General features: G+C 44.2%; 6 protein-coding genes across 8 annotated transcripts in view; 4 read left to right on the plus strand and 2 right to left on the minus strand.

Annotated features, from left to right (window-relative positions):
- The first annotated feature begins 43,714 nt into the window (after positions 1-43,714).
- On the plus strand, positions 43,715-64,811 carry LOC120029201 (remodeling and spacing factor 1-like). Its single transcript, XM_038974494.1, has 17 exons — positions 43,715-43,927; positions 45,078-45,169; positions 45,243-45,335; positions 52,238-52,443; positions 53,531-53,712; positions 53,832-55,359; positions 55,680-55,806; positions 57,991-58,185; positions 58,394-58,498; positions 58,571-58,650; positions 58,773-58,821; positions 58,921-59,027; positions 61,300-61,367; positions 61,907-62,081; positions 62,247-62,470; positions 62,606-62,779; positions 63,163-64,811. The coding sequence occupies exons 1-17, from the start codon at positions 43,774-43,776 to the stop codon at positions 63,696-63,698; spliced, it is 4,095 nt and encodes a 1,364-aa protein (XP_038830422.1). The 5' UTR covers positions 43,715-43,773; the 3' UTR covers positions 63,699-64,811.
- A 5,032-nt stretch (positions 64,812-69,843) lies between these two features.
- LOC120028762 (methylosome subunit pICln-like) lies at positions 69,844-77,814 on the plus strand. Of its 3 annotated transcripts, XM_038973996.1 has the most exons (8): positions 69,844-70,528; positions 71,774-71,910; positions 72,016-72,126; positions 72,394-72,504; positions 72,649-72,654; positions 72,757-72,930; positions 77,363-77,429; positions 77,593-77,814. In XM_038973996.1, coding segments are annotated over exons 1-8 (726 nt in total). In that variant the 5' UTR covers positions 69,844-70,409; the 3' UTR covers positions 77,594-77,814. The 3 variants fall into 3 exon arrangements, with proteins under 3 accessions (XP_038829924.1, XP_038829923.1, XP_038829925.1); XM_038973995.1 differs by having other exon boundaries at positions 77,363-77,814; XM_038973997.1 differs by lacking the exon at positions 72,649-72,654 and having other exon boundaries at positions 70,410-70,528; positions 77,363-77,814.
- A 4,355-nt stretch (positions 77,815-82,169) lies between these two features.
- On the minus strand, positions 82,170-86,350 carry LOC120029202 (aquaporin-11-like). The gene is made up of 4 exons (XM_038974495.1): positions 86,028-86,350; positions 82,807-83,117; positions 82,600-82,716; positions 82,170-82,258 (listed from the first exon to the last, which is right to left on the minus strand). The coding sequence occupies exons 1-4, from the start codon at positions 86,348-86,350 to the stop codon at positions 82,170-82,172; spliced, it is 840 nt and encodes a 279-aa protein (XP_038830423.1).
- Positions 86,351-87,359: 1,009 nt separating this feature from the next.
- On the plus strand, positions 87,360-105,771 carry LOC120028675 (serine/threonine-protein kinase PAK 1-like). The gene is made up of 14 exons (XM_038973888.1): positions 87,360-87,475; positions 96,702-96,914; positions 97,081-97,175; positions 99,995-100,142; positions 100,251-100,288; positions 101,028-101,138; positions 101,850-102,066; positions 103,059-103,122; positions 103,230-103,391; positions 103,693-103,810; positions 103,975-104,074; positions 104,263-104,459; positions 104,561-104,698; positions 104,817-105,771. Exons 2-14 carry the CDS (start codon positions 96,728-96,730, stop codon positions 104,901-104,903), a joined length of 1,662 nt encoding a protein of 553 aa, XP_038829816.1. The 5' UTR covers positions 87,360-87,475; positions 96,702-96,727; the 3' UTR covers positions 104,904-105,771.
- Positions 105,772-114,961: 9,190 nt separating this feature from the next.
- LOC120029209 (glycerophosphodiester phosphodiesterase domain-containing protein 5-like) lies at positions 114,962-123,090 on the plus strand. Its single transcript, XM_038974503.1, has 16 exons — positions 114,962-115,026; positions 115,361-115,442; positions 115,754-115,857; positions 116,830-116,923; positions 117,780-117,839; positions 117,949-118,047; positions 118,187-118,280; positions 119,118-119,263; positions 119,908-119,990; positions 120,671-120,821; positions 120,931-121,155; positions 121,309-121,466; positions 121,553-121,697; positions 122,101-122,183; positions 122,322-122,401; positions 123,002-123,090. The coding sequence occupies exons 1-16, from the start codon at positions 114,962-114,964 to the stop codon at positions 123,088-123,090; spliced, it is 1,758 nt and encodes a 585-aa protein (XP_038830431.1).
- A 2,545-nt stretch (positions 123,091-125,635) lies between these two features.
- The window catches only part of LOC120028751 (unconventional myosin-VIIa-like), a 39,362-nt gene continuing 20,818 nt past the window's right edge, over positions 125,636-144,179 (minus strand). Inside the window, exons 25-48 of the mRNA XM_038973983.1 lie at positions 143,196-143,285; positions 142,809-142,936; positions 142,590-142,716; positions 142,283-142,402; positions 141,938-142,111; positions 141,617-141,844; positions 141,008-141,175; positions 140,543-140,660; positions 139,557-139,683; positions 138,130-138,299; positions 137,867-138,057; positions 137,666-137,793; positions 137,098-137,255; positions 136,719-136,872; positions 136,338-136,493; positions 136,047-136,152; positions 135,619-135,732; positions 135,254-135,341; positions 135,045-135,151; positions 130,623-130,808; positions 130,294-130,410; positions 130,059-130,142; positions 128,012-128,131; positions 125,636-127,901 (exon numbers count right to left, since the gene is read on the minus strand). Coding sequence (XP_038829911.1) covers positions 127,809-127,901; positions 128,012-128,131; positions 130,059-130,142; positions 130,294-130,410; positions 130,623-130,808; positions 135,045-135,151; positions 135,254-135,341; positions 135,619-135,732; positions 136,047-136,152; positions 136,338-136,493; positions 136,719-136,872; positions 137,098-137,255; positions 137,666-137,793; positions 137,867-138,057; positions 138,130-138,299; positions 139,557-139,683; positions 140,543-140,660; positions 141,008-141,175; positions 141,617-141,844; positions 141,938-142,111; positions 142,283-142,402; positions 142,590-142,716; positions 142,809-142,936; positions 143,196-143,285 — 3,252 coding nt within the window. The 3' untranslated portion in view covers positions 125,636-127,808. The remainder of the gene's footprint in view (positions 127,902-128,011; positions 128,132-130,058; positions 130,143-130,293; positions 130,411-130,622; positions 130,809-135,044; positions 135,152-135,253; positions 135,342-135,618; positions 135,733-136,046; positions 136,153-136,337; positions 136,494-136,718; positions 136,873-137,097; positions 137,256-137,665; positions 137,794-137,866; positions 138,058-138,129; positions 138,300-139,556; positions 139,684-140,542; positions 140,661-141,007; positions 141,176-141,616; positions 141,845-141,937; positions 142,112-142,282; positions 142,403-142,589; positions 142,717-142,808; positions 142,937-143,195; positions 143,286-144,179) is intronic.

A 144,179-nucleotide genomic window follows, 5' to 3' on the forward strand; every position in this document is an offset into this window, starting at 1 on the left:
TATTTATTTAGTTATTCAAGGAGATGGATAGGGGTTCAGTCCCTGGTTTTGCGACTGACTAGTGTCCTTTCCAGGGGGTGTTCTTCAATCTGCCTCATGCTAAAGAAACAGGAGATAAGCTCCTACCTATGAACCATTCTTTCTCGGACAAGGCTTACTTTACTTATTTAGTGAACACGTAGACACACCTTAGCATAAGTAATAGGATAAGAGAGATGTAGGCCCTAAGGTGATTGTAGATAAGTTGCCAATCACTTATTTAAGGGATAAAGATTTCTTCAAAGAATAAAAGATTATATGAACCTTAGGGAGGAATGCAGTTTCCACCTGGTTTAGGTTTGCACATTTTAAACTGGGTGGTTCGAACCCTGAATGCTGATTGGCTGACTGCCGTGGTATATGTTTTATTTATTTTATTTCACCTTTTATTTAACCAGGTAGGCTAGATGAGAACAAGTTCTCATTTACAACTGCAACCTGGCCAAGATAAAGCAAAGCAGTGTGACATAAACAACAACACAGAGTTACACATGGAATAAACAAACATACAGTCAATAATACAATAGAAAAAGTCTATATACAGTGTGTGCAAATGAGGTAGGATAAGGGAGGTAAGGCAATAAATAGGCCATAGTGGCGAAATTATTACAATATAGAAATTTAACACTGGAGTGATAGATGTGCAGAAGATGAGTGTGCAAGTAGACATACTGGGGTGCAAAGGAGCAAAATAAATAAAATAAATAACAGTACAGGGATGAGGTAGTTGGATGGGCAATTTATAGATGGGCTATGTACAGGTGCAGTGATCTGTGAGCTGCTCTGACAGCTGGTGCTTAAAGTTAGTGAGGGAGATATGAGTCTCCAGCTTCAGTGATTTTTTGCAGTTCGTTCCAGTTATTGGCAGCAGAGAACTGGAAGGAAAGGCGGCCAAAGGAGGAATTGGCTTTGCGGGTGACCAGTGAAATATACCTGCTGGAGCGCGTGCTACGGGTGGGTGCTGCTATGGTGACCAGTGAGCTGAGATAAGGCGGGGCTTTACCTAGCAAAGACTTATAGATGACCTGGAGCCAGTGGGTTTGGCGATGAATATGAAGCGAGGGCCAGCCAACGAGGGCATACAGGTCGCAGTGGTGGGTAGTATATGGGGCTTTGGTGACAAAACGGATGGCACTGTGATAGACTGCATCCAATTTACTGAGTAGAGTGTTGCAGGCTATTTTGTAAATGACATCGCCGAAGTCAAGGATCGGTAGGATAGTCAGTTTTACTAGGGTATGTTTGGCAGCATGAGTGAAGGATGCTTTGTTGCGAAATAGGAAGCCGATTCTAGATTTAATTTTGGATTGAATATGCTTAATGTGAGTCTGGAAGGAGAGTTTACAGTCTAACCAGACATCTAGGTATTTATAGTTGTCCACATATTCTAAGTCAGAACCGTTCAGAGTAGTGATGCTAGACGGGCGGGCACGTGCTTTCAGAGTTCCCAGTTGTCTTGAAAGCACAATAAATCCAGAGAATGCCAGACTTTGATGACAAAGTTTGATGACAAAATTTGCCCAAGAAGGACCGCCACGCCACCTTCCTGTTCAAGGGAGCACAGCACAACGAGGTGAGTCCAAAAATGTATTGTATGCTGCTGCATAAATTATGGAATATGCCAGGGAAATATGTATACTGTAGCTAAGAAAGTAATTCTAAGTGTATGTTGTGTAGTAAACTGTTAGTAGCCCATGTGCCTCACCTTAATTATTTGGTCTCTTTTCCCCTCATAACTTAGACTACTGTTCTGACTTGGTGGTGCACATGTAGCATATAGCCTGTTTTAGAGAAATGTAATCATTGAATATTGTAAGAGCTTTCATTGTCTGCTTATATGCCCTCTTTATTTATCCTACATTTCTGACTTGGTGTACAGGGAGAATAATGTAAGAACGGCCCATGTTCTGAATTCTGTCGCTGTACATTTCAAAAGTGCTGAACAAATAGTTACATTGACTACGTCTTTCCTAGCTCGCTCATTAATGTCTTAATCGAAATTACGGATTGCCGCTTATCCGCTCGTCGTCCCCTTATGCCATAGTTTGTACATCTCAATTGTCAGTAGAAATCACAGTCAGCCATATCAGCTATGTTTTTTTAAAGGCAGTAAATGAGGCTGAATGAACTGTTTTGCTGCCAGACAAGGCTCCGCTGATAGCGTTGCACAGGGATGCTGGATTATGTTGACTTTAATGCTTCCCACAGTTCGGTCAAATTGGCTGGATGATCTTTGGGTGTGGACCATTCTTGATACACATGGGAAACTGTTGAGCGTGAAAAACCCAGCAGCGTTGCAGTTCTTGACACAAACCGGTGCACCTGGCACCTATTATCATACCCTGTTCAAAGGCACTTAAATATTTTGTCTTACCCATTCACCCTCTGAATGGCACACATACACAATCCATGTCTGAATTGTCTCAAGGCTTAAAAATCCTTCTGTAACCAGTCTCCTCCCCTTCATCTACACTGAATGAAGTGGATTTAACAAGTGACATCAATAAGGGATCATAGCTTTCAGCTGGATTTACCTGGTCAGTGATATGCTGGTGATATGCTTCCTGGTTATAAAGTGTTTTAGGAGGGTTAGATTTGTCAGGTCTGGAGAGAGTCTGGGTTAGATTTGTCAGGTCTGAAGAGAGTCTGGGTTAGACTTGTCAGGTCTGAAGAGAGCCTGGGTTAGATTTGTCAGGTCTGAAGAGAGCCTGGGTTAGATTTGTCAGGTCTGAAGAGAGTCTGGGTTAGATTTGTCAGGTCTGGAGAGAGCCTGTGTTTGACTTGTCAGGTCTGAAGAGAGCCTGGGTTAGATTTGTCAGGTCTGAAGAGAGCCTGGGTTAGATTTGTCAGGTCTGAAGATAGCCTGGGTTAGATTTGAAAGGACTGTTATGATTTCCAAACCATCTGTTTGCATGATGATGTCTAAGATGTTGTGGACTGTCTCTGGAGCTTAAAAAGAACACACTACATTGGTTGTGTGCTTAGGGTCGTTGTCCGGTTGGAAAGTGAACAGTCTGAGATCCTGGGCACTCTGGAGCAGATTTTCATCAAGGATCTCCCTGTACTTTGCTCCGTTCATTTTTCCCTCGATCCTGCCTAGTCTCACAGTCCCTGACGCTGAAAAACATCCCCACAGCATGATGCTGCCACCACCATGTTTCACCGTAAGGATGATTCCAGGTTTCCTTCAGACATAACGCTTGGCATACAGACCAAAGAGTTCAATCTTGGTTTCATCAGACCAGAGAATCTTGAGAGTCCTTTAGGTGCCTTTTGGCAAACTCCAAGTAGGCTGTCATGTGCCTTTTACTGAGGAGTGGCTTCTGTCTGGCCACTCTACCATAAAGGCCTAATTGGTGGTGCTGCACAGAGGGTTGTCCTTCTGGAAGGTTCTCCCATCTCCACAGAGGAACTCTGGAGCTCTGTCAGAGCGACCATCGGGTTCTTGGTCAGTTTGTCCGGGCGGCCAGCTCTAGAAAGAGTCTTGCTGGTTACAAACTTCTTCCATTTAAGAATGTGTTCTTGGGGACCTTCAATGCTGCAGAAATGTTTTGGTACCCTTCCCCAGATCTGTGCGTCGACACAATCCTGTCTTTGAGCTCTACAGACAATTCCTTTGACCTCATGGTTTTGTTTTTGCTCTGACATGTGTTGTCAACTGTGGGACCTTATATAGACAGGTATGTGCCTTTCCAACTCAAAGCGTCTGAATACTTATGTAAATAAGGTATTTCTGTTTTTTTGCAAAAAAAGAATAAGGCTGTAACGTAACACAATGTGGAAAAAGAAAAGGGGTCTGAATACTTTCCTTATGCACTGTATAACTACCACTAAACTATGAGAATGAGATACCCAACCCTGTGTTCATGTTTCTAGCCTCCAGTCCAAACAATGTACCCTGATATTAGGATACCTTGGGGCCCTTGATAATGACACCTGCATGTTGGTGTCAAACAGTCTTTGTCTGCATCCTAAATGGCACCCTATTCCATATATAGTGAACTACTTTGAAACCGGAGCCCTGTGGGTCAAAGGGGACTGAATGTAGCGGACATGAGTCGGTCATGGTCATGTGATGAGGTTGCCCCGCCTGCAAACTTCAAAACTAGAGTCTGCCCTCGGCCCATCTGCTCTTGGCCCAAAAGGGGATTTTCCTCATGGTCAAAGATGTTTGTTGCTCCTGTGGGAGACCCGGGTACATATCCTGCAGGTTACACAACCACATGTGGCCCGTCTTCTCTGTTCTATTCTAGTTCTGTGATGAATAGTCCAGCTACGACCATCACCCCGGACAGGAACTAGAGCCGCACTGTTTGATGAATAAGAACACTCACACAACATTGAAAAGCTCAGACGTTGTCAATCCATGCTGCGACAGTGTTCTGAATCAACTTCCGTCCTAAATGGCAACCTATTCCCTAAAGAATGCACCACTTTTTACCAGGGCCCATATAGCTCTGGGCAAAAGTAGTGCACTATGTAGGTAATAGGATGCCATTTGGGGCACAGTCTCAGTCACTAGCCTGCTTTATTGGGTGGAAATAGCTACTACACAACATCACAGGAGGGATGTGATTAATAATGTAACAAAACAATCACCACTATTATCACAACAGTGTTTAGATTTCCCAAGAGGAAACAGGGTTTATGATGTGGTTTTAGCCTCTGGTTAGGGTGGAGGAGGAGGAGGAGGAGGAGCAGGAGGAGGAGGAAGAGGAGGAGGAGGAAGAGGAGGAGGAGGGCCAGATATCTGGCCACTGTGGCTTCTTACCATTTGTTTTGTGCATTTCCCACTCTGTCTGGCAGGAGCCCCATACACATGTGCTGCTCTCAGGCAGGTTCTCTCACACACACACACACACACACACACACACACACACACACACACACACACACACACACACACACACACACACACACACACACACACACACACACACACACACACACACACACACACACACACACACACGCACACACGCACAGACACACAGACACACACAGACACACACACGCAGGCCAAATCTACACTGGAGTTGCTTACCAAGAAGACATTGAATGTTCCTGAGTGGCCAAGTTACAGTTTGACCTAAATCTGATTGAACATCTATGGCAAGACATGGAAATTGCTGTCTAGCAATCACCCCAACACCTTGGCAGAGCTTGTAGAATTTTGAAAATAAAAATTGGCAAATATTGCACCATCCAGGTGTGAAAAGCTCTTAGAAACTCACCCAAGAAGCCTCACAGACGTAATCGCAGCCAAAGGTGTTTCTAACATGTATTGAATCAGGGGGTGAATACTTATCAAAGTAAATTGATGTTTAATTTTTCATAATTTTTTAAAGAAATTTTATATTTATTTTTTTAAATTTCAATTAAATCCCTTTCAATCCCACTTTGTAACACAATAAAATGTGAAGAAATCCAAAGGTGTGAATACTTATGATACCCACTGTAGATGTAGGTTGTTATTGAAGGATCCCCTAATTTGAGCTTGTAGGATGTATGATACAGTGTTGAAAAACTTACTTAAGAGCTCTCTTCTCCATCACTCTCTGTTCTGGGTAGTCTTCTCCAGCTAGTTCCACCCCATGCCGGATGGTGTTGACAAATGGCAGTCATCTGTGACTAATACTGTCATACCCTGATCTGTTTCACCTGTCTTGTGCTTGTCTCCACCCCCCACCAGGAGTCTCCCATTTGTCCCCATTATCTCCTGTGTATTTTTAAATGTTTTATTTAACCTTTATTTAACTAGGCAAGTCAGTTAAGAACAAATTCTTATTTACAATGATAGACTACCCCGGCCAAACCCTAACCCGGACGAAGCTTGGCCAATTGTGCGCCACTGGGCCTATGGGACTCCCAATAACGGCCAGTTGTGATATAGCCTGGAATGAGATGCAGTGCCTTAGAGCGCTGTGCCACTCGGGAGCCCCATTCGGGAGTATTTAGACCGGCGTTTTCCGTTTGTCTGTTGCCAGTTCGTCTTGTCCCATCAAGTCCTACCAGCGTGTTCCCCGTGTTTCCTGTGCTCTAGTTTTGGTTATTCCTAGTCTTCCCAGTTCTGACCTTTCTGCCTGTCCTGACCCTGATCCTGCCTGCCATCCTGTACCTGCTTGACTTTGATTTGGATTACGACTCTTTGCCTGCCTTGACCTACCGATTGCCTGTGTCAGAGCAACGGTGTCAGAGCAACAGTCCACTGTTTGCCTCAGTCTGGAGGAGTTTGTAGTAGAGGTACGAAAAGTGTTCGATCCTCCGGGGGAGAGGCTGCTCGTAAACTGCTCCAACTACATCAAGACTCCCATAGTGTGGCAGACTACCCAGTGGATTTTCGCACATTGGCAGCTGAGAGTGCCTGGAACCTTTCGACACATTCCTTCACGGATTATCGGAGGTGATTAAAGACGAGCTTGCAGCCTGGGAGCTGCCCATAGACCTCGACTCCAATATAGCCTTGACCATCCGGATCGATGGGCGGCTACGGGAACGTAGGAGGGAGAGGGAGTCTGTTCCCTGTTGCCCTCGCTCGTCCTCGAGTTCCATCCCGCCTCAGAGGAAATCCCCGAAGTCTACATTTCCGAGTGAATCCGATGTCACCTGAGTTCTCTTGGAAATCACAGAGGGCTGTTGACTCGCCTCCTCCGGAGCCCATGCAACTGGGCAGGGCTAGATTGTCTCCTGCTGAGCGCTTATGCAGACTAAACACCAAGAGCTGCCTGTATTGTGGAGCTACGGGACATTTCTTATCTAGCTTCCCATTAAAAGACCAGGCTCATCAGTAGGTACGAGTACACTGTTGAGCCGTACGGGGAGTTTCCAATCTCTCACTACTCGTAACCCCCTCTATGCTACCCTGTTGTGGGGAGGCCAGTCCAAATCCATCCGGGTGCTCATTGAACCTGGGGCCGACGAGAGCTTTATGGACACTACCCTGGTGTCCGAGCTGGGTATCTCCACTCAACCCCTTTCCATTCCCGTGTAGTACCAGGACTTACGGGAGGTTTTCAACTCTGCCCGCGCCACATCTCTTCCTCCACATCGGCCCTATGACTGTGCTATCAACCATCTCCTGGTCACCGCACCGCCTCGGGGCCGGCGTCATTCCCTGTCGGGTCCGGAGACCAAAGCAATGGAAGGGTATATTGAGGACGCTCTCGCCTCAGGGATTATGTGTTCATCTTCCTCCCACGCCGGCGCAGGGTTCTTCTTTGAGGAGAAGAAGTGCGTCTGTGTATCGACTACCGGGGTCTTAATGACATTATGGTTAAAAAACGTTACCCTCTACCACTCATTTCCTCAGCTTTCAAGCCTCTCCAGGGGGCAGTCATCTTCTCCAAGTTTGACCTTCGGGAACACCTACCATCTGGTTTGGATATGGGAAGGAGACCGGTGGAAGACAGCATTTAACACGGCTAGCGGGCACTACGAGTACCTGGTGATGTCGTTCGGACTGACCAACGCTCCCACAGTGTTCCAGGCCCTGGTCAATGATGTGCTCAGTGACATGTTGAACTGATTTGTGTTTGTCTACTTCGACAACATCCTCATTTATTCCCGGTCAGCTCAAGAGCACGTCCTTCATGTCCGACAGGTCCTCCAGCGTCTCCTGGAGAACCAGCATTTCGTGAAGGCGGAGAAATGTGAGTTCCATCACTCCACCATCTCCTTCCTAGGATACGTCATCGCTGTAGAGAGTTTTCAGATGGACCCTGACAAGGTGAGAACCCACATCCAGAGTGCAGCTGCAACGTTTCCTAGGGTTTGCTAATTTCTACCATTGTTTCATCCGGGGTTACAGCACCATTGCTTTCCCCCTCTCTGCACTCACATCTCCCATGGTTCTGTTCATATGGTCTCCAGCAGCTGACCGGGCATTCTGAGACCTCGAGCAGCGATTCACTACAGCCCCCATCTTAATCCATCTGGACCCGTACCGTCAGTTCGTGGTGGAGGTCAACGCCTCAGATGCCAGAGTGGGGGCTGTCCTGTCCCAGCATTCTGCCCAGGACCAGAAGCTGCATCCCCGCGCCTTCCTTTCCCATCATCTTAAAACCGCTGAGAGGAACTATGACGTGGGAAATCAAGAATTACTCGCTGTTAAGATGTTGTTGGAGGAGTGGAGGCACTGGTTAGAAGGGGCGGAACATCCATTCTTGGTGTGGACGGACCATAAGAACATGTAATATCTCCACTGCCAAGCATCTCAACTCCAGGCAGGCAAGATGGGCCCTGTTATTCACTTGTTTCCATTTCACTATCTCCTACCTCCTGGGGTCCAAGAATGTGAAGCCTGATGCACTCTCATGTCTGTACAGCCCCGCTACTACACCATCGGACCCCAAGACCATCCTCCCTACTTCCTGTCTAGCGGCTGCTATCATCTGGGGAATCGAGAGTCTGATCTGCAAGGCGCAGTGTTCCTACCCCGGGGAGGGGGGCCCAGCTAAGCGGATGTTTGTTCCGGACTCTGCCCATGCTCCGATTCTGGAATGGGCACATTCCTCGAGACTCACCTGTCACCCTGGCTCCCGTCGAACCTTGGATTTAGTCCGACAATGTTTTTGGTGGCCCACCATGGTTCCTGACGTCTGCGTATTTGTTGCCGCCTGCACTGTTTGTGCTCAGAACAAGACCTCCTTCAACCACTCTCTATTCCTCACCGCCCTGGTCCCATATATCCTTAGACTTCGTCACGGGTCTCCCTCCGTCAGATGGCACCACCATCCTTACGGTGGTGGATAGGTTTTCCAAAGCCGCCCATTTTATCCCCCTTCCTAAGTTGCCCTCAGCTAAGGAGACGGCCCAACTGGTGCACATCTTCCAGATCCATGGACTTCCAGTCGACATGGTCTCTGATCGCGGTCCTAAGTTCTCATCCCGGTTCTGGAAGGCTTCTGCATCCTCATTGGGTCGTCAACCAGCCTGTCCTCTGGTTTTCATCCCCAGTCTGACTGCCAGTCGGAGCGAGCCAATCAGGACCTGGAGACGACACTTCGTTGCCTCGTCTCCACCAATCCCACCACCTGGCGCCAGCAACTCATGTGAGTGGAATATGCCCGCAACACCCTTCCCTGGTCTGCTACGGGTTTCTCGCCTTTCAAGTGTTTCCTGGGATATCAGCCCCCACTCTTCCCGGAGCAAGAGGAAGAGGTCAGCATACCTTCATCTGTCGCTGTCGCCGTACCTGGAAGAGAGCCCGGGCCGCTCTTCTGAAGACCACCTCCAGGTATCGACGACAGGCAGACAGCCCCCGGACCCTGCTCCCCGCTACAGTCTTGGGCAAAGGGTAGGGCTTTCAACTTAGGATCCGCCCCTCCAGGTGGAGTCCCACAAACTTTCCCCCATTTTATCAGCCCTTTTCCCATCTCTATGGTCCTGAGCCCCTCTGCTGTTGGCCTTCTGTTGCACCGCACTCTCCTGTATACATCCCACTTTCCATGTATCTAGAGTTAAACCCCTGTCTCACAGCCCTTTGTCTCCTGTTTTTGTTTTTACTAGTCTTCCTAGTTCTGACCTTTCTGCCTGTCCTGACCCTGATCCTGCCTGCCGTTCTGTACCTGCCTGACTCTGATTTGGATTACGACTTTTTGCCTGCCTTGACTTACCTTTTGCCTGCCCCTTGTACTGTAATAAACTCTGAGTCTCGTACTATCCGCCTCCAAACTCAGAGTTTGTTACTGCAGCGCTGGACCAATAACAGAGCATAACCTCTGATTTGACCCCTGAGGTTTTTCCTATATAGGGCATTCTTTTGACCAGGACCCTTGGACTCTGGTCAAACGTAGTGTAGTTTACAGGGAAGAGGGGGCCATGCCCCTACGGGCTCTTGTCAAAAGTAGTGCACTTTAATAGGGAATAGGGTGCCATTTGGGACGCAGGTATTTTCTTCTCACTGATGATGATGTTGTACCTTATGCATTACGTTCAAATCCATCAAGTGTTGTTTCTCCAGACAGTGAAGTTGTCTGACTCTGGCCATGACCTTTCTCCATTTCTCCATACATGCATGTGTTTGATTTATGGGAAAAGTGTTGGAAAATTGCAAAATTTCCAATAGTGTTGCAAAATTATTGATTGGCTTTTTATGGCCCACTGGTGTCCTCTGAAGGAGAAATACGTGTTTTTGAAGACTGGGGAGAAGAAGAGGAAGAATGGAGGACAGTGCCATATTCTTCACTCCAGATGTTCTTAACACAGAAACGTCAGAGAGAGAGAGAGAGATAGAGAGATAGAGAGAGAGAGAGAGAGAGAGAGAGAGAGAGAGAGAGAGAGAGAGAGAGAGAGAGAGAGAGAGAGAGAGAGAGAGAGAGAGAGAGAGAGAGAGAAATGTCAGTTCACACAGAAACATCAGTTCAACATGTTGACATCCATCCCAAATGAAAAGGGTCAGGGCAGTGACAATAAAAAGGGAGGAACTTCATATGCACTGTTGGGTGTAACTGTGGTCAGTGGACTAACTTAAACTAGAAATCAATGATAGGGCTTATGCAGGAAAAAGTCCCATTAGGACCAACTGATGGTTAACAGGTGTTGGAACACAAAAAACCCCAGCAGATAAATATCTTCTCACGCTCAATCCCTTGCTCATCATGGTATAAATCCTGAGCTTTATTATAGACATCTCTCTCTGTTTTGAGTGTTCCAACAACACAAATTAGACTATTTTGAAGTGTGTCCTGGGTACACTCTATCATTGGATTCCAGTCCCTATCGCTGAGCGCCCTGTTCCCCATTAGCTGTTCCCTAGTACATATTTACCACATATTTCTACCCAGCCTCAGTTGTTAATAAGAGAGCAGCAGATCATGGGCTACGTCCCAAATGGCACCCTATTCCTTTACGTAGTGCAATACTTTCGACAGGGGCCTGGTTTCACCTCCACTCTGCTGCTCTGTTCTGAGCCTTTACACTGTGTCAGTTTCCTGGAGGCAGAAGAGAAAACAACAGAACAGACTATTAATCATCTCTCACAGAGAGATAGCTTTACAAGACTGCTGCTGCTCAGTTCTCTCTCTCACACACACGCGCACACACACACCACACACACACACACACACACACACACACACACACACACACACACACACACACACACACACACACACACACACACACACACACACACACACACACACACACACACACACACACATACTGTACTCACACACATACAGATAACTGCCAAAATAAAGGAAACACCAACATAGTGTCTTAATAGTGCATTGGGCCACCACAAGCCAGAACAGCTTCAATTTCACCTTGGCATAGATCTACTTGTTCTAAGAGTCTGGAACTCTATTGGAGGGATGCAACACCATTCTTCCATGAGAAATTCCATTGTTGATGGTGGTGGAAAACACTATTTATGGCGCCGATCCAGAATCTCCCATAAGTGTTCAATTTGGTTGAAATCTGGTGACTGAGACACACACACAAACTCACTCACACATACATACATACACACACCCTATGCTCCTTTGAGACCCCTCTTTCCAAATCCCTGAGATCTCTTCTTCTAGCCATGGTAGCCGTTGTTCTGTCAGGAATTCATGGATCAATATGTGTAATGAACATATGGAAAAGTAGTACGGTATAGATGAACTAGTCTTCAAATGGCTTTGATCATGTCTTCCTCTCGAGACCTAAAGACAGCAAAAGTAGTTAGAAATACAGGACTGAACACATAAATAGCCAAGCCTCTTGTTCCCTGGCTGATAGAATGCATAATATAATTATGACCACACATTTTTTACCTTTATTTAATGAAGCAAATCAGTTAAGAACAAATTCTTGTTTTCAATGACGGCCTACCCCGCCCAAACCCTCCACTAACCCGGATGATGCTGGGCGAATCGTGCGCAGCCCTATGGGACTCGCGATCACGGGCGGTTGTGATACAGCCCGGGTTCGAACTAAGGATCTGTAGTGACACCTCTAGCACTGCGAAGCAGCCACTCAAGAGCCCTTGATACATACAGTAGTGTTTTGACAGTCTTTGCTTATATGCCTACTTCTTGAACTTGCAACTGTCACGCTTGAGCAAGTGGCCTCCGCAGCCTGTTTTGGTTGTATATACAGTTCAATGGGAAAGTATTCAGACACATTGACTTTTTCCACAAAATAGATTCAATAGTTTTTTCCCCTTATCAATCTACTCAAGCAATACCCCATAATGACAAGGCAAAAACAGGTTTTTAGAAATTGTTGCTAATTTATATTTTTTTAAACCCGGAAATATCACCTTTACATAAGTATTCAGACCCTATACTCAGTGCTTTGTTGAAGCACCTTTGGCAGCGACTACAGCCTGGAGACTTCTTGGGTATGACGCTACAAGCTTGCCACACCTGTATACGTTGTTGGAAGGTGAAACTTCGCCCCAGTCTGAGGTCCTGAGCGCTCTGGAGCAGGTTTTCATCAAGGATCTAACTGTCCTTTGCTACATTCATCTTTGCTCCGATCCTGACTAGTCTCCTAGTCCCTGCCGCTGAAAAACATCCCCACAGCATGATGCTGCCACCAACATGCTTCACCGTAGCGATGCTGCCAGGTTTCCTCCAGAAGTGACGCTTGGCATAGAGGCCAAAGAGTTCAATCTTGGTTTCATCAGGCCAGAGAATCTTGTTTCTCATGGTCTGAGAGTCTTTAGGTGCCTTTTGGCAAACTCCAAGCAGGCTGTCATGTGCCTTTTAATGAGGAGTGGATTCCGTCTGGCCACTCTACCATAAAGGCCTGATTGGTGGAGTGCTGCAGAGATGGTTGTAATTATGGGGTAATGTGTGTGAAAACTGTTTTCTGCCCCTCCCAAAAGATAGAATTTGTAGATAATTGGCCCTCTTTCTGGGACTCACCCACAAACAGGACCAAGCCTGGCCTGCTGAGGAGTGACGGACTCCATCCTAGCTGGAGGGGTGCTCTCATCTTATCTACCAACATAGACAGGGCTCTAACACCTCTAGCTCCACAATGAAATAGGGTGCAGGCCAGGCAGCAGGCTGTTAGCCAGCCTGCCAGCTTAGTGGAGTCTGCCACTAGCATAGTCAGTGTAGTCAGCTCAGCCATCCCCATTGAGACCGTGTCTGTGCCTCGACCTAGGTTGGGCAAAACTAAACATGGCGGTGTTCGCCTTAGCAATCTCACTAGGATAAAGACCTCCTCCATTCCTGCCATTATTGAAAGAGATCGTGATACCTCACATCTCAAAATAGGGCTACTTAATGTTAGATCCCTCACAAAGGCAGTTATAGTCAATGAACTAATCACTGATCATAATCTTGATGTGATTGGCCTGACTGAAACATGGCTTAAACCTGATGAATTTACTGTGTTAAATGAGGCCTCACCTCCTGGTTACACTAGTGACCATATCCCCCGTGCATCCCGCAAAGGCGGAGGTGTTGCTAACATTTACGATAGCAAATTTCAATCTACAAAAAAAAAATGACGTTTTCGTCTTTTGAGCTTCTAGTCATGAAATCTATGCAGCCTACTCAATCACTTTTCATAGCTACTGTTTACAGGCCTCCTGGGCCATATACAGCGTTCCTCACTGAGTTCCCTGAATTCCTATCGGACCTTGTAGTCATAGCAGATAATATTCTAATTTTTGGTGATTTTAATATGCACATGGAAAAGTCCACAGACCCACTCCAAAAGGCTTTCGGAGCCATCAACGACTCAGTGGGTTTTGTCCAACATGTCTCTGGACCTACTCACTGTCACAGTCATACTCTGGACCTAGTTTTGTCCCATGGAATAAATGTTGTAGATCTTAATGTTTTTCCTCATAATCCTGGACTATCGGACCACCATTTTATTACGTTTGCAATCGCAACAAATAATCTGCTCAGACCCCAAGCAAGGAGCATTAAAAGTCGTGCTATAAATTCTCAGACAACACAAAGATTCCTTGATGCCCTTCCAGACTCCCTCTGCCTACCCAAGGACGTCAGATGACAAAAATCAGTTAACTGAGGAACTCAATTTAACCTTGCGCAATACCCTAGATGCAGTTGCATCCCTAAAAACTAAAAACATTTGTCATAAGAAACTAGCTCCCTGGTAGACATAAAATACCCGAGCTCTGAAGCAAGCTTCCAGAAAATTGGAACGGAAATGGCGCCACACCAAACTGGAAGTCTTCCGACTAGCTTGGAAAGACAGTACCGTGCAGTATCGAAGAGCCCTCACTGCTGCTCGATCATCCTATTTTTCCAACTGAATTGAGGAAAATAAGAACAATCCAAAATTTATTTTTGATACTGTCGCAAAGCTAACTAAAAAGCAGCATTCCCCAAGTGAGGATGGCTTTCACTTCAGCAGTAATAAATTCATGAATTTCTTTGAGGAAAAGATCATGATCATGAGAAAGCAAATTGCGGACTCCTCTTTAGATCTGCGTGTTCCTCCAAGGCTCAGCTGTCCTGAGTCTGCACAACTCTGCCAGGACCTAGGATCAAGAGAGACACTCAAGTGTTTTAGTACTATATCTCTTGACACAATGATGAAAATAATCATGGCCTCTAAACCTTCAAGCTGCATACTGGACCCTATTCCAACTAAACTACTGAAAGAGCTGCTTCTTGTGCTTGGCCCTCCTATGTTGAACATAATAAACGGCTCTCTATCCACCGGATGTGTACCAAACTCACTAAAAGTGGCAGTAATAAAGCCTCTCTTGAAAAAGCCAAACCTTGACCCAGAAAATATAAAAAACTATCGGCCTATATCGAATCTTCCATTCCTCTCAAAAATGTTTGAAAAAGCTGTTGCGCATCAACTCACTGCCATCCTGAAGACAAACAATGTATACGAAATGCTTCAGTCTGGTTTTAGACCCCATCATAGCACTGAGACTGCACTTGTGAAGGTGGTAAATGACCTTTTAATGGCGTCAGACGGAGGCTCTGCATCTGTTCTCGTGCTTCTAGACCTTAGTGCTGCCTTTGATACCATCAATCACCACATTCTTTTGGAGAGATTGGAAACCCAAATTGGGTCTACACGGACAATTTCTGGCCTGGTTTAAATCTTATCTGTCGGAAAGATATCAGTTTTATCTCTGTGAATGGTTTGTCCTCTGACAAATCAACTGTATATTTCGGTGTTCCTCAAGGTTCCGTTTTAGGACCACTATTGTTTTCACTATATATTTTACCTCTTGGGGATGTAATTCGAAAACATAATGTTAACTTTCACTGCTATGCGGATGACACACAGCTGTACATTTCAATGAAACATGGTGAAGCCCCAAAATTGCCCTCGCTCGAAGCCTGTGTTTCAGACATAAGGAAGTGGATGGCTGCAAATGTTCTACTTTTAAACTCGGACAAAACAGAGATGCTTGTTCTAGGTCCCAAGAAACAAAGAGATCTTCTATTGAATCTGACAATTAATCTTGATGGTTGTAAAGTTGTCTCAAATAAAACTGTGAAGGACCTCTGCGTTACTCTGGACATTGATCTCTCTTTTGACGAACATATCAAGACTGTTTCAAGGACAGCTTTTTTCCAACTACGTAACATTGCAAAAATCTGAAACTTTCTGTCCAAAAATGATGCAGAAAAATGAATCCATGCTTTTGTTACTTCTAGGTTAGACTACTGCAATGCTCTACTTTCCGGCTACCCGGATAAAGCACTAAATTAACTTCAGTTAGTGCTAAATACGGCTGCTAGAATCCTGACTATAACCAAAATATTTGATCATATTACTCCAGTGCTAGCCTCCCTACACTGGCTCCTGTTAAGGCAAGGGCTGATTTCAAGGTTTTACTGCTAACCTACAAAGCATTACATGGGCTTGCTCCTACCTATCTTTCCGATTTGGTCCTGCCGTACATACCTACACGTACGCTACGGTCACAAGACGCAGGCCTCCTAATTGTCCCTAGAATTTCTAAGCAAACAGCTGGAGGCAGGGCTTTCTCCTATAGAGCTCCATTTTTATGGAATGGTCTGCCTACCCATGTGAGAGACGCAGACTCGGTCTCAACTTTTAAGTCTTTACTGAAGACTCATCTCTTATGATTGATTGAGTGTAGTCTGGCCCAGGAGTGTGAAGGTGAACGGAAAGGCTCTGGAGCAACGAACCGCCCTTGCTGTCTCTGCCTGGCCGGTTCCCCTCTCTCCACTGGGATTCTCTGCCTCTAACCCTATTACAGGGGCTGAGTCACTGGCTTACTGGTGCTCTTTCATGCCGTCCCTAGGAGGGGTGCGTCACTTGAGTGGGTTGAGTCACTGACATGGTCTTCCTGTCTGGGTTGGCGCCCTCCCTTGGGTTGTGCCGTGGCGGAGATCTTTGTGGGCTATACTCGGCCTTGACTCAGGATGGTAAGTTGGTGGTTGAAGATATCCCTCTAGTGGTGTGGGGGCTGTGCTTTGGCAAAGTGGGTGGGGTTATATCGTGCCTGTTTGGCCCTGTCCGGGGATATCATCGGATGGGGCCACAGTGTCTCCTGACCCCTCCTGTCTCAGCCTCCAGTATTTATTCTGCAGTAGTTTGTGTCTCGGGGGGCTGGGGTCAGTTTGTTATATCTGGAGTACTTCGCCTGTCTTATCCGGTGTCCTGTGTGAATTTAAGTATGCTCTCTCTAATTCTCTCTTTCTTTCTCTCTCTCGGAGGACCTGAGCCCTAGGACCATGCCTCAGGACTACCTGGCATGATGAACTCCTTGCTGTCCCCAGTCCACCTGGCCGTGCTGCTGCTCCAGTTTCAACTGTTCTGCCTGTTGCTATGGAATCCTGACCTGTTCACCGGACGTGCTACCTGTCCCAGACCTGCTGTTTTCAACTCTCTAGAGACAGCAGGAGCAGTAGAGATACTCTTAATGATCGGCTTTGAAAAGCCAACTGACATTTACTCCTGAGGTGCTGACTTGCTGCACCCTTGACAACTACTGTGATTATTATTATTTGACCACGCTGGTCATTTATGAACATTTGAACATCTTGGCCATGTTCTGTTATAATCTCCACCCGGCACAGCCAGAAGAGGACTGGCCACCCCTCATAGCCTCGTTCCTCTCTAGGTTTCTTCCTAGGTTTTGGCCTTTCTGGGGAGTTTTTCCTAGCCACCGTGCTTCTACACCTGCATTGCTTGCTATTTGCGGTTTTAGGCTGGGTTTCTGTACAGCACTTTGAGATATCAGCTGATGTAAGAAGGGCTATATAAATACATTTGATTTGATTTGATTAGACTGCTGAGGATTTAAAAAATATATATATTTTAGAATAAGGCTGTAACGTAACACAATTTTGAAAAAGTCAAGGGGTCTGAATACTTTCCGAAGGCACTGTAAGTGTTAGAAGTGTGTTATTATAAACTGATTAACAACACATAGCGTCAAGTATCTGCTTAGGTCTACTTTGTGAACTCGCAACATGCTGTAAGTGTTAGAAGTAGATTATTATCTGTTGGTGAGAGCTATGTCATGGTTGAATGTGCCATGTCATGTCAGGACCACCTACTGCCCTTTGTTCAATAAACCAGGTGATAATTGAGGTGAAAAGGAGAATGGAATGCTACTTTAATGCTTTGAAAACATCACGTGATAAAGGGGTCAAGTAAGGTAAAGTAGAATGTCAGAGGTCTATATACTACTAATACTACTACTACTACTAAGATAAGAGCTGAACCATCTCTGACATCTTTTGAACAGAGCAATTTATCATAAAGTTTGATTGATGCTCAAGCCCATTACAGCCCAATGATATTGGTTTACAGTATCTTGCAGCCAGCATATTGAAATTGGGCTGCACATAGCTTCAATACTGCCATAACATCTGGGGGATGTTACAGGCAGCCAACCCGGCCACAGTTTAAAAGGTCAACCCCAATAAAGTTTATTTCGATGACTGTCATACTTAGACGTAAGTTGAAAAGCCATACGATCTGGACAATATTTGTATCACTTTGTACTGTAGCCTAAATGTGTGCATTTCAGATATATACTGAACAATATAAATGGAACATATAAAGTGTTGGTCGCATGTTTCAAGAGCTGAAATAAAATATTACAGAAATCTTCCATATGCACGAATAGCTTATTTCACTAACATTTTGTGCACAAATGTGTTTACATCCCTGTTAGTGAGCATTTCTCCTTTGCCAATATAATCCATCCTCCTGACAGGTGTGGCATATCAAGCAGCTGATTTAACAGCATGATCATTACACAGGTGCACCTTGTGCTTGGGACAATGAAAGGCCACTCTAAAATGTGCAGTTTTGTCATGCAACACAATGCCACAGATGTCTCAAGTTTTGATGGCACGTGCAATTGGCATGCTGACTGCCGGAATGTCCACCAGAGCTGTTGCCAGAGAATTTAATATTCATTTCTCTACCATAAGCCTCCTCTAATGTTGTTTTAGAGAATTTGGCAGTACGTCCAACCGGCCTCACAACCGCAGACCACTTGTAACTCAGCCAGCCCAGAACCTCCACATCTGGCTTCTTCACCTATGGGATCGTCTGAGACGAGCCACCCAGACAGCTGATGAAACAGTGGGATTGCACAACCGAAGGACTTCTGCACAAACTGTCAGAAACCGTCTCAGCGAAGCTGACTGCAGTTTGGTGTTGTAACTGACTTCAGTGGGAAAATGCTCACCTTCGATGGCCACTGGCAAGCTGGAGAGTGTACTTTTCACTGATGAATCCCGGTTTCAACTGTACCGGGCAGATGGCAAATGGCAGACAGCATGTATGACGTCGCGTGGGTGAGCGGTCTGCTGATGTCAACGTTGTGAACAGAGTGCCCCATGGTGATGGTGGGGTTATGGTATGGGCAGACATGCTATGGACACAATTGCATTTTATCGATGGCAATTTCAATGCATAGAGATACCGTGACGAGATCCTGAGGCCCATTGTTGTACCATTCATCCGTCGCCATCACCTCATGTTTCAGCATGATAATGCATGGCCCCATTTCACAAGGATCTGTACACAATTACTGGAAGCTGAAAATGTCCCAGTTCTTCCTCGGCCTGCATACTCACCAGAAATGTCATCCATTGAGCATGTTTGGAGTGCTCACCATCGACGTGTACGACCGCATTTTCCAGTTCCCACCAATATCCAGAAACTTCGCACAACAATTGAAGAGGAGTGGGACAACATCCCACAGGCCACAATCAACAGCTTGATCAACTCTCAACTCTAACACCCTGCATGAGGCAAATGGTGGTCACACCAGATACTGACTGGTTTTCTGCTCCACGCCCCTACCTTTAAAAAAAAAGGTATCTGTGACCAACAGATGTATATCTGTATTCCCACTTATGTGAAATCCATAGATTAGGGCCTAATGAATTTATTTACATTTACTAATTTCCTTATATGAACTGTAACTCAGTAAAATCTTTGATACTGTTGCATGTTGCATTTATATTTTTGTTTAGTGTAAGTGTTGGAGAGTGTCTTCTTCAATAAAACAAACCCTTCAGTCATACACTACATGCAAGATCAAGTTGAAAAGGTATAATCTTTTCACCAAGAGGCAACAGCGATTCCACAGCGGTGTGAGCCCTAGGTACCTGAGGACACTGGCAGCTTCTGAAACGTTTTTTTTCTCTACATAGGGAAAAGGCAGGGGAGAACGATTGCCCCCTCTCATAGAAGCCATGGAACAACTGCCTCCTCTTATTGAAGCCACAGAACGACTGCCCCATCTCATTGAAGACACGGAAGTTCAAGCCCAACTGCCGTACTGTAGGCATTGTTAAAACATAACAGGATCCCAATTATAGTGAATGGAAAAATTGCAATCTTTGTGGTCTATCTTTGTGTAAATACAAAAAATATAATCCAAGACAATCATGGTACCAAAAATTGCTTCTAGTACACCAATTGTACAGTATCAAATCTAATTTATTTAATAAAATCAAATGTATTTATATAGCCCTTCTTACATCAGCTGATATATCAAAGTGCTGTACAGAAACCCAGCCTAAAACCCCAAACAATGCAGGTGTAGAAGCACGGTGGCTAGGAAAAACTCCCTAGAAAGACAAAAACCTAGGAAGAAACCTAGAGAGGAACCAGGCTATGAGGGGTGGCCAGTCCTCTTCTGGCTGTGCCGGGTGGAGACCAGTCAAAAGTTTGGACACACCTACTCATTCAAAGGTTTGTCTTTATTTTTACTATTTTCTACATTGTAGAATAATAATGAAGACATCAAAACTATGAAATAACACATATAGAATCATGTAATAACCAAAAAAGTGTTAAACAACTTGATGACAGCTTGGTATTCTCTCAACCAGCTTCATGAGGTAGTCACCTGGAATGCTTTTCCAACAGTCTTCAAATCAAATCAAAGTTTATTTGTCACGTGCGCTGAATACAACAGGTGTAGTAGACCTTACAGTGAAATGCTTACTTACAGGCTCTAACCAATTGTGCAAAAAAGGTATTAGGTGAACAATAGGTAGGTAAAGAAATAAAAACAATAGTAAAAACACAGGCTATATACAGTAGCGAGGCTATAAAAGTAGCGAGGCTACATACAGACACCGGTTAGTCAGGCTGATTGAGGTAGTATGTACATGTAGATATGGTTAAAGTGACTATGCATATATGATGAACAGAGTAGCGTAAAAGAGGGGTTGGTGGGTGGTGGGTGGGGCACAATGCAGATAGCCCGGTTAGCCAATGTGCGGGAGCACTGGTTGGTCGGCCAATTGAGGTAGTATGTACATGAATATATAGTTAAAGTGACTATGCATATATGATAAACAGAGAGTAGCAGCAGCGTAAAAAGAGGGGTTGGGGGGGGCACACAATGCAAATAGTCCGGGTAGCCATTTGATTACCTGTTCAGGAGTCTTATGGCTTGGGGGTAAAAACTGTTGAGAAGCCTTTTTGTCCTAGACTTAGCACTCCGGTACCGCTTGCCATGCGGTAGTAGAGAGAACAGTCTATGACTTGGGTGGCTGGGATGGCTGGGGTCTTAGACAATTTTTAGGGCCTTCCTCTGACACCGCCTGGTGTAGAGGTCCTGGATGGCAAGCAGCTTAGCCCCAGTGATGTACTGGGCCGTACGCACTACCCTCTGTAGTGCCTTGCGGTCAGAGGCCGAGTAATTGCCGTACCAGGCAGTGATGCAACCAGTCAGGATGCTCTCGATGTTGCCGCTGTAGAACCTTTTGAGGATCTCAGGACCCATGCCAAATCTTTTTAGTTTCCTGAGGGGGAATAGGCTTTGTCGTGCCCTCTTCACGACTGTCTTGGTGTGTTTGGACCATTCTAGTTTGTTGTTGATGTGGACACCAAGGAACTTGAATCTCTCAACATGCTCCATTACAGCCCCGTCGATGAGAATGGGGGCGTGCTTGGTCCTCCTTTTCCTGTAGCCCACAATCATCTCCTTAGTCTTGGTTACGTTGAAGGATAGGTTGTTATTCTGGCACCACCCGGCCAGGTCTCTGACTTCCTCCCTATAGGCTGTCTCGTCGTTGTCGGGGATCAGGCCTACCACTGTTGTGTCGTCTGCAAACTTAATGATGGTGTTGGATTCATGTCTGGCCATGCAGTCGTGGGTGAACAGGGAGTACAGGAGGGGACTGAGCACCCACCCCTGGGGAGCTCCATGTTGAGGATCAGCGTGGCAGATGTGTTGCTACTTACCCTCACCACCTGGGGGCGGCCCGTCAGGAAGTCCAGGATCCAGTTGCAGAGGGAAGTGTTTAGTCCCAGGATCCTTAGCTTAGTGATGAGCTTTGAGGGTACTATGGTGTTGAACGCTGAGCTGTAGTCAATGAATAGCATTCTCACATAGCATTCTCACATTTTAATCTATCTCTTTTCGATTTTTAATTCGATTATACCTTCCGGTAACCTGCCTCACCCAATGTGATACGGAATCGCTATTATTTTTAACTTCAAGAACACATTCAAGAACCTCCAGTAGCTAACCAGCTAATCAGCTACAAGCTATTTAGTCATTTTTAGCCACTGCTAGCGGCTTTTACCTTCTGCACAGACACCAGCCCTGTTCTTAGCCTGGATATTACTCGCCAATCTACCAGCATCGGACTGTCTCTCCACAACAACGCCGGATTCCTGCCGTAATCCCTGAGCCACTACTTCTGATCCTCACAGCTAGCTTGCAGCTAGCTAGCTCACAGCTTGCAGCTAGTTAGCTCACAGCTAGCTTGCACCCTCCGTGGCACCCAGTACCGAAGCTATCCCTGAGGCCCACCCCCGGCCTACTCAGCTGTTTACCCGAACCCCACTCATACACGACTAGAGCCCAATACTCCACCGGATCCTTGCTGTTAACTCTGGACCTTGGCACCGGATCACCACTGCTACCGATTGGCTATAGTGGCTAACGCCACTGCCACGAAGCTAGCACCAGTTAGCAAACAAAATTCTACAATACCTCTTTCGCCATCTGGCTTGGATTCTCTGTCGACACGGCGCCCCGCCGCACCACCACGTCTGGTCTGCCGACGAATACTCCATCCGCTGTGCCCTCAACCGGCCTCCGTCTGAGCAGACCACCCCCGGGCTACTAACTTTAAACGCCGCGTGCTAGCGTGGTGACGGCTTTCCTGTTCCATCCACTGCTCCCCCCTGGACACTATGATCACTTGGCTACATAGCTGATGCCTGCTGGACTGTCCATTAATCACGGTACTCCATTCTGTTTATTTGTGTTTATCTGTCGGCCCCAGCCGCGAACTCAGGCTCTGTGTGTAGTTAATCCGACCCTCTCTGCCAAGTCATCGCCATTTACCTGCTGTTGTTGTGTTAGCTGACTAGCTGCTGTTGTCTCACCTGTTGTTTTAGCTAGCTCTCCCAATCAAGACCTGCGATTACTTTATGCCTTACTATATGTCTCTCTCAAATATCAATATGCCTTGTATACTGTTGTTCAGGTTAGTTATCATTGTTTCAGTTTACAATGGAGCCCGTAGTTCCACTCCTAATACCTCTGATACCTCCTTTGTCCCACCTCCCACACATGCGGTGACCTCACCCATTATAAACAGCATGTCCAGAGATACAACCTCTCTTATCATCACCCAGTGCCTGGGCTTACCTCCGCTGTACCCCACCATACCCCTGTCTGCACATTATGCCCTGAATATATTCTACCACGCCCATAAATCTGCTCCTTTTATTCCTTGTCCCCAACGCTCTAGGCGACCAGTTTTGATAGCCTTTAGCCGCACCCTCATCCTACTACTCCTCTGTTCCTCGGGTGATGTGGAGGTAAACCCAGGCCCTGCATGTCCCCAGGCACCCTCATTTGTTGACTTCTGTGATCGAAAAAGCCTTGGTTTCATGCATGTCAACATCAGAAGCCTCCTCCCTAAGATTGTTTTACTCACTGCTTTAGCACACTCTGCCAACCCTGATGTCCTTGCCGTGTCTGAATCCTGGCTTAGGAAGGCCACCAAAAATTCTGAGATTTCCATACCCAACTATAACACTTTCCGTCAAGATAGAACTGCCAAAGGGGGAGGAGTTGCAATCTACTGCAGAGATAGCCTGCAAAGTTCTGTCATACTTTCCAGGTCTATGCCCAAACAGTTCGAACTTCTAATTTTAAAAATGAATCTCTCCAGAAATAAGTCTCTCACTGTTGCCGCCTGCTACCGACCCCCCTCAGCTCCCAGCTGTGCCCTGGACACCATCTGTGAATTGATCGCCCCCCATCTAGCTTCAGAGTTTGTTCTGTTAGGTGACCTAAACTGGGATATGCTTAACACCCCGGCAGTCCTACAATCTAAGCTAGATGCCCTCAATCTCACACAAATCATCAAGGAACCCACCAGGTACAACCCTAAATCTGTAAACATGGGCACCCTAATAGACATTATCCTGACCAACTTGCCCTCCAAATACACCTCTGCTGTCTTCAATCAGGATCTCAGCGATCACTGCCTCATGGCCTGTATCCTCTACGGGTCCGCGGTCAAACGACCACCCCTCATCACTGTCAAACGCTCCCTAAAACACTTCTGCGAGCAGGCCTTTCTAATCGACCTGGCCCGGGTATCCTGGAAGGATATTGACCTCATCCCGTCAGTTGAGGATGCCTGGTCATTCTTTAAAAGTAACTTCCTCACCATCTTAGACAAGCATGCTCCATTCAAAAAATGCAGAACTAAGAACAGATATAGCCCTTGGTTCACTCCAGACCTGACTGCCCTCGACCAGCACAAAAACATCCTGTGGCGAACTGCAATAGCATCGAAGAGTCCCCGCGATATGCAACTGTTCAGGGAAGTCAGGAACCAATACACGCAGTCAGTCAGGAAAGCAAAGGCCAGCTTTTTCAAGCAGAAATGTGCATCCTGTAGCTCTAACTCCAAAAAGTTCTGGGACACTGTAAAGTCCATGGAGAACAAGAGCACCTCCTCCCAGCTGCCCACTGCACTGAGGCTAGGTAACACGGTCACCACCGATAAATCCGTGATAATCGAAGACTTCAACAAGCATTTCTCAACGGCTGGCCATGCCTTCCTCCTGGCTACTCCAACCTTGGCCAACAGCTCCGCCCCCCCCCCCCGCTGCTACTCGCCCAAGCCTCCCCAGCTTCTCCTTTACCCAAATCCAGATAGCAGATGTTCTGAAAGAGCTGCAAAACCTGGACCCATACAAATCAGCTGGGCTTGACAATCTGGACCCTCTATTTCTGAAACTGTTCGCCGCCATTGTCGCACCCCCTATTACCAGCCTGTTCAACCTCTCCTTTGTATCATCTGAGATCCCCAAGGATTGGAAAGCTGCCGCGGTCATCCCCCTCTTCAAAGGGGGAGACACCCTGGACCCAAACTGTTACAGACCTATATCCATCCTGCCCTGCCTATCTAAGGTCTTCGAAAGCCAAGTCAACAAACAGATCACTGACCATCTCGAATCCCACCGTACCTTCTCCGCTGTGCAATCCGGTTTCCGAGCCGGTCACGGGTGCACCTCAGCCACGCTCAAGGTACTAAACGATATCATAACCGCCATCGATAAAAGACAGTACTGTGCAGCCGTCTTCATCGACCTGGCCAAGGCTTTCGACTCTGTCAATCACCATATTCTTATCGGCAGACTCAGTAGCCTCGGTTTTTCTAATGACTGCCTTGCCTGGTTCACCAACTACTTCGCAGACAGAGTTCAGTGTGTCAAATCGGAGGGCATGTTGTCCGGTCCTCTGGCAGTCTCTATGGGGGTACCACAGGGTTCAATTCTCGAGCCGACTCTTTTCTCTGAATATATCAATGATGTTGCTCTTGCTGCGGGCGATTCCCTGATCCACCTCTACGCAGACGACACCATTCTGTATACTTCTGGCCCTTCCTTGGACACTGTGCTATTTAACCTCCAAACGAGCTTCAATGCCATACAACACTCCTTTCGTGGCCTCCAACTGCTCTTAAACGCTAGTAAAACCAAATGCATGCTTTTCAACCGGTCGCTGCCTGCACCCGCACGCTCGACTAGCATCACCACCCTGGATGGTTCCGACCTAGAATATGTGGACATCTATAAGTACCTAGGTGTCTGGCTAGACTGCAAACTCTCCTTCCAGACTCATATCAAACATCTCCAATCCAAAATCAAATCTAGAGTCGGCTTTCTATTTCGCAACAAAGCCTCCTTCACTCACGCCGCCAAACTTACCCTAGTAAAACTGACTATCCTACCGATCCTCGACTTCGGCGATGTCATCTACAAAATAGCTTCCAATACTCTACTCAGCAAACTGGATGCAGTTTATCACAGTGCCATCCGTTTTGTTACTAAAGCACCTTATACCACTCACCACTGCGACCTGTATGCTCTAGTCGGCTGGCCCTCGCTACATGTTCATCGTCAGACCCACTGGCTCCAGGTCATCTACAAGGCTATGCTAGGTAAAGCGTCGCCTTATCTCAGTTCACTGGTCACGATGGCAACACCCACCCGTAGCACGCGCTCCAGCAGGTGTATCTCACTGATCATCCCTAAAGCCAAAACCTCATTTGGCCGGCTTTCCTTCCAGTTCTCTGCTGCCTGCGACTGGAACGAATTGCAAAAATCTCTGAAGTTGAACTTTAACCTCTAACGCCTCACAAACCCGGATCCGGGATCCCCCCCATCAAAAAAGCTGACTAGCATAGCCTAGCCTAAAGCCACAGGGATATCATATAATAAAATGTTCATGAAATCACAAGTCCAAGACACCAAATGAAAGATACACATCTTGTGAATCCAGCCATCATTTCTGATTTTTAAAATGTTTTACAGGGAAGACACAATATGTAAATCTATTAGCTAACCACGTTAGCAAAAGACACCACTTTTTTACTCCATCAGTAGCTATCACAAATTCGACCAAATAAAGATATAAATAGCCACTAACCAAGAAACAACTTCATCAGATGACAGTCTGATAACATATTTATTGTATAGCATATGTTTTGTTAGAAAAATGTGCATATTTCAGGTATAAATCATAGTTTACCATTGCAGCCACCATCACAACTCTCACCAAAGCGACTAGAATAACTACAGAGACCATCGTGTATTACCTAATTACTCATCATAAAACATTTCTTAAAAATACACAGCGTACAGCAAATGAAAGACACAGATCTTGTGAATCCAGCCAATATTTCAGATTTTCTAAGTGTTTTACAGCGAAAAAACAAAATATAGCGTTATATTAGCTTACCACAATAGCAAACATCACAACAGCATTGATTCAAGCCAAATATAGCGATAACGTATAAACCACCAAAATATATTAATTTTTTCACTAACCTTCTCAGAATTCTTCAGATGACAGTCCTATAACATCATATTACACAATGCATATAGAGTTTGTTCGAAAATGTGCATATTTAGCGGCACAAATCGTGGTTATACAATGTGATTAGTGGCCAAAACTTCAAGCAATCTGTCCGGCGCCATCTTGGAGAGGCACTTATTCTAATCGAAAACTATTCATAAACTTGACTAAAAAATACAAGTTGGACAGCAAATGAAAGACAAATTAGTTCTTAATGCAATCGCTGTGTTACATTTTTAAAATTAACGTTACTTCAGCATACAGCGAGACCGCACCGAAATTCATGGCGGAATTATTATTTGACATTTGTCAACATAAATACGAATTAACAACATAAAGATTGCTTACTATTTGCCGAGCTTCCATCAGAATCTTGGGCAAGGTGTCCTTTCTCCAGAACAATCGTCTTTTGGTTGAAAGATGTCCTCTTCTCATGTGGAAAAAGCAGCTAACGATAGCCACCCACTGGAGAGGTGTCCAACTCGTGAAAGCGCATCACAAAGAAATCCAGGAAAATCGCAATAAACTGATATAAACTGCTATAAGTCGGTTTAAATGAACTACCTTATGATGTCTTTAACAACTATAACGAATAAAAACATGACCGGAGATACAGAACTGCTAAAACGAAAGCTTTGCAGGAGGCCATTGTGATGTCCCTGATGCGCCAGGCGCCCCGTTGAAAAGAACGGTACTTCCGTTCCACGGTCTTATATAGGGCCCCAGATTGCGCAATCCACTCCATTCAAATTCTCCCCGCTTACTGACATCTAGAGGAAGGCGTATGCAGTGCATGTAGCCCGATGGCTTACATGGGGACTTATAAACTGACCTCAGAACAGGGACCTCGATTTCTGAAATCTCACTCCCTGACAGGAAATGTGCTGCAGAATGAGTTCTGTTTCACTCAGAGAAATAATTCAAACGGTTTTAGAAACTAGAGAGTGTTTTCTATCCAATAGTAATAATAATATGCATATTGTACGAGCAAGAATTGAGTACGAGGCAGTTTAATTTGGGAACGAATTTTTACAAAGTCGAAATGGCGCCCCCCTAGTGTCAAGAAGTTAAACATCTGCTATCTGAGCAGCTAACCGATCGCTGCAGCTGTACATAGTGCATCGGTATATAGCCCACCCAATTTACCTACCTCATCCCCATACTGTTTTCATTTATTTATTTTTCTGCTCTTTTGCACACCAGTATCTCTACTTGCACATGATCATCTGATGATTTATCACCCCAGTGTTAATCTGCTAAATTGTAATTATTCGCTCCTATGGCCTATTTATTGCCTACCTCCTCATGCCTTTTGCACACATTGTATATAGATTCTCTTTTTTTCCTTTTTTTCCTACTATGTTATTGACTTGTTTATTGTTTACTCCATGTGTAACTCTGTGTTGTTGTCTGTTCACACTGCTATGCTTTATCTTGGCCAGGTCGCAGTTGCAAATGAGAACTTGTTCTCAACTAGCCTACCTGGTTAAATAAAGGTGAAATAAAAAAATAAAAAAAATAAAAATGTTGACCTGTTAAAGGTCTTACTCACGTCGGCTACGGAGAGCGTTATCACAGTCGTCCAGAACAGCTGATGCTCTCATGCATGCCTCAGTGTTGCATACCTCAAAGAGAGCATAGAAGTGATTTAGCTCGTCTGGTAGACTCGTGTCACTGGGCAGCTCGCGGCTGTGCTTCCCTTTGTAGTCTGTAATAGTTTGCAAGCCCTGCCACATAAGACGAGCGTCGGAGCCGGTGTAGTATGATTCAATCTTAGGCCTGTATTGACGCTTTGCCTGTTTGATGGTTCGTTGCAGGGCGTAGCACGATTTCTTGTAAGCTTCCGGGTTAGAGTTCCGCACCTTGAAAGCGGCAGCTCTACCCTTTAGCTCAGTGCGAATGTTGCCTGTAATCCATGGCTTCTGGTTGGGGTATGTACGTACAGTCACTGTGGGGACGACGTCCTCATGCCACTTATTGATAAAGCCAGTGACTGATGTGGTACTCCTCAATGCCATAGCAAGAATCCCGGGAACATATTCCAGTCTGTGCTAGCAGTAGTTTAGCATCTGCTTCATCTGACCACTTTTTTATAGACCGAGTCACTGGTGCTTCCTGCTTTACTTTTTGCTTGTAACCAGGAATCAGGAGGATATAGTTGTGGTGGAATTTACCAAATGGAGGGCGAGGGAGAGCTTGTACGCACGCGTCTCTGTGTGTCGAGTAGAGGTGATCTAGAATTTTTTCCCCCTCTGGTTGCACATTTAACATGTTGATGTAAATTTGGTAGAACTGATTTAAGTTTCCCTGCATTAAAGTCTCCGGCCACTAGGAGCGTCGCCTCTGGGTGAGTGGTTTCCTGTTTGCTTATACAGCTGACTGAGTGCGATCTTAGTGCCAGCATCTGTCTGTGGTGGTAAATAAACAGACACAAAAAGTATAGCTGAAAAGTCTCTAGGCAAGTAGTGTGGCCTGCAATTTATCACAATATACTCTACTTCAGGCGAGAAAAATCTAGAGACTTCCTTAGATATTGTGCACCAGCTGTTGTTTACAAATATGCACAGACCTCCCCCCTTGTCTTACCGGAGTGTGCTGTTATCTCTTGCCGGTGCAGCGTGTATCCCGCTAGCTGAATATCCATGTCGTCATTCAGTCCTCCTGGATTTTTTCTCGCCCTCCTGGTTTTGACTGTTGCCTGTCCTGACTCCTGACCACTCTGCCTGCCTGCTGACCTGTACCTTTGCCCCACTCTGGATTACTGGCCTGAGCCTGCCTGCTGTCCAGTACAGTTGCCCCACCTATGGTTTACTGACCACTGCCTGCCTTGAGCTGTCTATCGCCTGCCCCTGTTGACTTTAAAAAAAATTGTTTATTCGATGTGGTCTCCATCTGGGTCTTACCTTCATACCTGATAGTCCACTTGCTTCCCATCTGAAAACAGTTAGTTTTGGCCTTCTGCAAGGTTTTCTGGTCTATTCGTGGACACCCCAAAAAACTGAGGTAAGTCAAGCTACGCCCCTTCATCTGTGATTGGTCAACAGTAGGGCTTCTTCAAATAAAGTGTTTGTAGTCATTCAACAATTGCAAATCGTTTTCATTCTTCACTGGAGAAAATGTAATACTGCAAACATCTTAGAATCAATGTAAAATTGACGACTAAGATTTCTTCTGTAAAAATGTATGACAGATTTCCTGATTTCTTAGATAATCTTAAAGTTTTATTCCCTATATAATGCACAACTTTTGACCAGGACCCATAGTGCACTGGGTTGGCTGCCATTTGGGACACGGACACCTTTTAGACGGCTGACTGAAGACCATAACGCTAAACTAGCTCTCAAACGGACCGTCTTTCTTAAACTCACTTGCATCCCCCTCACTACTTCAACCTTAGGACACCACAGAGACTTATGACAGCAGGCATCACCTGGAAATGTACTGTATATCAGAGGGAGGGGGGGAGAGAAGGGGAGTGTTTTTCTGGACTACAGTTTTTACCCTTTTGCTACAAGTCTACAGCACAGATTCAAGCACAATATCATAAAGAAATTAGCATTCAAGGAAATATCCATGTCCCCTGATTGCACATATGGGTCAACTGTATTGTTATTATGGTATTGGTGAAGAGAATTTATGACATAAGAGTAAATGGACTGTGGTGCTAGGTGGATCATTGTTCCAGTATTTAGTTGAGCAAAGAGTTTATAGAAAGTTATTTCCTGCTCTTCAATCCTCTCAATTTGTCACACTGATCTGTTTCACCTGTCCTTGTGATTGTCTCCACCCCCTCCAGGTGTTACCCATCTTCCCTATTACCCTCAGTGTATTTATACCTGTGTTCTCTGTCTGTTGCCAGTTCGTCTTGTCAAGCTTACCAGCGTGTTTTCTGAGTTCATGGTTTTCCTAGTCTGTTTTTTCTACTCCTCCTGGTTTTGACCTCAAGCCTGTCCTGACCATTCTGCCTGCCGCCCTGTACCGTTTGGACTCTTGCCTGTTCTTGACCTGCCTCTTGCCTGTCCCTTGTTGCTCAATAAATATCAGACTGCCTCCTGTGTCTGCATCTGGGTCTCGCCCTGTGTCATTATACCATTTATCATTGGAAAAATAAGTATTGTTATTTTTCATAAAGGATTTCAACTAGCAAACATGTAGTTTGAGATCTTGTAGAGTGGTTTTCAAAAAACTGCAAACTGAGCTGTATCAATGTGATGATAATAATGGGTATGATGCTCTGTTCCCATTTCTGAAGAAGAAAATAGTCACACTTGAATGGTTTAATAAACATTACTTTTGATAATCACATCTACAATGGGTATCATAGTATTCACCCCCTTGGCTCTTTTCACATGGTGTTGAGGCAAAATCCGAGAGAAACCTAAAATCAACTCAAATGTTCTGTCACATGAGTCGAATACAACAGGTGTAGGCCTTACAGTGAAATGCTTACTTACAAACCTGCTTGTCTGCTAGACACTGGGAGAATAATTAACTTTTCAGCAGGACAATAACCTACAACACAAGGCCAAATCTACACTGAAATTGCTTACCATGAAGACAGAATATTCCTGAGTGGCCAAGTTAAAGTTAATTGAAATCTGCTTAATCTATGAAAAGACTTAAATTGCCGTCTACACAGCTAACAATTCTAGGGAGGGAGAACGTTTTTCTAATGTTCCCCTAATATTTGTGTCCAGTTTTTCATTAGTTAGGGGAACATTCTACGTACAGTATATTAGCAAAAACCATCTGAGAACCTTTTTGGCATTAGAATCGAACAGAATATAACCAGAATGTGGTTACCATGTTCTCAGAATATACACTATTAATGTTCAAAACACTTCATGGAATGTTGCAAGAATATTAATGTATCCAGTTTTCTGATGTTCAGGAGAATATTCCATCACCATCCCACCAAACATATACAAAACATGGCTGCCATGTTCTCAGAACATACAATTTTAATGTTCTAGACACATTTCATGGGAACGTTGCAAAAATATTGTGACTAGTTTTCTGAGGATCAGGAGTATATTCTATCAAACACACACAGAACATGTTGCTAAGGCAACCAAGGCCCTGATTGGTGAACCACTGATCCATTCACAGTGCATCGTCTGTTGGAAAGGGATACACACAGAGCACTTTTAACATAGTGTTGTCAATTTACATATTTAACACACTATGACATAGATTGTGCATGTTCATCTATACACTTATTATTCCTTACCTGGGATTTGAACTCAAAACCTCTTGATTCACGGTACACCAATCTTCATCCTACACCATGTCTGTGTCAAGTATTGGTTATTTGACTATTCTCATTGATTTGATTTACTTATTTATGCAATTTAAGGGCTTTCAGTATAGTTGTCTAATGTTGGTGGGGTATGTTAACCTGTTTTAAATGATACTCCTGAATGACTATGATCACCCTATTTCTTAGTCGTACACCTATAAAGTTGTTTCAGATCTACACAAGTGCCTAGGGAGGAGGGGGGTAGGTTTTTTTTATGGAAAGGACAGGGCCTAACTATACTGGCCCAATAAGCACATGTCCTAGAGATATCCATTACTGGGGCAGTGTTTAGGGTGTTCGTTATTGGTGCTGATTTAACCGATGTTAAATGGCTAGCTAGTTAGCGGTGGTGCGCGCTAATAGCCTTTCAAACGGTGACGTCACGGCACCAATGTAACAGTTTAACTTTACGTCCGTCCCTTCGCCCCGACCCGGGCGCGAACCAGGGACCCTCTGCACACATCAACAACAGTCACCCACGAAGCATCGTTACCCATCGCTCCACAAAAGCCGCGGCCCTTGCCGAGCAAGGGGAACACTACTTCAGGGTCTCAAGGCGAGTGACGTCACCGTTTGAAAGGCTATTAGCGCGCACCACCGCTAACTAGCTAGCCATTTCACATCGGTTACACTGATGACCTGGGTTCAAGACCCGCTGGGGGAATCACCCTACTCTCAATGCCATTATTTGGCAACAGTTACAACACACCTATCAGATCTAATTAAAACAAATTTTTCATTGAACCTGAACTACGAACACATTTCCACTACCTCATAAATGATCAGAATTCATTAATTCTACATAGCTGAGCATCTCAAAGAGAACTCTATCATATTTTTGAAATATACACCACATATACCATTTTAATCATATCAGATAGGTGTGTTGTAACTGTTGCCAAATAATGACATTAGCATACACTCACTGGTCAGTTTTATTAGGTACACCACCCCGTTCACGAAAATGGATCGCTCCTACAGACAGTGAGTCACTTCTATCAGCTAAAAACAAGAAAAGAGTGGCTCCAGTGGGCAAGTGATCACTAACACTGAGGAGTGGAAAAACTTTGCCTGGTCCGACGAATCCCAGTTTCTGTTGCATCATGCTGATGGCAGAGTCAGAATTTGGCGTAAGTAGCATGTATCCATGACCACATCTTGTCTGGTGTCAGTGGTGTACTGACGTCCAATCTGCAGAAACTGTGTGATGCCATCACATCAACATGGACCAACATCCCCGTGGAATGTTTCCGACATGTAGAATCCATGCCCCTGAGAATTCAGGATGTTCTGGAGGCAAAAGGGTGGTTCGACCAGGTACTAGATGTGTGTACCTAATAAACTGGCAGGTGAGTGTATATTGCTAAGAATGTGAGAGTAGGGTGACTGTAGGGTGACTCCCCTAGCTGGTCTCGAACCCTGGCCACCAGCGACAAACGCCCTAACCACTTTCCCAATAAGGGATATATATCTCTAGTGTGTGTGCTTATTGGGCCAGTATACTGTAGAAAGGCCCTGTCCAGAAGAAACCCTAAACCCTCTTACCTTGGCACTTATGTAGATGAAAACACTTGATAGGTGTAAGCAATAGGGTGAATAAACTTTGAAGTAAAGATGAAAACACTGTATATTAAAGGGTATGAGTATCCCTAACCTTGCCAACAAACAAAGAGCTATGAATAGATCAATGTTCACCCACAGAAAACCGGCACATGAATGTTCTTGCAATGTTCCCATGAAATGTGTCTACAACATTAATATCTTTATGTTCTGAGAACATGACAACCATGTTCTGTTTATGTTTGGGGGGACATTGATGGAATATTCTCCTAACCCTCAGAAAACTGGACACAAATGTTCTTGCACATTCCCATGAAATGTGTCTAGAACATATCTAAAATTCTGAGAACATGGTAACCACATTCTGAGTAAGTACTATTGGACATTAAGGAAATGGTCTCCATTCCTCCATTCTCCACATTCCTATGAAAACGTTAGTAAATTACCTAAGGGAATGTTCTCTAAGTTGTGGGAACATTTGGTGCTAGCTGGGTAGCCATAACCCCCAACACCTTGAATAATTTTTATAAGTACACTACATGGCCAAACGTATGTGGACACCTGCTTGTCGAAAATCTCATTCCAAAATCATGGGCATTAATATGGAGTTGCTCCCCCTCTGCTGCAATAACAACCTCTACTTTTCTGGGAAGGCTTTCCACTAGATGTTGGAATATTGCTACGGGGACTTGCTTCCATTCAGCCACAAGAGCATTAGTGAGGTTGGGCACTGATGTTGGGTGATTAGGCCTGGCTCGCAGTCGGTGTTTCAATTCATCCCAGGTGTACGATGGGGTTGAGATCAGGGCTCTGTACAGGCCAGTCAAGTTCTTTTACACCTATCTCGACAAACCATTTCTGTATGCACCTCGCTTTGTGCACGGGGGCATTGTCATGCTGAAACAGGAAAAGGCCTCCCCCAAACTGTTGCCACAAAGATGGAAGCACAGAATTGTCTAGAATGTCATTGTATGCTGTAGCGTTAAGATTTCACTTCTCTGGAACTAAGGGGCCTAGCCCGTACCATGAAGAACAGCCCCAGACCATTATTCCTCTTCCACCAAACTTTACAGTTGGCACAATGCATTAGGGCAGGAAGCGTTCTCCTGATATCCGCCAAACCCAGAATCGACCGTCGGACTGCCAGATAGTGAAGCGTGATTCATCACTCCAGAGAACGCGTTTCCACTGCTCCAGAGTCCAATGGTGGTGAGCTTTACACTACTCCAGCCGATGCTTGGCATTGCGCATGGTGATCTTATGCTGCTTGGCCATGGAAACCCATTTCATGAAGCTTCCGACGAACAGTTCTTGCACTGACGTTGCTTCTAGAGGTAGTTTGGAACTCGGTAGTGAGTGTTGCAACTGAGGACAGATGATTTTTACGCACTACGCGCTTCAGCACTCGGCGGTCACATTCTGTGAGCTTGTGTGCCCTACCACTTCCCGGCTGAGCCATTGTTGCTCCTAGGCGTTTCCACTTCACAATAACAGCACTTCCAGATGACCGGGGCAGCTCTAGCAGGGTAGAAATGTTAGGAACTGACTTGTTGGAAAGGTAGCATCCTATGACAGTGCCACATCGAAAGTCACTGAGCTCTTCAGTAAGGCCATTCTACTGCCAATGTTTGTCTATGGAGCATGGCTGTGTGCTCGATTTTATACACCTGCCAGTAATCTGTGTGGCTGAAATAGCTGAATCCACTAATATGAAGGGGTGTCGACATACTTTTGTGTATATATAGTGTATATAAATATTGTACAATCCAGGTGTGCAAAGCTCTTAGAGACTATTGCTGCCAAAGGTGTTTCTAACATGTATTGACTCGGGGGTGCATACTTATCTAATCAAGGCATATTAGTGTTTAATTTTTCTTTAGGAAATGTTTAATTTTTTACCCCACTTTGACATTACAGAGTAATTTTGTAACAAAATAAAATGTGAATTAAAATCCAAGGGGGGTGAATACTTATGATACCCACTGTATAACCAATGATGTGTGCTATACTGGGTCTATAGCCAATGGTGTGTCTGATTACTGATTATATAACCAATGGTGTGTAAGATGACTGGTTTTCTCATTAGTCTGTGCCATGAAGATGTGTCTGTGAATGATGTTTGCAGACAGTTGGTCTGATGGTGGTGAAACTAATGTCAAACATATGTCCCTCCTAGGTTCACACGATAGATTTAAAATGATAGACACTAAAGACGAGAACTCTCTCTCTCGCTTTTCTTCCTCTCTCAAGACAGAATGTAAGGGGAAAAAGGTGCTATGTTGATTTTGTACATTAAAATCATGTTGACTGACTGTCCTTTCCTGTGGAAAGCTCCCTACGTACTTTCATTCACATCTCCCTATGCTAGACTCAGTAGTAACAGAACACAACTTTTGAACATAACCTTTTCTTATCCCTTTAGAAAGTTCAGAGGAACCGATAGGCCTGTAGACATATAACGTAATGCTACATAACAGACCCTTTTACCCAAGACAATTTACATTACAATGAGAGCATACATTTTTAGTATGTGTGTGATCCCTGTGTGTTTTCCCTGTGTTGCTGCTAAGCCCTCTGTGTCGATGCATTTTAACAACAGCTTTCCCCTCCTCTCCTCCGTGGACACATCAGCTGAACCTCCAGGTTTGTGTTCAAAATGGCACCCTATTCCCTCCCTATATAATGTACTACTTTCAACCAGGGACCTGGTCAAAAGTAATGCACTAAATAGGAAAAAGGGTGTCATTTGGGACAAATTCAGTATGACCTGCAGAACAGAGGGACACAGCGCCCTCTACTGGACATGACTGGAGGAAGCGTTCTGACAATTTTATCCCAACCTTAAATTTCAAAGTCATTTCCAGCCTGTTCCTGTTGCTAATATCATCATCAGCTGCTGCTGCTAATATAATCGTCAGCTAAATAGAGCTCATGAGATTTGCTTTTGTTTTGTGAACATATGGAAGGAGAGATCTGTTACGCAAATTCTGTCTGTGTGTCTGTCTGTCCTTCAACATTCTTCAGAACTGGGCTGGGTTTCCCAAAAGCATCGTAGCACTAAGAAGATCTTTCGTCCATTTTGTTTCAATGGAAATACGATGATCTTAGTACTACGATTCTTTTGGGAAACCCAGCCCTGGACTATTGGTTGTGGTCTGCAGTGCAAATATATGAATCTACATTTGGCTGAGGTACAGTTGAAGTCGGAAGTTTACATACACTTAGGTTGGGGTCATTAAAACTCATTTTTCAACCACTCCGCAAATTTCTTGTTAACAAACTATAGTTTTGGCAAGTCGGTTAGGACATCTACTTTGTGCATGAAACAAATAATTTTACCAACAATTGTTTACAGACAGATTATTTCACTTATAATTCACTGTATCACAATTCCAGTGGGTCAGAAGTTTACATACACTAAGTTGACTATGCCTTTAAACAGCTTGGAAAATTCCAGAAAATGATGTCATGGCTTTAGAAGCTTCTGATAGGCTAATTGACATCATTTGAGTCAATCGGAGGTGTACCTGTGGATGTATTTCAAGGCCTACCTTCAAACTCAGTGCCTCTTTGCTTGACATCATGGGAAAATCTAAAGAAATCAGCCAAGACCTCAGAACATTTTTTGTAGACCTCCACAAGTCTGGTTCATCCTTGGGAGCAATTTCCAAATGCCTGAAGGTACCACGTTCCTCTGTCCAAATAATAGTACGCAAGTATAAACACCATGGGACCACGCAGCCGTCATACCGCTCAGGAAGGAGACGCTTTCTGTCTCCTAGAAATGAACGTACTTTGGTGCGAAAAGTGCAAATCAATCCCAGAACAACAGCAAAGGACCTTGTGAAGATGCTGTAGGAAACAGGTACAAAAGTATCTATGTCCACAGTAAAACGAGTCCTATATCGACATAACCTGAAAGGCAGCTCAGCAAGGAAGAAGCCACTGCTCCAAAACCGCCATAAAAAAGACTACGGTTTGCAACTGCACATGGGGACAAAGATCATACTTTTTGGAGAAATGTCCTCTGGTTTGATGAAACAAAAATAGAACTGTTTGGCCATAATGACCATTGTTATGTTTAGAGGAAAAAGGGGGAGGCTTGCAAGCTGAAGAACACCATCCCAACCATGAAGCACGGGGGTGGCAGCATCATGTTGTGGGGGTGCTTTGCTTCAGGAGGGACTGGTGCACTTCACAAAATAACACAAGACCGCATCATGAGGAATTAAAATTATGTGGATATATTGAAGCAACATCTCATAGACATCAGTCAGGAAGTTAAAGCTTGGTCGCAAATGGGTCTTCCAAATGGACAATGACCCCAAGCATACTTCCAAAGTTGTGACAAAATGGCTTCAGGACAACAAAGTCAAGGTATTGGAGTGGCCATCACAAAGCCCTGACCTCAATCCCATTGAACATTTGTGGGCAGAACTGAAAAAGCATGTGCGAGCAAGGAGGCCTACAAACCTGACTCAGTTACACCAGCTCTGTCAGGAGGAATGGGCCAATATTCACCCAACTTATTGTGGGAAGCTTGTGGAAGGCTACATGAAACGTTTGACCCATGTTTAAAAATTTTTTAAGACAATGTTACCAAATACTAATTGAGTGTATGTAAACTTCTGACTCACTGGGAATGTGATGAAAGAAATAAAAGCTGAAATAAATCGTTCTCTCTACTATTATTCTGACATTTCACATTCATAAAATAAAGTGGTGATCCTAACTGAACTAAGACAGGGAATTTTTACTAGGATTAAATGTCAGGATTTGTGAAAAACTGAGTTTAAATGTATATGGCTAAGGTGTATGTAAACTTCTGACTTCAACTGTATGTACAACCCATAACACTGACTATCAAAATGTCATAACGTGATTTAAGGTTTGAGATGAGATGTGAGGTTTGAGGAAAGAGCTTGGCTTAAAAGTCTGATTGTAATCTGATTGTCAGGTTTACAGGGTATGTCTGCTCTCTGAGTAGGATTATAATAGAGATGAATGACCATAGGTCAGTCTGATCTGTAAACATACAGTCTGCTGGTTTACTGCAAACAAATGTGTCATACACATATAGCAAGTAGCCTCCTGCTGCCAGCTAACAATGTAGGCTAATCAGGTTAGCTGTGCCCATAGAGTAGACTGTGGTTGAGATGGTTCTATAATGTATGTGTTCCAAATGGGTCCCCTATGTACTGTAGTGCATTACTTTTGATATGGGCCCATAGGGCTCTAGTCAAAAGTAGCGCGGAGAGGTAGAGGATGCTTGTGGTTGACATGGTCTATAACATTGTAACAGGCATTTGGCTGTGGTTGATGAATTGATCAGGCTGGAAGAGGCTGACGACAGTCTGGTCAGAAATGGACGCCCTTCAACAAGACTTGGAAAGATTACGCAGTCAGACTAGAGTAGAAAAAGCCCACTGACAACAGCATTGATTTATGGACAACAGCCATGTGAATCCCATCTCAAACACAGTGCTAACCAGGTGAGATCTCTGGGGATGATGTTGGGTAGGTGTAGTGGAGATTTGTTTTCAATCTAGCCTGATCTAATAGTCTACACATCAGTAAAATGGTTCCACCTGCTGGACTTTTAGGCGTCACTACAACCCCAACTAGCCACTGCCAAGTTTAGGACCACTGCTCCTCTCCATTAGCCTGGTCAATCAGACTGATCGCTGCACTCACATTTCATTTAGAGTGAAACAGAATGTGAGCTATTGCGAGATCAAGCTGGTTTCCTTAAGGCTACCTTTCCTGGCTCAATTTAAGGAAAGAAGGAGAGCAGGACCTGCGAACTGAGCATATGTGAGTAGGGTAGACTAGGCCTACACAGAAAGCTGATCTCAATTTGCTCCCTAACCTTCCCCTTGGCCCCCCTAACCCTTTGATGTTTGTAGTTTTGAAGGGTCTGAAATCCGGATAGCTATAAGCAGAGGGTTAGTGTTTAGTTGCCCATGTATGTTCTAGCCTACATGTTGACATCAGTATCACCATATATACTGAACAAAAATAGAAATGCAACATGCAACAATTTCAAAGATTTTGCTGAGTTGCAGTTCATATAAGGAAATCATTCAATTAAAATAAATAAATTAGGCCCTAATCTATGGATTTCATATGACTGGGCAGGGGCACAGCCATGTGTGGGCCTGGGAGGGCATAGGCCCACCCACTTGGGAGCCAGGCCAACCCACTGGGGAGCCAGGCCCAGCCAATCAGAATGAGTTTTTCCCCACAAAATAACTTTATTACAGACAGAAATACCCCCCCATGCTGTTTGATTAGATTCTTGATATGCCACACCTGTCAGGAGGATGGATTATTTTGACAAAGGATAAAATCTTCACTAACAGGGATGTAAAAAAAATGCACAACATTTTAGAGAAATACGTTTTTTGTGCGTATGGAACATGTAAGTCGCTCTGGATAAGAGCGTCTGCTAAATGACTTAAATGTAAATGTAAATTTCTGGGATATTTTATTTATTTATTTATTTCATGGGACCAGCACTTTACATGCACTTATATTTTCTGTGTAAATTTATCCACAACACAAATAATGTATTTTAAAAAATTATCTATAAAAAAAGTGCAAATTATTTGTTTTAGAAGCTGCTACTACTAGGCTGCTCTAAACTATTTGAAATACACTGAAGGCTTCTTAATTTTTTTTTTTTTAACTAGGCTAATAGTTAAGAACAAATTCTTATTTACAATGACAGCCTAGGAACAGTGGGTTAACTGCCTTGTTCAGGGCAGAATGACAGATTTTGTCAGCTCGGGATTCGATCTAGCAACCTTTCAGTTACTGGCCCAACACTCAAACCACTACGCTACCTGCCACCCCAAGTAAAACCTAGCCTTCCAGTCTCCTCAAAAAAGATTTTCAATGTGTGTTATAAATGTTTATACTGTAGATGTTTTCTGTCTAGCCTATGATATATTCATTGATTTTAGTTAGAATCTCTTTGTTTTTAAATGTTTTATTAAATGTTTTAATGTAGAAGTGTCTGGTAGGAAACATTGTAAATTACATTGCCTTCAGAAATTATTCACACCCTTTGACTTTTTCCACATTTTGTTGTGTTACAGCCTGAATTAAAAATGTATTAAATTTAGATTTTTTTGTAACTGGCCTAAACACAATATCCCATCATCTCAAAATGGAATTATGTTTTTCGAAATGTTTACAAATTAATTCTAAATGAAAAGCTGAAATGTCTTGAGTCAATAAGTATTCAACCCCTTTGCTATGCCTTGCCTAAATAAGTTCAGGAGTAACAATTTGCTTAACAAGTCACATACTTAGTTGCATGGACTAATAGTGTTTAACATGACTTTGTAATGACTACCTCATCTCTGTACCCCACACATGCAATTATGTGTAAGGTCCCTCAATCGAGGAGTGAATTTCACACACATATTCAACCACAAAGATCAGGGAGGTTTTCCAATGCCTCGCAAAGAAGGGCACCTATTGGTAGATGGGTAAAAAATAAATAAAAGCAGACATTGAATATCACTTTGAGCATGGTGAAATTATGAATTACACTTTGGATGGTATAAATACACCCAGTCACTACAAAGATACAGGCGTCCTTCCTAACTCGGTTGCCGGAGAGGAAGGAAACCACTCAGGGATTTCACCATGAGGCCAATGGTGACTTCAAAACAGTTACAGAGTTTAATGGCTGTGAAATTGACAGAGTGAAATGAAGGAAGCCTGTACAGAATAAAAAATATTCCAAAACATGCATCCTGTTTGCAACAAGGCACTAAAGTAATACTGCAAAAATGTGGCAAAGCAATTAACTTTTTTTGTCCTGAATACAAAGTGTTATGTTTGGGGCAAATCCAATACAACACTGAGTACCACACTCCATATTTTCAAGCATAGTGGTGGTTGCATCATGTTATGGGTATGTTTGTCATCGTTAAGGATTGGGGTGTTTTTCGTGATTAAAAATAAACGGAATGGACCTAAGCACAGGCAAAATCCTCGAGGAAAACCTGGTTCTATCTGCTTTCCACCAGACTCTGGGAGATTAATTCACCTTTCAGCAGGACAATAACTTAAAACAAGGTACACTGGAGTTGCTAACCAAGAAGACAGTGAATATTCCTGAGTGGCCTAGTTACAGTTTAACCTTAAATATACTTGAAAATCTATGGCAAGACCTGAAAATGGTTGTCTAGCAATGATTAACAATCAATTTGACATAGCTTGAATAATTTTGAAAAGAATAATGGGCAAATGTTTCACAATCTAGGTGTGGAAAGCTCTTAGAGGTGTAATCGCTGCCAAAGGTGCTTCAACAAAGTATTGATTCAGTGTTGTGAATACTTATATCAATTTGATATTTCTATATTTCATTTTCAATATATTTACAAGAATATCTAAAAACATGTTTTCATTCTGTCATTATTGTGTATTGTGTGTAGATGGTCGAGATTTTGTATTTATTTAATACATTTTTAATTCAGGCTAATGTAACAGTATAGCTTCTGTCCCTCTCCTCGGCCATACGTAGGCTCGAACCAGGGACCCTCTGCACAAATAGACAACAGACACCCTCGAAGCATCGTTACCCATCGCTCCACAAAAGCTGCGGCCCTTGCAGAGGGGAACAACTTTTCTTTTTTCCCCATTTATTATTCAAAATACAAATCAACAATTGACATTGTTACATCATACAAAACAGAACACAGGTATTAACGAGAAAATATTAAAACATACAAAAAATATCAAGTAATAAAAAAATAAACAATTCTAGTGCAATTGTAATAACTCTGAAAAAATCGTATTATAATGACTAAGGAAAATGTTATTCTTGTTGTTATTCACTAGGGTTAATGCTTTAATAAAATAGTTAAATTCAATCAAAAAAAATGTAATTTTGGTATAGAATTTTTGTTTGTGTATAAAGTATTGGCCATTAGAATAAAAATAATTCACAATCATTTCAATGGTCTTATTATCATTGCAATAGTAACATATTAAATCCTTCATTTCAAAAACATGGCCAGTGTTCATAATGGTAAATAAGTATTTTGCAAGGTTTTCCCAAAATTCTGACACAAATTTACATTCAAACAACAAGTGAGACAGATTCTCACATTCTCGCAGATTCTCACTCTAATTTGTGGAACGTTCCAACAGGAATCTGTTCCAAAAACTGCGCAAAGTACAAGGTTGCCAACAAACAACGCATACAAAGTAGCATGATCAATTCAACTAGTTGACTAATAGGCATCAACTCACCACGTAGCTTATTCTTAATGTTAGTCCATAGGCTACCAGAGTGAGGACAGACATTTTCCGGAATAAACGTGGTGAGTGAAACACGTAATTAAATAGCCCACTCCCTACCTGGTATCTCATTCTGTCGCTATACAACTTTGTATGCGTTGTTTGTTGACATCCTTGTTATTTACGAAGTTTTGGAACAGATTCCTGTTGGAACGTTCCACAAATTATACCCACCCCTATTGACTTTATGAAGGCACTGTATGTAGAGTTGCCTACCCTCCCTCTAGCGTCTGTACACGCCCCCCTCCGTCAAATATTCTATCCAATCACACGCCGCATTTACACCGGTGGGGTGCGCAAGATCCGCATCCAACCAGTGCTGGTCCTCCTGTCTTTTTCCACAAATCACATTTGTATTTTACATAAACGGGTGACGTTACAGTGTGGACATTGCTGTGAATATTGTATCCACTGACGTAATTCGCCAACTACCGTAGCTATGTGAAATAAAAAGACTAGCTATATTATGCACGATGGCCGCAACGTTATAACATATAGACTGTAGAGCACCTAAAATATGCCTGCTAGCTATATGACTCATTTTCCTACTAGGTCATGAAATGTTTAGTAATCATATGGGCCTAGATAATAAACCACAACAATAACATTCTTGATGTTTGAAACTTGCGTCCCTGGGGGGTAGAGGTGGGGGGGACTACCTGGTCACAGAGCCACCCACGATGCGATGTTGGCGCGCTGAATTCTGGGCTCTTTTCTGTCCTCCCAACTCCGTTCATTCTCATCCTACTCCCCGGCTGGAAAAATGGCTGCTTTAGCGGCAGCGCAGGGCTCAAACCCCGGTCTCTGCCCCAGTTTCGCAGTGGTCTGCTCGTTCCTGGAGCGCTACGGACAAGCCCTGGACCTCCCCGAACTCACGTTTCCGCAGATGGAGAGGTATCTCCGGGACACATCGACAGGTGGGAAGGGAGAGGGTCTCAGCATCCTCATCACTGACTTGCTAGCTAGCTGGGTGGTCAGGGGGGAGCCAGTACAGCTAGCTGGCTGGGGGGTTCCACACACACACTGTGACATGTGCCTGGGTATAACTGGCTAACGTTACTGATTGATGTAGCTAGCTAGATGTACCGTTACTTAACTATTTGATAAGTAGCTAACTTGCCATTCCTGCTTGAATTACCAAACCAGCTAGTTAGCTAGCTTCATTTTGTTAGCTAGCTAGCTAGTGATCAGGTGTACTTTTCCATGCTTGCCTGCCCATACTAGTGCAAGAAAAGTATCAAACTCAGCCCCAGTGTGTATGAGTAAATACTGTTTGAATAGAATCGATCTCGTATTGTGGCAAATCGTGTCGTAAACAGTTGTCAAAATAGTCCGATAAAAACACGAACGTTACTTGGCAAGTACAGGGTGGCTGACTGTCAATTTCGCGCAGGCGCAATGCGTGATATAGCCGTGCTAGCCAACTTCATGCTAAACCAAGCTAACATTAGTTTTGCTGGTGGCTATCAATTCATTCCAATAAAATACCGCTGATTTCAAATTCCTCAGACTGTACATTTGCCACAGTTTTTAACTATTTAAATCCTCTTTAGAGACAATGGTAGCTACTGAGGCTTTCTTGTCACGATTTACCCAGCTAGCTATCTGGCTAGCAGTGTGTGGCGTACCTAGCTAGCTACTAACGTTACAGTATCTGTAGGAAATATGTTGTTATTAGCTAGCTAGTTAGTTAACTGTATGTAGACTTCCGCGATAACGTTGTTAGCTTTTTCCACATTCCCTCCCTTGTTCACCAAAAACGTCGTCGTGTTTTTTATATTAATGCAAAAAATGACAATGAATCACAGTTGTTGTTGATCTTACCTCCACCCGTGCCACTGTTAGCTAGATCTTTGAGAATAATTTTAAGAAAGTGTGAATCAATGTGAATTACACAGACGGTCAGAATAAATGAAGGAGAATGTTGATTTTTTTTTGTATTCCCACAGCACATTGGGTGTTGTAATAGGTGTTTAGTGTTATACAAGCTGGTGTTATGACCGTGTGTTTAGTTTTATAACAAAATAATGTATTAACTAATGTATTATCTCTGTGTATCTCTCTCAGTTCCCAAGCCGCTGGTGGAGCTGCATGTCAAGCTCCTGAGGAAGCTTGGCAAGTCTGTGTCTGCAGACAAGTGGGAGAGGTACCTGGCTAAGGTGAGCTGTGTGTGCGTGTGTGTGTGTGTGTGTGTGTGTAATGACCTGTAATGACTGTATATTTATCACACAGGTATGCCAGGACATCAACAGTAGCTGGGCATGGGAGCTGGAACACAAGGGCTACCAGGATTTGAGCATGGAGTGCAAAACCAGCATCCTCAAAGTAAGACACACACATATTGTGCAGACTATCACACTAGTCTACCTCTTTACGTCTGCTGTGACATCTACTCTATGTATGAACAGCATATTGATAATATACAGTGCCTTCAGAAAGTATTCACACCCCTTGACTTTTTCCACAGTTTGTTGTTACAGCCTGAATTTAAAATGTATTAAATGTAGACTTTGTGTCACTGTTCTACACACAATACCCCATAATGTCAAAGTGGAATAATGTTTTTAGAAATATTTACATATTTAATACAAAATTAAAAGCTGAAATATCTTGAGTCAATAAGTATTCAACCCCTCTGTATGGCAAGCCTAAATAACTTCAGTAGTACAAATGTGCTTAACAAGTCAGATAATAAGTTGCATGGACTAACTCTGTGTGAAATAATAGTGTTTAACATGATTTTTGAATGACTCATCTCTGTACCCCACACATACAATTACCCGTAAGATCCCTCAGCCGAGGAGTGAATTTCAAGCACAGATACAACAACGAAACTGCAAAGAAGGGCACCTATTGGAAGATTGGTAAAAAAAAAAAAAAGACATTAAAAGCCCTTTGAGCATGGTGAAGTGATTAATTACACTTTGGATGGTGTATAAATACACCCAGTCACTACAAAGCTACATGCGTCCTTCCTAACTCAGTTGACGGAGAGTACGGATACTGCTCAGGGATTTCACCATGAGGCCAATGGTGATTTTAAACCAGTTACAGAGTTAAATGGCTGTGATAGGAGAGAACTGAGGATGGATGAACAACATTGTAAACTCAGCAAAAAAAGACACTGCCCTTTTTCAGGACCTTGTCTTTCAAAGATAATTTGTAAAAATCCAAATAACTTCATAGATCTTCACTGTAAAGGGTTTAAACACTGTTTCCCATGCTTGTTCAATGAACCATAAGCAATTAATGAACATGCACCTGTGGAACGGTCGTTAAGACACTAATAGCTTACAGGCAGTAGGCAATTAAGGTCACAGTTATGAAAATTTAGGACACTAAAGAGGCCTTTCTACTGACTGAAAAACACCAAAAGAAAGATGCCCAGGGTCCCTGCTCATCTGCGTGAATGTGTCTTAGGCATACTGCAAGTAGGCATGAGGACTGCAGATGTGGCCAGGGCAATAAATTGCAATGTCTGTACTGTGAGACGCCTAAGACAGCACTACAGGGAGAAAGGATGGACAGCTGATGGTCCTCGCAGTGGCAGACCACGTGTAACAACACCTGCACAGGATCGGTACATTCGAAAATCACACCTGCGGGACAGGTACAGGATGGCAACAACAATAGGCTGAGAGAGGCTGGACTGAGGGCTTGTAGGCCTGTTGTAAGGCAGGTCCTCACCAGACATCACCGGCAACAACGTCGCCTATGGGCACAAACCCACCGTCGCTGGACCAGACAGGACTGGCAAAAAGTGCTCTTCACTGACGAGTTGCGGTTTTGTCTCATCAGGGGTGATGGTCGGATTCGCGTTTATCGTCAAAGGAATGAGCGATACACCGAGGCCTGTACTCTGGAGCGGGATCGATTTGGAAGTGGAGGGTCCGTCATGGTCTGGGGCGGTGTGTCACAGCATCATCAGACTGAGCTTGTTGTTATTGCAGGCAATCTCAACGCTGTGCATTACAGGGAAGACATCCTCCTCCCTCATGTGGTACCCTTCCTGCAGGCTCATCCTGACATGACTCTCCAGCATGACAATGCCACTGCTCGTTCTGTGCGTGATTTCCTGCAAGACAGGAATATCAGTGTTCTGCCATGGCCAGCGAGGAGCCCGGATCTCAATCCCATTGAGCACGTCTGGGACCTGTTGGATCGGAAGGTGAGGGCTAGGGCCATTCCCCCCAGAAATGTCCGGGAACTTGCAGGTGCCTTGGTGGAAGAGTGGGGTAACATCTCACAGCAAGAACTGGCAAATCTGGTGCAGTCCATGAGGAGGAGATGCACAGCAGTACTTAATAGAGGTCGACCGATTATAATTTTTCAACGCCGATACCGATTATTGGAGGACCAAAAAAAGCAGATACCGATTTTTATTTATATATATAATGACAATTACAACAATACTGAATGAACACTTATTTTAACTTAGTATAATACATCAATAAAATCTATTTAGTCTCATATAAATAATGAAACATGTTCAAGTTGGTTTAAATAATGCAAAAACAAAGTGTTGGAGAAGAAAGTAAAAGTGCAATATGTGCCATGTAAAAAAGCTAACGTTTAAGTTCCTTGCTCAGAACATATGAAAGCTGGTGGTTCCTTTTAACATGGGTCTTCAATATTCCCAGGTAAGAAGGTTTAGGTTGTAGTTATTATCGGACTATTTCTCTCTATACCATTTGTATTTCATATACCTTTGACTATTGGATGTTCTAATAGGTACTTTAGTATTGCCAGCCTAATCTTGGGAGTTGATAGGCATGAAGTCATAAACAGCGCAATGCTTGAAGCAGAGCGAAGAGCTTCTGGCAAATGCAGGAAAGTGCTGTTTGAATGAACGCTTACGAGCCTGCTGCTGCCTACCACCGCTCAGTCAGACTGCTCTATCAAATCCTAGACTTAATTATAGTATAATAACACACAGAAATACGAGCCATAGGTCATTAATATGGTCATATCTGGAAACTATAATTTTGAAAACAAAACGTTTATTCTTTCAGTGAAATATGGAACCGTTCCGTATTTTATCTAACGGGTGGCATCCCTAAGTCTAAATATTGCTGTTACATTGCACAACCATCAATGTTATGTCATAATCATGTACAATTCTGGACAATTAATTACGGTCTTTGTTAGGAAGAAATGGTCTTCACACAGTTCGCAACGAGCCAGGCGGCCCAAACTGCTGCATATACCCTGACTCTGCTTGCACAGAACGCAAGAGAAGTGACACAATTTCCCTAATTAACTTCTTATGGCTGCAGCCCGGCGTCGGTACACTTATGACAACAGCCACTTCAAGTGCAGGGCGCGAAATTCAAAATATATTTTTTTTAAATATTTAACTTTCACACATTAACAAGTCCAATACAGCAAATGAAAGGTACACATCTTGTGAATCCAGCCAACATGTCCGATTTTTAAAATGTTTTACAGCGAAAACAGCACGTATATTTATGTTAGCTCACCACCAAATACAAAAAAGGACAGACATTTTTCACAGCACAGGTAGCATGCACAAAGCCAACCTAACTAACCAAGAACTAACCAACAAACAACTTCATCAGATGACAGTCTTATAACATGTTATACAATAAATCTGTTTTTTTCGAAAAATGTGCATATTTCAGGTATAAATCATAGTTTACATTGCAGCTACAATCAGAAATTGCACCGAAAGCAGCCATAATAATTACAGACACCAACGTCAAATACCTAATTACTCATCATAAAACATTTCTGAAAAATACATAGTGTACAGCAAATGAAAGACAGGCATCTTGTGATTCCAACCAATATTTCCGATTTATTAAGTGTTTTACAGCGAAAACACAATATAGCGTTATATTAGCTTACCACAATAGCCAAAAATACAAGCCATTTCCCAGCAGTAAAAGTTAGCGATCGTGACAAACCAGTAAAAGATATATAATTTTTGACTAACCTTGATATTCTTCATCAGATGACAGTCCTATAACATCAGGTTATACATACACTTATGTTTTGTTCGAAAATGTGCATATTTAGAGCTGAAATCAGTGGTTATACAATGTGCTAACGTAGCTACTATTTCCCACAACGTCCGGATATTTTTCTGACACTTTTTATGACACACATATTCTGACCAAATAGCTATTCATAAACATAACTAAAAAATACATGTCGTATAAGAAATGATAGATCCATTAGTTCTTAATGAAATCGCTGTGTTAGAATTCTAAAAAATAACTTAATTACGACATCCAGCTTCGGTATAGCTAGAGTACCCAAAACTTGGGCGCCGACGACTAGTTCACATCTACGACAGATATATGAAATAGCATCATAAAATGTTTCTTACTTTTGCTGATCTTCCATCAGAATGTTGGACAAGGGGTCCTTTGTCCAGAACAATCGTTGTTTGGATTTAGAACGTCCATTTTCCCTCTTGAATTAGCAAGCACACTAGCCAAGTGGCACGGATCTCTCCATCGTCAACAAAGTCAGAGAACGGAACACGGCAAAACTCCCGAAAAAATTTCAATAATCTGATTAAACTATATTGAAAAAACATACTTTACGATGATATGGTCACATGTATCAAATAAAATCAAAGCCGGAGATAGTAGTCGCCTATAACGGCAGCTAAACAGAAGGCAAATCCAGGTACCACCTCGCGCTCTCCAGAAAACCGGAAATGGGGGACACGTCATACAAAGAGCTTGTATTCCACTTCAGACCAAGATAAACACTAAATTTCTTCTCTCACCGCCTCTTGACATCCAGGGGAAGGTCTATGAAGTGCATGTATACTCATACGTATCATGCCCATTTATAGGCAGGAAGTAGAACAGAGCATCGATTTCAGACTTTCCACTTCCTGGTCAGGAAGTTTGTGCCAAATGAGTTCTGTTTGACTCACAGATATAATTCAAACGGTTTTAGAAACTAGAGAGTGTTTTCTATCCAATAGTAATAATAATATGCATATTGTACGAGCAAGAATTGAGTACGAGGCCGTTTGAAATGGGCACCTTTTATCTGGTTACTCAATACTGCCCCTGCAGCCCAAACAGGTTAAAAGAAATTCATGTTAGCAGGCAATATTAACTACCGTAATTTCCGGACTATAAGCCGCTACTTTTTCCCACGCTTTGAACCTCGCGGCTTATACAATGACGCGGCTAATTTATTGATTTTTCCCGCTTTCACAAGATTCATGCCGCCAAAAAACTGAGCAACGTCACATAATGTGACGTAAATCGAGCACACTCAAACTTCCCATCATGCCAGTGGGTCCTGACAGCGTGGAGCATTGTCAAAAAATCCACTATCATCAACGGGTTTCGAAAGGCTGGACTGCTGCGTGTTGAAGAGGGCAGCATGAGCTCAGCGGGGAATTTGCCTCCGGATGAAAGTGACAAGAGCGACAATGAAAACGATCCAACATCGGATGAAGCAATTCTGAGGCTATTCAACTCCGACACCGAAGGAGATGACTTCAGTGGTTTCAGTGCACAGGAGGAGGAAGATAGTGACCAATGACTTTCTTGGTAGGCTACTGTTTACTGCTATTTTTTTTTTTTGTTACAAGCCGTGTTTCGTTAAAGCCTATTTATTTTTGTTACAAGCCGTGTTTCGTTTAAAAGCCTATTTATTTTTGTTACAAGCCGTGTTTCGTTTAAAGGCTGTGTAAAGTTAATTTGTTTCAATGTACCGGTAGGCACCTGCGGCTTATAGATGTTTATGGTTAGGTACACATTGGTGCAACGACAGTGCTTTTTTCGCGAATGCGCTTGTTTACTCACCCGTTTGGCGAAGTAAGCTGTGATTCAATGATAAATTAACAGGCACCGCATCGATTATATGCAACGCAGGACAAGCTAGATAAACTAGTATATCATCAACCATGTGTAGTTAACTAATGATTATGTTAAGATTGATTTGTTTTTTATAAGATAAGTTTAATGCTAGCTAGCACCTTACCTTGGCTCCTTGCTGCACTCACATAACAGGTAGTCAGCCTGCCACGCAGTCTCCTCGTGGAGTGCAATGTAATCGGCCAAAATCGGTGTCCAAAAATGCTGATTACCGATTGTTATGAAAACTTGAAATCGCCCCGATTAATCGGTCGACCTCTAGTACTTAATGCAGCTGGTGGCCACACCAGATACTGACTGTTACTTTCGATTTTGACTCCCCCCATTGTTCAGGGTCACATTATTCAATTTCTGTTAGTCACGTGTCTGTGGAACTTGTTCAGTTTATGTCTCAGTTGTTGAATCTTGATAGGTTCATACAAATATTTACACATGGTAAGTTTGCTGAAAATAAATGCAGATGAAAGTGAGAGGACGTTTCTTTTTTTGCTGAGTTTAGTTACTCCACAATACTAACCTAAATGACAGATTGAAAAGAAGGAAGCCTGTACAGAATAAAAAATATTACAAAACATGCATCCTGTTTGCAATAAGGCACTAAAGTAATTCTGAAATAAATGAGGCAAAGAAATTATATTTTTGTCCAGAATACAAAGCATTATGTTTGGGGCAAATCTAACACATACACCTCTTCATATTTTCAAGCATGGTGGTGGCTGCATCATGTTATGGGTATTCTTGTCATCGGCAAGGACGAGGGAGTTAAAAAAAATAAAAAAATTAACGGAATAGGGCTAAGCACAGGCAAAATCTTAGAGGGAAATCTGGTTCAGTCTGCTTTCCAACAGACACTGGGAGAGAAATCCACCTTTCAGCAGGACAATAACCTAAAACACAAGGCCAATTATACACTGGAGTTGCTTAACAAGATGGCATTGAATATTCCTGAGTGGCCTAGTTACAGTTTTTACTTATCCGGCTTAAAATCTATGGCAAGACTTGAAAATGGCTGTCTAGCAATGATCAACAACCAACTTGACAGAGCTTGAAGAATTTAAAAAAGAAAAAAATGGGCAAATATTATACAATCCAGGTTTACAAAGGTCTTAGAGACTAACCCAGAAAGACCCACAACTGTAATTGCTGCTGAAGGTGATTCTTAACATATATTTGTTTTCCATTAATCATTTTTTATTTATTTTTTTCACTTTGAAATTAGAGTATTTTGTGTAGATCGTTGACAAAAAAATGGCAATGAAATGTGGAAAAAGTAAAGGGGTGTGAGTACTTTCTGAAGGCACTGTACTGTTTTCTTCTCTCTGCCTGACCCTAACCCCCTCGTCTCTCTGACCCCAGTACCTATGTGAGATCCAGTTTGATGACAACCTGAAGTTCAAGACGTTGGTGAACGAGGAGGAGGCGGAGGCAATGAGGCTGCAGCCCTTGGGCAGAGACAGACAGGGCCTGATGTACTGGCTGCAGACTGACGCCCAACACAACATTCGCCTGTATACAGAGGAACAGGACGACTGGGACGGATCCACCTGGAGATGTATCGTCAGGTAATGATGGATGGATGCATATATTTTTTGCAACCCTAGTTGGAGCATTTGAGAAGAGAGAAAGGGTATATGTACAGTGCTGTGAAAAAGTATTTGCTCCCTTGCTAATTTTCTCTACTTTTGCATATTTTTGATACTGAATGTTATCAGATCTTCAACCTAATATTAGATAAAGGGAGCCTGAGTGAACAAATAACACAACAATTACATATTTCATAAAAAAAGTTATGCAGCACCCAATGCCCCTTTGTGAAAAAGTAATTGTGACCTCAATAACTGGTTGTTGCACCTTTAACTGCAAAGACTCCAACCAAACGCTTCCTGTAGTTGTTGATCAGTCTCTCACGTCACTGTGGAGGAATTTTGGATCATTCTTCCATGCTTTAACTCTGCGACATTTGTGGGTTTTCAAGCATGAACTGCTCGTTTCAAGTCCTTCCACAACATCTCAATTGGGATTAGGTCTGGACTTTGACTAGGCCATTCCAAAACGTCTGTGAACTAAAGAGCAGCTGTGTCATGCAGCAAGACAATGGTCCAAAACACACAATCAGTCTACATGAAAATGGTTAAAAAGCAATCCATTTTAAGTTTTGGAATGGCCTAGTCAAAGTCCAGACCTAATCCCAATTGACATGTTGTGGAAGGACTTGAAACGAGCAGTTCATGCTTGAAAACCCACAAATGTCGCTGAGTTAAAGCAGTTCTGCATGCAAGAGTGGACCAAAATTCCTCCACAGCGATGTGAGAGACTGATCGACAACTACAGGAAGCATTTGGTTGCAGTCATTGCAGCTAAAGGAGGCACAACCAGTTATTGAGGGCAAGGGGGAAATTACTTTTTCACACAGGGGAATTGGGTGTTGCATAACTTTGTCACTTACATAAATAAAATAAGTATACATTTTTTTGGTGCTTATTTGTAAACTCAGGTTCCCTTTATCTAATATTAGGTTTTGATTAAAGATCTGATAACGCTCATTATCAAAGAATATGCAAAAATAGAGAAAATCAGAAACGGGGCAAATACTTTTTTACCGCACTGTATGTTCAGAATATTCTATCAGAATGTTCTGTTTGTCCTCAGAACCCGGAACGACTTGGCCGATGCTCTGGAACTCCTGAAGACCCAGCTGGACCCAGAACACAAGGAGAAAGAGGAGGGAGAGAAAGAGATGGACAGAGAGAAGGAGGGAGGATCCAACTTTGCCACGCCTGTGGAGAGGGGGAGAAGACACACAGAGGAGGGTAAGATTTCTGTTGTTACTAGTAATATGATGGTGTAGTTACTAGTATTATGATTGTGTTGTTACTACTGACATATTATAAATGAATGTTGGAACCAGAGCTGCAATATAACATGTCAACATCTGTGATGATTTTTCAAGGCGAGGCTGGAGGAGAGGTAAAGGAGGAGGAAGAGGAGGAGGCAAGACAGAAGAGGAAGGCTGAGGAAGACAAGAACAAGAGTAAAGAGAGAGAGAAGAAGGAGGAAGAGGAGGATAAGCGAGAAAAGAGTAGATCATCTACCTACCCAGAATCCACTAGTACGGATGACAACATGGCATCGTTAGCAGAGAAGGAAAACCCAACCAAACCTGAACCGTTATTCTCAGTGAAAGAGGAAAACATTGCAGTTGAGATGAAGGAAGAAAAGGAAATGAAAAAATATGAGGAGAAAGAAGAGGGAGAGACAGAGAGTGTGAGGAAGGAGGAGAGGTCAGAAGTGATTGACAACAGAGTGAGCACCATCACCGCGCTCGTCAAAGAGGAGACCCAAACGCTTAACAACTCCCCTAGCAATGCTGTCTCCGTCGTCATGGCGCCCGTCTCGGCAATGACAAAACAGGAAGTTCCTCCTGTGAAGGAGGAAGCGGAGCGGGCCCTGAGGACCGACCAACAGGCCAAGATACCACTGAAGAAGAGAGAGCTCTTTGGCGCTAACCGTCACCATAGCAACACACATCACAACAATGACATGCACAGCAACCAACACAACAACAACAGCCATAGCAGCAGTACTAGCAGTAGCATCATTGTCCGTAACCCTTCAGTAACACATACCAAGGAGGAGCAGCTGGGGAGGCAGTCAGCGCCACCTGGGGGCCTAGCTGTCCCACTGCCAGAGGAGTTGACCAATGGGGGGGCTCCCCTAAACGGGCTTGGAGGGCTCACAGGGGGTATAGGTCATGTGGGGGTCATCTGCAGGTCGGCCTCACAGCAACAAGATGGCGGATCATTCTGTACAGACAGAACCAAACCTTTGGCAGAGGAGGGGGCGGATAGGGCCAGAGCTCCAGACAAGGAGAGGAGCAGGCAGTCAGTCCTGGTGAGGAAGAGTCCTGGCTGGGGAGAGACTGAAGCCCCAACACCCCTGGAGCCTAGAGGACAGGAGAGACAGGCAGGAAGAGAGGAGAGGGAAAGGAAGGAGAAAGGAGGGAGATCAAGGGAGAGGTTAGGAGAGGATGGAAGAGAGAAAGCGAGGGAGAGGTTAGATGGAGACCTGTCTGGAGAGAGGGATGACAACCCAAAAGAAAAAGAAGAGAAAGAGAAAAAGACCACCCTCCATATGGAGAAAAGCGAGGGATGCCATGGAACAGAGGAAGAGGAGAAGAAGAGTACTTCAGGAGAGAAGGAGCAGGAGTCAAAGAGCAGCCAGACTGTAGAAGGACAGAGGGACCAGGGAGAGGCCCTCAGCACAGACACACCAGCCCATGCCGGGGTGAGGGGAGCTGGGCATGGAGCAGCAGACTGGCCGGGTCCCCTTGAGGCCTCCTCTGAGCTGCAGAAAGAAGGGATCAGGCTGAAGATAAAGATCCCTCCCAACCAGAGGATAGAGAACGTGAGAGAAGAGGAGGAGAAGGGGGAGGAGCAGGGAGATGGGAGGTCTCTGCGGAGATCGGCTCGGATCTGCAGGTAAGGTCCATGATAGAATCTCTTTCCATCACAATTTCTCAATGATTATTACCATAACATAACTTCTTTCATCACAACAACTGAGGTGACAATTTATCATGTAGAGCTGAACAATAGATACAATATTCTGCTGTAATATCACTCACTCACGCATCGCCGTCGTGCCTGCTAGCTTATAGAGCAGCAACAAAGGCTCTCATCTTCTGACTGTCTTTGGCCATCTTCTCCAACTGTGCCCCAGCTCTGCTGGTGGTGTTTGGAGTGGTCTATTGTTCTGTAATTTGATATTTAGATATTTTACTGATCAACCCTACCTACAGACCCAGCCCAAACAAGGTGAAGAGCCAAGATGCACCCCCAGGAGTGAGGAGGGAAGAAGAGGAGGTGAAGACTGCTCAATGGCAAAAGAAGAGAGCAAACCCTGAGGGACAAAGCAGGACTGTAAAGGTAACTACTTTGTTTTAAAAGTCAATTTACTAATTTATAAGTCAAATCAAATGTATTTATAAAGCCCTTCTTACATCAGCTATCTCAAAGTGCTGTACAGAAACCCAGCCTAAAACCCCAAACAGCAAGCAATGCAGGTATAGAAGCACGATGGCTAGGAAGAACTCCCTAGAAAGGCCAGAACCTAGGAAGAAACCTAGAGAGGAACCAGGCTATGAGGGGTGGCCAGTCCTCTTCTGGCTGTGCTGGGTGGAGATTATAACAGAACATGGCCAAGATGCTCAAATGTTCATAGATGACCAGCAGGGTCAAATAATAATAATCACAGTGGTTGTTGAGGGTGCAACAGATCAGCACCTCAGGAGTAAATGTCAGTTGGATTTTCATAGCCGATCGTTCAAAGTATCTCTACCGCTCCTGCTGTCTCTAGAGAGTTGAAAACAGCAGGTCTGGGACAGGTAGCACGTCCGGTGAACAGGTCAGGGTTCCATAGCCGCAGGCAGAACAGTTGAAACTAGAGCAGCAGCACGGCCAGGTGGACTGGGGACAGCAAGGAGTCATCAGGCCAGGTAGTCCTGAGTCCATGGTCCGGGGGGGGGGGGGGGGTTTGGTTAAATTCACACAGGACACGGGACAAGACAGAAGAAATACTCCAGATATTACAGACTGACCCTAGCCCCCCAACACATAAATACTGGGGGCTGAGACAGAAGGGGTCGGGAGACACTGTGGGCCCATCCGACGATACCCCCGGACAGGGCCAAACAGGCAGGATGTAACCCCACCCACTTTGCCAAAGCACAGCCCCCACACCACTAGAGGGATATCTACAACCACCAACTTACCATCCTGAGACAAGGCTGAGGATAGCCCACAAAGATCTCCGCCATGGCACAACCCAAGGGGGGGCGCCAACCCAGACAGGAAGATCACGTCAGTGACTAAAACCCACTCAAGTGACGCACCCCTCCTAGGGACGGCATGGAAGAGCACCAGTAAGCCAGTGACTCAGCCCCTGTAATAGGGTTAGAGGCAGAGAATCCCAGTGGAGAGAGGGGAACTGGCCAGGCAGAGACAGCAAGGGCGGTTCGTTACTCCATTGTCTTTCCGTTCACCTTCACACTCCTGGGCCAGACTACACTCAATCATATGACCTACTGAAGAGATGAGTCTTCAGTAAAGACTTAAAGGTTGAGACCGAGTCTGCGTCTCTCACATGGGTAGGCAGACCATTCCATAAAAATGGAGCTCTATAGGAGAAAGCCCTGCCTCCAGCTCTTTGCTTAGAAATTCTAGGGACAATTAGGAGGCCTGCGTCTTGTGACCGTAGCGTACGTGTGGGTATGTACGGCAGGACCAAATTGGAAAGATAGGTAGGAGCAAGCCCATGTAATGCTTTGTAGGTTAGCAGTAAAACCTTGAAATCAGCCCTTGCCTTAACAGGAAGCCAGTGTAGAGAGGCTAGCACTGGAGTAATATGATCAAATTTTTGGGTTCTAGTCAAGTAGTCTAACCTAGAAGTGACAAAAGCATGGATACATTTTTCTGCATCATTTTTGGACAGAAAGTTTCAGATTTTTGCAATGTTACGTAGATGGAAAAAAGCTGTCCTTGAAACAGTCTTGATATATTCGTCAAAAGAGAGATCAGGGTCCAGAGTAACGCCGAGGTCCTTCACAGTTTTATTTGAGACGACTGTACAACTATCAATATTAATTGTCAGCTTCAACAGAAGATCTCTTTGTTTCTTTGGACCTAGAACAAGCATCTCTGTTTTGTCCGAGTTTAAAAGTAGAACATTTGCAGCCATCCACTTCCTTATGTCTGAAACACAGGCTTCCAGCGAGGGCAATTTTGGGGCTTCACCATGTTTCATCGATAGGTACAGCTGTGTGTCATCCGTATAGCAGTGAAAGTTAACATTATGTTTCCGAATGACATCCCCAAGAGGTAAAATATATAGTGAAAACAATAGTGGTCCTAAAACGGAACCTTGAGGAACACCGAAATTTACAGTTCATTTGTCGGAGGACAAACAGAGACAAATTGATATCTTTCCGACAGATAAGATCTAAGTGATGTAAGTGATGTGTAAGGCTTTGTATGAATATCAAAATGATCATTGTCAAGAAAATGTTGTTTATCAATGTGATTGATTGTAACCGTTTGTGCGTGTGTCTACAGAGCAGACGAAGACAACGAGGCGCCCGCTGGTCAAACACTCGAGCGAAGAGATGCAAACCGAATGAGGGAGGAGAGGAGGGGGAGGAGAGAGGGAGGGAGGGAAGTATTTGTGACTCAGATGAATCTAGCCAATCAGAGGAGATGCCTAATGAAGATCCCTGCAGCCACTGTGGACTCCCCAACCACCCCGAACTGGTGAGATGTGTGTGTGGAGGAGATTTTTTGTTTTTGTTTTTGGCTCTGCATCTGAATGACTTATGGTATATTATGTGTGCTTTACTGTGAAGCCAACTGTTTCCCTGCAGATCACTATCTATTCTTGATTTCATGAGTTTATTTACACCCAGCACCTGAATGTGCGTACACTCCGTTTGAAACCAACCTGTGTGTTTCTCTGCTGCAGATCCTGCTGTGTGATTCATGTGATAGTGGTTACCACACCGCCTGCCTCAGACCCCCTCTCATGGTCATACCTGAGGGAGAATGGTTCTGCCCGCCCTGCCAACACGTAAGTGAGAGAGAGAGTGTGTGTGTGTTTGTCCGTGCGTGCGTGTTTTAACACTGTCCCTGGTCTATGTAGAAACTGCTGTGTGACAGACTAGAGGAGCAGCTGCAAAATCTGGATTGCGCTCTGAAGAAAAGAGACCGAGCTGAGAGGAGGTAACACACAGACCACACACAGTCTCACACGTCACACGCAGTCTCACTCACACACTGTCATACACACACACACCTAACACACTGAAATGGTTGTGGAATTCCTGTGTGTTTTGTCTCTGTAGGAGGGAGCGTCTGGTGTATGTGGGAATCAGTGTGGAGAACATCATTCCTGTAAGCCTAATTGTGTGTGTACTATCAGGCAAAATTAGTCTAGAAGGCCAAATAAATTATCATAATCTGAAATTGTGTATGTGTGTTATGTGTTTCTAGCAGGAAGGGGAGGAAGAAGAGGAGAAACTGGTGAAGAAGAAAGATGCAAAAAATACCAAAAACCTGGGAAGGAGGTCTACCAGAACCAGGAAGTGTATCAGCTACAGGTGTGTGTGTGTGTGTGTGTGTGTGTGTGTGTGTGTGTGTGTGTGTGTGTGTGTGTGTGTGAAAGAGAAGTGACTGCACAGCTCAAATAAAATGGATGAGTCACATGTTGTCATGGTGACACTCCCGTCTCATAGTGTGCTTGTGTGCAAGGGTTTCCGTAATTGCCGGCTTTTGGCAGAGGAAAAATAAATAAAATATAGCCGAAAAAACAATCCAATTGAAATTTAGTTGAATTCATTGATGGAAATATCAGTCACTGTAAATGCATTTGACCGTCATGCTTATCGGTCTATAGGTTAATTTGCTAAATTTAGTGAAATTAAATTGGGGAGTGTGTATTTTCGTTAGTCGTCATGTGTTTATTTATCACACAGCATACTATGAGCGGCATGTCACTTGTCAAACTTGTTGCTGCTAGAATGAAACGTGTCATTGCGCAACAATTCTAAATGCAGTTGTGTGTTAAAAACAGTTTTGTTGGCCACGATTTATAAAGAGCTACTATTTGTTTTTTTCTCAACTGGTAATTGAAGCGCTGCCTCCCATTCGCCATTCAAGTGCATGGGCTATGGTAGGCAGGCTAAAAGCATGTCACCCACTACTTTGCAATGTGAGCTGGAGGCAGTATGCATTTTGAAAACATATACTTAATTGTTTGAAACCTGAATGTTTAACTCTATATTATGAGGCATGTCTTACCTTGCTTCAAAGTAGCCTAGGAATAATCACACTACAGAAACGTGGAGGCAATTATTTTATAAAGACTTCCTCATATGCCATTGAAACCAGCATTTCTCTGCTGTTATATTGGTTTTCATATGAACTTTCTTTCGTTGTGTAGATGCCAAAGGCACAATCCTAGTCATTTTAGTGTCCCATCCTAGTTGCGTCTTCAGATTCCCCTTCATTCGAAGTTTCTAACAGAGATGTTCATCTCTGTCACATGAAGCAGCTCGCACCAGGTGGGCTGTATAGAATGGCGTTTTGCTACGAATTGCATTTTGGCAAATGTTTGAAAATGATGTTTTATTGGCTGCTTAATCGAGCACTGTTGGTGGACGCCCTAATGGGTTACGCACCCAAAGCATATGGGTCTGGTAAATTTCTCAAATGGCCGGTAAAATTCAAATCTTCTCGGTCACGTCCCAATGACTGTATATATGAATGGACAAAGCCATCAATCACATGACACCATTCATTCCTATGTGAAGACTCTATAGCGCATTGAAACCAAGTGAAGTCAGTTAAGATGGCGTCTCATGGAGACATAACATGCTCAGTTTGAGCTAGAGATCTTCACGGATTCACCTGTACCCGAATACCCGAGACCCGATCTGGGACCTGAGCACTTCCGGATCCAGAATTATAAATAATATCATGGGTCTGGGTCGGATCTGATATGATTGTCATGGGTCTCGGGTATGTGTAATTTTAACTGACTTGTCCGGAAGGGCACGTTCATATCCGACTGCTGCAGTAGAGAGATAAATTGAATAATTGATGCTGCTGCTCTTGCTTTTCACGAGAGTGGAGCATGGCGTGTGTAGCTTTTTGATGGCCCATCATAAGTCATCAGAGCAGTAATATACTACAGGCTACCATCATAGCGCCTACCTCTGTGTGTGGCAAAAGTTAGGAGATATCTAAAATGAATTAAAAGTTAAAGGAGAAAGATAGGCTAACCTGACCAAGAGCCAACAGGCAGGCTGCTACTTAACATTCTTAACCGCTAGGCTACCTGCCACCCATAGTCTACTATAGCGTGAGTCGGCTTGGTTGGTTGCTGTCTCTCCCTCCCTCCTTCCTATAGTGGTACATCTTTCCCTCTTCTCAAGCTTTATCATCTCCGGTTAATAATGTAGCTTAAAACATTTATTTTCTGCTGCTCTCCTCACTCGGACCGGGTCTGGATCCAACCAGGTCTTTTACGGAATGGGTCTAGTTGTCCTTGGGTCCGTACAGAATGGGTCTTTATATTAAAACATTTATTTATGCGTATCGGGTACAGGCTATGGCTCTGAGGCAACTCAGGGCTGGGGAGGGGGATGACTTCAACTGCTGAGGGCTTACTATAAGTACACAATGTACTGTGTAGGCTAGATAATATTAACAGTATTAACTTTCTGTTTGTAAATCAACTGCCCCCTCTCTCTTCAATGAGAGGGGGGGAGTCATTCTCCACTGCGTGTCCGGCTCCACGTTTTCCTAGGACTGACTAGGAAAACGTAAACCCTGGTGTGTGTGTGTGTGTGGTGTCTGCGTGTGTTCCAGGTTTGATGACTTTGATGACGCCATTGATGAAGCGATAGAGGAAGACGTCAGAGATGAGGATGGAGGAGGTGAGAAATAGAGAGGGAGTGAGTGTGTAGACTGAGGACTGAATGGCTGTCTCAAATGGCACCGTATTCTCTATATCAGGGATCATCAACTAGATTCAGCTGTGGGACGATTTTTTTCTTAAGCGGATGGTCAGGGGCCGGAACATAATTACTAATAATTTGTAGATTGCAAATTAACCGCAAGAAGCCCAAACAGATATAATATTTGACTAAAACATCATCATTTCAACCCTTGCTTACATTTGTATACGATCACTTGTCTCTCTATTATGCGTGAGAATAATTGGGGAAATATTTTTTTTAGGGGGCAAATCAAATTTGGCCCGCAGGATGCCAGTTTGGGAACCCTGCCCTATATAGTGCACTACTTTTGACCAGAGCCCTAAGGGTCCTGGTCAAATGTAGTGCACTATATAAAGTGAATATAGTGTCACTTTGGATGCATTCAATATGAGGAACAAGAGGGTTTAGATGACAGAATAGTGGCCTGCCTGTGTTCCTGTTGTTGTGAGTGTGTAACCCTGTGGTCCTGTGTGTAGAGGTGGGGCGGGGTAAGGACATGGCCACCATCCTATCAGAGGAGGGGAAGGAGAAACGAGGACCAACCACAGCTCAGGCCCCTCCCACCAGGAGCAGGAAGAGGCGGAGACTCAACGACCTGGAGAGCGACAGCACGGCTGCAGAGAGCGAGGAGGAGTTTCAGCTCAGCGCCAGGTGTGTTTGTGCCTGACTGGCCTTAAGTTAGTCCTAGTAATTCTGTGGATATATGTATGGGTGGGTGATACTCATTGGAGCTACACTCCATATTGTAAAGTAATATTTAGTTTGAGCACTATAAATGCAAACTTTTAACGCGTGTGTGTGTGTGTGTGTGTGTAGTACGGAGGAGGAGGAGTTTGTAGCGTCAGGTGATGAGGAAGCAGCCAGTGATGTGGACAGCTTTGCCAGCGACCCGGGCTTCGTGAGCCAGTCCACACGGGCACAGAGACGGGCACCTAAACAGAGAACCTCCAGGACCGCAGCAAAGTGCAAGAAACGCCCACGCAGACGGAGGAGAGGATGGGGGGAGGAGGAGGAGGAGAGTGAAGAGGAAGAGGAGATGGGTGAGTAAGGCTTGGAATATGAGTTGGGAAAAGAAGACACACAGAAATCCAGAGGTTTGGTGCTGGATGTTAAAGAACATGTTCCGTTGAAAGTAAAACAACTCTCTCTCTCTGCTTCTCTCTCTCTCTTTGTAGAGACCAGTGATTTGAGTGACAGCGATGGAGACAGGAAGAGGTGTGGTTTAAGGAGGGGCCGGAAGCGGGAGGTGAACTACCGCGAGACGTCAGAATCCGAGTGTTCCCAGGCAACCACCAATAAGGATAAGGCCAAACCCCGCCGCCGTCGTCTCTCCAGCTCAAACAGCGATGGTCAGTTACTATGGTTACCATCCCTGCCCCCAATTAGGGAGGTCCATGTGGAACTTGACAGACTGTCATTTAGTCAATGTAAACAACTCATAACCAACCCGCATTCAGACACTAGCGGAAAAAAACGCTTCTACAAGTGAAAGCGTGCCGATAACGTTCCACCCCTCCCCCTCCTAAATTTAAACCAATCTAAACCGACCACTGTCCCTAAACCAACATTTTCTGGTTGGCTGGATGAAGCGGAAAACACGTCACCAGACGCAGAGAAAATAGAGCCATCGATTCCATTGCACCGGGCAAAGGAACGTTTTTGCCGCTAGTGTCTGAATGCGGGGTTAACTCCTGCTGCTGTATGAATCCGCCGCTCGCTCCCTCTATTTCAGAATCCTCCCATTCGAGAGAGTCTGAGGAGGAAGAGAAGAGAATGAGGGGAAAAAGGCGGCAAGAAGAGGTGGAGGAGAGTAGAACAAGGGGAAAGAAGAGGAGAGGAGAGAAGATGGGCAGAGGGAAGCGGAGGAAGGTGTTGATAGAACAGCGGAAGAAACGTCTAGCTCTGCTGAAGAAAAGCAGACCCTCCACTAAAGATGATGAGGATGATAACGATGAAGGGGAATCGGAGTCGTCATCCGAGGAAGATCGTCCTATCCGCAAACGACTTAACCGCATCGACTCTGATGAAGAGGAGGAGAAAGAGGGGGAAAATGAGGAGGACGAGGAAGAAGATGATGAAGAGGAGGAGAAGAAGCTGAGAAAGCCGTCATCAAAAGACAAGGAATCAAACAGCCCTAATGGACAGCAGCCCTCTAGAGGCTCAACACAGCCTGGGTCTGAGAGTGCAGCATTACCCAGGGACAGAGCTGCCAGAGCTGGGCAGAACAGGTCTAACAGCCCCCCACCTCCTGACCAGTCAGATGCATGATGACATAGACTTTTAGTTATATTTTGTTTTACTTTCTTGCCTTTCACCAACAACCTTTCAACTGGATCTCTCATTACCTCATCATCCCTCCTTCCCTTTCTCCTTTCCCTCCTCCCTTCCTCTAAACAGGATGAATAACTACTGGACCAAACGCACTAGCGCCATCCAACACACAGACACACAACACAATACACAGCCAGAGGGTGAAGGACTGTCCTGAGCACCAGACAGACACCCTCCTTAGCTGTTCTCCAGCTGTTCTGGACTGTACATAGATACTCTCTCTGCTCGGCTGCTGATCCTGTAAAATACTAGATGTTCCCTTCTCTCTTCTCTGTCTCCCTCTAAAATTGTGTTCTATATACCATGAAGGAGAGAGTGAATGGACTGGAGCGTTTAATTATCCCATAAAATAGTGAGTTGGATGTTTTAAACCAATGGAAGAGCTGCTCCTGTTGCTCTGCTGTGAACCAGGAAGATAACTACCAGAAAGAGATTCATACAGGCTGATTCATCTCAAATTACACTTTGCAGATTTGACCACAGTTACAACTACAGTGGGGGCTGGCAGATGGACACTGGCAAACTATCTAACTAGCTATGTTCAGTAAATCAATTCACTGTTGACTTTTATGTGTTAGTTGAAGTGTTCCTTCTCTCACTCAGTGAGGACTGAATAATTTATCCACAGTAGTCTACTACTCTCCAGTCCAGTCTATACATTCTACAACCTACTACTATTTGAGAAGATGGGGTCATATTCATAAGTCAGAAAAAGGACTGAAACGGGGAGGGACTACCTGAACTTGCAAAATATTTTGCTGCTGTGTGCCCTAATGAATATGGCCCCAGGTGTGAATGCTGTATCTGGTCCTCAGTCCACTGTCTGTTCTGTTTTCATCCTCAGAGTTCCATCTGAACCTCTTGTAGATTCTATCATTCCAGCTCATTGTTCTTATGTTTTCTCCCCCCCAAAATATCAAATATTTTGAAATGTTCAGTCTGAAAAAAAGAAATCACCCTGTTATTCATCCACAGTGTATGTACAGTATGTTTATAGTTGATGCTGTAACATAGGTGTTTTATAAGTTATTAAAAACCAATATTCAAGCATCTCACAAATGCACCTTGTCATCTGCTTTTGAAATCTTTTACTATACAAATGGTGGTTTTATTTGGCCCCCCCAATCAGTTTGAAGTGGCTTTAATTTTGGAAATCTGTTCCCATGTATCGTATACAAATGATCGTATACAAATGTAAGTAAGGTTTGAAATAGTTTTAGTCATTGTTTGAGTCAAATATTATATCTGTTTGGACTTCTTGCGGTCTACAAATTATTTGTGATTATGTTCTACTTGATTTTTACATTTGAATTCATTCAGCAGATGCTCTTATCCAGAGCAACGTAACAGGAGCAAGTGGGGTTAAGTGCCTTGCTCAAGGGAACATCAACACATATTTCACCTAGTCGGCTTGGGGATTCTAATCAGCGACCTTTAGGTTGCTGGCCCATTGCCCTTAACCACTAGGCTACCTGCCCTATGGTAATGTTTTTAAAAAACATTTTACTGATAATGCCGTATCAGATAAAGACTACAGTGTAAACCGTGCATTCGGAAAGTATTCAGACCCCTTGACCTTTTCCACATTGTTACGTACAGCCTTATTCTAAAATGTATTGTTTTTCTTCCTCATCAATCTACATGCAATAATACTCAATGACAAAGCAAAAACAGGTTCAGAATATTTAGCAATTTTATAAAAAATTCTACTGAAATATCACATTTACATAAGTATTCAGACACTTGACTCAGTACTTTGTTGAAGCACCTTTGGCAGCGATTACAGCCTCGGGTTGTCTTGGGTATGATGTTACAAGCTTAGCACACCTGTATTTGGGGAGTTTCTCCCATTTTTTGCAGATCCTCTCAAGCTCTCAGGTTGGATGGGGAGTGTTGCCTCACAGCTATTTTCAGGTCTCTCCAGAGATGTTAGATCGGGTTCAAGTCCGGTCTCTGGCTGGGCCACTCAAGGACATTCAGAGACTTGTCCCAAAGCCACTCCTGTGTTGTCTTGGCTATGTGCTTAGTGTCGTCCTGTTGGAAGGTGAACCTTCGCCCCCAGTCTAAGGTTCTGAGTGGTCTGGAGCAGGTTTTCATCAAGGATTTCTCTGTACTTTGCTCCCTTCATCTTTCACTCGATCCTGACTAGTCTCCCAGTCCCTGCTGCTGAAAAACATCTCCACAGCATGATGCTGCTACCACCATGCTTCACCGTAGGGATGGTGCCAGGTTTCCTCCAAATGTGACTCTTGGCGTTCAGGCCAAAGAGTTCAAGCTTGGTTTCATCAAACCAGAGAATCTTGTTTCTCATGGTCTGAGAGTCCTTTAGGTGCCTTTTGGCAAACTCCAAGTGGGCTGTCATGTGCCTTTTTACTGTGGAGTGGCTTCTGTTTGGCCACTCTACTATAAAGGCCTGATTGGTGAAGTGCTGCAGAGATGGTTGTCCTTCTGGAAGGTTCACCCATCTCCACAGAGGAACTCTGGTGCATATTTAAGTTAATATGCACCAGAGCAAAGTATAGAACGCAGTAAACTCAGACAGTACCACTACCTATGGCCATGGTAACCGCAACACAGTTCTGCCAGACCACTGAGACAACCACTCCTCCACAGGAAAACAACTGTAAACAAACAACTGCGTTTGATGAGTAAGGATGCGTATGTGGGGAAACATGTTTGAGGTGTCAAATATTGAAGTATGCACTTGAAAAAGTGGAGTATGTCAGAGTAACCAGAGAGTATGTCAGAGTGGTCTTATTTTGATTAATTGTATTTCTGAAGAGCAGAGGAAGATTGCAGTGGGCCTCAAAAGAATCCGGACAACATAAGTTTTGTGTTTTGAACTTCGGAGTAGAGCACCCGTCAATGGAGTTGACGACGGATGTTCAGCTTGAATACCTGAAGAGAATTCCTGGTGTGGTTAGTGCCCGGCGTCTGACCCGCTGGGTGAATGGAGAAAAATAAAGTCTGACGGTCCTGTTGTTTTTTGATAAAGAGCAAATGGTTATGTAATATATGCTGTAAGAGCTTTCGTCCCCAAACCACTGCAGTGTAAGAATTGTAAAGGATTTGGCCATGTTTCAAGTGTGTGCAGATAAACAGAGTATATGGAAGAAAGGACGACGGTGTTTCAATTGTGGTGGGGATCATGATCCTGAGTTCTGGAGAGCCCTGTAAGGGTGAAGGAAATTGAGGTGTTAAAAGTTAGAGCGGTCAATCGAATCTCCATGCGGAGCAGATTCAAAGAATTAAGAAAACAAGTGATGCTAGTGAAGAGATGTTAGTGGATACACCACAGCCTGTAGTAAATGTTTGCTTCCAGACAAAAGATGCCCTGTTAAGGTGGATTTCATTGTGTTCATTGCCACAGTTATAAACTGTACAGCGCAAGTCTCAAAGAAGTCGAAGAAACTAGACATTGTGGCTGCAGCTGAAAAGTTTTTGGGACTCAAGAATTTTACATCAAAAGACTTGCAAGGGGTACTGGCGCTGGAAGACCCACCCTCCCAGGTTATTTCCTGTATTACTCAATGATGAGAGAGCAAACCACACACAAGTCAGAGTTATATTATAAAGTCCATCTTTAATTATATATGAGCTTCACCATAGCCCTTTTTTTTTTAAATTTATTTTACCCCCTTTTCTCCCCAATTTTCGTGGTATCCAATTGCTAGTAATTACTATCTTGTCTCATCGCTACAACTCCCGTACGGGCTCGGGAGAGACGAAGGTCGAAAGCCATGCGTCCTCCGAAACACAACCCAACCAAGCCGCACTGCTTCTTAACACAGCGCGCCTCCAACCCGAAACATTTATATATGTTACCAGAGTCTCTGGTGGCGCAGCTAGCGCTGCGATGCAGTGCCCTAGACCACTGTGCCACCCGGGAGGCCCCCCATAGCCCTTTTTTGACTCTCAGATCAATTCAGTGTCTATAAATGAATTCTCTGAGAGTGCTTACAAAACAATTCTTAGTTTCCTTTATAGAAAAGATACACCCCTCTCAACTTACATGACGAATAACAGATCTTAGGAACATTACAAAGAACCTTTTACTTGAAAGAGGAGTATCCCATAGCTAGATAGCATTAGCTATAAATTATCGTTCAGTTTGGTCTCTTAAGACGAGATTGTAATCTCGTTCTTGGTACCACTTAGTACGAAAACATTACCTCATCCAATGGCATATATCAATTGTCAATTCTAGATACTCCCATCTCAAATACACCCCCTCCTGGACAAGCTCAGAAAGGGGAGTGATTCTCTAGGTCATATACCATGAAAGATAAGTTGAACACAACAGAGGGGTAATACAATGGTTCCAGACACTGCCATTCTCCTACCCTCTCTGGGCCCCAAGTGACTTTTCCCTAGAGAGAAAGGCCAATGCAACTGCCAACAGTATAGTCCAAAAGAAGACATTCTAATGACAAGCATAAAGATATCTAAAACATCTTATTTATATATGTTACCTAACTAATTCTGATTCAGCCACGACAGGCCTTACTGAACTCAGATACTTTCAACGTGGCATCGTCATAGGATGTCACCTTTCCAACAAGTCAGTTCGTCAGTGCTGAAGAGCATAAAAATCGTCTGTCCTCGGTTTCAACACTCACTGAGTTACAAACTGCCTGTGGAAGCAACAACAGCACAAGAACTGTTCGTCAGGAGCTTCATGAAATAGTTTTCCATGGACGAGCAGCCACACTGAAGCTTAAAATCACCATGCCCAATGCCAAGCGTCGGTTCGAATGGTGTAAAGCTTGCAGCCATTGTACTCCGGAGATGAATCATGCTTCACCATCTGCCAGTCCGACAGATGAATCGGGGTTTGGTGGATGCCAGAAGAACGCTGCCTTCCCTATTACATAGTGCCAAATGTAAAGTTTGGTGGTGGAGGAATAATGATCTGGGGTTATTTTTCATGATTTGGGCTAGGCCCATTAGTTCCAGTGAAGTGAAATCTAAACGCTACAGTATACAATGACATTCTAGACAGTGGTGTAAAGTACTTAAGTAAAAATACTTTAAAGTATCTACTTGAGTTGTTTTTTGGGGTATCTGTACTTTACTATTTATATTTTTGACAACTTTTACTTTACTACATTTCTTAACAAAATAATGTACTTTTTACTCCATACATTTTCCCTGACACCTAAAGTACTTGTTATATTTTGAATGCTTAGCAATACAGGAAAAGGGTCCAAATCACACAATTATCAAGATAACATCCCTGATCATCTATTGCCTCTGATCCTCTGGACTCATTAAACACAAATGCTTAATTTGTAAATTATGTATGTATGTTGGAGTGTGCCCCTGGCTTTCTGTAAATTAAAACATGTAAAATGGTTTGCTTAGTATAAGGAAAATGAGATTACTTATACTTTTAATTTTGATGCTTAAGTATATTTTAGCAAATACCAAATAAAACCAAATACTGACTTTTACTCAAGTAGTATTTTACTGGGTCTTTCACTTTTACTTGTCATTTTCTAATAATGAATCTTTACTTTTACTCAAGTATGACAATTGGATACTTTTTCCACCACTGATTCTAGACGATTCTGTGCTTCCAGCTTTGTTACAACTGTTTGGGGAAGGACCTTTCCTGTTTCAGCATGACAAAGCGAGGTCCATACAGAAATGGTTTATGGAGATCGGTGTGGAAGAACTTGACTGGCCTGCACAGAGCCCTGACCTCAACCCCATTGAACACCTTTGGGATGAATTGGAACGCAGACTGCAAGCCAGACCTAATTGCTCATCATCAGTGCCCAACCTCACTAATGTTCTTGTGGCTGAATTGAAACAAGTCCCTGCAGCAATGTTCCAACATCTAGTAGAAAGCCGCCCCAGAAGAGTGGCGGCTGTTATAGAAGCAAAGGGGGAACCAACTCCATAGTAATGCCCATGATTTTGGAATTAGATTTTCGACTAGCTGGTGTCCACATACCTTTAGCCAAGTAGTTATGTTGTTTTTAACTTTTCGCGCGGCTAGTAGGAAGAGGAAAATCATCACTTCCTCGTACACCCCCCGACCTGTAGTAGGCGGTAATGTTTTCTTGCCGCTGTTCCTTCTCTTCTCTTGGTCGTCACTAGTTTCCACAGCGTCATAACCCTCGCCTATTTCTACAATGTATCTATTTGAAACCCTAACTCTGAGCTATAGTAAAGAACCCTAACCTAAAAAATAAGACCAATAAGTGCTTACATTTTGTTTTATTACGAGCCATATTTACTTTGTCGCAGCTTATTTTATTGGCGGGGATGCGTAGTTGTTACCACTGAGGTATAATAAGAACGGTGACGTTAGCTACCTGTTAGCTAGCAGTGAAAGCAGCGTGGGAGCTGGGTCGAGTAAATGCTACCGAGCAAGCTAATGGCACTAACGTATCAGGGGAATGTCTACTAAATAAATATTCCGACTCGTTAACTCTTCAGGCTATCGATAGCTATATCGTCTTTTCGTTTGTCTTGCCTGCACAGACATCTAGCTATCCGTTTCTGTTCAGACAGTAGAGTTAAATAGGCAGTTTTGGGAAACGAAGTTAGCCAGCCACGTCACAGAAGTGCAGTGTTGTTGACCGCTCCGGACCGACCCAAAATAGAGTTCTCTCTGCCGTCCTCCATCAGTTTCCGAGGATGGTTCTGCTAAGGAGTGTCCCCCGACCCAGCGAGGGAGTCCGGCATGAACAAGGCGAGACGACGGCGGTGTTGGACGGGAAGGGTCTCGGCGCAGGGACTCTCTACGTTGCTGAAACGTATGTGACGCTCTGGTGTGGTGGCTAGCTAGTTAGTTAGCTAGCATTGTTTAGCCAGTTGACATTTGTTAGTTAGCATGCTTGCTAATTTCTAAAGTCCTAAAATCAGGAAGTTTCAAGACTTACATGTTTTCTTAGTGTTTTTGCTTTGAAAATATAAACTTAACATTTATTTTTATAAACTTCAACTTGAGCACCTTGAACTTGAATGTTGCATCATGTTAGCTAACTAGTCAATGACTTGACGTGGATCTCAATTATATTTAATTGATTAATCACATCTCCTTGCCTCACATCCTTCCTCCTTGTCTCCTTCTCAAAGCACATTGGCCGGGAAGATCTGAGGTTCCTCCGTTTTGAGGAAAGGAGGGAGGACAAGATGAATCAAGGAAATACAATGAGTTTTCACCATATAGTAGTCATCAAATTTGATTGGTCACATGCATGTGTTTAGAATATGTTATTGCGGGTGTAGTGAAATGCTTGTGTTTCTAGCTCTGACAGTGCAGTAATATCTAACAATTTCTCAACATATACCCAATACACAATCATCTACGTAAAATAATGATATTAAGAATGTATAAGTATATGGATGAGTAATGTCAGAGCAGCATAGACTAAGATACAGTAGAATAGTATAGAGTATATACATATGAGATGAGAGATGTAACATTGTTAAAGTGACTAGTGTTCCATTGAAGTGGCCAGTGATTTCAAGTCTGTATATAGGCAGCAGCCTCTAATGTGCTAGTGATGGCCATTTAACAGTCTGATGGCCTTGAGATAGACGCTGTTTTTCAGTCTCTCGGTACCAGCTTTGATGCAGCTGTACTGACCTCACCTTCTGGAAGGTAGTGGGGTGAACAGGCAGTGGCTCAGGTGGTTGTTGTCCTTGATTTAAAAATGTTTTGCCTTCCTGTGACATCGGGTGCTGTAGGTGTCCTCGAGGGCAGGTAGTTTGCAACCGGTGATGCGTTGGGCAGACCGCACCACCCTTTGGGCAGGTAGTTTGAGGGTTTTAGGTGCCAAGCCAAATTTCTTCAGCCTCCTGAAGTTGAAGAGGCGCTGTTGCGCTTTCTTCGCCACACTATCTGTGTGGGTGGACCATTTCAGTTTGTCAGTGATGTGTATGCCGCTCCCCTGCGGTCCCGTCAATGTGGATAGGGGGGTGCTGTTTCCTGAAGTCCACGATCATCTCCTTTTTGTTGACGTTGAGTGAGAATGCTGCTTTCCTGTGTTTTCCAGGCGGTTGTCGTGGTTTGACGGGTCAGGGATGGGCTTCTCTCTGGAGTACCCCACTATCAGCCTTCACGCCATCTCACGAGACCTCAGCGCCTACCCACAGGAACATCTATACGTCATGGTCAACGCAAAACTCAACGGTGAGACACACACCTGTCCATCAGTGTCAATATCAAACTCGCAGTGAAACACAAACTTGTGATCGAGTAAGAAGATCTTAAAGTGTGTGTCTGTGTGTTCCCCAGATGAGATGCAGGAGAATGCCCATGATGAGGAGGATGAGGATAAGAGCAGTGAGGAAGATGCGTGTGAGGGTATCACAGAGATCCGCTTCGTCCCTAGCGACAAGGCAGCATGTAAGTGTGAGGGGAGAGGGATGTCTAGTTGTGCAGGGCTAAATTTAAGTCAATGCATCTTTATTAAGCAGGTCACAGATAATAACATCTTCCACATATAATGTAACCAGTGCTGTACAATAGCCAATAACAAGTTCAAACATCTCTATACACACATGCATTAGGGATGTCTAAAGCTTTTGGCTCTCCAGTTTTTTGACATGCAGCTCTAGTTTGGAAACACTATGCCAGCTAGGATTTCCCTAACGTGTGTGTGTGTCCGTCCAGTGGAGTCTATGTTTTCAGCGATGTGTGAGTGTCAGGCCCTGCACCCAGACCCAGATGACGAAGACTCCAACGGGGATTTTGATGGAGATGAGTACGATGTGGAGGAGGCAGGTGTGTAACTCACTCATTTATACAAGCATACAGACACACACAGACACACTTTAACATACAGTTCACGAACTCGCATAGATGGAGTAATCAAGAAGATAATACTAACATTGTATCTCCACCTTCTTTCTCCCTTCAACGGAAAAGAGGCAGGTAAAAAGCCTAACAACTACGCACTCACCCTATCAGCTGCTACAACTACACACACAGGTACACGCGCACTCACAGGTGGTATTCTCTCTCTCTGTCCTCCAGAGCATGGTCAGGGTGATATCCCGTCATTCTGTACATATGAGGAGGGTGTGTCGGGGCTGAGGGCTGAAGGCCAGGCCACTCTACAGAGACTGGAGGGCATGTTAGCTCAGTCTGTCGCAAACACCTTTCACATGGCTGGGGTCCGCACTGATGAGACCAATGGAGAGTTTGACGGTGGGTCACACACACGTACAAGGATAGGTCACACACATAGTCTAACACAGGATACAAGGATAGGTCACACACACGCTGAAATAGTAGAACCTCACAGGCAAAATTTCATGAATGGGATGTAAATAATATACAGCGGAGGTTCTTGAAACTGACTTTCTCGGCTCTGCTTGTTAGATGTGGTGTGTATTGTAATAACCACAAGATTTATTTAACTAGGCAAGTCAGTTAAGAACAAATTCTTATTTACAATGACGGCCTACACCGGCCAAACCCGGACGATGCTGGCCCAATTGAACACCACCCTATGGAACTCCCAATCACGGCCGGTTGTGATACAGCCTGGATGGCACTTGAGGACAGAGTGACAATGATCCCGCTCTACATAGTCACTACATAACAAAGAGAACGTAACATAAATCAATAAAAGATGCATGCAAAAACATTGATATAGGTTACAAAAATATTACCAGGCTAGCTCCTTGGTCTTAGAATATTCTGACTGGCTTGAATGGAACAAGCATCTCTGTCAGATGATGGAGCTTAGCCATGGAGTCCTCTAGAAGTTAAAATAAGAGCATTGAAGTCAGCCTGATACTGGCAACTAATAAGCCAGTACAGTTAGTCCTTCTCTTGAGCACCGGATGGTTCTCCAACTTCTCCGCCTGCCGCTGACTTATCACTACAAAAGAGTGTTTCTCTGAGAAGGATACATCTGCTAGAATCTCTTCCCTCTGTCGCACACTCTTCTTACACTTCTATCTTTTCTCTCTTGTACCATCATCTCTCTCCCTCCATCTCTTCCCTATTTGGTACCTACTTTTTGATCTTCTGTGGTAGCTCTTTCTCCTTGTTGTTGACATGGTACCTGTTCCCACATTTCTCTAAGGCCCATCTGAGCTCTGACCCGGCCGACTGAATGTGTTCTTCTATAGTGGTCCCCCTACCGGGTAGCCATTCTCCTCTGGAGGACAGAACCATGGTGCGACTCCACTCCTCCTCCCAGCACTCTAGGTGCTTCTCCACAACCACTTTGTGTCTCCTGACGAAGGGCAACCCCAGAGAGTAGACCAATGGAAAGGCAAGGGGTCCAACCCCCCTCGGCCAGGGTCACACTCCCCTTCAGTTGACCTTTAACCTTGTCTGAGGTATCCTCAGCAGGGACACACATCCAGCTCTGCACGCCGATCACATTCACCAGAGTACCGTATTAGTTTCTTTCATGATACATGAACCCCCCCAGTAGCGCTGGGGGGGGTTCATGGAGGCTGTTGCCACTGGAACTCTTCTCCCCCGATTGCTCAGTTTAACCAGGCGGCCAGCTCTAGGAAAAGTTTTGGCGGTTCCAAACTTCTTCAATGCTGCAGAAATGTTTTGGTGCCCTTCCCCAGATCTGTGCCTTGACACAATCACAGTCTCGGAGCTCTACAGACGATTTCTTCGACCTCGTGGCTTGGTTTTTGCTCTGACATACACTGTCAACTGCTTACTTACAAGCCTTTAACCAACAATCCAGTTTTAAGAAAAAGAAGAGTTAAAAAATATAGTAGCCAGTCTATGACTAGGGTGGCTGGAGTCTGGCAATTTTTATGGCCTTCCTCTGATACAGCCTGGTATAAAGGTTATGGGTGGCAGGAAGCTTGTCCCCAGTAATGTACTGGTCCGTATGCACTACCCTCTGTAGCGCCATGCGGTCGGAGGCCGAGCAGTTGCAATACCAGGTGGTGATGCAACCAGTCAGGATGCTCTTGATGGTGCAGCTGTAAGACTTTTTGAGTATCTGAGGACCCATGCCAAGACTGTCTTGGTGTGTTTGGACCATGTTAGCTTGTTGGTGATGTGGACACCAAGGAATTTGAAGCTCTCAACCTGCTCCACTACTGCCCTGTCGATGAGAATGGAGGTGTGTGCGGCCCTCCTTTTCCTGTAGTCCACAATCATCTCCTTAGTCTTGATCAAGTTAAGGGAGAGGTTGTCCTGGCACCACAGTTCCAGGTCTCTGACCTCCCTATAGGCTGTCTCATCGTTGTCGGTGATCAGGCCTATCACGTTGTGTTGTCGGCAAACTTAATAATGGTGTTGGAATCGTGCTTGGTCATAGAGGGGACTGAGCACGCACCCCTGAGGGGCCCCTGTGTTGAGGATCAGTGTGGCAGATATATTGTTGCCTACCCTTACCACTGGGAGCGGCCTGTCATGAAGTCTAGGATCCAGTTGCGGAGGGAGGTGTTTAGTCCCAGGGTCCTTAGCTTAATGATGACCTTTGAGGGTACTATGGTGCTGAATGCTTAGCTGTAGTCAATGAACAGCATTCTCACATAGGTGTACCTTTTGTCCAGGTTGGAAAGGGCAGTGTTGAGTGCAATAGAGATTGCGTCATCTGTTGGGGCTGTATGCAAATTGGAGTGGATTTAGGGTTTCTGGGATAATGGTGTTGTGAGCAATGACCAGCCTTTCAAAGTACTTCATGGCTACTGATGTGAGTTCTACGGGTCTGTAGTCATTTAGGCAGGTTACCTTAGTGTTCTTGGGCACAGGGACTATGGTGGTCTGCTTGAAACATGTTGGTATTACAGACTTGGCCAGGGACAGGTTGAAAATGTCAGTGAAGACACTTGCCAGCTGGTAAGCGCATGCTCGGAGTACACGGTCTGGTAATCCGTCTGGCCCTGTGGCCTTGTGAATGTTGACCTGTTTAAATGTCTTACTCACATCGGCTACGGCGACCGTGATCACACTGTAGTCCGGACCAGCTGGTGCTGTCATGCATGCTTCAGTGTTGCTTGCCTCAAAGTCCTTTAGCTCGTCTGGTAGGCTTGTATCACTGGGCAGCTCGCGGTTGGGCTTCCCTTTGTAGTCCTTAATAGTTTGCAAGCCTTGCCACATCCGAACAGTGTCGGAGCTGGTCTTGTAGGATTCAATCTTAGTCCTGTATTTACGCTTTGCCTGTTTGACTGTTCGTCTGAGGGCGTAGCGGGATTTCTTATAAGCGTCTGGGTTAGAGTCGCTTTCCTTGAAAGCGGCAGCTCTACCGTTTAGCTCAGTGCAGATGGTGCCTGTAATCCATGGCTTCTGGTTGGGGTATGTAGGTACGGTCACTGTGGGATTTTGCTTATGAGTGGGAATCAGAAGAATATAATTATGGTCAGATTTGCCAAATGGAGGGCGAGGGAGAGCTTTGTACGCGTCTCTGTGTGGAGTAAAGGTGGTCTAGAGGTTTTTAAAAATGTATATCTGTTTTGTTTTTTTCTACTTGTTGCACATGTAACATGCCGGTAGAAATGAGGTAAAACAGATTTAAGTTTGCCAGCATTAAAGTCCCCGACCACTAGGAGCGCCGCTTCTGGATGAGCATTTTCTTGTTTGCTTATGGCAATATCCAGCTCGTTGAGTGCGGTCTAAGTGCCAGCATCAGTTTGTGGTGGTAAATCGACAGCTACGAAAAATATAGATAAACTCTCTTGGTAAATAGTGTGGTCTACAGCTATCATGATACAAAACCTCAAGACTTCCTTAATATTTGATTTCGCGCACCAGCTGTTATTGGCAAATAGATACAGACCGCACCCCTTGTCTTAATGGACCCAGCTGTTCGGTCTTGCCGATGCACAGAAAAACCAGCCAACTGTATATTATCCATTATTATCCATTATCCAACTGTATATTATCCATTAGCTCATCCAGTTTATTCTCCAATGATTGCACGTTGGCCAATAGGACGGATGGTAGAGGCGGGTTACCCACTCGCCGACAAATTATCACAAGAGACATGGACCTGTGTACCCTGTACTGGCGTCTTCTCTTCTTTGAGCCTGGTCGGGTATCTGGAGTAAATTCTTTGCGTCCGACTCATTAAAGAAAAAATCTTTGTCCAGTTCAATGTGCGTAATCGCTGTTCTGATGTCCAGAGGCTATTTTCAGTCATAAGAGAAGGTGGCAGAAACATTATGTACAAAATAAGTTACAAACAATGCAAAAAACACTCAAAATAGCACAATTGGTTAGGAGCCCGTAAAACGGCAGCCATCTCCTCTGGCGCTAAAGCTGTAACGTAACAAAATGTGGAAAAAGTCAAGGGGTCTGAATACTTTCTGAATGTGCTGTAACTTAACGTAGTAAGTAAATATAACTCAGTAAATCAATCTGGCCAGGTTTGTTTGACACACACTGCTGGAATTTCCAGTATGAATGTTTTTTTCCTGTGTGACTTGGTCACATGTACTTTGTCTTTCAAGGCATTCAGAGCCCCTATCTCTATCTTGAAAAAAAATAATAATAATAACTTTCTTTTTTTCACTCTGACTAGCAGGTATGTAGTTCAGAGCATAGCCCACACCCGTTATGAACACATGAGCATGAAGAAAGCTGCATGTGTTTCATGATAATCAGTATATTGGCTGTTCTAGTCATTCTATTTCTATGTCTGTCTTTGCAGATGGGATGGAGGTGGATGCAGGGTCGACGGTGGCCGGACAGTTTGAAGATGCAGACGTAGACCACTAGTAAAAACATAGCATAATACTACATTATAATTATCAGTATGTTAGTGTGATGTTTTGTGTGATCACCTTTAAATCCACATCCTGCTGTCAACCTTATGGACCTGCATTACTATACTGTAGTTAAGTCTCTCACTGTCTTTTTTGCTCCCTTTTCTTCTCTCAGATGGAACTCAACTCAGCCAGTCAAAGCACTTGTGGTACATTGTGGGATAGGAGAATACAACCTCTCCAATTCCTGTCCCCAAGGCATAATTTTCTGTTCATCTCCACACACATATATTCCTCTCGTGTTTTGTACCTGAAGACCAGTTGTACTGAGTTTTCCCCAACAGCAGTGTTGTCTTTGTATGAAATCTCTTCAATAAATAAATCGTTTTTGTATGAATAACAGTGTGTTTGTTATGTGCACATTCCAGAGGAGTAACATAGGAGCTATGCTGAGGTGTCAACAAATGTTTTAATATTGAAGTCTGTTTTATTATGCTGAACAAAAATATAAACGCAACATGCAAAGTGTTGGTCCATGTTTCAGGAGCTGAAATAAATAGATCCCAGAAATGTTCCATATGCACAAATTTGTTAACATCCCTGTTAGTGATCATTTGTCAAGATAACCCATCTACCTGACAGGTGTGGCATATCAAGAAGCTGATTAAACAGCATTACACAGATGCACCTTGTGATGGGGACAAAGGCCACTCTAAAATGTGATGTTTTGTCACACAACACCATGCCACAGATGTCTAAAGCTGAGGGAGTATGCAATTTGCGTGCTGGCTGCAGAAACGTCCACCAGAGATTTTGTGTTCATTTCTCTACCAATTTGGCAGTATGTCCAACCGCAGACCACATGTAACCACACCAGCCCAAGACCTTCACCTGGGGAGGCTATAACCTCCCAAGCCCACCCATGGCTGTGCCCCTGCCCAGTTGTGAAATTCATAGACTAGGGCCTAATAAATGCATTTAAATTGACTGATTTCCTTATATGAACTGTAACTCAGCTAAATCTTTTAGATTGTTGCATGTTGTGTTTGTTTTTGTTCATTATAGATAGGAGTGTGCTGAAATTGCTTTGGGCTGGATTCGAAACGGTAAACTGTAAATGAGCACCAGAGGCAGCAGCCTAGACCGCTAGACAAGTGGTTCCCAAACTGTGGTGCGAGGGGTCTCAGTCTGGCTTTAAACTTACTCTTGAAATGTAGAATGCACAAGGAGCAATTTCAAAAATGGGTAGTGTATCAATTCAGGGGCTGCATATGTGTGGGAAAAGTTAGGAGGATTCTATGGGCCTGTGACTGACAAATTCAACATCAAATTATTAACCTATCAGCATGAATATATTTTTATTTACAATGTACTAATAAAACTAACGGTTTATTTTTCTTGTTTTTGGCAAAAAGTAAAAATCTAGAGAGCCTCTGCCCCCAAACCAGGCGCGAACGGTACTTGCTAGCAGTGAATTGCGAGTGAGGAGTGCCGGTGGAGCATAATGTTTCAGCTTCCTAAAGAAAAATCTAGTTTCCATAAACGAAAAAGATGGGAGAGAAAAGGAAGGGCGACATTATGTCACCCAATTTTTCACAAAGGACGGTGGGTGTAGTCTGTGAGTGGTGGAAAGTAACCTGTTAGCGTAGTCCGTAGTGAAATAGGCGACTTTTGATCCCCTAACATTAGTTAGTTAATATCGTCACAGAAAATTCTGAGTGTTTACATTTCGCGCATCTTTCAGCCGAGATGTAATCAATGCAGGCAAACTTTTAGCAAGCTATTCATACTAAATCAGTTGTCCCTGCCCCTGCCTGGTGCCAAGCCCAACAGATGCAGCTTCTGGCTCAGCAGCCCTGTCTCCCCATCCCCATCCCCCTGAACCAGCCCTACTCCCAACTGAAGGAGGTGAGCAGCATTGTGTTGAATGACATGTCAGTTAGCATAATTGCAGGTACTGCAATTCATTGAGGGCAGGAATGTGATTATCCAGTCAGGAAACATCTCACTTGACACAGAGGCAGCCAATATCAGAGCCTTAAAGGAAGAGATGCGGGCTCTTAGAGATGGATGGGAGTCTCTCCTGTTGGAGGCAACACTGATTGCTACACAAATGAATGTTGCACCTCAATTTAGCAAGGAACACAGCCACCAGAGGAAAAGGAGGAGATTCCACGATGAGACCTCTCAACAGGAGACGGCTCAGGACAGTGCAGCTGTTTTGGAACACTGTTTTTTACTGCTATGGACAACATAAACGACTTGGACACTAGGTTCCACACCACTGCAAAAATTGTAGAAGAATTTTCTGCTCTTCTGAAAGTTGGGCAGATTAGTGAGGATAAAGTCCCTTCTGTGTGCCATCCACTGATCATGAGGCATTCCAGAGATCTTACACCTGAGTTTCAAAATGAAGTAAGACACCTGAACACTGTATATGCTGCCACTTTCCCCCCTAACTTGTCTCCTCTTGATCTCCTGAATGCAATTTGTAAGATGCAGCTGCAAATCATTTTTGGAGAAGTGTGCATTGCTTTACGTATATTTTGCACACTGCCTGTGACTGTTGCTGGTGGCGAAAGAGCTTTCAGGTAGCTAAAAACTATTTGAGGTCCACTATGTCCCAGGACAGGCTTTGCAGTCTTGCCATGCTGTCCATTGAAAGTCAGTTAGCTAGAAAGCTGGACTTCAAAGACTTGATCAGTGACTTTGCTAGCAAAAAGGCTTGACGCTGGGCTCTTGGTGAGCAACGCTGAGCAAGGCCCAGTGATAACTGTTAAATGGCATGGCTATGGATATTGGATCACTACACACATGATGCCCACAGGCTGAGAACAAGACTGAGAACAGACTGAAAACAGTTCAAAAATCTGCTTCTGATTTTATTATTTTGTTATATCATTCTATAGATGATAATGTTAATTTATTTTAATTGAAGAGATTAATGTATATTTAAGTTATATTTATTTTAAGTTATTCATTAATGTTAAGAGAATTCTCCCTTCAAGAATTTTACCATTAACATTCCATTTAGACTGTAAAATATAGCCTTTAGCACATTTCTTATAGAGGGTATCAGTCTTGCATCAAATAGTGAATTCCACTGTATGCAGAATGTTGCATGCATGTCTGCACAGTGTTATATTTTCACAGCTCACTGTTAGTAAATATTGGACTACAAGAGAGTTGCAAGCCTGCAAAGCTAGAGTTATTTAAAGCTTTGAATGGGTCGATTGGGTTCTGGAGGTGTGTGGTTACAGCAATTGCGCAGGGTTGGTATGGCCTGTGGTGGTGTGGCCCAATGTGATATCTTTTCATGGGGCCCAAAATCCCTGGCGACGCCCCTGCATCAGTTCCTTTTTTAATTTAGATTTTTTTATCCCATAGATATTGTTCATTTTGCATAATTGTTGCGATGATTTTACGCTGAGCAGCACAAGCCTCTCACAGAGTGTTTACGTCCATGTTTCATTTAAATAAATAGGAGCAACTCTTGATCTGCAAAAGTTATGTGTCTGGTGTAGCAGGCCACCGGAGCTACACTCACTCACAGCTTAATGATTGGAAAAGCAACTCAACTCTGATCATTTCAACTGTTAATTTCAACAACTTAAATCATCAAAAATATTCTCAGAGCACCTTTTTTATCATTCACCTAGGTCTGACCCAGTTTGCGTACATTTAGATTACATTTTTGTCATTTAGCAGACGCTCTTATCCAGAGTGACTTATAGTGCATTCATTTTAAGATGGCTAGGTGAGACAACCACATATCACAGTAATAGCAAGCATGTTTTTCCTCAAAGTAGCTTTCAGCAAAGTCAGAGCTAGTAAGGGGAGAAAAGTAAAGTGCGAGTGTTAGTTCACAAAAGGCTTTTGTGGGGGGGTGCGAAGAGATGGATACTGTGGAATTATTTTAGATACTCTTTGAAGAGGTAGGTTTTCAGATGTTTTTGGAGATGGGCAGGGACTCTGCTGTCCTAGCTGGTTCCACCATTGGGGTGCCAGGACAGAGGAGAGCTTGGACTGGGCTGAGCGGGAGCTTCCCTCCCATAGGGGTGGGGGAAGGTCAAGAGACCAGAGGTGGCAGAACGGAGTGCTCGGGTTGGGGTGTAGAGTTTGAGCATAGCTTGAAGGTAGATTGGAGGGGCAGTTCCTCTTGTTATTCTGTAGGCAAGTACCATGGTCTTGTAGTAGATGTGAGCTTTGACTGGAAGCCAGTGGAGTGTGTGGACTGCGGAGGACTTGGGAAGGTTGACAATACTCCTCAAGTTGGCCATAGGCATATCTATTGAAGAACTGTACATAAATTACTATCTCAAAGTGTTTTAAATATGCTACTAACACTACTAACTACAGAAATCCATTTTTTTTTTTACATCAATCCAGAGGAAGACAGCTCATAAAAATGTCTGGATTAAAGTAAATGAAATGGTATCATTACGTTTCAGACCAATTTTTAAGTGCCACCAGCCACCACTGCACAAATCATACTAGATTAAAAAACATCTCAATATATAGTCTTTTTTTTGTTTGAATGTGCTTAGTTTTAAAGAGGTCACTATGCATCAGGGTCTTCGGTTCGTAGGGATTGGTGGTGGGTCCAGGGCCGTAGACACCAAACAGAAGAAAACGAACCAAAAAGGGGAGGAACTACCTGAACTTGTCTAATAAAAGACTTGTTTTTGTAGTTAAATGTTTTCTGTTGCAAAACGGTTTTGCTACGTGTGCACTAATGAAAATGACCCAGGGTCATTTCCTCTTGTTAGCCAGAAGGGGGCGGTAGGGAGAAGCTCTACCAGACAACATCTGATCAAACAACAGGACCGAACACATCATACCTGCAGGAGAGAGAGAGAGGATGGGAAGAGGAGAGTGAGATGAGGCAGAAAAAGAGAAAGAATTGGAGGAGTGACAAGGAAAGAGATTAGGCAGAAAAAGAGGAGGAATAAGGAGAAAGAGGATGGGAGGTGGGAAGAAGAGAGTGGGAGTAATGTCAGAAAAACAGAAAAGAAAGTGGACCCCATAGTTCACCTGTGTGTGTGTGTGTGTGTGTGTGTGTGTGTGTGTGTGTGTGCGTGCGTGCGTGCGTGCGTGCGTGCGTGCGTGCGTGCGTGCGTGCGTGCGTGCGTGCGTGCGTGCGTGCGTGCGTGCGTGCGTGTGTGTGTGTGTGTCTTAGTACCTAGTAGAGGAGCCAGCCAGTAGACCAGGCAGTAATCCAGAAAGGAGTGCCCACTGCAGGAGAACTGGGTGGAGAGGGCCAACGCAGGGTTAAACACAGCCCCCGTCATCTTGCCACCTGCAACACAAACACACAAAGGGTTAAACACTGCTCCTATCTCTGACACCTGCAACAATAACACACACAGGGTTAAACACGGTAACCCACCTGCATAGGTCAGGGTAGCGGTGAGTGCTGCTATGGCATGTACCCGGTACCTCTGGTCCATAGTGTGTGTGTGTGTGAAGGCGGTCTGCATGGCAAAGGCCCCTGCCAGCTCCACAGCTGCAGCGGTGACCAGAGGGCCGGGGAGCACCAGGCTGGTGTGTGTGTCTGTGTGGATGGGGCTAATGCATTGGAAGCCCTGGAGTGTGTGTCTCAGGTGCAGGTCAGAGAGACCGAGGGCCCACAGCCCCTGTAGCATGGTACGAGCCACGCTAGCTGCCATGAACTGGCACACCATCCTCAGCACACCGCTCCTAAATACAATAGAGTAGAATAGAATATGTATCCATATAATACATATCCATTATAGAAAGACGGCAATAGAATGTCATTATGCATAGAATAGAATATGTACCCATAGAATATAACACTATCGTTCAGCTAACACAACGTGCCATTGGAACACAGGAGTGATGGTTGCTGATAATGGGCCTCTGTTTCCTATGTAGATATTCCATTAAAAATCAGCCGTTTCCAGCTACAATAGTCATTTACAACGTTAACAATGTCTACACTGTATTTCTGATCAATTTGATGTTATTTTAATGGACAATTGTTTTTCCTTTTCTTTCAAAAACAAGGACATTTTTAAGTGACCCCAAACTTTTGAACGGTAGTGTACATTTTACTTAGAATATAATAGATTATTCATCCAATACTCTCCATTATAAAGAATAGACTAAAATAGGTATCCATTACATATAATTAACAATATAATATATAATGTATCCATTACATAGAGACAACAATATAATAGATAATGTATCCATTACATATAATTAACAATAGAGTAGATAATGTATCCATTACATAGAATCAACAATAGAGTAGATAATGTATCCATTACATAGAGTCAACAATAGAGTAGATAATGTATCCATTACATAGAGACAACAATAGAATAGATACTGTATCCATTACATAGAGACAACAATAGAATAGATAATGTATCCATTACATAGAGACAACAATAGAATAGATACTGTATCCATTACATAGAGACAACAATAGAATAGATACTGTATCCATTACATGGAGACAACAATATAGTAGATAATGTATCCATTACATAGAGACAACAATAGAATAGATACTGTATCCATTACATAGAGACAACAATAGAATAGATAATGTATCCATTACATGGAGACAACAATATAGTAGATAATGTATCCATTACATAGAGACAACAATAGAATAGATAATGTATCCATTAGAAGGCCAGCATCTCGGAGTCGCCTCTTCACTCTTGACGTTGAGACTGGTGTTTTGCGGGTACTATTTAATGAACCTGCCAGTTGAGGACTTGTGAGGCGTCTGTTTCTCAAACTAGTCACTCTAATGTACTTGTCCTCTTGCTCAGTTGTGCACCGGGGCCTCCCACTCCTCTTTCTATTCTGGTTTGAGACAGTTTGCGCTGTTCTGTGAAGGGAGTAGTACACAGCGTTGTACGAGATCTTCAGTTTCTTGGCAATTTCTCGCATGGAATAGCCTTCATTTCTCAGAACAAGAATAGACTGACGAGTTTCAGAAGAAAGTCCTTTGTTTCTGGCCATTTTGAGCCTGTAATCGAACTCACAAATGCTGATGCTCCAGATACTTAACTAGTCTAAAGAAGGCCAGTTATGTTGCTTCTTTAATCAGTACAACAGTTTTCAGCTGTGCTAACGTAATTGCAAAAGGGTTTTCTAATGATCAATCAGCCTTTTAAAATGCTACACTTGGATTAGCTAACACAACGTGCCATTGGAACACAGGAGTGATGGCTGCTGATAATGGGCCTAGACAATGTCTACAATGTATTTCTGATCAATTTTATGTTATTTTAATGGACAAAAATATTGCTTTTCTTTCAAAAACAAGGACATTTCTAAGTGACCCCAAACCTTTGAACGGTAGTGTACATTTTACATAGAATATAATAGATTTTTCATCCAATACTCTCCATTATAAAGAATAGACTAAAATAGGTATCCATTACATATAATTAACAATATAATATATAATGTATCCATTACATAGAGACAACAATATAATAGATAATGTATCCATTACATAGAATCAACAATAGAGTAGATAATGTATCCATTACATAGAATCAACAATAGAGTAGATAATGTATCCATTACATAGAGACAATATAATAGATAATGTATCCATTACATAGAGACAACAATATAATAGATAATGTATCCATTACATAGAATCAACAATAGAGTAGATAATGTATCCATTACATAGAATCAACAATAGAGTAGATAATGTATCCATTACATGGAGACAACAATAGAATAGATAATGTATCCATTACATAGATACAACAATATAATAGATAATGTATCCATTACATGGAGACAACAATATAGTAGATAATGTATCCATTACATAGAATCAACAATAGAGTAGATAATGTATCCATTACATATAATTAACAATATAATAGATCATGTATCCATTACATAGAGACAACAATATAATAGATAATGTGTCCATTACATAGAATCAACAATAGAGTAGATAATGTATCCATTACATGGAGACAACAATAGAATAGATAATGTATCCATTACATAGAGACAACAATAGAATAGATCATGTATCCATTACATAGAATCAACAATAGAGTAGATAATGTATCCATTACATAGAGACAACAATAGAATAGATAATGTATCCATTACATAGAGACAACAATAGAGTAGATAATGTATCCATCACATAGAGACAACAATAGAGTAGATAATGTATCCATTACATAGATACAACAATAGAGTAGATAATGTATCCATTACATAGCGACAACAATAGAGTAGATAATGTATCCATTACATAGAGACAACAATAGAGTAGATAATGTATCCATTACATATAATCAACAATAGAGTAGATAATGTATCCATTACATAGCGACAACAATAGAGTAGATAATGTATCCATTACATAGAGACACCAATAGAATAGATAATGTATTCATTACATAGAGACAACAATAGAATAGATAATGTATCCATTACATAGAGACAACAATAGAATAGATAATGTATCCATTACATAGCGACAACAATAGAGTAGATAATGTATCCATTACATAGAGACAACAATAGAATAGATAATGTATCCATTACATAGAGACAACAATAGAATACAGTAGAATAGAATAGAACCTGGCAGTGAGGCGTCCCCGGTACGTGTATTCCAGCGTGCTACAGGGGTTCCCCAGGGCTCCATGGAAGGTGAGGCCATGGACCACAGATGCCAGATATGTGAGGCTGAGACAGAACTGAGGCTGCAGCCGGCCCACCTCCCCCAATAGACGCAGCTCTAGGTTGCAGATACACAACTGCAGCGTAGAGACCAGCTCCACGGCGTAAACAGCAGACAGACACAGCCCTTTGGGAGCTAGTAGCTTGGTTAAGATTCTCCTGCTCAGCTCACACAGCAGCACAAAGACCGCTAGCAGACACAGAGACACCACAACGCCTGACATCTCTATCTGCAGATGTCTGCCTTTCTCCTCAGTCTCGGTTTCTCCCCCTCTCTCTCTTTATGTGTCTTCTTGCGTGCTCCTCTGGCTCTGTTTTCTTATGGCTGCAGCAGGCTACCGTGTGTGCACGTGTGTGTGTGTGATCAGAGATGTGCTCTGCTGTAGATGATGATGAGCTTGAGCTCATTTGGTGCGGAAGTGGCTGCCTCCCTCCCTCCTCTCTCGTCTCTCTGGCTCCCTGCTCTCCTCTATGTCTCTCCCTACACTGCGCTGCTACCCCCATGTCTATTGCTGCTATAACGTGGCCAGGCTGTGTGGTGTGATCCCCCCACCCACCACCAGAGAGAACAGTAGTTATACAGATTCAATGATGTCATACCATATACATGTATTGTATGGCTGAATCCCAAATGGCCCCCTATTCCCTAGGTCCCTATATAGTACACTTATTTTGACCAGAGCCCTATGGGCCCTGGTTAAAAGTAGTGCACTACAAAGAGAATAGAATGCTATTTGAGACAGGCCTATGTCTATGCCCATCACCCTCACTCAATTACACACACTTTTTCTCTCCTCATTTCCTTATATCCTCTCCTTCAGCAGATTCAGTGATTAGTTTGATGATAAATGATGCTGATAAATCTGAATAAGGCTAATGTAAAATCCAGCCCAGTGATTGACCTTTGCACCTGTCAAGTCTGTAGCCTACAGATGAATAAAGTGGGCCCAAGGAGAGAAGGACACAAGGAGAGAACACAAGGATAGGTAGCGATATACATATACTATTGAGACGCAGCCCCAAAAAGTAATCGGTGAAACTCATGGTGAGACCCACCTCACCTCCCAGTGAAACAAACAGCCAGACAGACCAATAAGCACACGACTGAGCTTCAGTCTGACCACTGGCATTCTATAAACGAGTATAGTGGGCGGGCGTTGCTATGTAGCAGGGTGGTGTGTATCTAACAATAGCCAGGGATTGGCAGAACCTGGGCAGAGCGATAGAAGAAGGGTTTGGCAAATTGGGCAGAAAGAAAAAACTGAAGCGATTTGAGCGAATGCATGTGTGTGAGTGCTGGCAAAGAGATCGGATCGCCATCAGGAATTTTTCAAAAGACACGACGAGAGGTGAGTTTCTCCTATTCCTTTATCCACAGACAGAACCGGGCATGACAGTCTTTTTAGTTTTACCTTCCTTTACCGGTACATTACAGGACTGTTACCACCAGGCAGACAGGAGGAGCGTGCTCTCCGCGCTACAGTGTAACGGAAAGGGAACGTACATACAGTAGCTATATCAGTGGTTGGACTTGGGGCCGCGACACAGATTTATCGTTACACTGATGTTGCCCCCGGGAGAAAGGAACGGGGTGCTTTATGTGTGTGGTGGTGGAGCTCCTGTGTATATGTGTGTGCGTGCGTGTGTGTGTGTGTGTGTGTGCGCGCGCGGACCAGTTGTCTGTCGCTTCAGGGTCGAACGGTATGAATGAAACATTTGGGAATATACAGTTATCATTTGAATGAAATAAACTCCGTGTGTTGATCGCCTGGAGGAAAATTGGCAAAAAATGTCATGGTTAAAATGTTCTGATCTCATGCATAGTCTAGGCTAGATATTACAGAGTATATCCATTTTAATTTATTTAATGTCTTTAGGAGAAAGATGCGAAACGAATCATTATGCGTCGGGGGGGGGGGGGGGGGGGGGGGGGGGGGGGGGTCCTTCCGATCCTTCCGATCCTTCCGGTGTCCCTACCCCATTGAAGTTGACATTTCAAATGGTTAGGGTTGGGTATGGTAAAGCTAGGGGTTAAGATTAGGGTTTAGGGTAGGGACGTCCCAAGGATCCCGTATAGCACTTACGGGGGAGAGAGACAGACAGACAGACAGATAGACACAGACAGAGAATAGAGAGACAGAGAGGGTAGAAAAGAGCGAAAGAGGGAGGGAGAGACCGACAGACAGAAAGAGAAAAAGACTGGAAGAAACAGAGAGAGAGGGTAGGCTAGATAAGTGTAGCTGTAGCTGTCTGATTAGTGACAGTGCTCCACAGCTTTCACTCAGTTTGACTTGGCACTTTGAATAAATGACACATCAGGAATAACAGGCTAACCAAGAAGACTAGGCTAATCTGGGTTGGGGAAACAACACAGTTTGCGTCCCAAATGGCACCCTTTTTCCTATATGGGGGTCTCTGGTCAAAAGTAGTGCACAATATAGGGAATAGTGTTTTTATTTGGGATGTAGCCCCATCTTAGTGTCGTCTCTATCACCACTGGTCTTGTCTCAATTCTGTTAATGTGCCTGAGTCAACATTGACCTTCGTGCCCCATAAAAGTTTAATGGCATCAATATGTAGAGGAATAAGTGAGATGTGATTGGATGGCTGGAGGAAAGTGGGATTGGTGCATGTTATGTACAAGTGCAAAACAGTGTAATAATATTATTATTAGCCTCTTCAATGTGATATGAAGAGATGTTGGAGGATGTGGGGGTGTAAAGGGAGTAAGAACGTGGGTGTGGTCTCCTGGCTGCATTGTCTCTCACCTGTCAGGTATTTATACCCAACAGACTGTTTAGGGTTGGACACTTTAGCCAGGCCAAGGTTTAATCGTGTGTGTGTGTGTGTGTGTGCGTGCGTGCGTGCGTGCGTGCGTGCGTGCGTGCGTGCGTGTGTGTGTGTTCTCTCTCTGACACACATAGAGGGAGGGAGTATTTCCGTCATTTGTTTCTACCCTGAGCTCTCTCCTTCTAGTGTAGTACTGTAGAGAACAGAATACTGGCATCAGAGCTAACCTGTCCACTGAAGCAAGAATAATACTATCAACTATAAATCTCTCTCTCTCTCTCTTCCCCTCTTCTTTTGTAAGTGTTATCCTTTTCTCTCACTTTACTCTTCCTACACCTTCTCCCCTCTCTCTCTTTCCCTCTCCACACACACACACACACACACACACACACACACACACACACACACACACACACACACACACACACACACACACACACACACACACACACACACACACACACACACGAACACACACACACACACACACACACACACAGTGACAGGTAGTGCTGCATTAGCATTTAAAGATCCTTTAAATTCCCATCCTGCTGCTGACCTTATGGGCCTGTAGTTAAGTCCTCTTGCTCTCTCTTGCTCTCTTTTTTTCTTGCTTAGAGTGTGAATGCGTGAACAGCTGCAGTAGGAATCTCACCTCCTCTCTATATTAATTTAGCTGTTTTCTCGACCTCAGATGACCTCCATTGATAACCATTATCCTCTCAAATACACACACACACACACACGCACACACCCTGCTAGTTTGCCATCTGGTCGGCTGGCGGTGTGGTGGCATGTCTGAGGAGGCTGATAGTTTGGTGTTAAAGGGAAAGTTTGGGTGTTAAATAGATAGGTTGTGTTCCCATGCTCAGACATTGCTGATGCATGCCAGATCTTACAAAACCTGGATAGGTATTTTTACGTATCAGCTAACCACATATGTTATAGTCTATGACATGGCATGCAACCATTGGTTGATGCATGCAATGTCTGAGCAGCGGAACACAAACTGTCTGGAGTAGGATAGTTTGGGTGTGAGTTTAGTGTTAAGGGAATAGTGTTTTGTTAAACCAAATCAAATGTTATTTGTCACATGCAACAGGTGTAGACCTCACAGTGAAATGCTTACTTACAAGCCCTTAACCCACAATGCAATTTTAAGAAAAATAGATATGTAAAAAATAAAATTAACAAATAATTAAAGAGCAACAATAAAATAACAGTAGCGAGGCTATATACAGGGGGTACCGGTACAGAGTCAATGTGCGGGGGCACCGGGTAGTTGAGGTAATATGTAGGATAGAGTTAAAGTGACTATGTCCCCTAACCAAAGGGATAGTTTGGGTGTTAGTTTAGTGTTAAAGGGATAGTGTTTTGTTCAATGGATAGTTTGGTGGCAAAAAGGTAGTTTGCTATAGTCAGTTAGAATATGGAAGAAGTCCTTATTAGATCTCTCTTTGGCTATCATGCTAGCTATTGGCTATTTTACACCTCTCTCTCTCTCTCTCAGGAGATCTGCTAACAATCACTGACAGCTCTGCAGCTAGCAATACTCAATGAAGACACACATATACACACACCCATGCGTGCATACAATGCATTTATAAAACCAGAACAGTGCTTGGAGTTTAAATATTTACCAGTTGAATAGTTAAGGGCCTCCTGCTACCATGCTGAACTTTTGTTCTCTAGTTAGGCTATATAAGTTTTTGTACTCACACACACTTGTCTAGTTATATCATTCCTCTTCCCGGGGGTGGAGCAGCTCTGGGCTCCCAGCAGGCTTTGCAACATGCATTATTTATGGTGTTGCCTTGGTGATTGGGTTGGTGGGCAGGGCCAGACAGCTGGTGGGCAGAGACCCTCATACCTGTGTGTGTGTGTGTGTGTGTGTGTGTGTGTCTGTTCCAGCTCTGTGTTTAATAGTTATCATATGAGGAGTGAGTAGTTCAGTGGTGAGGTCACTGACCAGCCCTCTCCCTGTAGTTTACTCTGGACAGGCACAGAGAGGGGGAGAAGGAGAGAGAGATTATATGTGTTGGGTACTTAGACTAGTCAGTGGCTCACAGCTCTCATTCAATTCTCTCTCTCTCACACACCCTTCCCTTTTTTCTCAGAGAAAAAGAAATAGGGTGAGAGAGGGCAAGGGGTAGAGGGGGTAAAATAGAGGGATCAGCTTCAAACAGTTTTTTGTGAATAATGGAGCTCCTAGTATTCCTCAGGACTGGCATTGTTCTCTTTCTCTCTGCTTCGCTCCCTTGCTTTCTACTCCTCTATCCATCTCACCCCCTTCCCTCTTCAACGCGTGCACGCGCGTGCGCACACACACACACACACACACACACATACACACACACACACACACACACACACACACACAAATCTTCAGAGGTAAAGGAGAACGCAGTCAGTGTGAGTGTCTCTCTAGGCACGGTTAAACGAACAGACAGCAGATGTAAAGAGAGCGATGCAAAGGGAGACAGAGAGACAGAAGATGGATCTTTTTCTTCTTTGTGATTCAAACAATCGCCTGGTGGAACTCATGATGATGTCATGGTGATGGAGTGTCAAGGAGGAGAGGAAAAGGGGGAGCCACAGTAGAATGTTGGGATGCACCCCACCCTAAGAATCTGCTGGCGACTAGGTTCCTGTGATATCTCTAGGCACCCGTGGAGAGCCGCGACACACACACACACACACACACAGTGCATTGATGAAAGGTGAGGAAGGCTAGTCATAAACTTGAACACACACACGCACTAGGATACGCCCTATGAGCACACTGGGAATCTTGACTGTTGTCATCATCAATTCCGAAACACACACACATAGCCAGAGTGTATGTTAAAGTGTATTTGAAAGCCTTCTCAGGTTGACATTTTTAAGACGCCAACATACACTGATTTATCAACACTGGCTGCTGTGTGTGTGTTTTTCTCTTAAGCTGACATTAAGCTCACTTAGAGTTATTAGGAGGACAGACCTCTCACAGTGCCGGGCTGCAAAGCATCTTTGGATTGTAAGCACTTAATGTCCTCCAGTGAAAGAAAGAATGAAGGAAATATACACTACCGTTCAAAAGTTTGGGGTCACTTAGAAATGTCCTTGTTTCTGAACACACACTGGACAGACAAACTCTGCCTAGAAGGCCAGCATCCTGGAGTCGCCTCTTCACTGTTGACGTTGAAACTGGTGTTTTGCGGGTACTATTTATTGAAGCTGCCGGTTGAGGACTTGTGAGGCATCTGTTTCTCAAACAAGACACTCTAATGCACTTGTCCTCTTGCAGAGTTGTGCACCGGGGCCTCCCATTCCTCTTTCTATTCTGGTTAGAGCCAGTTTGCGCTGTTCTGTGAAGGGAGTAGTACACAGCGTTGTACGAGATCTTCAGTTTCTTGGCAATTTCTCGCATGGAATAGCCTTCATTTCTCAGAACAAGAATAGACTGACGAGTTTCAGAAGAAAGTTCTTTGTTTCTGGACAGATGCATATCTTCATTCCCGGTTATGTGAAATCCATAGATTAGGGCCTAATTAACTTTAATTGACTGATTTCCTCATATGAACTGTAACTCTGTAAAATCTTTTAAATTGTTGCATTTTTATTTTTGTTCAGTATAGTTTGTTGGTCATGGTGATGTAGTAGGTCGTCATGGTGACATTGGTGATGTCGTCAGTCGGTCATGGATGAGAGAGTGTTGTTAATTTTCTCTGTTTGGCTTCATTTCCTGCTCTTAGGCGTGAGAGAACACTGCAGTATCATAGACCAGCTGGTACACACACACACAGGGGGTATGTCTCTTGGAATCAATTGTCATCCGTTCTGCATGGTGGAGTGCCTGTAGTGAGACGAGGTGTGTGTGTGTGTGTGTGTGTGTGTGTGTGTGTGTGTGTGTGTGTGTGTGTGTGTGTGTGTGTGTGTGTGTGTGTGTGTGTGTGTGTGTGTGTGTGTGTGTGTGTGTGTGTGTGTGTGTGAGAGAGAGAGAGAGGGGGATGGAAATAGAAGGAGCGAGAGCAGGAGCTCTCAGGTTTTGGTCTGTGTGAGTTTGGTCATTTGAATTGTGTGTGAATAGAGTGAGAGTCTTCCTGTCACTGTCCATCCATCAACACCGTAACCCCAGGCAACCAGAGGGGGCAGGACAGTGCGCTATGGCAGTACCACAACCTCTTTTTTCTCTCTCTTTACCTTCTCTCTCGCTGTTGCTCTCTCACTGTCTCTCTCTCAATATCTCACTGTCTCTCACTGCATGTCCAGTTCAGGCTTGGCTTGTTCCTCACTCATGCAAAAATGTACCCTCCTCTGCCCCCCCCCCCCCATCCCCCCACAGCCAGCCAGCAGGCGCTATGCTATGCTGCTCTCTCTCTCTCTAATTGTGTGTTTGGCCATGTCCTCTCTGCCATCTGCTTGGGCCTGTTGCGGGACTCCTGGGAGTGGGACACACACACACCTTCAAGTTCTCTTTATAAACCGACCTATTTTCAAATAATAAGCATTCTGTCCTCATACATATTTTTCATACAGTATTTATTATAATAATCATGTATTTGTATAGTGCTTTTCAATACAAGTAACAAAGTGCTTCACATCATAAAATAATAAAATAAAAGTACTAACAAATAAACAAGGACAGGAGGAAGGAGAATAGAAAAAATAGCAAATTAAAGCATATATTGAAGGCCTACATTAAAATCATCTTTCTAAAAGTGTGTCTTCAGCAGGGATTAAAAAAAGAGCTGAAATCCTCTGGCAGACCATTCCAAAGTCTAGGGGCCCTAATGGCAAATGCCCAGTCTCCTTAAGTTTTCAACCTAGACTTTGGAATGGTCAACAGTGTCCTGCCAGAGGATCTCAGGCTGATATATAGGATGGGGGCTAAACCGAGTCTTGCTTTAAACATGATTAATAGTGTTAAAATCTATTCTAAAAGTGACTGGTAGCCAGAGAAGCTGACATGGTTACATTTTCTGGTGCCTGTTAAAAGCCGAGCGAGCAGCAGCATTTAGAACTAACTGTAGACAATGGAGTGATTGATTGACAAAGAGTGTATACAAAGAGTTACAATAAAAGCATGTATAACTCTCTCCAGAGCAGTGACCTAGCTATATTTCTTAGATGATAAAAGCATGATTATGTTGTGATTAAGTTGTGATTACGTTGATATCTTTTCATGACAATGATGATAATTCCGATCTTTTTTGTGTTCCACTTTGTTTGAGAATTTAAATAAACCAAGAAGCTAATGTATCAGAGAGAACAGTCTGCTCTCATCTACATGAAAGACTGAAACCTGGTGTGTGTGTGTGTTTAAAATATGGTAAAATATGCATTTGAAGTCTCTCTCTCTGCCCTAGGGGCTGGCTCATTAACATGGTGGGACAGGAATACTATTTTATCTTTTTCTTGCTTCCTTTCTTAATTTTTTTCTCTTGATATTGTTCTTTCTTTTGCTGAAAAAAATATAATCTCACACAAACACACACAAAACGATGAGCGTAGGCTCGATCTGTCTAGTCATTAGCTCCACCAGGAGGGGGTCTCTGTCTCCTCAACTCACCAGGGATAGTGAGGTCTTCTGGGCTTGGTGTATTGAGGCCTCCCCTCTCCTCCCCTGCTGGCTGTGGAGGTTTAGCTAATTCAGCTGATCAGCAGGGAGGAACACCAACAGGCTAACCTACTGTCTCTGTCAGACAACAAAACAATATGTGTGTGTTTTGTACTTTTTAAAATTGGTCACAAAAGGAAAAAAAAATTCAGACAGGGGTGAGACAGGGTTGTAATCTGAGTCCAACCCTGTTTGATATCTATGGCGTCAGCTCAGTCAGTGGAAAGCACCAGAGATGCATGTCAAATGGCACCCTATATCCTACATAGCATACTACTTTTGACTAGAGCTCTATGGGCTCTGGTCAAAAGTTGTGCACTGTAAAGGGAATAGCGTGCCATTTGGGACGTAGCTCAAGATGTACCTTTTTATTAGTCCTCTGCTCAGTGTGTGTGTGTGTTAGTAGGGTGATGTGTGATGACAGGGTTGTGTGTATAAACTAAAAATGTGAGACCTCCCTTGTGTATGCTCGCCAGAGGAGGATTTGGGTGGGGAGAAGGGGGGGAGTTGAGACGGGGGAGGATGTGTTTGATGTCTGAAGGAGGGAGTGAAGATGGAAAGAAGGGAGGAGGTGACAAAGGTGCTCTAGAATTACAGAACCATATCAAGTACAGTATGTGTGTGTGATCCACCTTGTGGCCAGCTGCTCTCTTAGTCACCAGAGCTGTAAATGTGAAGAGGTGTGTGATTGTAGACTGTGTGTGCATTTGTTCATACATCTGTTTAGTGTTTGTGTGACAAATATACTGTAGTTCCACACTTTCATGACGTGTGTGTGCGTGAGCCACAAACCCCACCTCCTACCCCATGACTCGTTCTGACATCACAGGCTGTGACCTCATTATGACTGAAAGGCAGCAGAACAGAACTCAAGTCCAAACACACACACTCTCACATTCTTTCACACATACAACCCCCCCCCCCCCCCCACACTGCTTGGTATTTGGACTTGGACTAGCTGTTGCAGTTAGAGGAGGACTGAGGAAACAGAAGCTGAAGCTAAGATCAGAGTTCCAGCCTGATAGACAGACAGACCTGGGTGAGGCCAGACAGAACCTAGACAGAACCTAGCCACTGCTAATGTAGCACTGTGCCTGTATAGAAGTGTCCTGTAGCTTCCTTCACTGTCCCAGTCCTCTTACTGCGCTCTAACAAGTGGTTCGCAAACGAGAGACCGCCCGCTTGACAACTGCTTAGCCAGCTACACCACCGAAAAGCTAGCAATTCAGCGACACGAAGGGAGACATTTCAAGTTGTGGCATTACGGTATATGATCTTAACTCTGTTACACTAACCCTGAGATATGATGAGGTCAGTGTACCAGATGATTACAAATCAGATGTAAATGTCATATTATTTAACATGTGGAAGTTATGATTCATTCCTGCATTGAGACGACATGAACTCTGTTATTCTCCTGTACAGTGGATTAAAGTGAGCTAAAATAAATCAATCTGCTTTTTTTGTTTAGTGCTCCAACTTTCTACCTCAAATTAGTCCTTTTGGATGTTTTTCTTGGTAAGCTCTTCTCATGACGTGAACTCTGTAAAACTGTCCTGTGTGTGTGTATCTGACCCAGATAGTTGTTCCCTTTGGTAGACTGCGTCCACCAGAGTATTCACTATAGTAGGTAAGCTTACATCCCCTATGTGAATGACTTTGTGTGTGTGTGCCGTTTTTAGATGTTTGTGGTACAACCAGTCATTAGCTTGTTTCTTTCTCTCCTTAGTTCAATGGCTCTTAGAATTAGTTTGTGAGCAGAGGCAGCAGGGTTGTGTGTCTTTCTCTTCCTGGATTGTGACTCAGTGGTCAGTGTTTGCAGCGTGCACACACACACTCTGTTTCCGGGAAACTGGCCTGTAAATGATGTGTGTGTTTGCAGATCAAACAGAATGCCAGCTAGTCAACTATGGACTGGTAGCTCTACTACCTGTGTCATGTTAGCTGATAGGCTAGTTGACTAATGCTCTCTCAGCTGATGGGCTAGTGGAATAATGTTCTGTCAGCTAATTGGCTAGAGTACTAATGTTCTGTCAGCTGACAGGCTAGTGGACTGGTGTTGTCCTGTCAGCTGATTGGCTAAATGTTTTGTCAGTTGATTGGCTAGTGGACTACTGTCATGTTAGTTGATAGGCTGGTAGACTGGTAATGTTCTGTGACCTAATGTTGATTGGTTGTTCCAGGAGCAGCCGGCGTGTAATTGGTGAAGATGTCTGATAATGGGGACATTGAGGACAAGCCCCCAGCCCCGCCCATGAGGAACACCAGCACTCTGATTGGCTCCTGCAGCAAAGATCCCGCCCCCCATGGCTCCAAGCCCCTCCCCCCCAACCCAGAGGACAGGAAGAAGAAAGATCGCTCCATCAGGTCCATCCTGACAGGAGGAGGAGACAAGAGTGAGTTCTGTGTGCGCGCGCACAACGAAGGGAGGTAACCAGGGGGAAGACAGACATCCAAATCCCCCAGGATCCCTTGCGGTAGCTTGCATGGTTAGCCTTCCCATGAGCCTCTCCTCTCTCCCTTTCTCTCCTAATTTTATCTCTCTCTTTATCTCTCTCTCAGCCAACAAGAAGAAGGAGCGTCCAGAGATCTCTCTGCCTTCTGATTTTGAACACACCATCCATGTGGGCTTCGATGCGGTCACTGGAGAGTTCACAGTGAGTCCATGTGCTCTACATCTATACTCTACTAGGGTCTGTCTACATGCTCGAGATCTAGGGTCTGTATCTAGTAGGGTGTTTAACAATGATTCAGCTGATCAACTATGGCCTGTGTAGGATAGTGGAGGATCCTCAGAGGAGGAAGGTGAGGACCATCCTCCTCAGTGAATGTCATTAAATTAAAAAAATTACAAACATTTAAAAAGTTATCCTTTTTAGATAAAACTATACTAAATATAATCACGTCACTAAATAATTTATTAAAATACACAATTTTGCAAAGAAGATCTACAGGAGCCTCAACAGCACTCTGTAGGGTAGCAGCATGGTGTAGCCGGAGGACAGCTAGCTTCTGTCCTACTCTGAGTACATTGACTTCAATACAAAACCTAGGAGGCTCATGCCCATCAATAGACTTCCACAGTAATTGCCAACTTCCGCAGGACGTCCTCCAACCTATCAGAGCTCTTGCAGCATGAACTGACATGTTGTCCACCCAATCAAAGGATCAGAGAATGAATCTAGTACTGAAAGCATAAGCTACAGCTAGCACTGCAGTGCATAAAATGTGAGTAGTTGACTCAAAGATAGAAATAAAATAATTTAACAGTTTTAAACAAATTTCTTCTTAAATTTAGAAACAAGAGAGAAATAAAGATTGTCGTTTTTTTTCTTCCACTTTCAGTTTAATTTAGTTAGCTAGGAAATGCTAGCTTTGTTTAGCCTACTAAAACACCCTGCTCAAACAGAAGGATGCTATGTTAGCTAGCTGGCTATGACTATCCAACACAACATTGGAACTCTTCCAAGTCAAGGTAAGCTTTTGGTTTAACTAATTGATTGCCACCTGGGCCCACCGGTGTACCTGCTTACTGACTGCACACTGTAACGTTACTGTATTATTGTAGCGGGTTTCCTAACCCGTTAGTTCTATTAGCTATGCTGACTTTGACGTTACTTTAGCTCATATGGTGACAACGATGTAGGCTGTGTGTACTGTAGCGGTTTGGCTTGCAAAGGTTTTTCGCCTGGTCACATACAGCTGTTGTGTTTTGCATTGAAGTCCACAAGCGAAGGGAAGCGGTGAAAGGAGATGGGGAAGGAATACAACATGGCAGCTTTGAAACTGTGTTAACGCGTGATCAGGGGTTTATTCATTCCGGCAATTCTGTTGAAAAACGTTTCTTAAACAGAAGCATACAGAACAAAACAGGAATAAACATACCTGAATTTGTCCAATAGAAACTCATGCTTGCAACTGTTGGACTAATGATTACATTATAAGCTATATAAATAAAGAGGCGCACACTATATATAAACTCCCAGTAATGTATTGGGTAAATAAATGTACACTGAAGAAGGCACAGTGATGCAGGAACGTTGGTGATTTACCTAATAAATTGCTGCGAGTTTATGTATAGAGTGTGTGAATCAATTTATTTTCATAGCTTATAGTTTATTTGCCGTTAGTCAACACCGACACACAAAATAATTTTCTCTGGGTGTGCACCAGCTCGTGTTTTTTATTGGACTAATGATTACACCCACTATCAGCTAGATGCAGGCAAGAGTGTGCAAGGCGGTATTGAATGTCACTGTCCATGTGTCACTGTCTGTCACCTCAAATTTGTCTCTCGACCTGTGTGCACCTACGTTGTAAACTTTCATTCATAGGCTAGGTTGTAGCAACCTCGTGATGGGTATAGTGAAAATTTGAGTATCGTGTAGTAGCCTAAACATATCAATTTTACATTGAACTGGGTGAATGGAAATGAATGACAGTTATCCAATATGCTTTAATAGAAATAAGGCCATGGTCATGAAAGAAAACGGTCCTCCCTCATCTGAAACGGAGCTGACCGCCACTGGTGTAGGAGTATCTGTTCTCTGGACAGCAGGCTGGTACACTGTAACTGAGACAGAGCAGGAATTACTTTAGATTTGGAGTGAAGAAAACTAGCTACAGCACAGTGCCTCCACTTATTCCTAATCTCTCTCTGTGTGCTTCCCAAATGGCTCCCTAATACATATATACTGTATATATATATATATATATATATATATTAGTGCACTACTTTTGACTAGAGTCCTATGGGCCCTTTCTCCCTCAATGCCTCTTTCTCCCTCAATCCCTCTTTCTCCCTCAATCCCTCTTTCTCCCTCAATGCCTCTTTCTCCCTCAATGCCTCTTTGTCCCTCAATGCCTCTTTCTCCCTCAATGCCTCTTTCTCCCTCAATGCCTCTTTCTCCCTCAATGCCTCTTTCTCCCTCAATGCCTCTTTCTCCCTCAATGCCTCTTTCTCCCTCAATGCCTCTTTCTCCCTCAATCCCTCTTTCTCCCTCAATCCCTCTTTCTCCCTCAATCCCTCTTTCTCCCTCAATGCCTCTTTCTCCCTCAATGCCTCTTTCTCCCCCAATGCCTCTTTCTCCCCCAATGCCTCTTTCTCCCCCAATGCCTCTTTCTCCCCCAATGCCTCTTTCTCCCTCAATGCCTCTTTCTCCCTCAATGCCTCTTTCTCCCTCAATGCCTCTTTCTCCCTCAATGCCTCTTTCTCCCTCAATGCCTCTTTCTCCCTCAATGCCTCTTTCTCCCTCACACCCTCTTTCTCCCTCAATGCCTCTCAATGCCTCTTTCTCCCTCAATGCCTCTTTCTCCCTGTCTTGTAATAGGGGGAGATCTTAGGAGGAATGGAGCGAGTGAGGAGAGGGAGAGGGAAGCAGAGTGGGAGATGATACTGTAGGATGGAGATATGACCCAGTTCTCTGACCACTGCAGACACAACATCTTTCTCTTGTTACTAACATTGTGTGTGTAGGGCATGCCGGAGCAATGGGCTCGGTTGCTCCAGACCTCTAACATCACTAAGCTGGAACAGAAGAAGAATCCTCAGGCTGTCCTTGATGTTCTCAAATTCTATGACTCCAAGGAGACTAACAACAGCCAGAAATACATGAGCTTTACAGGTACACACACACACACTAGCATGTATACACACACACATTCAGATGTTAACACACACACTATTTGTCTTGTTTTCTCCTCCTTTATCCTGTTTTCCTTCTCCTCTACAGACAAGAGTTCAGACAACTACAGCTGTTCCAACACTGCCGTAAGTCTCCTGACACACCCAATTTAATTTCACATATTTAATTTAACCTTTATTTAACTAGGCAAGTCAGTTAAGAACAAATTCTTATTTACAATGGCGGTCAAACCCGGACGACGCTCGGCCAATTGTGTGATACAGCCTGGATTCGAACCAGGGACTGTAGTGACGCCTCTGGCACTGAGATGCAGTGCCTTAGACCGCTGCGCCACTCGGGAGCCCCTATTCCATATATAGTGCACAACTTTTGATCAGGGCCCATCACCACAATTCTGACCAGAGCCCTATGAGCCATGGTAGGGCACTATATAGGGAATAGGGTGCATTTTGATAGGAACATATCTCAACTATCAATGTGTGTTTAGAGCATCTGCCATAGATGAAGAATGGCAAAAAGGATTGGAGGGATAGAGAAAAATAGGGGATAAACAGAGAGAATGAGAGGATAAGAGATGGTGGAAGAGAGAGCAGAGGACGAAATGGAGAGGAGAGGTGTACCAATCAACAGTCCTTGAGACACATTCTTCCCTGGCTCTACTCCCTCTCTCTTTACCTCTCCATCCCTCATTCTCTCCCTTTGTCTGCACTGTCTGGGAATCAGTATATTTTCCTCCATTCACGTTCTCTATCTGCCTGGCTGTCAGTCAGTCAGAATGAGAAGAAAGGGAGATGGAGAAGGAGTGAGTATTACCAACAGGAAAAGAAAGTGAGCTAACTGAAAGTGATGTCACATCCTCTTCAGAGCTCCAAGGCTGTGTCAGAGACGCCCGCCATAGCAACCGTATCTGAGGACGAGGAAGATGAGGCCACGCCCCCTCCTGTTGTCGCTCCCCGACCAGAACACACCAAATCAGTAAGACACACGCCACACACATACACTCAGCCCCCTGGCACCAGACAAGGTAAATAAAGTCACACTATCCTTGTGCTGCTCCTCACTAACAGACTCAGCAGTGTGTGGTGTGTGGTGTGTGGTGTGTGGTGTGTGGTGTGTGGTGTGTGGTGTGTGGTGTGTGTGTGTGTGTGTGTGTGTGTGTGTGTGTGTGTGTGTGTGTGTGGCGATCATGGGCGGCAGCAGGGGGCTGAATTTAGATACTAAACTCACACTGCCTCTCTGTTCACTCTGTTGTCACAGAAAACACACACACACACACACCAGAGAAATCCCCTAGAGAAGTCTGTTCTCTGATTGGCTGAGAGGGGTCTTTTCTTTCGGTCCGAACTGAAGTGGCGTCTCAGACAGGGCTACTGCCATGGCGCCACTGTTGCCAAGGTGATTTAGCAGCTTAGCGCACCTGACTGGGACACACAGACACAGTAAAATAAGGAACAGTAACTGTAACTGAGTTGGTTTGGTGGACCTCCAATTGCATAAGCTATAGCTCAGAAGGCTAACATTGTCCTTCTCTCCCTTCTTTCACACTCTCCCTCTCCAACACCCCCTCTCTCCCTCCCTCTCTCCCTCCCTCTCTCCCTCCCTCTCTCCCTCCCTCTCTCCCTCCCTCTCTCCTTCCCTCTCTCCTTCCCTCCTCCTCTCTCTTTCCCTCTCTCCTTCCCTCCTCAGATATACACTCGTTCTGTGATAGATCCCCTCCCAGCTCCTCCCACCAGAGACGTTGCCACGTCGCCTATCTCCCCCCCACCTCCGGAGGGTGCCACCTCCGACATCACACCCCCCACTAGCCCCACCCCTAGTCCTGCTCCTGGCCCCTCCGTGCCACGCCCCGCAGACAAAACACGCAAGAAGAAGATGTCTGATGAAGAGATACTGGAGAAACTGCGTAAGTAACGCATGCACAGACACACACACAGACACACACACAGACACACACACAGACACACACACAGACACACACACAGACACACACACAGACACACACACAGACACACACACACACAGACACACACACACAGACACACACACACAGACACACACACACAGACACACACACACAGAGACACACACACAGACACACACACAGACACACACACAGACACACACACAGACACACACACAGACACACACACACAGACACACACACAGGTCGTCTGAAAGTTGCAATAGAAGTGAACTGCACTGGCTGCTGGTTTCAGATCCCAGGTACCATCTCCTGTCATTGTGCCGTAAGGTACTCTGTAGTGATGAATGGTGTGTGTACTCTGTAATCCATTGGGTGAGTTGTGTGTGTGTGTGTGTGTGTGTGTGTGCGCGGGTGTGTGTATAACTAGTTCAACTATATCATCCTATGATGCTCCATGCCTCAGATGTACTCAGGTCTCCCTCTACTGGTAAGAAACAATACTGTCACTCAGACATCCTTCTACCCTCCTACCCTCCTGTCCAACCCTGGCATCTGATTGGTCCTCTTCTCTCTCTACTGTCCAATCTCCTGGAGTTACTGAGTGATTCTGTTAAATTGAGCATCTGACAGTCTCACCTCCTACTGTGGACCTAACAAGATGTTCTGTCTGTTACTGTCTCTCCTCTCTCACTTTTTCTCTCTTTCTCTCTCTCTCTCTCCTCCTCTCCCTCTCTCACCATCTGTCTGAGTCTGACCAGCATGTCTTTGACCCTGACAGCCGTGGTCCTACAGTGGTTTTAAAGTGAAATCTCTGAGAGTCTCTGTACTGTAATGGTCCTACTTCTGCCTCTATGCCTCTTCTCTGTTTCCCTGTCTGTCTATCTCTTTCTCTCTCTGACTCTTCACTCTGTCTTTCTGTTTCATTTATTAACCTCACTTCTCTCCCATCTTCCCTTCGTCCCTCCTCTCAGGGAGTATAGTCAGTGTGGGAGACCCCAAGAAGAAATACACGCGCTTTGAGAAGATTGGACAGGGGTGAGTCTACACTACACACACACAAACACACACACACACACTTCACTTCTTCATTTTGAAATGAAAGAAGTCTCTCTCTCCCCTCCTCTCTTTCCTTCTCCCTCCAGTGCGTCAGGTACGGTATATACAGCCATAGACATCGCTACAGGCCAGGAGGTGGCCATTAAACAGATGAACCTGCAGCAGCAGCCCAAGAAGGAGCTCATCATCAACGAGATCCTGGTCATGAGGGAAAACAAGAACCCCAACATTGTTAACTACCTGGACAGGTGAGACACACACACACACACACACACATATACACACACACACACACATCGTTTACTAGACAGGTGAGACACGTATACAAACACACACACTCCTAAACGCACACATTGACATGTAAACACACACATTAGTTGTGAGGACTAGATATCTTCATCTTGTCTTTCGGCTTCTTCTTTTTCACACACAGACACACCCTAACTGTCCCTCACACCCTCTATCTTCCCCTTACCATTGACGAACTGGTACAGGGGTCATATTTGGTGTTACCATGGTAACATGGGTGTGGTTGTTGTGTTTCTGTAGTTACCTGGTGGGGGAGGAGCTATGGGTGGTGATGGAGTATCTGGCTGGAGGTTCTCTGACTGACGTTGTAACGGAAACATGTATGGACGAGGCTCAGATCGCTGCTGTGTGTCGGGAGGTCAGTGCTGCTGTGTGTGTGTGTGTGTGTGTGTGTGTGTGTGTGTGTGTGTGTGTGTGTGTGTGTGTGTGTGTGTGTGTGTGTACATTGCTTGTCGGCCTGCTTTCTAATTCAGAAAGTGATGCCTTGAGCACTTTTGTACATCTCTCTCTCTCTCTCTCCAGTGTCTGCAGGCCTTGGAGTTCCTCCATTCTAACCAGGTGATTCATCGCGACATCAAGAGTGACAACATCCTTCTGGGAATGGACGGATCAGTGAAACTCAGTATGTAACACACTTAGGGTTGGAGATGGGGGCATTAATATGCAGTGTCTCCATTTGACCAGCAGAGGGAGCTCATAGTCTGTGTTCTAATGCAGCACTACCACTGTGCCATTGCATATTTAGTCTTATATAGTGCATTAGAGTGCAATGTCCTATTATAACATGTGTGTTCTCTCTCTCCTCTCTAGCTGACTTTGGGTTCTGTGCCCAGATCACTCCAGAGCAGAGTAAGAGGAGCACCATGGTGGGGACTCCCTATTGGATGGCTCCAGAGGTGGTGACCAGGAAGGCTTACGGTCCTAAAGTTGACATCTGGTCTCTAGGCATCATGGCTATAGAGATGGTGGAGGGAGAACCCCCTTACCTCAATGAGAACCCACTCAGGGTAAGAGGTAGAGAGAGAGCGAATGTGTGTGTGTGTGTGTGTGTGTCTCTCTGTCTTTGTGTGTCTATAACGGCCCCTGTCTGTCCTGTCCTATCTCCTAGGCGTTGTATCTGATTGCGACCAACGGGACTCCAGAGCTTCAGAACCCAGAGAAACTGTCCTCAGTCTTCAGAGACTTCCTCACCTGTTGCCTGGAGATGGATGTGGAGAAGAGAGGGAGCGCTAAAGACCTACTACAGGTAGAGAGAGGGAGAGAGAGAGAGAGAGGAGCATAAGGTTGGTTTCTTCATCAAACCACATGACTAGTTTTACCACTAATAAAACTAAACCTATCTTTCCTCTCCTCCTCCTCCACAGCACCAGTTCCTGAAGGTGGCCAAGCCTTTATCCAGTCTGACTCCTCTCATCCTGGCAGCCAAAGAAGCAGCCAAGGCTAACCGCTAACCTGCTAGATGCTAGCACAACGAATCACTCCCTCCCCTCCCTCCGGGGCAAAAAAGACCCCTCCTCTCCCCTCTGGACCCAGACGGGGTGTTTCAGGGTGTCCCATCCCCCTCAAACCCTTGACCTATCATGGTGACTGTGGGAAGGACGCTCTTACTGATGTCATTGCTGGTACAAATACACTGATCGGATTGGAGAAGAGTTCCAGGCCCAAAGACTCATGGGAGTTGTAGTTTCAGCAGGAAAGTGTCTGAACTCTCTACGGACAGTGGCTCTGGACTGGATCTGATCTGACCTTTGAACTGTTTGTTTGTTGATGTCTGACTGTTATTTTCATGTATTGAAAAAGTGCATTTTGGTTTGATATTTTCTTAGGTGTTTTGTTTTGGGGAGAAGTGATTGGTTGATTACAGTGTAATGAAGAGACGCAAAGTGGTACTGTTATTGTCTAAGTCCCAAACGGCACCATAGACCCTAAATAGTGCACTACTTTTATCAAAAATAGAGTGCCATTTGGGACAGTCTCAGTCTGATCAAACGTTGGAACGTCAAACGTATCTCCTTATCTCTCTCCTTATCTCTACTCCTCTCTCGCTCTCCCACTTTCTCTCTCTGTCTGGCTGACTGAGATGACACGCATGACACCTTTTTTATGGAATGTCTAAAATTATAATAATAATACAATTGGTGATGATGATGATAATTATGGTACATGAAGGATGCCTGTGTATGATACAGTATAGAAGAACATATCTAAATCCTATTTTTCCAGTACAATCGTTATGGTACAATGTTGGACTGATCCTAGTCCCAACCTTCTGAAGAGAGTATGTACATTACATGTGAAAAAACTGCATAATAATCCAACTAAAACAACCAGAAAAAATGTTGTCTGCTTTCTTTGTTTAGCAAGGTGTTTTTCCTTATTCAGATGGAGCTGAAGAATACCAAGGTACCAATAAGAAGTATACTTTCTACCAGGAGGTTTGGTTTTGTTCTATTTTTAAAATGTAGCGTTAACTACCTTTGGCCTTAAACTGTCTCACCGGTGGAAGACTGGTAGCAGACAGTTGGACAACCTCTAGTCTCTCACCAGAATCGGAGTGCTCTGCACGCTCCTGCGGCTGTGAGAAGAGGCTAGACAACCTCCAAATTAGACCGGTTTAGACTGGGTTGAACTGGTTCAGACCAGTTCAGATAAGGGTGGCGATAGTTATTGAAGTCTTCTCTTCCTGTGTATTGGAGACATAATTATGATGCTTATAAAAGTCTTATTTTGAATGAGACAAATCTCTATTATGGAGAGAGTCTGTCTCGGTCTGTTGGGTGTACCCCTGGTTAGGTCTGTTGGGTGTACCCCTGGTTAGGTCTGTTTATATAAAGTCTTATTGTAAGTGGTTCTGCTCCTCTGGGTGGGGTTGTTATCTGAATGGGAAATAAGACTCAAGACACTGATTAAACTGGTAATTACTGTTGCCACAGTCTTAATCTGCCTGGCTAGACAAAGGATCTATGTCGCAACCCACCAGCTCTTTATTTCTATCCCTTTTTTCCCTCTCACTGCCTCATTTATCTGTCTGTCTATTCCTCGATCTCTGGGAGAATCTCAATTGCATACTCCTTGCATCCTCACTCCTTGCCTCCTACTCAAAATCCATTGGATGAGAAAGCCAGAGGTTTAACCCCTCTGGCCTTCTCCATCACCCATGTCCTATTGTCATTACATGAATGTGTTACAGATTACAAAGAGCTTCACTTCCCAAGATTAGAGGTACACCCACACACTTTAGCCTAGGCTACAAATTAATGATAAACTAGACTATAACACTTTAAAATCACATTCGGTGTGGTTAAATCCGTTATGTTGCATCCCTCTAGTCTGAGCTTCAAACAACAACCTTTTCATTCGCTGCCAAAGAACGAGCGTAATAGTTTCAGCCTATTTGGATCATTATTCCTTATTGTGTAATTATAGATGCATGTACTGTTAGCAACAAGTGGGAGTGTCTCTCTCTCTCTCTCTCTCTCTCTCTCTCTCTCTCTCTCTCTCTCTCTCTCTCTCTCGCGCGCGTGTGCTAAGGTTCTTTCTCTGGAGCGAGACAGACGCGGCTGTTATTATACCACCACCAGACTGCAGGAGGCTGCGGCAACACAGATCGCGTGCTTTTTTTCCTAAACGGATAAACAGACAGAGAAAATAATAACATAATAACAACGGACGAGTAGCTGTTATAATCACCGTCCGGTAAGTCTGGAATATATTGTTGCCTGGTAAACGGTGGTAATAGGATTCTTGTTTTTTCTTGTTTTGGTTAACGAGTCCCATGCATATAAAGGCAGATCATCCTCTCTTGCGCTAGAGACAACCTACTGCAACACTGTCACGGAAAAACAGTAGTTTACTGGGCTATTCTACAAATAGATAAATAAAACGATGACTGACTATTCGTTAGTATTCATTAATAGGCTGTAGGTTGACCATTGAACACTCTGATCATAACAGTTGATTGAATGAAGATTGATAGACTGCGTCTGCTGCCTGCAGGCTGTGTAGATCCGTCATTGTCTCCGGGGTGACCGACACACGGAGGGAATGACCAGACAGTTAAGTTGGCCGGGAGATTTCTAGATTTACAAGATCTATCTAACGGTCTGTTTGTTTCAGGGTCCGCGCTTTTTTGATTCTGTTGGGTATGTGACAGCCCGGGAATATGAGGGTACATAGCATAGCCTACAGATATTTCTCTCGCGCTCTCTCTCGTCCCTTCCTCTGTCCACGAATAGCCTGGTTGCTGTGTTAGGTTAGATATTGCATTGGTGCTGTGTTAGGTTAAATATTGCATTGGTGTTGTGTTATGTCTTGATGCTGGGGTAGGTCAACTGCCCCAAAGATTTGTATTGGTGCCTGGTGTATTGGTGCTCAGCTTGGATGGGAGGCCTATTGGTGCTGGGGTATAGCTGGTGATGATGATGGGGTGATGCTGGGAGAGAATGAATGAACAACGGAGACAACAGAGAGTCACTGTTAAGTTTAACACTGTTTATTTATAGACACACACATACTGTCTGTAGCCCTTGCCTAAGGTCATTGTTAAGCCTACTGTACAGGGCAGATGGTGTATAGTAGGCCATATAATAATAAGAATGGGTAGAACGGGAATCCCCTTTCAATGTCAGGCATTGTGAGTGTATGAGTTTACCAGTCATTGACAAGGTCAGGGGTTCCATGTCTGTTCTACTCAGTCAAATTATACGGTTTGGGCTACTCTACAAAGTACAGAATCTTTCTACTTCTACTAGTCAACTGGCATAATTGATGATGCTATGATACATTAATACAAACATAGAAACATCATCCACTGTATCCATGCAGACGATGAGCAAAACATCACATCTTCCTTCATATCTCTTTTCTAGGTCTCTCTGTCCTCTCTGGGTTAGTGGTTTTGTTGGTCCAGTTCTCTCAGGGTTTTATTGACCTTGCATCCTATAGCTGCTGGTACAACACCAGCCCATCCTACCATTTACAGTATATCTGACTGTTTGCTGCTGTTTGTTTCCTGCTGTGTTTCTACGGGGTTTGTGTATGTAATGAGTGAGCTGTAAGAATTTCCTCTTATAGGACAATAAACCTCAATCTAATCTTTACCTGGACCTCAGATCAGCTTAGTCACTGTTTCTTTCTCTGCTTTTGACATCAAATCTATTTTTTTTCTTTTACCATAGAGAGCATTAATCCATTGACCCGGTATGGCACCTTCACGATTTGCCCAAATGTACCTGGGTGACTTCACACTAAATGTCATGTAGTTCGCTCAAACTTCAAGTTATCCGTCTGAAACTTTGCACGTACACTGCTGCTATCTTGTGGACACCATCGGAATTACAGACGTGGGACCTTTCTGTTGCATTTCAAAGATGGTGGTAGGAAAAAAATACAGTTGTTATTTTCTTCCACCAGATCTATTGTGTTTTATTCTCCTACATTCAAGTCACATTTCCACAAACTTCAAAGTGTTTACTTTCAAATGGTACCAAGAATATGCATATCCTTGCTTCAGGGCCTGAGCTACAGGCAGTTAGATTTGGGTATGTCAGAGAGGGGACAGACCAGAACAACAATTTAGTTTAGGGTATTTCTGATTCAGGAAATCCAGACAAATTATTTCTGTATGGCAAATTATTACTACTAGCAATATTCTTAATACAGATTTCTAAAACAAATGTCAAAGAGAATAAGATTACACAGTTTAAAAAAAAATCCCCTAATTGGCTTATACGCCCCTATCATCTTGGCGATCTCATTGCAAAGTTACAGGGTCAGGGAGTTAGAGGGCCAATCCTTAGGGAGACATCCCGACCATACAGCAGACCAAATCTGATGAGATTTGTTATGAAAACAAGACAATAACAAACAAACAACACAACAGCAGCAATACACTTCTTCATGTAAAACTAGAGGTGGGAAAAACATTACACATACAGTGGGGAGAACAAGTATTTGATACACTGCCGATTTTGCAGGTTTTCCTACTTACAAAGCATGTAGAGGTCTGTAATTTGTATCATAGGTACACTTCAACTGTGAGAGACGGAATCTAAAACAAAAATCCAGAAAATCACATTGTATGATTTTTAAGTAATTAATTTGCATTTTATTGCATGACATAAGTATTCAGAAGACCTCAGAAACATTTTTGTAGACCTCCACAAGTCTGGTTCATCCTTGGGAGCAATTTCCAAACGCCTGAAGGTACCACGTTCATCTGTACAAATAATAGTACGCAAGTATAAACACCATGGGACCACGCAGCCGTCATACCGCTCAGGAAGGAGACTCGTTCTGTCTCCTAGAGATAAACGTACTTTGGTGCGAAAAGTGCAAATCAATCCCAGAACAACAGCAAAAGATCTTGTGAAGATGCTAGAGGAAACAGGTACAAAAGTATCTATGTCCACAGTAAAACAAGTCCTATATCGACATAACCTGAAAGGCCGCTCAGCAAGGAAGAAGCCACTGCTCCAAAACCGCCATGAAAAAGACAGACTACGGTTTGCAACTGCACATGGGGACAAAGATCGTACTTTTTGGAGAAATGTCCTCTGGTCTGATGAAACAAAAATAGAACTGTTTGGCCATAATGACCATCGTTATGTTTGGAGGAAAAAGGGGAAGGCTTGCAAGCCGAAGAACACCATCCCAACCGTGAAACATGGGGGTGGCAGCATCATGTTGTGGGGGTGCTTTGCTGCAGGAGGGACTGGTGCACCTCACAAAATAGATGGCATCATGAGGAGGGACAATTACGTGGATATATTGAAGCAACATCTCAAGACATCAGTCAGGAAGTTAAAGCTTGGTCCCAAATGGGTATTCCAAATGGACAATGACCCCAAGCATACTTCCAAAGTTGTGGCAAAATGGCTTAAGGACAACAAAGTCAAGGTATTGGAGTGGCCATCACAAAGCCCTGACCTCAATCCTATAGAAAATTTGTGGGCAGAACTGAAAAAGTGTGTGTGAGCAAGGAGGCCTACAAACCTGACTCAATTTCACATTCTTAAAATATATTGGTGATCCTAACTGACCTAAGACAGGGAATTTTTACTGGCATTAAACTGAGTTTAAATGTATTTGGCTAAGGTGTATGTAAACTTCAGACTTCAACGGTAGTTAATATACTAGCAATTTCGATGCAATGATATGCTATGCCGTTCATAAGGATAGCTTACCAACAAATTGTCAGCCAACATAACGTATAACATAAGTTTATATGAAAAATCATTATTTTATAACATTGTTTAACATTTTCTTAACATTTGTCATAATTAGTTAAAGCAATGAATTTGTATCTATGACCAATAAGCATACTACATACTCAATTTACTTCCCAAATAGTATGGTTAGTGCGGTTATGCTGAGTACCTCTGCTAATCTTGGTTTTATCGGTTTTTCTTTTCTGTTGATAGAACGCTGACATAAACTCTGATGTATTGAGTTTCAGATTTTTCTTTTATGTCATTGTGCCAACTCACAATAGCATCTCTGAATTCTTTATTAGATTGGAATGCTGCCAAATTTGATCCATGGTTCGATTTTTTTCCCCGTATTCGAGCCGCATTGGTAGAATGCTCTTGCGCCTCTTTTGGTGCCTCTTTGGCTTTGCTATAGTTTACCTCTTCTATGATGGTTATTTCTGCCTTTTTAACTGTTCACAGCACCTGATACCTTGTATTAGAACCAATACTGAAGCTCTGCCAATTTACTACTGGATAATATGGGAGACCTAATGTCTTATACCAGTCTCACGCTTCACATATCACTGTTGTTGACAACACATATTACCAAAATACGGTACATCGTCTGTCCATAATATAAATCTCTCGTCAACAGACACACACTCAGGAAACAAAACAAACAAACAAAACAAACAGTATTTGGTTAGGAACATCTTCCTTTCTCATAATTTAAAAAGAGCAATTTCTTCTTCATCAAAATATTTTTTGATTGCTCTTTGTAATTTTACATGTTGTACCCACAAGGTAGTTCCTATGCAAATTTCCCATGTAGGTTTTAAATGTATTTTTACCTGCAGGAAAATTTAAAATGTTCTATCTCAGGATTGTGCCCTGGGATCACATAACTCGGAACCGTGTCATATCATCCCAAGGACGCTTCTCTGCTTCAACAGAGAAACACAACCCCTGTCTCTGACCAGGATACCTCTGCTTCAACAGAGAAACACAACCCCTGTCTCTGACCAGGATACCTCTGCTTCAACAGAGAAACACAACCCCTGTCTCTGAACAGGATACCTCTGCTTCAACAGAGAAACACAACCCCTGTCTCTGACCAGGATACCTCTGCTTCAACAGAGAAACACAACCCCTGTCTCTGACCAGGATACCTCTGCTTCAACAGAGAAACACAACCCCTGTCTCTGACCAGGATACCTCTGCTTCAACAGAGAAACACAACCCCTGTCTCTGACCAGGATATCTCTGCTTCAACAGAGAAACACAACCCCTGTCTCTGACCAGGATACCTCTGCTTCAACAAAAATATCCCAATTGGCGACGTCCCTGCTCCTACGGGGTGTTTGCCCTACAATTACTTCTTTAATTAAAGATATAACAGAGTTCCTAATTAAATATTCTAGCGCTCCCCTATTAGAAATAACTCTGCTACAACAAAGTTTCTAACTAAGGGTGTCTTTTGCTCCAAAAAAAGATGTGCACAACTAATGTGCACAACCTGTTCCCAGAACAGGATTTTCAATAAAGGTTATTTCATCTTATCTGTCCGGAATGATGTATTCACTCATTGACGCCAGGGCCGAGGCGGGTGCCTCCTGATTCCCCTAAGCGGAGTGTGGGCTACCCTGAGCCACGTCTAATGCAGCCCCTGCGCCCAGTTAACATCGGTCTCCCCGGGAGCAATCAGCAAGCGGAGTTAGCATCCTATCCTCGTCACCAATTGTCGTGGTAATTCTAACCAAAAGGAGAGAGACTGTATTCTTCAAAACAACTTTATTATAAGATTAGCAAAAATGAAGCAATCAATAACAACCACTCAACAGTGCATCATTAGGAAAGCCCAACGAACAGAGTTGTCTCTCTCCCCTTATAGAAAAAGTACAACCTATTTTGTCTACGTGGCAGTTTAGCAGATGGGTGGAAACAGGGAGGGAACATGGTGTGTAAAAGCTCATTTAGCTTGTCTGTGCAGATTAAGATAGCTGAATTTGCCACCAGTGTCTGTTCCTTCCTGCATGTTTCCACATATTTAAGTTCCTGTAGACTGTGAAAACAAGATGTCACATACTGCAGTCGCACCTAAACAGCTCTTATATGCACACCCAGACTTATGAGTAAGTCACACAAGACAAGCCTGTATCAGCAAAAAACTAACATATAACAATGGACAAGTAACAGCATAGTATGTCTAATTAAACAACATAGTAGGTAATTAAATAATTTCCTCCACAAGTACAGGCTTAACTGAAAGACCAACAAAGATGGAATGCAATAAGACATTTTATTAAATAGTTTGGGGAATGGCCTCGTCTTCGAGGGAAGATCCTCGGAGCAGATGATGTGATGGCAGGTAGCCCTACGCGTAACTACTGGCATCGAAACCCCACCACTGGAGGAAAGGAGTTCTATTTACGGGCCTTAAGGTTATTATGGCTGGTGGTGGCGGGGAGATGGATGGTTGTCGAAAGCTGTTGCTGAAAAACTGCAAATGAGAGAACATGGGTAAATTGACATACAAAACATCCCAAGATTTACGTCCATTGGTTGAGAGAGAGGAAGGTAATAATTGCAAGAGTGAGCCAATAGGTTAAACAGCAAGCATGAGGAATGTTCATTATTGTGCTTATAGGCTGTAAGGTAAATAGGTGAATGATATTCCACACGTGGCTAGTAGGAAAGAAGAGAAGAAACCAGTCGCTATGCTGATGATACGTTTGTATTCATTCCCGGTATGCCCATAGAATAGGAAACAGCAGTGAATTATGTTATGCTAACTGGATGTAGTTAAAGAAGCATTCAGACCAGCCTTCCTGATAGAACTTTCGTAACCTATATTTGAATCAACTAACTTTAAGCTAAATGTCCAAAATGAAAACAAATAGAGTGAAGAAGGTAGATAGTTTGTGTTCTGTGGGGGAGACCTGTTTGGGTAGCCTACCTGATTGGTTGATTATTTGTCTGATAGGTAGTAGGCCTTCAGCGCTCCTATATTTACCCTCATCTCTTTCCCTAGTCTTAATATCTTCTATCCTATCCACTCTAACCGGAAGACGAGTACTCCCTCTCTCCCTTCCTCCTTCCCCCACCCCTCTCTCTCTAACTACCTTCAGGTCTTAGGTCAGTGTACAGGATGGAGTGTTAGATCAGTGGAGACAGTGTAGAGTGCTGTAGATGGAATATTAGATCAGTGGAGACAGTGTAGAGTGCTGTAGATGTTTGTTCGGTGACCTGGTTTTAAGTAGACTAGATACAGTATGTTAGTGTTTAAAAAGGAGCTGGATGCAGCTCAGTGTTGATGGATGGAGCTCAGGGCTGGAGAAGGGAGGCCATTTTGGATGTGTCCAAAGATACAGTAGGGCCTAGATTCAAATCGGACCATGGGAGATCGTGATAGAGCTATTGACATTTAAAGGTAATTCATTTCCAGTTGAGCCAGCATATGCAGCTTGTACTGCGAATGCGGTTTTCCAAACGCAGAAACATTGCCTTTAAAATGTTCATAGCTGAAATGGGCAATTGGATTGAATCTAGCCCTAAGTCTACTAGCTTTCCTCTGGTAAATCCTGGTCTGTTGGTAAACTTATGTATTGCCTGCATCATCTACTAAAGTCTCTCTAAGCTTATGTTTTGGGTTGTGATGGGGTACAACAGTTGAATTAAACTCATAAGGCATTTATAAATTCTTCAAGAAATAAATGGGTAAATATCGTACGTTTTAAAGTCCAAAAACGTATGTAGAAATTACAGATTGCCCCTTTAAGCTCCCATCTCTCTCTCTCTCTCATTCCACAGCTCTCCTCCAATACCGAATAAACTACTGGGACCAAAGAAAGTCACCATTCCATCTTCCCTGTCCCGTCTGTCTCTCTCTCCTTCCCTTCCTTTCTGTCTCTCTTCCCCTCTCTCCCCCCTCCTTTCCTTCTCTCTCTGTGATGAGGGGCTGTGGGTGAGGGTCCGTGTCCAGTCTGAAGCTGGGGAAGCTAAAGGTGGTGCGGCGGCAGCTGCTGCAGAGGTAAACTACTAGTGTCTGTGTTGTCTTGTGTAGAAGATTCCATTCTAAATGATAGATGATACAGTACTATAGTATAACCTGTCGTTAACAGGTATAATAGTATCGTTATAGTATTATAGTGTGTTGTTCTCAGGTGATATTATAGTATTATTGTAGTATATTCTTGTATATGGCATTATATTATAGTATTATTGTAGTATATTCTTGTATATTGCATTATATTATAGTATTATTGTGCTTTTATCTAGGTATGAGCACCAGCCGTTTGTGTCATGTCTGGCTGGTCTATATGGCTGTCAATGGAGACGCTACCAGAGGGCCAAGTCACAGCCTGGGGAGAGCTGCTGCAGCAGGGTAGGCCATACACACACAGAAGCACACACACACACACACACACACACACACACACACACACACACACACACACACACACACACACACACACACACACACACACACACACAGAGACTCAGACACACACACACACACACACACACACACACACACACACACACAAACTCAGACACGTGCACAGATAGGGCTCAACCAGTGTCCTCTTATGAAAAAGTGTCCTTGCAGCCTACTTTTTCATTCTGTTGTTGTAATTTGAAATGTAACATCAAAATAGCTAATTTCATAAACTCTTGAATCTCAGAAAATACCCCCTTCCCTGCCTTCTCACTCTTAGAGGGCGCTCGTGTCTGACTTGCATGCAGGGGCGACTGTCTGCGGGCGCCAGGCGGGAAATGGAGCAATTCGACTGCTTGTTAGTAAGAGGCAGATGTTAGCAGCAGAACAAAGTCAAATCAAGTAACAACTATTTTGTTTTGACAGCTTAGCTAACTAGCTAGCTAGCATATTTACATCATCATTCGCTCTGATCAGCTGATAACCACTCTTTTATCAATCATTCTCTCTCTGCTGACATACTGCAGTGTGTGTTTGTCATTTTACTGAACTATGTCTTTATAGGAAACATTACACTCTTTCTCTGACTCCCTCTCACTCTCTCTCTCTCTGAAACCCCCCCCCCCCCTCCCTCCCTCCCGCCCTCCCTCTCCCCCGTCTCTCTCTCCTCCAGGTGGAGTGTGGCAGCGTGGTAGTCCTGGTCCTGACCTTCCTTCTCTCCTCTCTGTTCCTCTACTTCTGGAGCCAGGCTCACAACGATTACAATGACTTTGACTGGTGGGTCACACACACACATACACGAGCGCACGACACACAAACACACCACACACACACACACACACACACACACACACACACACACACACACACACACACACACACACACACACACACACACACACACACACACACACACACACACACACACACACACACACACACACACACACACACACACTGATTGTACTAAACTCAGCAAAAAAAAGAAACGTCCTCTCATTGTCAACTGTGTTTATTTTCAGCAAACTTAACTTGTGTAAATATTTGTATGAACATAACAAGATTCATCAACTGAGACATAAACTGAACAAGTTCCACAGACATGTGACTAACCAAAATGGAATAATGTGTCCCTAAACAAAGGGGGGGTCAAAATCAAAAGTAACAGTCAGTATCTGGTGTGGCCACCAGCTGCATTAAGTACTGCAGTGCATCTTCTCCTCATTGACTGCACCAGATTTGCCAGTTCTTGCTGTGAGATGTTACCCCACCAAGGCACCTGCAAGCTCACAGAATGAGCAGTATTGCTGGTGGCATTATCATGCTTGATGGTCATGTCAGGATGGGCCTGCAGGAAGGGTACCACATGAGGGAGGAGGATGTCTTCCCTTTAACGCACAGTATTGAGATTGCCTGCAACAACAACAAGATCAGTACGGACATTGCAATTTATTACCCTGGCCACATCTGCAGTCCTCATGCCTCCTTGCAGCATGCCTAAGGCACGTTCACACAGATGAGCAGGGAACCTGGGCATCTTTCTTTTGGTGTTTTTCAGAGTCAGTAGAAAGGCCTCTTTAGTGTCCTAAGTTTTCATAACTGTGACCTTAATTACCTACCGTCTGTAAGCTGTTAGTGTCTTAACGGCCGTTCCACAGGTGCATGTTCATTCATTGTTTATCGTTCATAAACAAGCATGGGAAAGATCTGGGAAGTTATTTGGATTGAGTTTATATGTATGTATTGCAGGTTTAATTTTGAGACTCTGGGATTCTGGTTCCCCTGGTCTCTGGTGCTGCTGGTTGTTGCTGCTGCTCTGTTCACCTACATCTCTCTGCTGTTGGTGAGAACTAGTAATACTACTACTATAAATACTACTATACTTATACTACTGATATTACTATACTATTACTACTGTTACTACTACTATACTACTACTGCTGTTCATGTAATCTACATCTCTCTGCTGTTGGTGAGAACTAGTAATACTACTACTATAAATACTACTATACTTATATTACTGATATTACTATACTATTACTACTGTTACTACTACTATACTACTACTGCTGTTCATGTAACCTACATCTCTCTGCTGTTGGTGAGAACTAGTAATACTACTACTATAAATACTACTATACTTATATTACTGATATTACTATACTATTACTACTGTCACTACTACCATACTACTACTGCTGTTCATTTAACCTACATCTCTCTGCTGTTGGTGAGAACTAGTAATACTACTACTATAAATACTACTATACTTATATTACTGATATTACTATACTATTACTACTGTCACTACTACCATACTACTACTGCTGTTCATTTAACCTACATCTCTCTGCTGTTGGTGAGAACTAGTAATACTACTATAAATACTACTATACTTATATTACTGATATTACTATAATATTATTACTACTATACTGCTGCTAGTGACAACTATAGTACTATCACTATACTACTACTGCTGCTCTCTTCAGTACTACTACATTACTATACAACAGTACTACTGCTGCTCTCTTCAATACTACTACATTACTATACAACAGTACTACTCCTGCTCTCTTCAGTACTACTACATTACTATACAACAGTACTACTCCTGCTCTCTTCAATACTACTACATTACTATACAACAGTACTACTCCTGCTCTGTTAATCTACGTCTCTCTGTTGTTGTCTTGCAGGTACTAGCATTGTGTTTACTGTCTGAGGGACAGAGGCTGTACCTTCACTGGAGTCACAAGGTATCTCCTATCCTCCATGTAGTACAGCACACATTCAACATCTGTGAAGCAGCACAGACTGATCAGGATGACACATGTTGATTAGGCCTTTGTTATTTTTCTGTGTTAGATGGGGATCGTGGTGACCATGGCTTTCTCTGTCAGTGCCACGGCCGTTCTCTCTGAGGTGTGGAGTAAAGAGTGGAAGACCCTTCTCCTCTCCCTGCAGGTTGGCCAGTCTAGCCGTCACAGACCAATCACATCAAGCGACCCAAAGGAACAATGTGAAATGTGTATGTTCAGTTGTCTGCATTGTGATATGAACCTTTCTCACCCTCCCCTTCTCTATCCCCCTCCTGATTGGCTAGGTCACAGCCCCCTTTCTTCAGGTAGGCGGGGTTTTATTGATGACTCTCCTGTCCTGGCCAATTGCGCTGCACTTTTTTCGTATGAACAAGAGAGGTAAGTGCTCCGATTGGCTGCTGTAAAACAAGTCCAGGTTCTGGTCGTGGTTCAAAGCCTGTACAGGTATTGTACGCATCAGCTAATCACATCTACATGTATGTTATAGCAACCTAGTGCCCGACTGCATGGTCAATGACGTGGCATGCAACCATTGATTGATGTATGCAACGTCTGAGCAGAGGAACGCAACCTCTATTGACTTAGACTGAGTGGGACCTTTTCAGAGTTATAAAAGCCTGCGTAGACACTGCCATTACGCACACTGTTCTTCACTCTCTCTCTGTCTCTTTTTCCTTCCGTCTCTCGCTCTCTCTTGTTTCTCTGTCATCTCCATGGTCACTGTTCTGAGTCGTCGTGGTGACGTGAAGCTGTAGGTGGACTAGCTGACTCATGTCTGGCCTCTCTGTGGAGGATAATGACACACACACATACCTAGAGCCCTATCAGGTGTACAGTAGTCTGATTAAAGGGCAATCTGCAGTTCACACAATAACAAAGCACCCACCCGCCACCTATTTTGGTAAACATCTAAAGGATGGGGCTGGAGAAATGTAACCACTCTCATTACATTCATAGACCAAGCTTTTATAAATTCATGAGGCATTTATAAATTCTTCACGCAATCAATGTGTAAATAACATACATTTTAAAGTAAAAAAAATATATGGATCTAGCAATCACAGATTTCCCCTTTAAGCTCTGATTTCATCATTAAGACTTGTATAACTCTGGAATTAGAACACTGGACCTGCTAGACTTGTTCCAGTATGAGGTTGTTTTGAAATATATTCTCTCTCTCTCTCTCTCTCTCTCTCTCTCTCTGTCTCTCTCAAGTGCATCAGGTGTGTCTGTTGGGTGTGTACATGAGTGTATTGTTCAGTCTGTACCTGGTTCCTCTGGCCATGTATTCTCCCTGCATCAGAGAAGCTGGAACCCTGGGGCCAAAACCAACACTCCTCGGACACAGAGGAGCTCCCATGGTATGACCAACCTATCATACATCTATCATTACAGCTTCATACTACTCAATGATTCAGTAGCACCCAGAGCAGCATGGTATGACCAATCACACTATCATACACTATCAAGATCAATATTATCCCTATATATCAGTACTACCACTTGCAGTAAACAGTAAGATGACACAGAGAAGCTCCCATGTTACAACCAGTCACATTATCAACATGATCCCTATCTATCAATAACTTCAATATCAATATTATATATATCAATAACTTCATTATCAATATTATCACTATCTATCAATAACATCATTATCAATATTATCCCTATCTATCAATAACATCATTATCAATATTATCACTATCTATCAATAACATCATTATCAATATTATAAAAAATATATCAATAACCTCACTATCTATCAATACTACGACATACAATATACAGGTAAATCCAGTCACATAACTTTAACACAGAGGCTCTGGCCTCATGTTACTTTAGAGAGTCAGTTAGAGAGAGTTCCTGATTAAAGTCTGACACTGGAAAATGTACTTGGCACCGTGTTGTTGATGTGTTTGTGTGTGTGTGTGTGTGTGTGTTTGTTTGTTTGTTTGTTTGTTTGTTTGTTTGTTTGTTCTCGTGCATGTCTGACCTCTAACAGCTTGCCCCAGAGAATACTCTAATGTCTTTTGAGAGCGCAGTGGAGGCTGGAGTGGACGGGTTTGAGACTGACGTCACTATAAGGTACACACCACTCTGTCAGTCTGTCTGTCTTGTCTGTCTTGGATTGTTTGTCCGTTTGTCTGTCTATCTTGTCTTGTCTGTCCCCTTCTGATCCCTGTAATAGCCCTGTGTCCTGGCTAGCCTTGACCCCTGTCCTGCCCTGTCCTGTCCTGGCTAGCCTTGTAATAATCCTAGAGATCAGACATTAGCGTTAGCGTCCTTCCACTCCTCCCAGTTAATGTGATTGCATCCTAGCTAATCCAGTTAGCGGTTAATACTCCTGTCCAGGCCTGCTAGCCTGGCACTGGCTGTGTTCTCTATGTGGCTTTTAGCATTAGCATGTAGCATGCAGCCCTGGGTTCAAATACTATTTCGAATAATATCAGATACTTTAGCTGGGCTTGAGAGAAAGAGAAGGGGCCAGGGTGTAATGGAGTTTTCCGGGTGTAATGGAACCAATAGAATAGTTGCAAAACTGCAAACTTGGCCCATCAGGCACTCCAGGCAGGCTAAAGCAAACGCTCAAATTATTTGAAAGAGTTCAAATAGTATTTGAACCCAGGCCTGGTAGCAGGACTATAGCTAGCAGACCTAGTGTAGCTTCACCTGAGACCTGCCACATGTTTGTCTTGACCATGTGAACGCCAGGACCTAATCTCCCCCTCTCTCCCCTCCCCTTCTCTCCCTTCCCTCTCTCCTAGTGCTGATGGCGTTCCGTTTGTGATGCATGACCTCACCCTGCAGAGGACCACTAACGTAGAGGAGGTGTTTCCTAACAGAACACACACACCTGCTGCCCTGTTCACCTGGTCTGATGTACAGCAGCTCAACGCCGGGGCCTGGTTCCTCTCTGTAAGGACACGCACACACAGTAGCTGACTTTAGCACCATCGGTTAGTTAGTAACTGTATTAAAGATCTCTTTTAACCATCACACTCTCTCTCTCTCCACCCCCTCCCAGTGGGATCCGTTTGGCACGGTGTCCTCTCTGTCACCAAAGCAGCGAGCGCTAGCTGCCAATCAGACGGTTCCCTCCCTGGATGAAGTTCTGGATGTAGCGAATCGGACGGGCAGGATAGTGCTGTTTGACCTGAGACAACCTCCTCCTGGACACCCTTACAGAGACAACTACCTCAACATCACCCTGGACCTCATACACACACACATCAACTCCAGCCAGGCACGTGTGTGGATGGGGGGGTCACCGTGGTAGTTCCTACCTTCGACTCAAAGGACCATGTTAGAAAGGCCTGCTGCCGTTCAATGGTGTCTCCCTGCTCTTATAAGGGGCAGCCTTTTTTAATACTGCGTGTGTGTGTGTTTGTGTGTGTGTGTGTAGGTGCTGTGGCTGCCATCAGATCAGAGAGAGGAGATACAGCAGGTGGATCCAGAGCTGCAACAGACAGCAGGACAGACTGCCTCTATTCAGGAACTACAGGACAACCACATCACTACCCTCAACCTGCACTACAGCACCATGTCTCTACAACACGTCAGGTACACACTCACACACACATGATGTACTATAAAATGTCTCTCTGCTCACCCACCATGTATGTATGTGGGTTTTGTGTGCGTTTCAGTAAGTACAGGTCGGTGAACATCAGTGTGAACCTGTATGTAGTGAACCAGCCGTGGCTCTACTCTCTGGCCTGGTGCAGTGGAGCATCCTCTGTTACCACCAACAACATGCTGCTGAGAGATATACACACACCGCTGCTCCTTGTGGTGAGACACACACACACACCACAGGAAGTGGAGGACAGGCTCGTAGTAATGGCTGGAACGGAATAAATAGAATGGTATAGAACTCATTAAGCACATGGTTTCCATGTGTATGATACCATTCCATTCCAGCCATTATGAGCCGTCCTCCCTTCAGCAGCCTCCTGTGACACACACACACATTTACTCCTTATGGTGATACACACATATCGCTATTCATCATGGTGACACACACACACACACACACACACACACACACACACACACACACACACACACACACACACACACACACACACACACACACACACACACACACACACACACACACACACACACACACACAGCTTCTCCATATGGTGAGACACACAAACACACACTAATGTCTTCACGTGTTTCCCTACAGACTCCAGAGCAGTATAGTGTGATATGGGTTCTGATTGACCTGGTCTCTGCTGCTCTTATCGTCTGTGTCTTCATATTCCACTGGTGAGTTCACACGTTTCTACATACATGTCAAAAGTGTGTGACTGAGGCGATTACAGTGGAAAATATAATGGGTTAATTAGATAAAGGTATGTCTGTAAGGTGAAAGTGTGTGTGTGTGTTTGTCTCCCTGTCCTACAGGTGGCGTGAGCGAGGCCTACACTTCTGGTCAGGCAGTCGACAGACACACGAGACCGGGCCTTATAGCAAGTTCAGGACCGGTAAGGACAACAACAATGTCATACTGTACATCACTATGGCCCTCTCCCACTGGACTAATCTTCTACTTGTGTGGAACACATAGGCGCACCAACATTTTCATCTCTTGCATAAACTGTACAGTTTATGAGCTGGAATAGCTGTTAGTTTCTGACATTCTTTTCAAATTCTGAAAGAATCTCTGCTCAATGCCAGTGGTGTTCTAACCCTCAAGTTTATTGGACATTAAAAAGCCTGTTTCATCAGAGGCAGTATGTTAGTGCATTTTTAAGGCAGTGTACATTCGTGTTCCTCTGGGATGATTTGAGCTTTTACTCTGAATACCGGCGTATCATAAATGATTCTGTGTTCCGTCTGTGCCTCAGATCCTGTGGAGTCAGGGTGGGGTCGATGGAATCCCTTCCACTCAGAGTCACCTACTAGAGCTCTCATCTCTCTCCCTCTGGACCTCAACCCATGAACTCAACTCATGAACCTCCCATGAACCATTCCCAAACCCCAAATCTTTGGTCTTCAACCCACACATGAACCCTGCACCAACCCCGCACCTGAACTCCAACTACCACACCCCTGACCTCTAACCCTTAACCTTTGCCCAGCAGAGCTCAGCGACGTCTGGTCCATATCCAGTGGGAATGTCCGAACGGAACTACGGACCCCCAGTACCCTCCACACCATCACAGAGGAGTAACACACACACACACACACACACACACACACACAGACACTCACCCAGTCACGCACACACAAAGTGTGACCACACAAGAATGAGCATAGGGAAGCGGGAAGGAAAACAAGAGAAGAGGATGAACTGAATGTGTAAAAAGAGGAAGAGGCTGATGTAATGTGAAAGATAAGCCAGTATTTTGATAATCCTGACTAAGACTGTTGTTCCTGTGTCCTCATCTGACCAGCTCATTCACACCCCTTCTGGTGACCACTGGAACTGCAGAACTGAATTGCTGGAATATGAAATATACACTGAACAAAAAATATAAACTCAACATGTAAAGTGTTAGTCCCATATTTCATGAGCTGAAATAAAAAATCCCTGAAATGTTCTATATGCACAAAAAGCTTATTTCATCCCTGTTAGTGAGCATTTCCTCATTTACCAAGATAATCCATCCACCTGACAGGTGTGGCATATCAAGAGGTATGAGGTGCACCTTGTGCTGGGGACAATAAAAGGCCACTTTAAAATATGCAGTTTTGTCACACAACACAATGCCACAGATGTCTCAAGTTTTGAGGGAGCGTGCAATTGGCATGCTGAGTGCAGGGATGTCCACCAGAAAATGTAATGTACATTTCTCTACCATAAACTGCCTCCAATGTTGTTTTCGAGAATTTGGCAGTACGTCCAGCTGGCCTCACAACTGCAGACCACGTGAAACCACGTCAGCCCAGGATCTCCACATCTGGCTTCATCACCGGCGAGATTATCTGAGATGGGTTTGGAGTGAGGGGTAATGAGGAGTATTTGTCTGTAATAACTCATTCTGATTGGCTGGGCCTGGCTGCCAAGTGGGTGGGCCTATGCCGTCCAAGGCCCACCCATGGCTGCACCCCTGCCCAGTCATATGAAATCCATAGATTAGGCCCTAATTTATTTATTTCACTTGAATGATTTCCTTATATGAACTGTAACTCAGTAAAATCTTTGAAATTGTTGCATGTTACGTTTATATTTTGGTTCAGTATATTGTTTTTATTCTCATAACTGTAATGACATCAGCTGCATTAGAGGAATGTATTAACTAGTGTCTTATATTTTCTGTGTGAGTGAGTGGATGCAGGTGAACACTGACTGTACTGTGGTTTTAGTTTGATACGGTTTTAATGATCAGGAGTTGCTATTTATATTTGAATGTATGACCAAGCAATAGCCTAGGGTTTTAGCATGGCAGTGAATACAGCGTCTGCTTCTGCTAACACACGTATCTATCTATCATGAGATTTACTCCTAAATCCTAATGGTTTATTTTGAGGTTGTAGAAGCTGTGTATGACTTTCAAGTGTTGTGTGGAAAGTTGCTGGTTTCAGGTGTTAGTCTGTGGGTTGGTTGGTTGGTAATGGCTCTGCGGACAGTGTTGAGCAGGAGACAAGAGATCTAAGTGCCATAGGAGACACAATGTCCACAAGCCACTGGCCAGCCATACAGAGGAGAGGAGAGAGATTTTATGGGCTTCTACAAAACTTTTGTTATTATCTGAAGCCTTCTAGAACTCTCCAAGAGATTCTGGAACCCTCCCAAGACATTCTAGAACTATCCCAGGGCATTTTAGAACACGCAAAGACATTCTAGAACTGTCCTAATACATTCTCACAAGCCATTCTAAAACTCTCCAAGACAGAAAATACATGTTGACAATCTGTATGTTCACAGTAAGCCAACTAACAGAGCAGTTGACATCCTGATGACCAGAGAGTAAAATAATGATCTTCTGCCATTGGTGGAATTGCACTCCGCCTTGCTTGCATTAGAGACCGCTAGGCTATACAAATACCATGCTATCAGGAATCGAAACCTACATTTGGTGCCAACAATGATTCAAAGGTATCAAAAACTCAGAATGTAATTGTTGTTAAATAGCAAAAGGATACATAGTATTTCTGGTTGTTTTCTGTATAACAGGACGACCGTTTTGTTTTAATGTATATGAGCCTTCTCTATGTTCTGTTACTATTTTCTGACTGTAAATGGTATTACCTGATATTAAAAATCTTTAAAGGATTGAGTTGGTTGCATTCATTGATTAACCCATTTGATTCCATGTCCACAGTATAACGCTACTTCTGTTACTCCAGTTGAAAAAAAGACATCGGCCACTGTCTCCATCCAATCATCTTTATTGTTTTTATAAAAACAGACAGGATCCAATCTGAGGGTTCTAATCTACAATGCAGCTTTGTTTTGTTTGTTTTTGGTACTTTTTACCCCTTTTCGTGATATCCAATTGGTAGTTACAGTCTTGTCCCATTGCTCCAACTGCCGTAGACTCGGGAGAGGCAAAGGTCGAGAGCCATGCATCCTCCGAAACACAGTGTTGACACCAATGTGTCGGAGGAAACACTGTACGGCTGGCGACCGAAGTCAACGTGCATGCGCCCGGCCCGCCACAAGGAGGCGCTAGAGTGCGATGGGACAAGGACATCCCGGGTAGCCAAACCCTCCCCTAACCCGGACGACGCTGGGGCAAATGGGTCTCCCAGTCGCGGCCGGCTGCGACACAGCCTGGGATCGAACCCGGGTCTGTAGTGACGCCTCAAGCACTGCGATGCAGTGCCTTAGACCGCTGTGCCACTCTGGAGGCAACAATGCGGCTTTTAAAGGCAACGTTACCTCATCACGGAGATCGTATTCAAGGTAACTACTGCAGGTGTCGGGTGCATTGGAAATTCCCTTTAAATGTCTAGCACACTACAGTATGGTTTCCGATTTAATCTTGGCCCTCATTCGGGGTGCAGAGGAGAGGCGAGGCAAAGAAAACTAGACTAACGGCATCTCTGACAGTAGCTCCACCGTCATCATATCTTCTGTCCAGACAGTAGAGCAACACAGCTGCTGTAGTAATGCTGTAGTAATGCTGTAGTAATGCTGTAGTAATATCACCCAGACAGACCGGGGACACTGTGCATCCTAAATGGCACCCTATTTAATTAAACAGTGCATTACTTTTGCCCAGAGCCTTATTTTATTTTTACCAGAGCCCTATATATGGAATAGGATGCCATTTGGGACACATCCACACTGTTGTGAACCATACGTTAAAATTAGTTAAAATTTACCCAGAACTTTACCCAGTGTTGTTAATGTAAACTATCGCCTGCAGAATATAGACTGATTCCTCATACAAACCCTAATTTCACTACATGGACAGATACCTTACACAATGTAAATATAAAATAAGTACCATAAATCTTAAACAAAACTTAACAAATTCAACAGACAGGTTAGTTAGTGATGGCGGGAAGGAGGTGTTTGTAGTGATGTCAAGCTCCTCTGTGCAGAACAGGAGAAACAGACAGTAACATCAGCATCCAGTCTGAACAACTAACACATAGGGTGCGTCCCAAATGACACCCTATTCCCTTAGTAATGCATTACTTTTGACAAGAGCACTATGTAGGAAATAGGGTACCATTGGGACACAGGGTATAGAACTCTTCATGCAGAACTCAGAATCATCCATGGATCAGTTGTTTTCCAGCTGAGTCAGGTCTGGACCTGGTTCTACTAAGGAATGTAGGGAGCTTTGCATCCCTAGTTCTAGTGAGTATGACAAAGGCCATTGGTGAGTAATAAAGACTAGTCTCATAGAGCTACAGTACATAGATCTGCCAAATACCAACAGATAATGATCCTTTCTGGTCAAACACTAAATGTTAAAACTCCACAGCAGGCAAGTCCACACCTGAGGCTTACAGCACAGACAGACCTCTCAGCTAAAACCTAATTATACCATGCGCAAGTAGGAAACACAATAACAAGCTGTGCAAAATGGCGATCTTGCGTTGATGTGTTGATTTACAACTTCCGAGGCTGCTGGTTTGCATATTTTTTCTACTCAAGTACGCAGAACAGCCATTTTGCAAAGCTTGAGTTGTGTACTTGCATAGGCTATGTATAAATTAGCTTTAACTTTGATGATAAGAGACACAAAACAAACACAAGAATAATATATAAAAAAACAACATCAGACATCTGACCAGAACTGCAGCGGTCTGTCACATAGACTACTATGCTGCTTTACAAACAGAGGCAACTGGCTTAAAAGCCACATTAAATAAGAAAAAACTGTTAAGGCTTTAGACAAAACTCGAAAAAATGTATTGACAGTTCAGTAAAAATCTATTCAGCTACAGTAAGAGCATGCAAACCTCTGTCATGAACAGACCTGGAAGAAAACAATATATTAAAGCTATTTATGATTATTTTACTCAGTAAGTTAACGTAATAAATGTTTTCAGTAACTACTTAATTGTCTAGCTAAAGTACCCAATCACATGGCTCTCCATTCATTCTGTCCATCCTATGATTGATGAATAACTAGCGTCTCATTGGTAACAGACTGCCAACTGCTGATTCTTTAGTCTAAACGCAATGTTTAAAAACACCCATTGTATGTGTGTTCACAACCTTTGTGTGTGTGTGTGTGTGTGTGTACAGTGTCTCTGGGAGGATAAAGGGGTTCAGAGGTAGTCATCCTCACTGGAGGGCTCGTCATCAGGATCGTTGCTAGGGTTGTTGCTATAGACGTTGCTATGGGCATAGCTGGAGGCAGTGCTAGAGGGGCTCCGGCTCATCCTCCACACCTGGTTAGAGAAGCTCCGCCCCCAGCTGCAGGGCTGGCCAACAGGGCGCAGTATTCTAATAAGCTCTGCAGCTTCCTGCCAATAGGAAGTTCACTTGCTGTGGCCCCGCCCAGTTCTCTGTTTACTCATGGTGGTCAACATCTGGCTGATGTAGGAAGTCAGGAGGTCATCCATCTTATAGCCCTGAAAACACACACACATCTGAGTGAGTGAGTGCGTGCGTGCGTGAGTGAGTGAGTACGTGAGGGCTCACGTGTGTTTTTTATGTGTGTGTGATTGTGTGTGTGTCTCACCAGTGAGGTCTCACACAGCAGCTTGCTGCCCCTGACCAGGTTGCCGATGGTGATGTGGAAGTAGGTGTTGCCACTGCTCCAGTTGGAGATCTTAGTGAACAGGTGGGTGGTCAGGATGTCCTGTAGTAGACATTCACACGCATCAGTGAAATACCAGGTAACACATGTTTACACGCATCAGTGAAATACCAGGTAACACATGTTTACAAGCATCAGTGAAATACCAGGTAACACATGTTTACACGCATCAGTGAAATACCAGGTAACACATGTTTACAAGCATCAGTGAAATACCAGGTTACACATGTTTACACGCATCAGTGAAATACCAGGTAACACATGTTTACAAGCATCAGTGAAATACCAGGTAACACATGTTTACACGCATCAGTGAAATACCAGGTAACACATGTTTACACGCATCAGTGAAATACCAGGTAACACATGTTTACAAGCATCAGTGAAATACCAGGTAACACATGTTTACACGCATCAGTGAAATACCAGGTAACACATGTTTACACGCATCAGGGAAATACCAGGTAACACATGTTTACACGCATCAGTGAAATACCAGGTAACACATGTTTACACGCATCAGTGAAATACCAGGTAACACATGTTTACAAGCATCAGTGAAATACCAGGTAACACATGTTTACACGCATCAGTGAAATACCAGGTAACACATGTTTACACGCATCAGTGAAATACCAGGTAACACATGTTTACACGCATCAGTGAAATACCAGGTAACACATGTTTACACGCATCAGTGAAATACCAGGTTACACATGTTTACACGCATCAGTGAAATACCAGGTAACACATGTTTACACGCATCAGTGAAATACCAGGTAACACATGTTTACACGCATCAGTGAAATACCAGGTAACACATGTTTACACGCATCAGTGAAATACCAGGTAACACATGTTTACACGCATCAGTGAAATACCAGGTAACACATGTTTACAAGCATCAGTGAAATACCAGGTTACACATGTTTACACGCATCAGTGAAATACCAGGTAACACATGTTTACACGCATCAGTGAAATACCAGGTAACACATGTTTACACGCATCAATGAAATACCAGGTAACACATGTTTACACGCATCAGTGAAATACCAGGTAACACATGTTTACACGCATCAGTGAAATACCAGGTAACACATGTTTACACGCATCAGTGAAATACCAGGTAACACATGTTTACAAGCATCAGTGAAATACCAGGTAACACATGTTTACACGCATCAGTGAAATACCAGGTAACACATGTTTACACGCATCAGTGAAATACCAGGTAACACATGTTTACACGCATCAGTGAAATACCAGGTAACACATGTTTACAAGCATCAGTGAAATACCAGGTAACACATGTTTACACGCATCAGTGAAATACCAGGTAACACATGTTTACACGCATCAGGGAAATACCAGGTAACACATGTTTACACGCATCAGTGAAATACCAGGTAACACATGTTTACACGCATCAATGAAATACCAGGTAACACATGTTTACACGCATCAGTGAAATACCAGGTAACACATGTTTACACGCATCAGTGAAATACCAGGTAACACATGTTTACACGCATCAGTGAAATACCAGGTAACACATGTTTACAAGCATCAGTGAAATACCAGGTTACACATGTTTACACGCATCAGTGAAATACCAGGTAACACATGTTTACACGCATCAGTGAAATACCAGGTAACACATGTTTACACGCATCAGTGAAATACCAGGTAACACATGTTTACACGCATCAGTGAAATACCAGGTAACACATGTTTACACGCATCAGTGAAATACCAGGTAACACGTTTACACGCATCAGTGAAATACCAGGTAACACATGTTTACACGCATCAGTGAAATACCAGGTAACACATGTTTACACGCATCAGGGAAATACCAGGTAACACATGTTTACACGCATACATGAGATGTCATGTTACACACACACAGGAAATTTCCCCTTGGGAATAAATAAAGGACCCCCCCCCCCCCCCCACACACACACACCTTGGTCTTTGGGTCTATGAGGCTGACTCCATGCTTGTTGATGGCAATCAGGAGGATCTCTGGGAAGTTGGGCTCTGTGGTTTGCTGAACAGAGAGAATATCACACTGACTGAGAGGAGATACATAATACTGTAAAGACAGACAGACCGACAGGCAGACATCCCAGACAGACAGACAGACAGTAACGTGACCCCAAGGTGAGATTGAGAATGACATCACTGAGCGGCATGGTTACCTTGACTTCGAAGAAGGCAGATCCGAACGTGGCCCATTTAAAGATGATCTTCAGGAAGTGGAGTTTGGCCTCCTCCCTGGACTTACCAGCCTGCTTATTGAAATACGCTACTACAGACTACACACACACACACACATATGCACGCATGTACGCAAAGTTACAAAGACACACAGCCACACACCAAAAAACAGAGACATAAAACAGTTGATTAGGTCACAGATACAGATGAATGTTGTTGTCAATCATGAGAAAGGCCACCAATAAGGACATAGAATAGAGCCAGGGCAGCCAATCAGAGCCCAGGAGAGGTGGGAGAAGTCTTGTCTCACCCGTTTCCAGTCATCTGGGGAGAGCTGGCGAATCAGGTCCTGCGGTACCAGCTCCCGGAGGATCTTGGGTATTGAGGGGAAGTGAGACTTGTCATCTTCGTACTTCACCCTGTAGATCAACGCTCCCAGCTGGAACACCTCGTCACGACTACACTTATGGTAACCACGGAGATACTTGGGCAGCTCCTAGCAACCGGAGGGCAAAGTGACCATTTAGTAGTGAACAATAGGCCTGGATTCTATCAGAGGCGCCAAGTGCATTGCTCTACAGACAATGTTTTTACATTTACATTTAAGTCATTTAGCAGACGCTCTTATCCAGAGCGACTTACAAATTGGTGCATTCACCTTATGATATCCAGTGGAACAACCACTTTACAATAGTGCATCTAACTCTTTTAAGGGGGGGGAGGGGGGGGTTAGAAGGATTACTTTATCCTATCCTAGGTATTCCTTAAAGAGGTGGGGTTTCAGGTGTCTCCGGAAGGTGGTGATTGACTCCGCTGACCTGGCGTCGTGAGGGAGTTTGTTCCACCATTGGGGTGCCAGAGCAGCGAACAGTTTTGACTGGGCTGAGCGGGAACTGTACTTCCTCAGAGGTAGGGAGGCGAGCAGGCCAGAGGTGGATGAACGCAGTGCCCTTGTTTGGGTGTAGGGCCTGATCAGAGCCTGAAGGTACGGAGGTGCCGTTCCCCTCACAGCTCCGTAGGCAAGCACCATGGTCTTGTAGCGGATGCGAGCTTCAACTGGAAGCCAGTGGAGAGAGCGGAGGAGCGGGGTGACGTGAGAGAACTTGGGAAAGTTGAACACCAGACGGGCTGCGGCGTTCTGGATGAGTTGTAGGGGTTTAATGGCACAGGCAGGGAGCCCAGCCAACAGCGAGTTGCAGTAATCCAGACGGGAGATGACAAGTGCCTGGATTAGGACCTGCGCCGCTTCCTGCGTGAGGCAGGGTCGTACTCTGCGAATGTTGTAGAGCATGAACCTACAGGAACGGGTCACCGCCTTGATGTTAGTTGAGAACGACAGGGTGTTGTCCAGGATCACGCCAAGGTTCTTAGCACTCTGGGAGGAGGACACAATGGAGTTGTCAACCGTGATGGCGAGATCATGGAACGGGCAGTCCTTCCCCGGGAGGAAGAGCAGCTCCGTCTTGCCGAGGTTCAGCTTGAGGTGGTGATCCGTCATCCACACTGATATGTCTGCCAGACATGCAGAGATGCGATTCACCACCTGGTTATCAGAGGGGGGAAAGGAGAAGATTAATTGTGTGTCGTCTGCATAGCAATGATAGGAGAGACCATGTGAGGATATGACAGAGCCAAGTGACTTGGTGTATAGCGAGAATAGGAGAGGGCCTAGAACAGAGCCCTGGGGGACACCAGTGGTGAGAGCACGTGGTGCGGAGACAGATTCTCGCCACGCCACCTGGTAGGAGCGACCTGTCAGGTAGGACGCAATCCAAGCGTGGACCTTGCCGGAGATGCCCAGCTCGGAGAGGGTGGAGAGGAGGATCTGATGGTTCACAGTATCAAAGGCAGCCGATAGGTCTAGAAGGATGAGAGCAGAGGAGAGAGAGTTAGCTTTAGCAGTGCGGAGCGCCTCCGTGACACAGAGAAGAGCAGTCTCAGTTGAATGACTAGTCTTGAAACCTGACTGATTTGGATCAAGAAGGTCATTCTGAGAGAGATAGCAGGAGAGCTGGCCAAGGACGGCACGTTCAAGAGTTTTGGAGAGAAAAGAAAGAAGGGATACTGGTCTGTAGTTATTGACATCAGAGGGATCGAGTGTAGGTTTTTTCAGAAGGGGTGCAACTCTCGCTCTCTTGAAGACGGAAGGGACGTAGCCAGCGGTCAAGGATGAGTTGATGAGCGAGGTGAGGTAAGGGAGAAGGTCTCCGGAAATGGTCTGGAGAAGAGAGGAGGGGATAGGGTCAAGCGGGCAGGTTGTTGGGCGGCCGGCCGTCACAAGACGCGAGATTTCATCTGGAGAGAGAGGGGAGAAAGAGGTCAAAGCACAGGGTAGGGCAGTGTGAGCAGAACCAGCGGTGTCGTTTGACTTAGCAAACGAGGATCGGATGTCGTCGACCTTCTTTTCAAAATGGTTGACGAAGTCATCCGCAGAGAGGGAGGAGGGGGGGAGGAGGGGGAGGAGGATTCAGGAGGGAGGAGAAGGTGGCAAAGAGCTTCCTAGGGTTAGAGGCAGATGCTTGGAATTTAGAGTGGTAGAAATTGGCTTTAGCAGCAGAGACAGAAGAGGAGAATGTAGAGAGGAGGGAGTGAAAGGATGCCAGGTCCGCAGGGAGGCGAGTTTTCCTCCATTTCCGCTCGGCTGCCCGGAGCCCTGTTCTGTGAGCTCGCAATGAGTCGTCGAGCCACGGAGCAGGAGGGGAGGACCGAGCCGGCCTGGAGGATAGGGGACATAGAGAGTCAAAGGATGCAGAAAGGGAGGAGAGGAGGGTTGAGGAGGCAGAATCAGGAGATAGGTTGGAGAAGGTTTGAGCAGAGGGAAGAGATGATAGGATGGAAGAGGAGAGAGTAGCGGGGGAGAGAGAGCGAAGGTTGGGACGGCGCGATACCATCCGAGTAGGGGCAGTGTGGGAAGTGTTGGATGAGAGCGAGAGGGAAAAGGATACAAGGTAGTGGTCGGAGACTTGGAGGGGAGTTGCAATGAGATTAGTGGAAGAACAGCATCTAGTAAAGATGAGGTCAAGCATATTGCCTGCCTTGTGAGTAGGGGGGGAAGGTGAGAGGGTGAGGTCAAAAGAGGAGAGGAGTGGAAAGAAGGAGGCAGAGAGGAATGAGTCAAAGGTAGACGTGGGGAGATTAAAGTCACCCAGAACTGTGAGAGGTGAGCCATCCTCAGGAAAGGAACTTATCAGGGCGTCAAGCTCATTGATGAACTCTCCAAGGGAACCTGGAGGGCGATAAATGATAAGGATGTTAAGCTTGAAAGGGCTGGTAACTGTGACAGCATGGAATTCAAAGGAGGCGATAGACAGATGGGTCAGGGGAGAAAGAGAAAATGTCCACTTGGGAGAGATGAGGATCCCAGTGCCACCACCCCGCTGACCAGAAGCTCTCGGGGTGTGCGAGAACACGTGGGCAGACGAGGAGAGAGCAGTAGGAGTAGCAGTGTTATCATTGGTAATCCATGTTTCCGTCAGTGCCAAGAAGTCGAGGGACTGGAGGGAAGCATAGGCTGAGATGAACTCTGCCTTGTTGGCCGCAGATCGGCAGTTCCAGAGGCTGCCTGAGACCTGGAACTCCACGTGGGTCGTGCGCGCTGGTACCACCAGGTTAGAGTAGCAGCGGCCACGCGGTGTGAAGCGTTTGTATGGTCTATGCAGAGAGGAGAGAACAGGGATAGACAGACACATAGTTGACAGGCTACAGAAGAGGCTACGCTAATGCAAAGGAGATTGGAATGACAAGTGGACTACACGTCTCGAATGTTCAGAAAGTTTAAGCTTACGTTGCAAAAAATCTTATTGACTAAAATGATACAGTACTGCTGGCTGGTGAAATAGGCTAGCTAGCAGTGGCTGCGTTGTTGACTTTGTTTGAAAGTGTAGCTGGCTAGGTAACCTCGACAATTACTCTAGACTACACAATTATCTTGGATACAAAGACGGCTATGTAGCCAGCTAAGATCAAACAAATCAAACTGTTGTACTGTAATGAAATGAAATGTAATACTACCTGTGGAGCGAAGCGGAATGCAACTACTCGCTCCAACCCGGAAGTGCGTATCATAGAGGGAGAGGCAATAGAAGTGTTGTTTCTTGTATTATTGTCTTTTGTGTCTTTAGAGGACTGCTTCACCTTAATGTCCCCTTTCCCTTTTCTTCTGTCCTTATTTTGTCCCACTTTGTCCCTTCTTTGTCCCTTCTTCTCTTCTGCCAACTAGACACTCCTTGTTAGCTAGCTAGCTTCTTCCAGGAATGTCCCTAGCAACTGCCTAGCAACAGGTAAACAACTTAGCTAGCTAAGAAAACGGTATAATTTTATGAAAAATTGTTACTTTTTCAAAAGCCTTTCTTCTTTGTTAGCTGCTTGTTTGGTCTCCTATTCAGTTTGCAGTTTTCTTTTGATTTTTTTCGATGTACTTTACTCTAAAAAAACATTTAAATTTCAATATTTGTAGGAGCTCATCTTTTCAGCTGCTGCTGCTTAATTTGGAACTCCGGAACAATTAATAAAATAAAATAAAATAAAACATTAACAATGTGCCTTTTAAAAGACATTTCCTCCATATTCCTGGAGATCACATTCATGGTAAACGCTGTAGGTGTCGGCTGAAGCCACAACAACAAACATCGCACCTTTGATTGAATCCCAGCCTTAGTATATGAACGTTGTCAGTATTTGAACCTGGAAGGTTTAGTCAATGCAAACGGAACCAGTTCCATTACACACACACCTGGTAGTAGTGGAAGATGGAGTCAGCGAAGGAGTCTTTACCAGGAACAGTGTTGGTCCACAGCTTCTTCATGAAGAACACCTGGTAGGTCAGAGACGGTATGATACCTACACACACACACGTTAAAGTGATTAAAGGGATAGATCATGTTAAAGGGATCGTTTATATTAAAGGGATAGTTCACTCTAAATCATAGTTTTGTGACATACCATCTTTAGAGGGCCGGGCCTTCTTGATCCAGTCTGTGAGGTGTCTGACAAAGTCAAAGAAGAAATCTCCCTCTGGTACACTTATCACCTACACCATCAACATGCACACGCACACGCACACACACACACACACACACACACACACACACACACACACAAAGAAGAGTTGGGGCATGTTCGAGAGCATCAAATCTGTGATATATTGTGGGTAAATTGTGATTGACTGATTGAACAACAAATAATAATGAGTAGTTATTTATGATCCAAGGTGATATGTAGATCACTCAGTTGGCTATTGCCTGCAAAATCTGCTGCAATGACGAACTAGCTGTTAGTGTGCATATGTGTGTGTGTGTGTCTATCACCTTGTCGGAGATCTTTACGAACAGGCTGAATCCTTCGGGTGATTTGAGCAGCAGGCGAGCAGAGATTGCCAGACAGAAGTCTTTAGCTTTGGTGCTGGACTCCACCTCAAATGCCTGCCAATTACACACACCAGCCAATCACAGCACAGTAAACATCTGTCAATAACACACCCAGCCAATCACAGCACAGTTAACACCTGTCAAGAACACACACACCAGCCAATGACAGCACAGTAAACACCTGTCATTCACGAACAGCAGCCAATCATATCAAGGTAAACGCCTGTCAATCACAAGCAAAAATACAGTTAGAAAGATAGTTGTGTGTGTGTGTGTGTGTGTGTGTGTGTGTGTGTGTGTGTGTGTGTGTGTGTGTGTGTGTGTGTGTGTGTGTGTGTGTGTGTGTGTGTGTGTGTATGAGTGTGTACCTCATCAGTATCGTCAGGGAAGTAGACCTTGTGGAAGATCTGGGTGGTCTTATGTTGGATGGCCTCTACCTCCACCAGGTGGGGAGGGTACTTCCTCAAGCCATTCCTGTTGCCACAACAACACCAACAATGATAACAACAACATCACCAAGGTTACGAGATGTAGAGGAGTGTATCATTAACAGAGTGTATCTAATGCTGTGTGAGGTGGGTGAGTGTATGTGAATGTGTGTGTGTGTGTGCGTGCCACATGTGTGTGTGTTTGCGCCCACGTATGTGTGAGTGTGTTACCGTAGGGCCTTCTGTAGTCGTGTCATACAGTCGTGAGCCAGAGGGTGGTGTTTCCTGGACTGAAGGAAACGCTGGACATGAGGCAGCAGCATGTTACTAGGAGGGAACAGACCTGTACACAGCCACAGCAACTCCCAGCCCTTCTCCTCACTGTACCTACACACACACACACACACACACACACACACACACACACACACCACACACACACACACACACACACACACACACACACACACACACACACACACACACACACACAAACACACACACACAAACACACAAACACACACACACACACACACACACACACACGGTGGTCAGAACGCTAACCAACAGAGCGGAATCTGCAAGAAATTTCCTGTGTGTGTGTGATCTTACTTGACGTGGTTGTCTGTGAGTTGCTTGAGTATCTGACAGAATAACTCATCTTTTAGAGGTTCGGCCTTCAGGGCTCCTTCAAAGATCTGGTCCGTCAGCTCGTTGACCGAACGCGTTCGCTTAGACGGGTAGTCCCCCATATACTTCATCATAGGTGGCACGGTCAAGGAGTTTACATATCACACAAATGTCACAGGTGGGATCTGAACCCTCGTCTCCTGGGAAACCAACATCTTAACCATTAGACCAAGAGGAAATTCCATCTCTGGCCGAGGTGGATTTTAAGTTGCAGGCACGTTTACCTAATCACAAGATCGTGAGTCTGAATCACACACACACTACAGATGGTGTGTGTTAGCTAGTAGCCAGTAAAGGATATCTATGAAGGCCATACAGGCGTCCTGTGACAGGTCTTCATGGCTGAGGACCTTCTTCAGTAGAGGCTGTTTGATAGGCTCTCTGGTGCAGCTCCACATTGAGGCCTTCCCTCTGTTCTTAGTAATCATCACCCTGCTCAGAGTGTGTTTGGGAGGAGGTCTGGAGAGAGGGGGGAATGAAGAAAGAGAGAGAGAGATAGAGAAGGGGGAGGAGAAATAAAGGGGGAAAGAGAGGTTAGTGATAGGTATAGATAAGGTGACATTTTCCTCAGACAAAAAACCCCACACAGTTACAACTTGTATTGTGTGTGCATTTGTGTGTGTGTATGTGTGTGTGCCTGCATGCACGGGGCAGCAGGTAGCCTAGTGATTAGCGCGCTGGGCCAGTAACCAAAATGTTGGTGGATCGAATCCCTGAGCTGCCAAGGTCAAAATCTGTCGTTCTGCCCCTAAACATGGCAGTTAACCCACTTTTCCTAGGCTGTCATTGCAAATAAGAATGTGTTCTTAACTGACTTGCCTAGTTAAATAAAGTTTTTTTTTTTTATAAATGCATACGTGCGTGTCTACCTGAAGTGGTCATAGCTGAACTCTTCCAGTGTGTAAGGTTTAACTCTCTCCTCTCCAGTTTCCGGGAGAACCAGCTGAGACAAACGGACCGTCTCCTGTCGCTGGTCTGGTGTCATGGTAACCAACGCCTAGAGAGAGAGAGGATTGAGGATCATGCAAATAGAGCCCTTACAGTGTAGGCTGTGTGTGTGTATGTCTCACCACTACATCAGCCTGAGGTCTGGTAACAGTCGGCAGGACGTAGACGGCGTCAGCAGGGAAATCTCCTTTCTGATTGGTCCGTTCATTGACCCCGTGGGCCCAGCCTGAGGTCATGACCTGCTGACCTGTCTCCTGGTCCAATAGGATCAGGTCTCCCCTTTGAAACGACAGGAACGTAGACTCCTCCCCAACTGGAGGGGAAAAGGTACAGTTTGTGGGGGTGTGTGTTTATGTTTATGTGTTTGTGTGTGTACTCTACTCACCAGCGTTGGTGTTGTCCTGCAGAGCCACCACGTACTTGGACCGGTTCCTCAGGCCCTCTAGGAACGTTATCACAAGGTCTCTGATGTCCTCAGAGTTGGTTGACGTGAACGTAAACTCATCGCCCTTCATGGTCGCCAACGTAAAGCTCTGCCCCTGCAGCTTACCACCTCTATTGACACACAGAGGAAGAAAAAATGCTCAAAGAATTGCTCATGCGCTGTGCGGTGTAGCTAGCAAGAAGTCTCAGAAGAAGAGAGAGAGAGACAGGAATACAGTCGTTAGCTTGAAAGATCGAGCCCATATTTATTCCCTAACAGGTCAGCTAACCATTGGGGGTTGAGGTGTCCACCAACAAAACAGAGTAGCTAGCCCAAGTAAGGAGGATGACTAACTAACTCTACAAATTAAAGGAATTATTATTACAGGCAACATAGTAAGTAGGCTTCTTGAAATTAGTAGCTCAGGAGAAAAGAGGATATAAGAAAAGACCAGAAAACCTAAGAAAAAGAAACAGAGAGTTGCCGTTATGTTTATGGTCGAGAGGGCAACAGTGTTAGGATGGATGTTACGTTCCCCAGTTTCTGTGTTCTGGTTTGTAATTGAGTGTGTGTGTTTCAGGAGAAATTCCTGTAACTCCCCAAGCAGCTGATTGGTCGACCCCAGGCTAATTGATGATTGGAGCTGACCCCGCCCCCTCGTCAAGAAGCAGCTGACTCTAATCACCATTGCCACCTGAAGAAGATAAAGCCAGTGTTCTGTTCAGGAGAGAAAGAGAAATGATTGGAGGTTAGAGGGAGATTGAATATTTTGGAGAAAAGGTTAGAGGGAGATTGAATATTTTGGAGAAAAGATTAGAGGGAGATTGAATGTTTTGGAGAAATCATTAGAAAGAGTTCTGTGTTTGTTGCTTTGTCAAAGCTTCTTTAGTGGCCTGAGTTAGTTTACTCAGTTTTGTTGTAAAGTGTTTGTGAAATTGTTAATAATTATTCTGTTTCATTTGTTCCCAGGGGGGAAGGGGAAGGCACTTAGGGAGTGCTTAGGCAAGAGGCCCGAGGGCATACATATACCCGTAGTATATTCAATGTCTAGGCACACTAGGTAAGACCTGGGCGGACCACCCCCTGTATTTTGGTTAGGGCACCAGGTGGTGCTAAGTTAGGTAAGTAGTGGGTAGGCAGGTTAGATAGGAGAGGGGGAGCTTTGATATTTACTTTCTTTGCTTTGGTTCCGTCCAGCCCCTTTTCCCCATATTACCGTGTAGGAAATAAATCCTAGTAAACGGTAAATTCTGACTTTTGTCATCCTTACTCGCACCTACAGTCCATACCTCTTTCGCTTCACGGGGAGTTGAGTTGTAGCAGGGTGTTGCGTTCCCTCTTCTCAGAGGCGTGCGTAACAATGGACTCCAAATCCCATCATGCCTCACCTGCTGCTGGAGACTGCAGTGATCTCTGGGAAAGAGAGTTCTAGCAGCACCTGCTCCTGTTCATCTACAAAGTAGACCCCTGTCCAGTTCACTGCCACAATGACATCATTCTTAGGCAGACTTGGACCTGTATGGTGGAGAGAGGGGCGGAATCAGAGTATGGACACGTGACTAGGGCTGTGTCCCAATTCTCCGTCCTTCTCCCAAAGTGTGCCATTTCACACGCCCTGTCATGGGTTTAACAATGGTGGAAACTCCCTACAGTGAATGAGTACACCAATCCAATGCTTGTAAATCCATGACGGGTGCAAGTGCACACTTTGTGAGGAGTGAGGAAACTAGGACTAAGCCTACATCACATGTATACCAAGTTTACAGGAACAACCTCCACAAGTTAAGAATAATTCCTCCGAGATATGATGAGGTACAGCACCAAACAGACTGACTGAAGGGTATTAAAGAAGGTAGTTGGTCGAGCAGGTACAGCAGGTACATTACAGCAGGTACAGCAGGTACATTACAGCAGGTACATTACAGCAGATACAGCAGGTACAGCAGGTACATTACAGCAGATACAGCAGGTACAGCAGGTACATTACAGCAGGTACATTACAGCAGGTACATTACAGCCGGTACAGCAGGTACATTACAGCAGGTACAGCAGGTACATTACAGCAGATACAGCAGGTACAGCAGGTACAGCAGGTACATTACATCAGGTACATTACAGCAGATACAGCAGGTACAGCAGGTACGTTACAGCAGGTACATTACAGCAGGTACATTACAGCAGGTACAGCAGGTACATTACAGCAGATACAGCAGGTACAGCAGGTACATTACAGCAGGTACATTACAGCAGATACAGCAGGTACAGCAGGTACATTACAGCAGGTACATTACAGCAGGTAGAGCAGGTACATTACAGCAGGTACAGCAGGTACAGCAGGTACAACAGGTACGTTACAGCAGGTAGAGTAACGTACCTGAGAGCTTGAAGGCCTCATAGAAGCGTGAGAAGAGGAGCGGCCATTTGTAGCGAGCGAAGTCCACCACTTCCTCCTTCACCTTCTGGGGGTCAAACCTCTGCTGGGTGTAGATGCCCTGGGGTGGAGATGACAGAGAGAGGGGAGACGCGCACAGTTCAGTTGTCGCAAATGGCCTCCTATTCCCTATACAGTGCACTACCTTTGACCAGGTTCCATAGGGCTCTGGTCAAAAGTACTGCCCTATGTAGGAAATATGGTGCCATTAGCGACACACCCTTAGTGACTTACAATCAGTGTATTTAAATAACTAGGTAAGACAATCACATATTACAATCAAAATAACTGAAAGTAAAACCTTCTTCTTAAAGGTTTGGTAGTTTACTAGATAAAACATCAGAACCAGTGACATCCAGAGAGAGCCCTAGAAGGGAGCCTGGCCAACCGTTCCCCAGCCAGCAGTACCTTTTTGTGGGCAGCCATGATGACGTGGGCCCATTTCTCCACACTCCGGGAGGAGCTGACCTCTCGGTCGGGGATGTAGGATGGGATCAGGCTCAGCAGACGCTCTGTCAGGATCTCAGAACCGTAGTCCACATAATACTGCTGACTGGCTAACTCTGCTAGGTCATCCTGGAGAGAGAGAGAGAAGGTGAAAAAGAGAGAGAGAGAGAGGGGGAGAGGTTAGAGCTAGGGTCAGAACCATAGTCAACAAAGTACTGCAGATTGGCTAACTCTGCCAAGTCGTCGTATTGACAGAGGGAGAGAGAGAGAGAGAGAGAGAGAGAGAGAGAGAGATGTTTCCCTTGTTTATTTACCCTTTTGTTTATTGTCTATTCCATTTGCTTTGTTAATCATGCCAATGAAGCCATTTGAATTAAATTGAATTGAATTAAGAGACAGAGAGAGAGACAGAAACAGAGACAGAGAGGTTAGGGTCTGACCCATAGTCAACATAGTCATTTCATCCTGGAAAAGAGCAAGAAGAGAGGTTGTTCCTATCAGGCTCAGAGAACCATAAAAACAGTGCCACCTTGTAACTGAGAGGTCATTTGGTGTAAGTGTAAAACTCACCCTGTCACAGCGGTACTCTCCAAACTTTACCCCTCGTACAGTCTGTTGGTAGATGAGGTTAGTGGCCACAGCATCGTCTGCAGGGTTGTGCCAGGGCGTGAATATCTCCTTCCTGTAGAACAGTCTCCAGGGGGCGTTCCTCTCCTGGGCACCCTGCTCCTTGGCATACTGTTCACACTGGGACACCGCGTCCATCACATGGTCCTTACCACTGCCTAGGGAGGAGACCTTGAGGTAGACACACACATACACATAGCTCATACTGGAATACTGCACATGTGTGTGTGTGTGTGTGTGTGTGTGTCTGTGTGTGTGTATTACCTTGTCAAACAGGGCAATGTAGAGAGAGAATCCAAAGCGATCTCTGAGGGTGATCTTGTCTGCCAGGGCGTTACACAGCTCCATGGCGTTAGTAGCTGAATCTGTCAACAACGTCTTAGTGGTGCCGTCCATAAAGGTTACTGGCAACATGATGGGCTTCTTAGACTTGGTGGCCTGGGAGAGAAGAAAGATGAGGAGAGAGGGAGAGAGAGAGACGGGGGAGGAGAGAGTGGGAGGACAGCGGGAGGGGGGAGAAGAAGAGAGGTGGAAAGAGGAGAGGAGAGAAAAAGAGAGGTAAGGGATGTGTGTGTGTCTGTGTCTGTGTGTGTTTGTGTGTCTGTGTACCTGTAGCTCCAGCCAGGACGGGGGCTGTGTTCTGGTGCCGTTAACAAACGTGCGTCTGAGTCTCTCCTCGCAGTAGGGGGCGTAGCCAGGAGGACCGCCATGGATATAGTTACGCAGGTACTGGAGGAGACAGGATGTGATGCATTTATAGAGGAAGTGATGTAATTATAGAGAAAGTATAGAGTCTAAGAATGTCTACGTCCCAAATGGCTCTGTAGGCCCTGGTCAAAACAGTGGATTATAAAGGGAATAGGGTGTCATTTGGGACGCAGACAGAGAATATGTGAGTATGTGTATGCTGACTGACCTTGACAAACTTCTCAGAGGGAGCGAAGCAGCCGACACACAGAGAGATGAGGATCCAGCCGCGGGCGTGACTGCTCTTAGACGGGTTCTGGTTCAACTGCTTAGAGATCTGGCAGTAGATCTCATCCCTACAGAGTACACACACAGCACAGGTCAGAGAGTGTGTGTGTGCGAGCATGCGTGTGGGTGTGTATGCGTGTGCTTGTGTGTGTGTGTCTACCTCAGGGCAGGTCGTAGTATTCCGTTGCCGATGATGAAGTGGAGTTTCTCCAGGTTAGAGGTGGGCCGGTCCTCCAACATGCTGTTGCCATGGAGACTAATCTCTCCGTCGTTCAGGCGCTTCGCCACCTGTCAGAAAACACATCATCAACACTGGACATTCTATCTGATCTACATATTCTTTAGGTCCCAAATGGCACCCTATCCCTATATAGTGCACTACTTTTTTACCATGGAGCATAGGGCTCTGGTCAAAAGTAATTTACTTTATAGGGAATAGGGTGCCATTTGGGATGCAGACAAAGTGCCCAGATGCTAAGGGCAATGTCACCACTTCTAGAATGCTTTTAACTCCAAAACCTCCTCCTCTCCTTCTCCTCTCTCTTACCTCCTCAGTGATCTTGGACTTCTTCTTCAGGGTGAGGGACACTAGTTTGTGTCGGACACTGTTCTTCTTGTTGCTGTCTGAATGGGGGATCTTAAGGGGAGGGGTTACAGCAGGACACAGCTTATAAATCAGATAGGAAACGTCTTCGAGGAAGCACGACTGTACTATGCTACCCAGAGCAACACTACAGGTGTATCAGACCATGAGGGTGTAACTCAGTTATCATCTAACCTAATGAGATTATAGCTAAGTGTTATTATCGATTACTTCCCCCCTCATCTTCTTTTAATCATTTAGCAGATGCTCTTATTCAGAGCGACTTACTGTTAGTGGATTCATCTTAAGATAGCTAGGTGAGACAACCACATATCACAATCATAGTAAGTACATTTTTCCTCACAGCACAGCAAAACATTTCCTCTGACCTCCCCCTGCGCTCCTCTCACCTCCCCCTCCCCCTGCAGGGCTTGTAGTTCTCTCTCTCCCCTCCCCTCCCTCCTCTCACCTCCCCCTCCCCCTGCAGGGCCTGTAGTTCTCTCTCTCTCCCCTCCTCCCTCTAACCTCCCCCTCCCCCTGCATGGCTTGTAGTTCTCTCTCTCTCCCTCCCTCCTGTCACCTCTCCCTCCCCCTGCAAGGCTTGTAGTTCTCTCTCTCTCCCCTCCCTCCTCTCACCTCCCCCTCCCCTCGCAGGGCTTGTAGTTCTCTCTCTCTCCCCTCCCTCCTCTCACCTCCCCCTCCCCCTGCAAAGCTTGTAGTTTCTCTCTCTCTCCCTCCCCTCTCCCCCTGCAAGGATTGTAGTTCTCTCTCCCCTCCCTCCTCTCACCTCCCCCTCCCCCTGCAGGGCTTGTAGTTCTCTCTCTCTCCCCTCCCTCCTCTCCCCCTCCTCCCTCCCCCTGCAGGGCTTGTAGTTCTCTCTCTCTCCCTCCCTCCTCTCACCTCCCCCTCCCCTGCAAGGCTTGTAGTTCTCTCTCTCTCCCTCCCTCC

The sequence above is a fragment of the Salvelinus namaycush genome, chromosome 34 (genome assembly GCF_016432855.1).
Source record: "Salvelinus namaycush isolate Seneca chromosome 34, SaNama_1.0, whole genome shotgun sequence".
Classification (NCBI taxonomy): Eukaryota; Metazoa; Chordata; class Actinopteri; order Salmoniformes; family Salmonidae; genus Salvelinus; species Salvelinus namaycush.

Bases quoted from the DNA above. Each gene is read 5' to 3' on its own strand.
- LOC120029209 (XM_038974503.1), top strand. From the start codon at position 114,962: ATGGCTGTCAATGGAGACGCTACCAGAGGGCCAAGTCACAGCCTGGGG. The intron at 119,991-120,670 runs GTACACACCACT...CCTCTCTCCTAG, and splicing joins GAGACTGACGTCACTATAAG to TGCTGATGGCGTTCCGTTTG. The intron at 120,822-120,930 runs GTAAGGACACGC...ACCCCCTCCCAG, and splicing joins CCGGGGCCTGGTTCCTCTCT to TGGGATCCGTTTGGCACGGT.
- LOC120029201 (XM_038974494.1), top strand. From the start codon at position 43,774: ATGGCTGCTTTAGCGGCAGCGCAGGGCTCAAACCCCGGTCTCTGCCCC. The intron at 45,336-52,237 runs GTAAGACACACA...CTCTGACCCCAG, and splicing joins GCAAAACCAGCATCCTCAAA to TACCTATGTGAGATCCAGTT. The intron at 58,651-58,772 runs GTAACACACAGA...TTGTCTCTGTAG, and splicing joins AGAGACCGAGCTGAGAGGAG to GAGGGAGCGTCTGGTGTATG.
- LOC120028675 (XM_038973888.1), top strand. From the start codon at position 96,728: ATGTCTGATAATGGGGACATTGAGGACAAGCCCCCAGCCCCGCCCATG. The intron at 100,289-101,027 runs GTAAGTCTCCTG...CATCCTCTTCAG, and splicing joins ACAGCTGTTCCAACACTGCC to AGCTCCAAGGCTGTGTCAGA. The intron at 102,067-103,058 runs GTAAGTAACGCA...CCCTCCTCTCAG, and splicing joins AGAGATACTGGAGAAACTGC to GGAGTATAGTCAGTGTGGGA.
- LOC120029202 (XM_038974495.1), bottom strand. From the start codon at position 86,350: ATGTCAGGCGTTGTGGTGTCTCTGTGTCTGCTAGCGGTCTTTGTGCTG. The intron at 83,118-86,027 runs GTTCTATTCTAT...TATTGTATTTAG, and splicing joins CGGGGACGCCTCACTGCCAG to GAGCGGTGTGCTGAGGATGG. The intron at 82,259-82,599 runs GTACTAAGACAC...TCTCTCCTGCAG, and splicing joins CTGGCTGGCTCCTCTACTAG to GTATGATGTGTTCGGTCCTG.
- LOC120028762 (XM_038973995.1), top strand. From the start codon at position 70,410: ATGGTTCTGCTAAGGAGTGTCCCCCGACCCAGCGAGGGAGTCCGGCAT. The intron at 70,529-71,773 runs GTATGTGACGCT...TGTGTTTTCCAG, and splicing joins ACTCTCTACGTTGCTGAAAC to GCGGTTGTCGTGGTTTGACG. The intron at 71,911-72,015 runs GTGAGACACACA...TGTGTTCCCCAG, and splicing joins GGTCAACGCAAAACTCAACG to ATGAGATGCAGGAGAATGCC.